Source organism: Urocitellus parryii, chromosome 6 (genome assembly GCF_045843805.1).
Source record: "Urocitellus parryii isolate mUroPar1 chromosome 6, mUroPar1.hap1, whole genome shotgun sequence".
In the NCBI taxonomy this organism is placed as follows: Eukaryota; Metazoa; Chordata; class Mammalia; order Rodentia; family Sciuridae; genus Urocitellus; species Urocitellus parryii.
Genome location: NC_135536.1, coordinates 195179491 through 195320795, shown reverse-complemented (window position 1 = coordinate 195320795; position 141305 = coordinate 195179491). Strand labels below are relative to the sequence as shown.

The 141305-nt window shown below is 46.7% G+C and overlaps 6 protein-coding genes, 1 long non-coding RNA gene and 1 pseudogene across 7 annotated transcripts; 2 read left to right on the top strand and 6 right to left on the bottom strand.

Moving 5' to 3' along the window:
- Positions 1-28603: 28603 nt before the first annotated feature.
- Positions 28604-34409, top strand: Wfdc2 (WAP four-disulfide core domain 2). The gene is made up of 4 exons (XM_026408369.2): positions 28604-28682; positions 29256-29396; positions 32631-32777; positions 34270-34409. The coding sequence occupies exons 1-3, from the start codon at positions 28604-28606 to the stop codon at positions 32774-32776; spliced, it is 366 nt and encodes a 121-aa protein (XP_026264154.2). The 3' UTR covers position 32777; positions 34270-34409.
- A 515-nt stretch (positions 34410-34924) lies between these two features.
- Positions 34925-47077, top strand: LOC113196435 (CCA tRNA nucleotidyltransferase 1, mitochondrial pseudogene; annotated as a pseudogene).
- Positions 47078-47684: 607 nt separating this feature from the next.
- Positions 47685-55874, bottom strand: LOC113196434 (WAP four-disulfide core domain protein 6A-like). The gene is made up of 4 exons (XM_026408353.2): positions 55784-55874; positions 54455-54586; positions 51737-51904; positions 47685-47704 (listed from the first exon to the last, which is right to left on the bottom strand). The coding sequence occupies exons 1-4, from the start codon at positions 55872-55874 to the stop codon at positions 47685-47687; spliced, it is 411 nt and encodes a 136-aa protein (XP_026264138.1).
- Positions 55875-58770: 2896 nt separating this feature from the next.
- On the bottom strand, positions 58771-63731 carry Eppin (epididymal peptidase inhibitor). The gene is made up of 3 exons (XM_026408339.2): positions 63641-63731; positions 62120-62251; positions 58771-58943 (listed from the first exon to the last, which is right to left on the bottom strand). The coding sequence occupies exons 1-3, from the start codon at positions 63729-63731 to the stop codon at positions 58771-58773; spliced, it is 396 nt and encodes a 131-aa protein (XP_026264124.1).
- A 5672-nt stretch (positions 63732-69403) lies between these two features.
- Wfdc8 (WAP four-disulfide core domain 8) lies at positions 69404-85489 on the bottom strand. The gene is made up of 6 exons (XM_026408352.2): positions 85392-85489; positions 77976-78067; positions 73622-73762; positions 72233-72400; positions 70420-70560; positions 69404-69543 (listed from the first exon to the last, which is right to left on the bottom strand). The coding sequence occupies exons 1-6, from the start codon at positions 85487-85489 to the stop codon at positions 69404-69406; spliced, it is 780 nt and encodes a 259-aa protein (XP_026264137.2).
- An 8487-nt stretch (positions 85490-93976) lies between these two features.
- On the bottom strand, positions 93977-95451 carry LOC113196397 (uncharacterized). The gene is made up of 3 exons (XR_013343704.1): positions 95343-95451; positions 94330-94479; positions 93977-94015 (listed from the first exon to the last, which is right to left on the bottom strand). It is a non-coding gene; the product is annotated as an uncharacterized LOC113196397 (long non-coding RNA).
- Positions 95452-116255: 20804 nt separating this feature from the next.
- On the bottom strand, positions 116256-117978 carry Wfdc9 (WAP four-disulfide core domain 9). The gene is made up of 3 exons (XM_026408298.2): positions 117891-117978; positions 116734-116863; positions 116256-116286 (listed from the first exon to the last, which is right to left on the bottom strand). Exons 1-3 carry the CDS (start codon positions 117976-117978, stop codon positions 116256-116258), a joined length of 249 nt encoding a protein of 82 aa, XP_026264083.1.
- Positions 117979-132749: 14771 nt separating this feature from the next.
- Positions 132750-134570, bottom strand: LOC113196432 (protein WFDC11-like). Its single transcript, XM_026408350.2, has 4 exons — positions 134539-134570; positions 134267-134412; positions 133252-133403; positions 132750-132770 (listed from the first exon to the last, which is right to left on the bottom strand). The coding sequence occupies exons 1-4, from the start codon at positions 134568-134570 to the stop codon at positions 132750-132752; spliced, it is 351 nt and encodes a 116-aa protein (XP_026264135.2).
- Positions 134571-141305: the final 6735 nt, after the last annotated feature.

Sequence of the window (141305 nt, the reverse complement as noted above, 5' to 3'; positions counted from 1 at the left end):
CTTCCTTCCTTCCTTCCTTCCTTCCTTCCTTCCTTCCTTCCTTCCTTTTTCTTTTTAGTTGTAGTTGGACACAATACCTTTGTTTTATTTATTCATTTTTATGTGGTGCTGAGGATCGAACCCAGGGCCTTGCACACATTAGGCAAGCGCTCTGCTGCTGAGCCCCAGCCCCAGCCCCAGCCCCTTCACCCCCATCAGCAGCTGATTTCATAGGAGAGGAAACTGTGGGGAGGGTAGCAGCTCAGGCCTAGCCCAGAGGTTGCACTTGAAGGAAATGCCAGGCGACTCACCCTGGTACTGTGTGCAAAGCATGATTGTTGAGCCTTTTGGGGAAGCAGGCGAGGCAGGAATGCTGGGCAGGTGGGAGATAAGGCAATGGGTGGGTGGGACCCCGGGTGGGTGGGACCCCAGCTCCTCCCCCTTCTGCTCTCCTCCCATCTCGTGAGTTCCCACCCCTCAGCTTGGGTATGAAAAGCTGCCAGTCCCTAGGGTCCCACAGCAGCCTCCCTCCTCCTCAGGAAGATGAACCGGCTCTGTCTCTCTGCGGCTCTCCTGGTCCTCCTGGCCATCTTGGTGGTGGGCACCAGTTCCCAAGGTAAGTCCTGGCTCACCTCTCCTAGGAGGTCCGTAGGAGAGCCTGAAGGAGCAGGGGTGTGTGTGTGTGGGGGGGGTAGAGTCAGATCTCTCTGGATTGTTCTCAGGGAATTAGGACGTTTTAAACCCATTTTGTCCCAGATGTGGAATACCTATAAAAACAAATTGAGCAACAGATATACCACTTATGGTAACTCTGAAATAATTACTATGAATAATTATTATGTTCTTAGAGGACTATTCTTTGTTTTTTTGTTTTTTTCTTCCTTTTTGTACTGGGGATTCAACAAGGGGCACTTAACCACTGAGCCACATTCCCAGCCTTTTAAAATATTTTATTTAGGGACAGAGTCTTGCTGAGTTGCTTAGGGCCTTGCTAAGTTGCTGAGGCTGGCTTTGAGTTTGCAATCCTCCTGCCTCAGCCTCTGGAGCCATTGGAATTAAGGTGTGCACCACCGTACCCAGCCAGGCCATTCTTTGGAGAAAAGTAATAGGTGAATGATTAGAGTGTTTGAAAATACTTTCAAATCCATGTGAAGATGGCATAGATTTTGCTGCAAAAGTTACTTGTAGATGTTCAAAAACTAGTACGTACATAGTGGACATGGAATACATAAGATTTATTCATGAAAGTGTTCTCTAGGTTTTCAACTTGATTTCAAGGAATTGTATTTATTTTTGTTGTTTTGTTTTTGTTTTATTTTTGGTATCTAGGATGGAACCCAGGGATGCTTTACCACTGAGCCACATCCCCAGTCCTTTTTATTTTTTATTTTGAGATAGGGTCTGCTAAATTGCTTAGGGTCTAGCTAAATTGCTGAGGCTGGCCTGAAACTTCTGATCCTCCTGCCTCAGCCTCTTGAGTTGCTGGGATTATGGGTGTGTAACAGCGCCTGGTTCTTTATATTCACTGGGATAACATACAGTAATGTAGCTAGGGGTGGGTGGTCCAAGCCTGGAATCCCAGTTGCTCTGGAGGCTAAAACAGGAGGATCACAGGTTCAAAGCCAGCCTTAGCACTTTACTGAGACCCTGTCTCAAAATAAAAAAGTAACAAGGGCCAGGGATATAGTTCAATGGTTAAGCACCCCTGGGTTCAATCTCTCATACCCCCTACCACAAATAAATAAATAATTAAATAAAAAATCCATATATATAGGGCTGGGGTTGTGGCTCAGGGGTAGAGTGCTCGCCTCGCATGTGCAAAGCCCTGGGTTCAATCCTCAGCACCACATAAAAATAAATAAATAAAATAAGGGTATTGTGTCAACTACAACTAAAAAAAATATTTAAAAAAAATCCATATATATATGTGTATATATATATATTTATATATATATATATATATAAATCCCCCCCCACTCAATACCAGGTATTGAACCCAGGGGTGCTTTACTGTCCGTAAAGTGCTGAGACTGGCCTTGAACCTCCCACCTCAGCTCCACAGTCGGTGGGATTCCAGGTGTGCACCACTGTGCTGGGTTCCATCCTATGTTGATGCATTTGCGTTCAAACGTTTGTAGAACTGAAAATGTAGGACTACTGGGTTTTAACTCGAGGGTTTTAACATCATGACTCTAAAAAGTTTACCAGGGCTGCTGGGCACGGTGGCACACGCCTGTCACCTCAGCGCCTGGGGAGCTGAGGCAGGAAGATTGCAAGCTCAAGTCCAGTCTCAAAAACAATTTAGTAAGACCCTCAGCAACATAGAGAGACCCTGATTCAAAAAGAAAGGGCTGTGGACATAGCTCAGTGGTAAAGCACCCCTAGGTTCAATCCCCAGTTTAAAAAAAAAAAAGTTTATCATAGCAAATGCTTATCAGATCCCGGAGCCCTCTCTGAGAATTGACTGTTCCTGGTCTTTACCCTCCCTGGCCTCGGCCCCTTCCCTGAAACTCCCTGTGGTACAGAAGAGTAAATATTTAGTTTTAGTTCCCAGTTCCTGGTGTACCCCTGGAACTCTTGGCACTTACTGTCCTGGGTGCCACTGTGTGACTGAAGGGAGGCCCTCCTCCCCCGCAGAGTTCCAGACCAACCTGGTGATTCGAGCCTGAAGTCTCAGCCCTCCCCTGATTTCCAGGGGGCGAGGGCAGTCACCCAGGGCTGGTGATCAGATCCGTCCTGCTGCAGTGATGATGAATAGACCCCTAAAGGGTGGATCTGGGGAGCTTCCAGGTGGGTGAACACATCCATGCTCCCCGGCAGGGCATGAAGCCCTCACCCCCCACAGATCTCTTCCTTTGTGTCTTTTATAATAAACTGTGACAGTCAACAAAGGGCCTTCCTGAGTTCTGGGAACTGTTCTAGAGAATTGTCCAGACTGAGATGGGTCGTGGGGCCCCGGGTTTGTCCAGCCGGTCGGTGGGTCGTATGAACAGCCCCTGGAGCTCAGCTGGTGTCGGGGGCCGCTGGCTCAGGACGGTTAACTTATTACCTGGGGTCACACAGCCATTGAGTGGACCTTAGAGAACATGTAGTCTGGGGGTTCCCATGTTGCTTCCAAGCCCTACGGTGAGCCCAGAAGGGAAGGGGAGGGACACATGGGGCGGGGACTCCTGAGAATGCTGAGGAAGGGGCTCTGGAGCCCACATCCAGGGACCTACCACAACAACTTTCTTGTGGTCAAAGCTCATTTAAAAGTGAAGTTTGCTGCTAAAAGGGTTGACCGCCACACTCAGCGTGGGCTCTACTCCTCACCAGCACAGGATGTCACCAGATACAGTGTTCTTCTTAGTCCAAAGTACGCTGCCACCATTTTCCACTGTCAAATAGTCTTCCAGAATATTATTTATGTATTAATTTACAAAGCTTGTAATATATTTTGTAATATTTACTTTTTGAATTATAAAAATAATATATACTCATTATAATAGTGGAAGAGAGTAAGATATAAAGAATTTTTTTTTTTTTAAACTGGGGATTGATTCCAAGAGTGCTGTACTACTGAGCCACATCCCCAGCCCTTTTGATTTTAGTTTTTGGTACCAGGAACTGAACCCAGGGGTGCTTAACCACTGAGTTACATCCCTAGCCCTTTTTAATATTTCATTTAGAGACAGGGTCTCGCTAAGTTGCTTAGGACCCTCACTGAGTTGCTGAGGCTGACTTTAAATTTGTGATCCTCCTGCCTCAGCCTCCTGGGCTTCTGGGATTACAGGCATGCACTACTGCACCAGGCTCTTTTAAAACTTTTAATTTTATTTGTGTACTGGGGATTGAACTCAGGGGCACTCAACCACTGAGCCACATCCCCAGCTCTATTTCTATTCTATTTAGAAACAGGGTCTCACTGAGTTGCTTAGAGCCTCACTTTTGCTGAGGCTGGCTTTGAACTCGCAGTCCTCCTGCCTCAGCTTCTGGAGCAGATGGGATTATAGGTGTGCATCACTGCGCCTGGCTAAAACTTTTTAAATGAAGCAAACATGAGCAAAAGTAAAGAGAATAGTATGATAAACCTTTATGAACCCATTATTCAGCTCAAATAATTGACATACAAAGAATACTGTTTATATATATTCTCCTTTTTCCCTATATTTTCTGGAGTTTCTCAGGGTTTTTTGCGGGGGCAGGTATCAGGGATTGAACCCAGGGATGCTTAACCTCTGAGCCACATCCCCAGCCCTTTTTAAAAATATATATATTTTTAATTTAGAGACAGGGTCTCACTGAGTTGTTTAGGGTCTTGCTAAGTTGCCGAGGCTGGCTTTGACCTCGCAGTCCTCCTGCCCCAGCTTCCCAGGCTGCTGGATTTACAGGGGTGTGCCACTACGCCCAGCTCAGGCATCATTTGAATTGATCAGCAAATGCTTCCCTGAGGACGTAGGGTTTATTTCACATTATCACCATCTCATTGCCATACCCAACAGGATCAATGATAATGTCCCAGGAAGCAGGTTATCGCATTTCTACCCTTCCCCCATCCCTGTGGCTGGACTTGCCAGGTTTCAGTCCCTTGCTGTGTGCCTGTTGCTGTGTGACCCTCCTTCCTAGCTGATGGAGGGCCTTCTCTGTTCCTGCAGATGCGCCGCCGGCCTTCTGCCTGGAGCCTCCCTACACGGGCCCCTGCAGGGCCTCTATAAGGATGTTCTTCTACAATGCCAACTCGGGACGCTGCGAGACCTTTGTGTTCGGTGGCTGCAGGAGGAGGAAGAACTCCTTCCTGGAGGAGGAGGAGTGCATGCGGGTCTGTGGGGGACATGGCCACAGCGCTGGTGAGGCTCGCGGTGGCCCGAAGGGGGGGACTGGGGAAGGAGGTGGATGGGGGACCCCACACGCCCCACACCTGCTCGGCGACTCTCAGCCTCCGGGGCTCCCCTGCCCTTGGAGGAGGAAGTGGCGACCTGCCTGTGAACCACAGACTGGCACGTCCTCCTCGGTCAGCTGGGCAGAGGGTCACTGCCAGAAGTGCCTCGACAGAATCCCCAGCACCTCCCCTGCTCCCCTGTCCCTGCTCAGTGGCTCTGCGCCTTCCCTACCCCGGCTTGGAGGATCGCGAGCACCTGCACGGCTCATTTCTGGGGTGGCCTCGACCTGTCAGGTGCAAGGATCTGTTCAGGATCCTTCTCGCAGAACCCCTTTCCTCTCCCCAGGGGCTCACTGTTTCAATGCTGCCGTATCCAGTAGGTTCTAAGCACCCGACAAGAACCCTGTGCCTCTGTGTTCTTGATCCCTCTGTTCCCAGCACGGTCCCAGGCACAGAGGAGACAGTCCCTAAGTATTTGTGCAGTGGATGAGTGAGTGAGCATGTCTCCTGACAGGACACTACAGGGCCAGGGGTTTGCCTGCAGGCCCCAGCCCTAATCTCATGGTCACCTCTTCCCCAGATGGCATCCAGCTCTGAGCGTCAGCCATGGCGAGCGGTGGTGGCATCTTCCAGAAAGAGATCTTCCAACCCCTGTGATGTGCGACATATTTGCTGTCTTTGTGACTTTAGATGCTCTGGCCTTATATTAAACCAACTGCAATGGATTCTGTTGTTTGGTGCTTTAATCAATGGCAATCTGCAAAAATGGTGGTGTTGCCCGTTGTTCTGCTGAGCCCTGCCAGTTGTGGGAGGCAAACCCCATACAGTGTCATCTGCTTCTTAATAGAATCCTGTGCTACACACAAAAAAAAAAACCTAGGTGATGCTTCAACATTAAAGCTTTATTTTATTGAACCCAGGTTGCTGAATCACTGAGCCACCTCCCCAGCCCTTTTTATTTTTTTTTTTATTTTGAAACTAGGTCTCATTAAGTTGCGTAGGGCCTTGCTAAATTGCTGAGGCTGACCTCAAACTCGTGATCCTCCTGCCTTAGCCTCCCAAGAATCTGGGATTACAGGCATGCACCCAGCATGGTCTCTGTTTTTGTACCACTTATTTTTTGGTACTGGAGATTAAGCCCAGGGGCACTCTTATTATGGAGCTATATCTCCAGCAACTTTTTATTTTTTATTTTGAGGCAGGGTCACTCTAAGTTGCTGAGGTTGTCCTGGAACTTGTGATCCTACCACCTCAGTCTCCCGGGTGTCTTGGATTACAGGAGTGCCACCTTGCCTGGCTTATTTTATTCATTTATTTATTTTTTAGACCGGGTCTTGCTATGTTGCCCACCTGGACTCAAGTGACCCTCCTGCCTCAGCCTCCTAAGTAGCTAGGACGACAGGCATGCACCACTGTGCCTGGTTTCTCCTGGAATCCCTCAAGGAGAAAGGAAGGAGCCTGAGGCTCAGCTGACCCCCACCCCGGAGTTCCCTGAGGTTGTTCCTGTGTGTGGACAGAGTAGGGGTCGGTCGGGGTAGTGACCCGCTGTTTAAGTCCCACCCATCCCAGTTGCCCATGGAGCTGGGTCCGCGCTTGGCACTTACAGCCATCATTTCATTGCCTCTCTCTCTGAGGAAGGGTGTGTTATTGTCCCTAGTCTACAGAGGTGGGTGTAGAGGCCCCAAGCTCTCACAGTCCGAGTACTAGTTTCCCAGCGCTGCCATCCAAAAATGCTGTCAACGGAGTGGTTTAAATAACAGCCGTTTCTCTCATGGTTCTGGAGGCCAGAAGGACAAGGTCAAGGTGTTGACAGGGCCTTCCGGGGGTGTGGGGGAAAGGTCTGTCCCAGGCCTGTCTCCTTGTGGCAACAGATCTCGAATCTTTGCAGGATGAGAAGACACTCACAAGGACACGTCGTGTTGGACGAGGGCCTGCCACAGTGACGTCATCTTAGCCTGACTACCGCCATAAAAAAGCCCATCTCCAAATAAGGCTGCCTTCTGAGGGCTGGGAGCTGGAACGCCACTCTGTCCTTTTTGGGGGCAAAAAATTAAACTCACAGCCGTTAAGTGGCAGAACCCAGGCTTTTGTCCTTTGGCAGGAGAAAGGCTGCAAAAGTTGAGAGCTCATGTGCCCCAGCGAGGCTGTCAGCAGCCTAGTGAGACCCGCCTCAAAATATGGATGTGGCTCAGTGGTCTAGTGCCCTAGGGTTCAATCCCTGGTACTGAAAAAAGAAAAAAGAAAGAAAGAAGAGAAAACAAACAAATAGCACTTTAGTGTCACCTCCTGGAAGTGTACCCCAGGAAGATCCCGTCCCCACCCCAAGAGGGCCACAGTCTAGATGGGTCCCAGACTTCCCTGGGGGGACCTAGTGCATCAGTGATAGCCTCCATCGGGTCCAGTTCCTGGAAGAACCGCCCATCCCACTGCCTGGCAAATTTGTGGGGAGGTGATTCTCTTTGGGACAGATACCCCTTCTTGGGCCTTTAAAGAAAGGCACTGCCCACCCCCTTGTGGCAGCAGAGGGAAGTGCAGCTTTCGCCCTCGCCCAAGCACATGCCCCGCCTACACTGGAGGGTCTAAGTCTTTGGGGAACTGCTTTCCAAAGACTTTCTTTTTTCTCAACATTTGGGTATTGAACCTAGGGCACTGAGCCTAGTAGGCAAGTGCGCTACTGCTGAGATATATCCCCATCATTCTCTTTTCCATAGAGAAATTGAGTTTATAAATCAAAATTCATATGAATAATTAATGTAAACTGTGCATTCACCCACAGTCAGCAGGACAGGCAAAAACCTCTGCTCTCACAGGGTGTGGTTGCTTGCAAGAAAGCTGGCCCGCACTGAGCAGATGATTACTAATGGAGATGCTGATGGGTAGAGGGAGCACGCGGTGGGACGGGGCGAGGTGCAGGAGCTGGCTTCTGCGGAGGGAGGCGGCGTTGAGGGTGGGCGAGCGGGAAGACGCCCCTACAGAGCTCCCCCTGCTGAGCCCTGAGGCGAGCAGAGCAGAGACGGAAACAGCAGCCAGGGGTGGAGCACAGGCACAGACGAGTGAGCAGGAAGGGGGACGAGATGGATCAGGAGGCAGAAGTGGGGGGCAGACCAAGGGTTTAGGGTTTATCTGAAGGAGGAGGAAGCACCTGGGCGTCCTGGAAGAATGTTTCTGGTGAGGGATGGAGGGCAGGGGGGGCCTGAGGCACCCTGGACTCCGCAGAGGTGGGAGGAGAGGTCAGGGGTAGAACCCATGGGCTCTGCTCAGTGTTGCTCCTTGGGGGGGGGGGTGAGGAAGAGGAAGGAGTTGGGAGAATGTAAAGTGAGCAAGTCTTTGCAGGAAGAACCAGAGTTTAGTTTTGTGTGTGTTGAGTCCCTGGTGACTGAGGCGCATCTGCTGAAGCAGTTGGGGGACACTGACGGAGCCATCCCTATGTTCAGTGAATATTTATTAAAGAGAGTCTTTATGTGGTGGTGATTGAAAGCACAGGCCAAGCCCGGCACAGTGAGTGGGGCCCAGGGAGTGGCCCTCGGCTGTAATCCCAGCCACTGGGGAGGCTAAGGCAGAGGGATTGCAAGTTCGAGTCTAGCCTCAGCAACTTATGTGAGACTCTAAGTAGCTAAGTGAGAGCCTGTCTCAAAATAAAAAAGGAGAAGGGCTGGGGATGTGGCTCAGTGGTAAAGTGCCCCTGGGTTCAACCCCTGGTACAAAAAAAAAAAAAAAAAAAAAAGAGGCCCAGATTGTGCCAAGAAAGTGCGCTCCAGGAGGCAGAGACCCTGTCTGTCCACTCGCGGGCTCCGCTTCTCGTCGTCACCTGCCTCACCTGTAAGGTGGAGTGGGGATGGTGGCACTTTCCTCTTTGGTTGTTTCTGAGCCCAGGAGGGGTTCACGTTCATGTCAGACTTTAGAATAGTGCCTGCCCCAGGGAGGACTCAGCTGAGCTGGGCATACCTGGTCGGTCCTGATTCCTAGGTCACAGGTCCCCACCCTCCTGGCTGACACTCCAGCAGGAGAGAGTACCTAAGTAAGGGACAGTGACACACGTTTCCGAGGTAGCGCAGGGTACGGCCAGGAGGGACTGACTGGCTTAGGCAGGAGTGAGGGAAGGAGCCAGGTTCCTGGGGGGTGCGAAGGGAGAATGAATGAAAGGGCTCAGGTTCCTTCTTGGGCCTGGGAGGGAAGGCAGGCAGGGCTCTGGGGTGCAGTCAGTGCGCGAATTCCCTGCGGTTCCAGATACAGTGAGACCCCCCAAGGGCGGGGAGCAGCAGTAACGTGATCTCATTTGTCAAAGATCACTGACTGCCCGGGAGAGAGGGTGGACACCAAGACTGGAGCAAGTCTGGAATGGCCTCCACCTGAGACTCCCCTGTGCGCACACCTGGGCTGGAACCAGGAACCCAAGGTCACCTGAGATTTTCAAATTCCATTTTACAGTCATGCTTCTCAGACAAGCTTGCAACAAGCACCAAAGATAACCCCCAGCACTTGTTGTGAGCCTGCACTGTGCTGCCCAGGACCTGTACCTGCTCAGCCTTTGTCTTATCCTCTGTAATAAGGGGATGGTAAGATCTGTCCTCCTCTTGGCTCAGTAACCAGGGGTGTTGAGATTAGATAAACCCCAGGGGAGAGAAGGCCCAGCCTCTAACCTGGTGCTGCCTCTCCAGTGCGCACTCCGTGATCCGCCTGAACAACTCCAAGCTGCAGGTCCCTTAGTCGGGTCTCCAGAAACTTGGCAGAAACAAAGTATCTTGGGAGGACTTCACATTTTAGGACTCAAAGAATTCCCATGGATATTCTTTTTCTCCTTCTCCTTCTTCTTGGTACTAGGGATTGAACCTTTATCACTGAGCTACGTCCCCAATTTAAAAAATAAAATTTTAAAATATTGAGACAGGGTCTTGCTAAGTTGAGGTGGCTAGTCTCAAACTTGAGATCCTCCTGCCTCAACCTCCGGTCCCTGGGATGACAGGTGTGCACGACTGTGCCCAGCCCCACAGGTAACCTTCTAAGGAACCTGAGTTCAGTGTCAAAAATCAGAAAATAAAAGGGAAGCGAGGTGTGAGCGACAAGAGCCAGCGGCCACAACAGTGGGATGAAGCCCACGAACCCTGAGGATCTCGGAGGTGTCGCACCAAGGCCAGAGTACGACGATCGATCGTCGGGGACAGACACTGTGGTTAGACTGGTAAACAGCAAGGAACTAAACGCACAGAATCCAAGTCGCTGGCCCTGTCTGAAGGGAAAGGAAAGGAAACTAGCCAAGAGGCAATGACGGCTTCTCGGGCCCCACTACTGTCCTCACTGCAAGCTCCCGCGGGCCCCCCAGGCCGACTCCGCAGGTGCGTGCCGTGTTGTGGTTCTTTACATTTCCGGCATATATTTTCTTATAAATGCTGTTTTGCTGTCTACTGTTTCATAAACCAATAAAAATGTAGCTCGGGCGGGTTCGCTCCGATGTTGGAGCGGGTCTGCCCTCTTCCCGCTCTGGGGCTGCTCGTGTGGGGTAAACACTTGAACCGTCTTTCCCCCACCTTCCAGATCTGGGGAGGGGATGCCTGTCCCCTATAGTTCCACGTGTTTCCAGTGAGTTCAGTGTGTCTAGGCAGCGGGAATCATCCCACCCGCCTCCATCCCCACCACTGGATTCCCGGAGCACTTCACATCCTTCATTTCCCAACGGCCAGTTTCCTGGTGTCTCTGGCCCACGGAGCCGTGGGGCCTCAAGGCCAGGCTGATCTCTTGATCACTGCTCCATCCCTAGTGCCCAGCCCTTGGGAGGACTGTACAGTCCTGGTTTGGGATGGACCCCAGACCCACTGCCCGCCCTTCCTGCACATTAAGGGGCTCCCTTCTCCTGACTTTGACCACACGCCAGGCCTCGGACCACACAGGGTGGGCCACCTTTCTGCTGCTGTAACCAAAATGCCTGACACACGCCACCTGGAGGGGGAGATTGGTCTGGGTCACGGTTTCGGAGGTTTGAGTCAATGATTCGCTGGCTCCGAGGCAGGAGCCTCATGGTGGAAGGGTGTGGTGGAGGAAAGCTCATGAGGACTGGGGAGGAGAGGCAGCCAGGGACAAGATGGAGTCCCACAGGCCTGGCCCCCATGACTGCCTCCTCCACCCAGGTCACTCCGGTTACCACCAGTTGTCCTCTCCAGTCAGTGACCCAGGGGGTGGGTCAGACCACTGAGGAGATCCAACCACTTCCCCAAAGCCCCGCCTCTGGACCCTGGGGCCATGGGACCCAGGCCTTCCACCAGGACATTCCTGATCCAAACCTTGACCCTGGGGTCTCCTCTGTCCACCAAGTCACTCATTACCTGGGATGGGCGCCAGGGTCAGCAGGGGGAGTGGTTTTGAGAACAAACAGGAGGAAGAACCCACAGGGGCAGAAAAGCTTCCCGTGTTCCTCACGGTCCCTCCAGCTCGGCCATCCCTGGCCACCCCCTGGTCACTGATTCAGCCTGGCCTCCCCAGCCCCGTCCCTGCATGATACCCACCTCCTTGTTCCTGTCGACTGTCCCTGTGCTGCCAGTCCAGGGACCCACCCGAATCTGCCACCACCCTGTCCCCACCCCTGTTTCATTCCTCCTCCATGGCCCTTTCCCCAGTCACACGAAGCCATTTCCACAAAATCCCCTGAGTCTTGGCTCGCACTCTCTCCACTCCTCCCCTGACAAGGAGACTCCCCGCCCCTCTGGAAGGCCCCCCCGTCTGTTTCCCCACTGGAGCACCCGACCCTGTGCCTCCTGTCCCTTCCCTGTGGGAAGTGTCATTGTGTTTACTGTCTCTTCCCAGGACACAGAGCTCCTGGAGGGCAGAGCCTGTCTGGGGCAGCATGTGGGTGCCCCTAGGTACTCAAACCTGCAGACTTGCTCTAAGGTCCAAGACAGGAATACGCCAGTCATCGAGGGGGTCTGACTTGAGAGTCTGGGGGTTGAGAGTCATTTGGACTCAGTTCCTGTGACTTAATCCTGTTTTGGGGGAGACACAGACCAGGTGAGAAAACAGGCACAGAAACCTCATGGCTGGTGGTCTGCTGAGCAAGGCTGCCGGGTCGGCCTCCTGGGAGCCAGAAGCCAGGCTCTGGGCCAGTGAAGCGGTGGGGGTCAGGACTGCGCCCAGGGGCACCTGTTGGCCCTCAGTGCATTAGAGAGGCTCCAGGCTGTTACCAGGAAGGGAAGCCAGGATTGGGGCTGGCCCCGAACATACAGCTGGGAGAGAGGCTGCGGGACGTGTTTTCAGCTGAGAACACAGGGCAGTGGTCTCTATGATAATTTTTTAATATTTATTTTTTTAGGTGTAGATGGATACAACACAATGCCTTTATTTTATTATTTTTAAGTGGTGCTGAGGATGGAACCCGGGTCCTGCCGGTGCTAGGCGAGTGCTCTACCGCGGAGCCACAATCCCAGCCCAAGGGGCAGTGGTCTCCGTGAGGGGCTGAATGGCCTCCCCACGTTCAGAGGTTGAAGACAGTACTCCAATGTGACGACAGGTCCTTATTGAGCCATAGGGACTTTACAGAGGAAATCAGGTTGAAATTTGGACATTGGGTGGGCCCTAATTTAGTATGACCAATGTCCTTGCAAAAAGAGAGAATTTGGAGACCGACAGGGGTCCCAGGAGAGCAGCGGATGAAGATGAAGGGGGAGTCAGCGATGCTCCTGCAAAGCAAGGAACGTCAGGGATCGCCCCGAATGTCCAGATGCTGGGGGAAGGACATGGGACAGTCCTGCCGACGCCTTGATTGGACTTCTGACTTTCCGAACTGAGAGGAATAAATTTCTGTTCTTTAAACCACACAGTATGTGGTATTATTATTATTAATATCATTTTTAATAGCAGCCGTAGGAAACCAATACAGTTACTGTCTGGCTATGAGTGATGGAGAATCTGACTGTGCTCCTCACTACTCGTATTCTGGGTACCTGGCTGGAGGTAGGATATCCCCTGAGCCATGATCCTCTCTTTCTCATGGCAGAAAAAGGAGGTCAAGCTAAACCTTTTAAGCACAAATATAGCTCACGAATATCCTAGTTCTCTGCAGCGCAGAGTGTTATGTCCTGCTGATGTATGTGACACATCTCAACCTGTGCGTTTTGGAGGCCAAAGCCCATGGCCAAGCCTGAGACCTCTCTGGAGTGAGGCCCAAGGAACAAGAATGTGCTCTGCACCGGGGGCTGTTGGCCCAGGGATTGAAAATGTGACGAGGCCTTTCTAAAGGAATCACAGCGTATGCGGTAAGTCATGGATTACTTCCTTGCCTTCTGCTTCACAAATAGAGTGTAAATTTAAAGTAACGTTTAAGTGGCTGCATTTGAAGGAACATGGGGTATCTGAGGGGTGAGGGGAGGACCCTGCGTTCAGCGCCTCAGCAGACTGGCGGGACCTGGCGAAGTGCTGTATTCCCGAGGCTTCTCCACAGGGCTCTGCTGGATACTGTGGGAGACCAGCCGGGTGGTGGGTGCTGGGTGGGGTACGGGGAAGCAGCAGGGTGGAGTCGGGCCTGAGCAGGGGACTTCCCCAGCCCTCTCCGAGGCTCTGCCTTAGAAAGAATCTGTGGGGACACAGGTTTTCCGACCAGCAGGAAGTCTGGGGTCAAGTTCAGCCAGCACAAGGGGATCCTGGGAAGTCTGTACTGGAAACCAAGGTCATACCTAGGGACCACTCCTCAACGAGGCTGTCCTGCTGCCAGGAGGAAGTCCTCCATCACCTGCAAAGAGGAAGGGCGAGCCTCGGCTGTGTGCTCCTTCTGTAGCCTCCAGAATGTGAGAAGAGAGGCCCTCTGGCTCCTGTAGCTCTGGGCCAGGCAGGGGGAGGCCAAGACTCAGCCACAGAGGGTTTGCCCACCAAGGAGGGGTGCCCCGAGTGTCCATCACAGAAGCACCTGCTGCCCCTCCTTGGCTATCTGACATGCACCTTCTTCCCAAGCTCACCTCAAAAATAAGTCTCCCAGCGGCCCGCACCCGAGCCTCACCACCGCACGGCCCTGCCCCCCCCCCCACCGCTCTGGGGATGACGTCCTGGACTCCTGGTCCGGGCGTTTGGGATGTCTCTTCCTCCTCCTTGTTCTTGGTTCTCTATAGTTTCAAGGATGTAGGATTAAAGCCAACGGCTACACCATGCCTCCAAAGTGTGGCCCAAGGACCCAGGGGTCTTCGAGGTCCTTGCCCAACTGCACATCTGGGGAGGCCGTGCGAGAGACCAACACAGTGCATCCCGTGAAGCCAGACGCTAAAGGTCTGCAAGTGTGGGACACGAGGCCACTCTCCACTCACTTTGTTTTGTTTATAAAATTGGGTCATTTTTGACTTTTAAAAAAAAGTTAACAGATTTATTGGTTTTAAATGAATAAGTACTTTTTGAAGTTATTGGTTTTGATTTCTATAGTGGTGAATGTTGATATAACTAAAAAAAATCTGTGGATTAAGTTCAAAAGTCTAAGCTGGGCATGGTGGTGCATGTGTATAATTTCAGCAATTTAGGAGGCTGAGGCAGGAGGATTGCAAGTTTCAGGCCAGCCTCAGCAACTTAGTGAGGCCCTAGGCCACTTAGTAAGACCATGTCTCAAAATAAAATACAAAAAGCACTGAGAATGTGACTCATTGGTAAAGTGCCTCTGGGTTCAATTCCCAGTTTTTTAAAAAAATTATAAAATAAAACAAAAATAAAAAGTGTCTAACAGCCTGTGGACAAAACCTTCTGGAGTAGGTGGTCCCTATCTGGCATATTCTCATGATGAAAGCCCACCAGGGGCTCTCCAGGTCTCCAGGTCATAAGGATCTTGTGCTCATGCTTGTTACCTAATGTTCACAAGACGGCGGTTGTCTCCCTAGGCATCACGTCTCCATTCTCAATTTTTAAAAAGGGGAAAACCCCTTTTTAAAATTTTTCTTTCTTTGAGTTTTTATATTTTTATTTGGACATAGAGATGCTCAGCAGAAACCTCAGCCTGTGTCTCGTGGGTAGATCTGTGTCTCCTGGCCACTCTTAGCTGCAAGGGAGCCGGCAGAGCCCGTACTTTAGCAGGGTATTTGTTGCCACACCCAAAATTAGGCTTTCTTTTTGGTGAGGGTCTTGGTCCATTTTCTGTTGCTAAAATAGACATCTGAGGTTTAATAATTGGTAAAGAAGCTTGTTTTGCTGCACAGTTCGGGAAGCTGGAAATCCCACTATCCAGGCAGGTGTCTCTGGGGAGGGCCTCACGCGGCTTCTGTTCTCGATGGGAAAATGGAAGGGGAGCAGGGGCACAGGAGAGGCAGAGCCCAGGGCAGCCTGGCTGTGTGACAGCGCTGTCTTGATAAGAGCGAGATCCCACCCTCGGGAAGGGCAAGGGTGGGATCCTTCGCAAAGACCCGACTGCCCCTTAGAGGCTCTGCCTCCTCTGTACTGAAATAAGTTCCAACACAAGAGCTTTTGGGGGCACATTCAAACTGTCAGAGTTGTGGTTTAGACGTGGTGTCCCTCAAAATCTCGAGTGTGAGACAACACAAGAAGGTCCAGAGAAGAGAGGCCTGGGATACAGCCTCAACCTGGTCAGTGAACTGATCCCCGATGGGGTGGACTGAGTGGCCCTGGAGGCCGTGGGGTGGGCTGGAGGAAGAGGTTCAGGGGGGCTGTGGGGTATACATCTGTACCTGGCCGGTGAAGACCTCCTCCGCTTCTGATCACCACCTGGGCCCTTCCCTCTGCCTCACTCCTCTGCCGCGACGTCCTGCCTCACCTTGAGCCCGAGGCAAGGAGTCTGCTGTCCACGGACTTCGATCTCCGCAACCCTGAGCCCCCAGTAACCCTCCCCTCCTCCGTGGCTGTGCTGGTCGGGTCTCTTAGTCGCGGCAGTGGAAGGAGGAGGGACAGCCACGGGTGGACGTCCAGGACGGTGTCACAGAGGAACCGTCACTCTTGACTTTAGGAGGCAGAGAAAAATTATTTGGGGGCAACATGAGCTGGCGGGGAGGGAGTGAGGAAGGTCAGGCCCTGGAGCCGGGGGTGGGGTGGGGTGGTTGGATTGGGATCCGAACTGTTCTGCTAAGGCCCCTGTGTTGAAGGCCTGCTCAGCGTGGCAGCAGGTTCAGGGTGGGAAAGTGCTGCATCGTGGGGCTCTGGCTGCCAGTGGGCTCCGCCTTTGGAACCTGCGTGGACCGCGAGGAGGTGAGACGTGCTGGAGGAGGCAGGGGTCTCCCCGGGAGGGTGGGTCTTCTCCCGGCCCCTTCCTGTCTCTGCTTCCCAGTTGCCGTGATCTGGACAACTTCCCTCCACCCTTCGTGCCCCTCTGCCACCAAGTCCTACTTCTCCTCAGGCCCAAAGCAAGGCAGCCAGCTGTGGCCGAACCCTCAGAAACTGAGAGTCAAAACGTGTTTTTCCTCTAATATTTTGATTTTCTTGGGCTCATTGGAAGGACATGAAAGGCATCTTTCTTCCCATTTCTTGAGGACTTGCTCCAAATGCGGAGGTTTTCTGGCCTCAGGGTGCCTAAGAATTCGCAGAGAAGCGGTCCTGCCCCTGGTTCTCAGATGAGAAAGCTACAGCTCAGAGAAGTTTAACAAATTGCCCAAGGTCACACAGCCAGTGAGTGGCCACAGACTTTGAGTGCAGGCAGTGAGCTAGAGAGTCTATTCTTGGTTCTGTGCCCTGCTGCCTCAGGAAAAAGTCAGAAGAGTACCGACACATGAATTGAGGCTGGGATCCTTTCTAATTAGCTTGGACCTAATTAACCCTGGCACGCTTCAAAGATCCCCGGGAAGGGAGGACTCTGCAAGGGGACCTTGACTGACTTCATTGTTGTACCCCTGGGGGCGTGACTTGATTTGGAAAAGTAAAAAAAGCGGGGTGGGGGGCATCTGTGGCATCCCAGGACTTCTACAGCAGTCCACACCTGTGGCCCCAGCAAGAATGTCCAAGTCACCTGATTGCATTTTGATATGCTTCCTTTTTTTAAATTTAAGTTTTTGAAGAACTGCAAGAATATATTTGCATAGTTTGAAAATCAAAACAATACAACCGTGTTCATTTTTGCGGGGTGGGTATCAGGGATTGAACCCGGGGCATTCCCACTGAGCCACACCCCCAGCCCTATTTGGTATTTTATTTAGAGGCAGGGTCTCACTGAGTTACTCAGGGCCTCGCTAAGTTGCTGAGGCTGGCTTCGAACTCGAGATCCTCCTGCCTCAGCCTCCCAAGCCAAGCCACTGGGATTACAAGTGTGCGCACCACCGCGTCCAGCTGACATTTACATTTTTTTTTAAAAGGGCAGAAACTGCATGAGCTTTTCTGAGCTGGCCTCAGAAGTCATGGAATATCACTTGTCCTCTGTTAGTTGAAGCACTCACAAACCTGCCGAGATTCAAGAGAAGGAGACAGAGAGCCCATCTCTCAGTTGGAGGAGGGCCAAAACGTTTGTGGTCATGTTTCAAAGCTGCCACCGCACTCGTGCTATAGGGAGAGAAAATCTCATGGCTCCCAGCAACTTCCCTTTGGGATGGATGAGGCTTCAGGGTAATTACAGGGAAACCCATCTTTCCAATCCCAGGAATGGCCAGAGTCGGGGTCGGGAGATTGGCATCCTGCTAACAGGTGAATCAGGGACCCCTCAGCTCCCTGAGACTTTGCCTTAGGGTGGCAAGTCTGAGAAATCACACCGCTCTTCCAGACTGACCAGCACCAAGGGATCCATCATCCTCTGCTGAATCAAAGGAGCCATTACTGTCAATCCTTTGCCAAGGCAACGGCAAAATTTCCCCTCCTATGATTCCAATCTCCGTGACTGCCCTCTTATAATCTGTTCTTCAGAGCAGCTGGAGTGATTTTTGAAGATGATCAAGCAGATGATTTCGTACCCAGCCTCCCAGCTCAAGTTGACCCTCGACCTCCATTGTTCCTGGAAGACATCTGTGCTGCTTGTCATTGCCTTTGGCCAGACACACAACCTTGTCCCTGCTCAGATCTTTGATTTCACTTCCTTTCTCTGGGTTCCAGCTACGCTGGTTTCCCTACTGTTCTTGGAATTCACCAGCCTTGTTCCTGCCTTGAAGCCTGTGGACCCCATAACCCTCGCCCCCAGGTGACTGTATGCAAGGACATCTCACCCCACCCTTTCCGGGATCCCTTACCCCCAACTCACAATAATGTGACCTTGCTTCATTTTCGTTATAGCACGAATCCTGTCTGCAACTTTTTTTTTTTTTTTGTACTGGAGATTGAACCCAGAGGCACTCAACCACTGAGCCACATCCCAGCCTTTTTAAAATAGTTTATTTAGAGACAGGGTCTTGCTGGGTTGCTTGGGGACTTGCTGAGTTGCTGGGGCTGACTTTGAATTCACAATCCTCCTCAGTCTCCTGAGCTGCTGAGATTACAAGTGTGCACCACTGTGTCCAGCCCCATCTCTTTAATTAAAAAAAAAAATTGAGATAGGGTCTTGCTGGGTTGCTGGGGCTGACCTCAAACTTGTGATCTTCCTGCCTCAGTCTTCTAAGTTACTGGGATTACAGGTGTGCACCACCACTCCCAGCTGATATTTTCCATTTACTAATTTTTTGCTTATTTTCTTCACTAGAGAGTTTGGTTTATGACAGTAGAGATTTTTTTATTTTATTTTATTTTATTTTTACGCAGTGCTAAGGATCGAACCCAGTGCCTCACATGTGCTAAGCAAGTGCTCTACCACCGAGCTACCCCCCAGCCTGAGAGTCGAGATCTTATTTTTGATTTATCACTGTCTTGGTCATCTATTGCTGTGTAAGGAAACCCCCCAAACCTTAGTAGCTTAAAACAACAATTCATTACTATTATTTCTAGCTGGATTTGTCTCTTTTGATTCCTTTGGTCATCTCTCCAGAGTTAACGACTTCTGTGGCGGGTGATATAATGTATAAGGCATGGCTTAAAATGTTGGCATTGCTGTGAGCCTGGTCTCTCGCTTACCAGAACTCAGAATTAAAGCTCTGACTATTGTTTGTCTCAAGCAGCCTCTGTTTCCCAGGAGAGGTCCTACCCAGGCTCTCGCTCCTCCAGATTAGGGTAAGTATGTGTTAAGCTAAGAGACGTGCTCTCAAGCGGGTTTAAGTGAATTTCAGTTTTTGGACGACATACATGGCATGTTCTGCCCCTTAAAACCAATGCCTCCACTTCAAAGAAATCATGGTCAAAAGAAACAAGGAGCTCGAGATGACACTGGTGCCCTTTGCACTAAGTCCCTGTGTGGCGTGATGACAAGCAGCAACCAGCATGGTGACAGGTGACACATCCACAGTGATTGCCAAATCGGTTAATGTTTCCCATTGCTAAACCCTCCTTAAAGAAAGTCAGATTCAGGGGTCACAATGTCCTCTGCGTCATCCAGCAGAGCAAGCCTGTCACCTGGGTTCACGTTCTCACCAACCAAGATCCTGTCCTTTTTGAAATCAGCAAGGACGGGCTGGATCTGCAACTTGTCAATAGCAGGTGTCACCCCTGGGCCTGGGGCCTTCAGTTCTGCTCTGGTAGATTTCCTGCAGTTTCCCCAGTGTTTCATTCTTTTAGTTGTAGGTGGACACAACACCTTGATTTTATTTTTATGTGGTGCTGAGGGTGGAGCCCAGAGCCTCAGGTGTGCCAGGCAAGCGCTCTGCCCCGAGCCCCCCTCCAGCCCCAGTTTTCCACGCACTCCGCACAGGCTTCTTCGGGGAGGCTGCTTTCCCGTAGAGATGGTGGTGACGCTATTAGCACCAGGGTCACTGTGTTCTGGTACCTTGTTCTGGGGGACTTTCAGCAGAGGCTGCTCCAGCCACGAGAGTGTCCTGTGTGTCCTGTGTGTGGCTGTCCGTCCTGATGGCCATCCCCCTCTGTCTCCAGGCTCACCCTTTGTGGTCCTCTGGACCATGTGAATGTCAGAGAACACATCATGCCGTGAGGTCCAGGCAGATGACCATGATGGCTGCAAGGAGCCACTGTGGTCACCGGCAGGAACCAGAGCTCAGAGCTCAGAGCCGGCTCTGTGCACCCCGAGCAGTACCGAGGGGGAAAGGAGAGGGCAGGAAAGTGACGTCTTATGACTCTCCTGGTCCCGAGGTTCCCTGGATCGTGGGGGAAGTTCCACTTAGGTTCTCCCAGGAGTCGGAAGGTGGCTGGGGCTACGTCACCTGAAGGCTTGATTGGGCTTGAACCCCAAGCCGACTCCCCTGTGAGATGAGCATTGGCTGTGGGTGGGAAGCTCAGTTGGGACGGTCACCAAGGAGCACCTGACGAGCTCGGGCATCTCCCAGGGTGGTGGCTGGATTCTGAGAGGGATGTCCCTAAAGCTGTGTATGCCCCCAAAGCTGGTGTCCCCAGAGGCAGGAAACGGGAACTACCAGGCTAGTGAAGGCACACCACCCAAATGGCACATGTGACTTCTGCAATGATCAGCTGATGGCAGCACTCAGAGTTGGTGCCTGGACTTCAGTGAGTGGAGAAGGGAGGGCTCGGTAAAGTGCAGAGGAGGTACGAGAGGAGAGACCAGGTCACCACAGTCTTTAGAAATGTGATCTGCCACGTTGTCATCTCAACACCCTCGACGGCATCGGATGTGTGGAGGGCACAGTAAATATTGGTTTAATGAGTGAATTAAATGGGAGGGGTCAAATCCTGTACAAAAGAAAATTCCCAGTCCACAGGTGGAAACTGACTTACCTTCTTGTGTCTTAGCCCTCAGGGTGAGACCATAAAAACCAGAACTTACCTGCTGCATATTGCATAGATTCTGCCCCATGATGGACTTTTCCTCCACACTCCAGGGAAATCTGACTGTAAGTTCCTATGTATTGGCTGCTGGAGGCTGTTAGGAAAGAAGACTCTGGAGTCGGCTCCATTAAGGAACATTTGATGAGTCAATGAACCCCCAGGGAAGTCTGTGCAGGACAGAGCAAGGGATGTGGCTGGAAGTAAAAATTGGACTCCCATAAAAAGTTGGGCTAACGGTTCAAGTGTGGTGGCTTACCAGTGACTCGGGAGGCTGAGGCAGGAGGATCACAAGTTTGAGGCCAGCCTCAGCAACTCAGTGAGGCCATAAGCAACTTAGTCAGACTCTGTCTCAAAATAAAGAGGTAAAAAGGGCTGGGAATATGGCTCCATGGTTAAGCACCTTCTCAGGCTAAGGAGCTTGGTCTGTCCTGTAGCAGTCGAAAGCCTGTCAAGTTCACAGTCAGGGAGTTCCCGTGGACAGAACAGGGCCCTAGGAGACAGTTTGGCCTGGGGTGGAATCAACATGATGTCTTTAAAGTCTCATAGGTACAGAACTAGTTTGGCACCCCAGCTCAGTCACCCGGTCATGCCTGAGTCCTGGGCGAAGGCTGTGGCCTCTTGGTCTTCCTGAACCTGGCAGGTAAACATAGCCACCTGGAGGACTTGTTCTCTGGTTTAAGAGAGATAATCAATATCTAGTGGCAGATCAGAGGAGGAACTTGGTAAGATGAGTGTTATTTTTAGAATGAGTTTATTCCATTTATTCATCCAACAAATATTTACTGAGTGTTTGCTACCAGGAAGTGCCAGACACAGGGGCTAGGGACACGGCAGAGAACTGAACAGCATTCCTATTGGCACAGAGTTAAGATTCTAGCAGGGAGAGAACAGCGAATCCACAGCTATGTGGTGTGGCAGCCAGCAGGAGCACTTTGGAGGAAATAAAGCAGAGTAGCCAGCAAAGTCCTCTTGAGGAAATGCTATTTCAGCAGAGACTGGAATAGAGGGAGGAGGTCAAGGCTAGTGACTCCTCTGGTGGAGAAGAATTCGGGCAGAGAGAACAGCGAGTGCAAAGGCCCTGTCGGGGACATGCTTGCGATGTCAAGGAAGAGTGTAGGGACCCACAGAGCTGGGGAGAGGACCGAGAAACAGAGGGAGATAGAAACCGATGTGTGTGTGTGTGTGTGTGTATCTGTGTGGGTGTGTGTCTGTGTATGTGTGTGCATGTCTGTGTATGTGTGTGTGTGTATCTGTGTGGGTGTGTGTGTGTATCTGTGTGTGTGTGTCTGTGTATGTGTGTGTGTATGTGTGTGTGTATATCTGTGTGGGTGTGTGTCTGTGTATGTGTGTGCATGTGTGTGTATGTGTGTGCATGTGTGTGTATCTGTGTATGTGTGTGTGTGAGTATGTGTGTGTGTGTGTATCTGTGTGGGTGTGTGTCTGTGTATGTGTGTGAGTGTGTGTGTGTGTTTGTATGTATCTGTGGGTGTGTGTCTGTGTATGTGTGTGAGTATGTGTGTGTTTGTGTGTATCTGTGTGGGTGTGTGTCTGTGTATGTGTATGTGTGTGTATGTGTGTGAGTATGTGTGTGTGTGTATCTGTGTGGGTGTGTATCTGTGTGTGTGTCTGTGTGTGAGTGTGTGTGTGTGGGTGTGTATCTGTGTGTGTGTGTGTGTGGGGGTGTGTGTGGCGCAGGGTAGGACTTGGGATTTGGTCCCACAGGCCAGGAGCTGTCCCTGGAGGAGCCAAACTGTACATAACCTGATGTACGTAACCGACAGTAGCCTGCAGCTGCCCTGTGGAAGACCAACCCCGAGGATACGATATTTACTCTTTCTTTCCAGGTACCAAGTCCTCCTCCAGGGCCCTCCTAGGATCTGGGGTGTAGCCAGGAACGAAATGAAACCAGTCCTGGGCCCTCATGGAGCTTTTATCCCACAGTGAGGCGCAGTCAGATGACAGATGTAAATAAGGTGTTCCCTCCGACGGTGATGGAGCTCCGGAGGAGACGGAACTCAGAGGGGAAACACAGAGGCTGCCGTTCAAAACTGGATCATCAAAAACAAAGGGCTTTATTGAGGATGTCTGAGCCGCTTCTGGGGGGGGCAGGAGGGTTTCAGGCAGCTGGAGACCAGCAGGGACAAAGCGTGAGGCGGATTTCAGGAGGAGTGGGGGGCCAGTCTGGCTGGACGGTGTGGGGAGGACAAGTGGCTGTGGATGGGGCTGGTCAGTCGGAGGGGCCATGGTGGCCCGTGAATGAGACGGGAGCCACGGGGGTGTGGCACGGAGGAGCACAGGGTCCGGCCTGGGTGACAGCACTGCTCTGGAGGCAGCAGAGGAGGGTTAGAAGGAAGGCGGGGGAAGGGAGAGGTGCTGGGACCAGATGGGATGGCGGAGGCAGGGAGGGTGGATTCTGGAAGGATTCGCAGAACTGAAGGCAGAGCCAGCAGGGCTGCCCACACTGCTCTGGGGAAGAGAGAGGGAGTGGCCGAGGACAGGAGGAGTCCACGTGGTATGTGACTGTGCAGCTCTTGTCCTAAAACATGAGGCAGGAGCCATAGCTGCTGTGACGGAGGAAGGTGCTGAGCTGGGGCAGACAGGACACCTGAGCGGAAATGCTCCGACAGTGGGCAAACCCGCCACTGAGGCAGAAAGAAGGAGAAGGGAAAAGACACTGAGTACCCCAGACTCAGAGAAGGGGTTGGGCATGGCAATCGACACAGACTGAGCACCTACTATGTGCCAGGTACATTGCTGTGCTCTATACCATGATCACAGACAGCTCTTTAAAGGTGCCCACATTTTACATGAGTGGAAACAGGCCCAGAGGAGGTGAGGGGTGGCTGGATGCCACAGAGGGCAACAGTGGCAGAGGGACTTCCCTGTCCTCTGGTGGAGGTGGAAGTCAGGAGTGGAGAGAATCCCTGAGGGGTAGCCAGGTGTGACACAGGGACACCCATGACCACTTACTGAGTCGCGGCACACAGGTCTTCCTGAAGCCGGAGCTCAGAGGGCTAAACTCTTCTCCAAGGTCACCCAGCCTACGATGGCAGGAGTTGGCAACTCAAGACTCTGACTGCAAAGCTGTCTTCCAAACAAGAGGGTTTAAAACTGTCCTTAAAGGCCCTGGAGAGCCACAAGAGGAGATTCAAGATACTTCAAATAACGAAGCTCTCTGCTCCTTGAGGATTTTTGCACTGAAACCATGTGAAACAACTTTTTTTTTTCTTAATAAAGGATTCGGTTTGAACATTGTTACATTTATTTCATATTCCACAAAGGCCTTACTGTGAAGTAGAGGAGGATGGAGGCTGGAGAAAAAGCCACTGAATTTAGAAATGGGGAGCCTAATGGTGGCCTGGGTACAGGGGGTCAGCACACTTTGGTTGCTAGCAACAGAAACCAACTCGCTATAGTAAGCCGAAACGGTATTGAAATTCACGATGAAAGCAACATTGAAGGAGCTTTTCGAAATGCACTCAGGAGGCCACTGGGAAGCTGTCCCTGTGCACTTTTCAAACTGGTGCTAGGAATGTGAACTTTGGTTACCCTTGCCCTTTGACTGCAGGCATCTTGAACAGGTGATTGCATTGTGCCCGGAGACTCAACGTGTGCCTATCGAGAGGTTTCTGGACCTTTGTTTTATGGACAGTTTTAACTAAGCATAAACATTCTTTTCTTTATCTTCCATGGGTTACACTAGCCTCTGTTATTCAGTACCGGATCTTTCTCAATTTCAATAGAATTCCCTACAGAGAGATTCTACCTCTTTCTACTGTTTGCCCATTTAAGCTCTGACTTCTTTGGAACATTGACTCAGAACTCTCTGAACCTGTGTCTCCTGAGTTACAATTACAAAGACCTCAAATAAACACCTCTTTACTTCTGCAGTTGCTACGTTTGCACTGATCAACAAAGAAACTTAGGACAGTGGTGCGGAGATGTACTGGGTATCCATTCTCTCTTCCTAACAGCTCCTTTAAGTTAGCTAGGGCTGAATTCAAATACTTGCAACCAATAGCACTAACTGATTGGGGTTAGCTCACAGAACTGAAGGGAAACCTGCTTTGGAAAGGATGGTAAACAAGGAAGAACTGAGGCCTTCTCCCGGCACCTCTGAAAGAGCCCAGGTCTTTCGTCCTTCCTTGTTCAAGATGAAAATTCCAGGGACAACATCTGATCAGCTATTCTGTGGGGACAGATCAGGCACTTTGATTGACAGTCCCCCCTGCCCTACTATCCTGGTAGACGAAGTTTCACTTTGCCAAACCCAGATCAGGGCACTTTATCAGAAAAAGGATAAACAGATGGTAGGTGACAAAACAAAATAGCCAATATCCCCAGAAAGAGAGGACAGAGAGAGGTTTCCATAAAATGAAATTTGATTGAGTCCAACAGTTTAAGAGGACAAGGCTCCATTGTGTAGTTAAAGACAGCTGTTAGTTCCTGGGAATTTCTCAAATCTTCACCATTAACTTGTTTACGGTCACTTTAGAGTAGGCGTGGCCACAGGTGACTAACGTTGCCTCCCTTTATAAACTTTTCCTTCTTTCCTTTACTATTTCCTTCCTCTTCTTCCTTGATAAATATTGCTTTACACTCATGAAGTCATGTCCAAAGTTTTGGATGTATCATCTATTTTAACCTTGGATGGTTCTGTGTGTGCAAATGCGTCTGTGTGTGTGATAGTGAAATAACTGGGACTGCATGAGCAAAACGTATTGCTATCTTCCTTCTGATTGACTGGCTGTGTTCCCTTCGGCCAATCACTTTGTCTACCTGAATCTCCACTTCTTTACCCGTAAGATACTCGGTAAGATTTTTACATACATGCAAGCTTACTACATGCTCATCCACAGGTTACAAGGTAAATGACCTCTCTGGACCAGCAGGTAATATCAACTGAAGTAGCTGGGGGCAGGGCATGTGAGACAATCAGGAACGGTGGGGATAATGGGGAAATGGAAAGAATGCTTCTTTCATAAAGAGAGTGGCTTCTTTTAACTCTAGGTCACAACATTCATAGTGTGGTCTCTTAACTAGCGGTATCACCTGGAAACCTCTCAAATGCACATTTCTATCCCAGGCCAATTCATCAAAACTCAGGGGAGTGCCAGGCACAGCGGTGCACATCTATAATTCCAGTGACTCTGGAGGCTGAGGCAGGATGATCGTAAGTTTGAGGCCAGCCTCAGAAATTTAGCAAGACTCGGCAACTTACCAAGACCCTGTCTTAAAATAAAAAATAAAAAGGAATGAGGACTGTAGCTCAGTGGTAAAGCACCCCTGGGTTCTAACTCCAGTATCAAAAATAAAAACAGAAACCAAAAACCCTGCAAAACCTCTGGGGGTGGGGTGGGGTGCTGCAACCAGTGTTTGAACAAGCCCTCCAAGTGACTCTCACACAGGCTGCTCTGAGACCACACTGTACCCGAGGGCTGCTATGTACAGGCTGAGGACCGGGCTGCCAGGTCTTGTACTTTTTCCAAGAGAAAAAAAGAGGTTTATTTTTATGTGAAATTCCCCACGTTTAAATCTTGGCAACTAATTTAAATTTTAAAAATGTTCTGTGTGGGCTAACGATACATGTGCTATAGCTGGATTTGCCGCCTCTGGTCTCTGCTCTTCCCTTTCATCCTTAGAATAATCTTATGAGATGTCATGGTGTGCTCATTTTGTGGAGGAAGACGTAGGTCCTAAAAGTGAAGTGCTCCTCGGAGTCACAGCCAGAAAATGGCTAACCCCTTCGTGAGACCGGGATGCATTTGGTTTTAAAGTCTCTGCTCTTTTTACTTATGCAAAAGAGAAAACAATATGACTTTTCATATTGTGGCTCTGACACCGCAAAAACTAAACATCTGCTGCCATCGACCTATGAAATGTTCTTTCCATCCTTCTACCACCCCACCCCACTTCCTGAGCCTCACACTAATCCGCATTCTTTTAAGAATGAGCCAGTCAGCAAGGGGGGGGGGCTCTGAAGAGGTGGGAGGGGCGAGGCTGGCGGTTTCTTGGCCAGGGGGTGCTGGATAGGTCCTGGACAATCAGCCAGCAGCCTGCTGGGCCATAGGCTGAACCCAGGGGCTCACCACAGTGTCCTCTGCGGTGCCCTGAGTGTCGGGAGTTTGCCCAGGGCTGTGTCTCCCCCTGGCTCTCGCCCTCATGGCTGTTGACTGTTCTGAGCTCCGAGCAAATAGTCCTGGCCCCTCCCTGCAACGGCATGTGTCCAGGGCTGAGGCTGGGCCTGGGAAGCTGGGGGAGACATTCTCAGACTCTTTCATGGACACCCATCATGGGAACGGTGGCTCATTGTACCCACATCAGCAAACTACTCACCCGTCCTCCTGATTTTCATTGTTCCTGACCCCGCTAGCCACCAGCAGCAAAGACTTCCCTGGCTTTCCAGAACCTCAGATTACTGGAGCAAGAAAAATGTTTGAAGGCACTTCTTTCTAACTCCCTTGGCAACCGTTTTGACATTTACCACCCTGGATTCTAAAGCTCAGTACATACAGTTGTCCCTAAGTATCTGCAGGGGATGGGTTCCCGGATCCCTGTGTATATCCACCCACAGATGCTCAAATCCTGCATATAAATAGGAGCAATATTTGGATATAGCCTGGGAGCATTTCACATGTACTCTGAATCCTGTATAATTGCTTAGAATACCTACTGCAATGAAAATGCTATGGAAGTGGGTGTATACTGTATTGTTTAGGGAATAGTGGAAAGAAACAAGTGTGTACACATTCAGTACAGGTGCATTTTTTTTCCCAAGTGTTTTTCAACCAATGTTGGTTGAATGCAAGATCATGGAAGCCACAGATGTGGAGGGAGAGGAGGGGAGGCTGTACTAAACAGTCTCCTTACCTGTTACTGAGCACTAGAGGCCACTTATGTAGCACCTATTGAGTGCCAGGCCTGGGGTTCCTATGTCAATCAGTGTGAACTTACCTACCAGGAGTACATATGTATTCCACGGCAGGTCCATTAATGTTGAAGACGAATGTTTATGTTATAGATGACAAAATGGTCGTTCTGAAGGGAGAAGTAAGTCACTTGAAGACCCTCGGGTGGAAAGTGATGGAGGTGTGTCAAACCTAGACACCAGAGCTCAGTGACTCCTATGGACTACTTTCTCCATCCCAAGTGCCCATGTGTGTATACACCCGGCGAATATTTATGATGGAGTGGGAAAAAAAGGCCCCCAAACAAGGCCTGCAGGGAGAGATCTGGGGTGAAATAGACTTGTCTGCACAGCTTTGCATGGGACCTTGGTGGGGGGTGCGGTCCTAAACCTCTGTACATCACTTTATTGTATTCAGTTGGCAAGAATAACCCTCTTGTCAAAGGCTGCTGGGAAGATCCAGGAGCACAGGAGCACGGTACCTGGGGGCAGTCAACCCCGATTGAGTGGTTGACTCAATAGAAATGCACCCAGCATGGCTGGGAACTGCTGACAGTCTTCCACCTCCAGGGGCCTGTTCCTTGTCAGATGGGTTCATTTATCCCCGACAGGCGCCATTTCTACAGCCTGCACTATGTGCTCCGCATCACCCCTCAGCCCTCCACCACCAATCCTTAAACAGGGATCTGCACTCTGATCCCACTGACCCCAAGTCCAATCGCTTAATCCTCAGGGTCTCTTGCCTCCCTGTGGCCTTGCTCTTTCCCCCTCCAACCCTCAGCCTTGGACATACCAGGAGGACTCCAGTGGAGCCCTGGGCTTGGACTGCGCTGGCTTCCCGCTGCCCTACCCTGCCCTCAGGCCCCAGGAGGGAGGAAAGGAGGGGGGAGCGGACAAGGGTCCGGCTGCAGCTGGTCGAGTTGCTCCTGGCCTGGAAGCTGCTTAGGTTCCTGGTTCCCACCGGGGCCAAGAGTGACACCTGATCCCGGGGGATTGTGAAATGGCATGAGGTGGCAGTGCTCCCGCTGTGCCCATTGGGCTCTTAGGCCCCCACCGCACCCCCTAGCTCGGCCCCGCCCCTGCCCCACGCCCCCCGCGCTCGCGGTTAAATCCCCCCACCCGGCTGCAGCTGCACCTGCACCCCGCCCCGGCGCAGCACCATGCCTGTCCCTCGCCTCTGCGCGCTGGCCGCCGCCCTCCTCCTTGGACTGCTGCTGCTGGGCCTCCCTCCGGCTTCAGGTGAGTGGGGCGGGGAAAGACCGGGTGCCCAAAGGGCCGAGCCACCTGCGCAAGACCGAGTCAGGCAGAGGTGTAGCCTCGCTGGGGGCTGGGGAAGTGGGGGTTCTTGGGGCGGAAGTGGGGACACCCATGAAAACTAAGATTTGGTGATCTCTGGGGCCTAAAGCTAGTGACCCTTGGAGCTCGGGTGTGGAGCCTGGGGGTGGCGAGACTACCAGGGGCTGAAATTTGGAGGGGCGGGGCGGGTGCAGAGGGCGGAGACGGTGGCTGCCCTGGAGCCGGGAGCCGTCTAGACGCAGGAGTCTCCCAGGCGCTCAGGTGTGCAGTCCCCTGAGGACTGAGATTTGAGGATTTGAAGCCACGCCTGGGGACCTCCTGTATTCCCAGGGTTGGGGAACCCCTGCCAGGTCTTGATGGGATGGTGTGGGCCTCTAGGAGCTTTTAGAGGGTCCCCAGGGCCGGAAAGTGAGAAGGCCAAGGAACTGAGATTTGGGGGTCCTTGGAGTGGGAAGCGGGCATCCTCTGGGACTGGGGCCCCCGACTGACCCTCCTCCTGCCCTGGCCCGTCCGCAGGCGCGGGGGAGAGGGCGGGCGTGTGCCCGCAGCTGCCGGCGGACGTGAACTGCACCAAGGAGTGCCTCTCGGACAGCGACTGCGCCGACTACCGCAAGTGCTGCCGGGCCGGCTGCGGCTCCGTGTGCTCCGTTCCCAACGGTAGCCCCCGGCCACCCGGCGGGGACGGGGCGGGGCCGCGGAGGAGGCGGGAGGCGGGAGCGCCGCGTCCCGGGAAGGAGGGCGCCCCTGCACCCGGGGACCCCGGAAGGTCCGGGCGGGTGAACCAGATCCGTCCCCGCCGTCCTCCCCGCGTGGGCGGCGGGAGGACAAAGCGTCGCCGGAGCCAGGCGGAGGGCGAGGGCGGTCCCCTCACCCTGGCTGGATTCGGTTCTCTGGTGCGTGACGGCTTCCGGGCACGCGCAGCGGGACACTGTTCCGGGCAGCCTGGGGACCCGCTGCGCTTCCTTCCCGGCCGGCCAGGGCCTGCGGGAATCCCGGGCGGCCTCGGAGCTGGACCCGAGGTCCCGACGCCCGGCTCTCAGCTGTCCTCCCCTGGGCCTCCCCACCCTGGGGACCAGGGCTAGCAGCCCGGGCCGGCGAGACTCGCAGGTTCCTCCCTCTAAAACTTCCCAGATTGAATGAGCCCGCATCTTGACCTGTAGACGCGAGCCGCGGAGGGAGCCGTGGTCCTGCCCAAGGTCGCAGTGCCATCCCGTGGCTGAGAGTTCAAGTTTTTACAATTTATTTTTTGTGTTTGCTATTTACTGGTGAGAGGATGGAAGAATATGCCACGACCTCTCCCTGGGCACCGTATCCTCCTTCTTTTTTTTAAATATTTATTTATTTTTTAGTTTTCGGCGGACACAACATCTTTGTTGGTATGTGGTGCTGAGGATCGAACCCAGCGCCCCGCGCATGCCAGGGGAGCGCGCTACCGCTTGAGCCACATCCCCAGCCCCTTATCCTCCTTCTTAATCTTTAAATTTATCTCTCTCTTCCACCCTAAGTACCCAGAAAGGGTGCCACGGTGCTCCGTCGGGTGCTCGCTGGGGCGCTACTCTCTGCACCAGGCTGTGAACTCTGATCAGGGCGAGATGTGGCCTTGGCATGGAATCCAGGCTTCTCATTTCCCAAAGGGAAAAACACGAAAAGCAGGGATACCATCTGGGGGAAGGGGCGTGCGTGGGAGGGCGGCGTGGGAGACCAAGGTACTGTGATTACTGGTCTTTATCCAGAATACAGCCTCTGCGATTTTTCCTCTTGGTTATTTCCCCATCAAAATGCCAGCCCAAGCTGGGAAATGGGAGACCCGGGACCCGTGAGGAGGGCAGAGGGAGGTGGAGGCGGGCTTGCCCACTAGGGGGCAGCATCTCGGTGTGGAGACCTAGTGTGGACCTGAGAGGGAGGACCAGAAGACATGAGGACTGGGAGAGGAGGTCAGAGGCAGAGCCAGGTGGAGGGGCAAGAGGTGTCCTGTTGTTGGGTGGATAAAGAGGCACAGGCCAGAGAGCTGCCTGGGCCGGGGGAGGAGCCCGGAGGCTGGAATCCCAGCCCTGGCCTTTCCAGGTGTGTGATCTTGAGCAAGGTGCTTTATCTCTGAGCTTCTGCTTTCTTGTTTGCACAGTGGGATTGATATGAGGGCTAAATGAAGTGGACATGGAAGTGTCCCATTGATGCGGGGACATTCTGTGTACTTAACAGAGCTCTTCCTTGTTTATGCCCTTTTAGTCCCAGGGCCACCTGTTATTGAGAGCGTCTGCCCTTTTCAAGGGAATGGGTTTCTTTGTGAGGGAGTCAGGACTCGGTCAACCAGGCTTGAGGTCACCTTCAGCCAATCAACAAGTTCTGGGCCTAATTTTACATTTGGCTGATCCTGGCTTCCTTCTCCCTGACCCAGAAGTAGAGTGGTGTGTGTGTGTGTGTGTGTGTGTGTGTGTGTGTGTGTATTATAGAAGGCTGGGCTCAGGTCTTAGTTTACTCCTGAGCAGCAGGGTGCTGCTGGGTGGCACCTCTCTAGGCCATGTTTTTCTCATGCATGATATAAATAGGGTTAGAAATATCCCCTATGGCTGGGTGTGATGGCCCATGCCTATACCCATGCCTCCCATTGACCTGGGAGGCTGTGGTAGGAGGATTGCCAGTTCGAGGCCAGCCATAGCAACTTAGCAAGACCCTAAGCAATTTAGCAAGACTCTGACTCTAAAGAAAAAAAAATATGTGTGTGTGTGTGTATGTGTGTGTATATATATATATGTGTGTGTGTGTGTGTGTGTGTATATATATATATATATATATATATATATATATATGAATGAATGAAGGCTGGGGTGTGGTTCAGTGGTAAAGTGCCTCTGAGTTTAATTCCTTTTACTAAATAAATAAATAAATAAAAGAAAAAGAAAGGAGAAATAAAAAAGGGAATATCCCCTACAATGGAAATGGAATGGTTCATATGAAGATTAAAGGAGATAACAGGTTTCCATAGAGAGCACACAGCACATCTCCGCAGTGTTTGCTCTAGTGTGCATGTGTGTAAGGATGTGTGGTTTTATCTGTGCATTAAGTATGGAGGGCCACGGTGCTGAGTGATTTTGATTGGCAGTGAGTCAGTGGAAGTAAGTGAAGAGAAGGTTGAGTGTGTAACTCCTCTCGTGTGCTCAGCCCATTGGGTGATCCTGCACTGTGTCACCAGCCGTGCCAGGTGCTGGTTTTAGCAGCAGGTGTGCAGGGGGCTGGCACACACACTCTGAAGCTAGATGTCCTGCGCGGTTCAAATCTTGCCTCAGTCCTGTGTGACCTTAGACAACTTAACCTTCTCTGTTAAGGAAGCAGCTGAGCCCCAGGTAGGAAAGCAGGAGCATTCCCTTCCTGGGGCTCTTTCTTTGCCTCAGTTTCCTCCTCTGCAACACGAGGAACTATTAACAGACCCGTCCTCCTCTCCTAGGGATTTTGTGAGATTCGAATGAGCTAATATGTGTCAAGTGCTTAGAATAAAGCCTGGCCGACAGCAGGAGTGAAGTCATTTTAATAACTACTCATTATTATTACAAAGTAGTTTGCTCTTTGGGGGGAGAAACAATGTATGTTTGCTTCCATTGCTTTTGCAACCACCCCCTGAGGTGCGTGACACTGACACCTGAGGCAGGAGGGATTTCTGGCCCCAGTCCACAAATGGCAGAGCAGGGACTCAACTGGGGGCTTCTGATTCTGAAGCCATCTGGGAGCAGAAGGACGGAACTGCAGGTGACTTCCCTGGCTCAGGCCCCCACAATCAGAATTCCCAGGCAGCTCCGCTGTTTATGAGTCAGGGTGAGGGCTGTGGTGGATCCTGCTCTGGCCGTCACCTCTCTGCCCCCCTTTGACCTGCCTCCTCTTACTCCTTTTTCTACCCAGAGAAGCCAGGTTCCTGCCCCAATGTGGACTTACCCCAGCTTGGCATCTGCCAGGACCAGTGCCAGGAGGACAGCCAGTGTACTGGTCCCATGAAATGCTGCCGCAATGGCTGCGGAAAGGTGTCCTGTGTCACACCCGACCCCTGAGGTAGGTGGGCAGAGAGGAAGGTCAGGCATCGGAATCCAAGGACGACGGTACCCTCGGCAGGTGAAGCGGGAGACCTGTGCACATGGAGCTCACGCGCTGGACTATTTACTTTAATTCGTCCACAGTTACTGATTGAGTCGTGTGCTCTGACCACTCTGGGGCTCTGGGGATGCTCCATGAGTGAACAAATTGACAAAAATGTCTCTCGGGTGGGGTTTACAGTCCAGTGGGTGATAAACCAAGTAAGTCAGCAAACAGATTTTGCAGCATGTTACACGGAGAAAGGGCCCAGGGGAGGGGAAGACAGGGGACAGCAAGTGAAGGCCTCACCAAGAAAGTGGGAAATGAGGGAGCACCCTGTGGGGATGTCCAGGAGCGTCAGGTACAGGGACGGTGGGTGCTAAGGCAGGAGCATCCCTGGGGTGGATCAGGGTGCAGGCAGGGCAAAGAGGTGGCTGGGATGGAATGTGCTGAAGGCAGGTGGGGCAGAAACAAACCAAACGCTTGGTTGGCCCGTTGGGTGACCCTGCCCTGTGTCACCAGCCATGCCAGGTGCTGGGACACAAAAGTGACCATTGCCCATCCCCAGAGCTTGAAGCCCAGGAGCTGAGGCGGATGGGTGGATGACATGCCTCGTGCCCAGAGTCAGCTCCTGGTGCCGTGGGAAACAGAAACATCACGCAGACGGGTGGGGGAGGTGGACAGATGGAGCAGACCAATGGGGGGGCTTCCCGGGGAGGTGACCTGAGCCACAACTAAAAGGTGAGTAAAAGGTAGGTGGCCCTGTGCAGTGCAGTGGGAGAGTCGTTGCAGGCAGAGGGAACCAGAGGAACTTGGAAGTGCCCTTTGGTTGAACACAGTTTCAGCAAAGGAACCTGAGGGTCACGGATGAAACCCATTGAGTGCGAAGAGGAGAGACCTGAAGCCTTGAGAGGGAGGACCTGCCCCAGGTCCTGCGGTTTCAAAATGTGCTCTTTAGTGGCTAAGAGGGAGCCATGGTTTCCCGGGGCCCAGAGCTCTCCTCTGGTGCCAGCCACATGGGTGGGTTTTGCAGGCAGGAAGACCCAGGTTCACATTTCAGCTCTGACATGTAACTGGCCTTCTCACCTCCCCAAGCCACAACTGTTTTGCTTCTAGAATGTGAATAAATGAGATCTATTTGACCAGCTCATCTCAGCTTAGTGTGTGCCATGACACCGAAATGGCAGTTCCTGGCGGTAGAGGGATTCCTAGCGGGGTGAAGGCCCACCGTCCCTCAGGAAGGCCACAGTGGTCAGTCAGGACAGGATATACCCAGGTGCGTCCTGGGGATGATGGGAAGCAGAAGAGATGAATCTAGAACCTTCAGGAAATTGCAAGCAGTTGAAACTTTGCTGTGTATGAGTGGGATGGTGGGTTGGGAGGAGTCGGTCCAGGATTTATATGGCTGCTACTCCTGTCCAGTGTGATGGATGTCATTTTTGATGCTATTATTACGATTCTTTTCCTCCAGCTCCAGCCACCACCAGCCTGAGGAGTGGGGAGGGGAAGCTTCTGCCTGGCCACACATCCGGCCCCTCGTGGCCACCCTCCCTTCTGGGTAGCCCCTGCACTCCTTCCTGGGCTGACCATGGCTTCTCCCTTCTCCCGCCAATAAAGTGACTGCTTTCAGCATTGGTGACATCATAGCTTCTGTTCTTATCATCCTGTCCCTGTTTCCTGACACTTGGGTTGGGGTGGGTGGGGGCAACCAGATGGTCCAGGCGTGAAGTCCAGGGAGGGCTTAGCTCTGACCCATGGATTTAGGCCTTGTCTCCACATGTCAGCGTTTTCCTGGTGAATGTGTCACCTGTGAGGTTGGTCACTGTCCTCCAAAGGTGATGAATGAGAAAAGAGGTCAGAGAAGAGATGGAGTGCCTCCAAAGTCGCTCCGATTCACAGCTGGGCATCCGATGATAGCAGCAGCATGTGCCATGTGCCAAACACTCCTGGCTTCTCAGAATTCTCAGAATAATTAATAACCAGTTACAGAGTGGGACTCCAAGAGGTTACTTACCCCAGACCACACAGAAAGAAGGTGGCGCCGCTGGAGGTCAGATCTGATTTTCAGAGTGACTCCGAGGTCTATATGTGTTGCTCATACAGAGCGCAGCACAGTGCCCGGCAGGATGTATGACGGTGAGTGTTCCTTGGACAGTGGGTAACGGCTTGGGTGGGCTTGAAGAGAGCCCTTGAATGAGCCTGGCTGGTGGAGGGGATGTCCAGGTGTACATGCCTGCCTCCATCCTGCCCTCCAGTCCTGAGGGGAGTCTGAGAGAATGATGGGGAGAGCTGCGCCGTGCATGGGAAGGGACACTTTGGGATTAGGGGTGTCCCCATCTTTGGGTCTCGTTGATTCCTCTCGAAATAAATGAAAAGAGAACCTCATGTTTTTCTCCTCTCCCTCCAACTAGTAGCCATTGTCTTTGCTTAAGGCAAACCAAGGCACCCTAGGACCAGGCTTTGTAGTTCTCTCCCGTGTGGCAGGAAGGTGTGGCATGGCCTAGTGGACAGGGACTTTCACACAAATTCACTCATTTTCTTTTAAAAGTGGTCTCAAATTCCTTCAAGCCCCCCCTTCTCTCCCTTCCTTTCCCAGTCTGTGTTTCCTTTATCCGTGTCACAAGACTCCAGAAACCCTTTCCTTATCTAATTTAAGCCCTTTAAATACCAGGTTTCCACATCCACTCCCCTCCCCCTTCCAAAGCTTCATCTTCCAGCGGGTGCAGCAGTGATTCACAGGAAGCTGAGAATGGCTCTCTAGAATTCTGTGCCCACGTGTGTGTGTGTGTGTGTGTGTGTGTGTGTGTGTGTGTGTGTTTTACAGAGAAACTCTTGAGACTTTAAACAGGATGTCCACATTTGTATTATTTCAGGCCCAGAGATGAAATGGTCTTAGGAACACGTGGGGACAATGAATCTCTCATGATGAAGGGGGTTGAAATGCCTCTAACAGCCTGGTGCAATCCTGACTCCGGGGCGGGCTGTGTTCTCCTGAGGAAGTCACGTGGTTTTGCAGGCTTCCTCACACAGAATTTTCTCCCTAAACCTGTTGTCATTTCCTTCGCAGCCCCCGTAGAGAAACGGCTCACACTGGTTTTCCTCCATTTTGTAATACCATCTGAACAAGCCCGCGCGACAGGAGCCCTTCTCCAGAGGCAGACTGCATATACTCGGATCTACAGAGAGAAAGCAGTTGAGGGCGGCCAGACCGTCCCCTTCCCCTGGTCCAAACCCCTTTGTCAGGGGTTGAGATGACCCAGAGCACAAGGGTGAGGCTGCCCGTGGCAGCTGTGCCCCGTCCCTCTCCTTTCCAGCCCACGGAAGTTGAAGATTCCATTTTTAGAAGTTGCCTGAAGGAGTGCAAATCCCACACTTTATTATTATTTTTTTTTCCAGTCGACCCACGTGGTTTTATTCTAGCTCAAACTTCACTTTATGCACCCTGTAAAACTGTGATCACCAAGGGGCCAAGTGACTTTTCCAAATCGCTTCACCAGTTGGGGCCAATCTCATACTAGAGGTTGCAGCTCAAGTGTACGTTTGTGTGTTTGTAATGTTGAGAAGTTGAACTTCACGGGCTGGGGTTGTGGCTCAGTGGAAGGGGGGACTCGGGTTGTGGCTCAGCGGTAGAGTGCTCCCCTAGCATAAAGGAGGCCCTGGGTTCAATCCTCAACACCACATAAAAAATACATAGATAAACAAAATAAAGGTATTGTGTCTAACAAAAAAATAAATATATATATATAAAAAAGAAGTTGAACTTCACATCTCCTGGTGCCTTTCAAGATCTGATTTCCTAGAGCAAGCTTTCCCAGGCTTCCATCTCTCTCACGGTCAGTTCTAGAACAGACAGCCCCTGGGGAAAAGGTAGGTTTTGAACCTGAGAGCAGGGTTTAGACTTGACTCAGTTACTTTCTAGCTGGGTGACCTTGGAAAAATGAGCTATCTCTTGGACGTTCATTTTCTTTCACTGTAAAATGGGTCTCTAATATCCACACTTGAGGCTTTTTGAGAGGTTAGAGAGAACCAATAAAATTCACTGATAAACGGTGGCTGTTCTTAGATGGTTTCTTAGCCAAAAAAGCCCTTGAGCCCAGGAATGTCATCCGGCTGTTTCTGCGGTCCTAGTGCCTAACGGGGACCTGGCTCTCAGTTCTCAGTAAATATTTGTCTTCAGAGAACAATAACTAGGAACGCATCTGGGGTGTGTCATAAGTTCCTTTGTACTCTCCTTTCATGTTCTTGTCACCATCTGAGTGGCTTTATCCTTGTATTTACGCTTCACACAGCTATTATGACTTCCAGTGTTACATGAAGAAACTAAGGGCAGGGAGATCAAGTGCCTGTCCTGACATCCTGCTGGGAAGCGGGGGACCTAGAATCAAACCCTGCATAGACCAGCTGCACAGGTGTGCGGGGACTCCAGCCACCTTTGTTGTGATGCATTTCAGACAGCAGCCCTGGAGGGAAAGGATCAGCTCTGCCTCCTCCCCCACTGCAGGCTGATGGAGGGTGAGGGACAGTGGAAACTCAGGAGGGAGCCCCTTCCTGTAGGGAAAGCTGATTCATCAAATCTCTCACCTTTAAATCTGGGCCACCATGAGCCCAGACTTTGGAGCCCCCTTTCCCCGTCTGTACTTTTCCTGTGACGCCTTATCACCTCGCAGGTTATTATGTGTGATAGGTACTATGTGGCTCTCTCCCACTAGAATAGGAACTCCACAAAGGCAGGACCTTTGGCTTCCAGCTTCAACCCCAGCACCTAGGATGGTGGTGGCTGCGCATCACACAAGCTCAGCATACATTTAAGTGTGAGATGAGGAACGGATTCGGTGCAGCTGCGCCTCTGTCCTAGCCCCGTCCACTCTGAGATCCCACGTTCCACACTCACCTTTTTCTGACTGAGTCTGAAGCTCTTGGCAGGTGAGAACCAGGAGAAGTAAGAGGGAAGCCTGGAAGCCCATGTTCTCGCCCAGCGGCGGCCCAGCCGAGCACTGCCTTTTTAGAGAGAAAGGGGACCAGAAAGGGGTGGGGATGACCCCATATTTTGCTTATTCACGGGGGTAGCTGCCTCAGGAACAGAGTGTCCCGATCACAGTTCTGCCTTTCTCCTCCTAACTTATCTGATCTGGCCACCAAAGCCAATTTGCTACCACTGCAGGGTAAAAAGCCCTTTTAACCATTCTAAATCAAGCACCAGATGCCTTTCTTTTCCAGGCACCATGGAAAAACCTCTTTTTTTAAAAAAATTTCTAATTTGTGGGGTTTTTTTTTGTTGTTGTTTTTTTGTAAATTGAAATATGCTTTCCACATTGTCTCTCGAATCTACACAGGAAATCCTCGAGACTTAGGACCCCATGCTATGGTTGGGACATGGGTTGAGTGTGTGGCTTAAGGTTTGAATGGGGTCCCCAGTGAGGTGAGGTGGAGAGGTGGGGAGCCTTAACAGACAGGGCTTAGGGTTAGGAGATGAGGTCACAGGGTGCTGCTCTGGGAAGAGGTTAGTGACATCTCGTGAGACCCCAGTCAGTGCCCTTGACAGCGGGTTACTGCGGAGAGAGCACGCCTGGCCCCTGAGTTGCCCTGGCTTCCTCTCTTACCAGGCACATGTTCCCTGTGCCCTCTCACATGCTCTCCTGCCGAGACACTATCTGTCATACTGTGACACAACCACGAAGGTGCTCACCAGAGGCCAAACGGAGAGGGCCACCTCATCTTGAAAGACTTCAGCCTCCAAAACCGTGAACTAAAATAAACCTCTTATAAAATAGGTGACCCAGCTGGGCACAGTGGTACACACCTTGCACACCTGTAATCCCAGAGACTCAGAGGCAGAAGGATCACAAGTTTCAGGTCAACCTGGGCAAGACCCTGTCTCAAAACAAAACAAAACAAAAAATAAATAAAAAGGGTTGGGAATGTAGCTCAGTAGTAGAGCACCCCTGGCTTTAATCCTCAGTACAAAAAAAAAATTAAAATAAGTTACATAGACTTGGACACCTTGCTATAACAAAGGAAAATGAACTGATATACCTAGTTTTGTAGATGAGGAGAGGTTGAACTACCCTGACCATTGATAGCAAGTTTCAGAACCAGGCCTGAGACCCAAGTTTGCCCACTCCGATGCTTTTGTGTCTCTTATTCAATCCACAGATATTCATCAAGTACCCTCAGTGCACTGGGTAGAGCGTCAGGTATAGCCTCTGTACTATCTGGGTGCTCCAAGGGAATTATGGAAGCAGCAAACATATATGGCATGAGGTCAGAAATGGCTACCCCCTTGGAAAAACAGCAGACTTAGTATATTTAAAAAGAAATGTAAAAGCTCAGGGTGAAAGGAGAGAGCCCAGCTTTGGATGGTTCAGGGTGTCATTCTGTCTGGAGACACATCCCAGCCCTGAGTCCAGGGTCCAGCACATTTCCCACCTGACTCCTCCCCTGGATCCAATTGTTTTTGAAAGGCAAAGCTGGCATGGCTTTGTGGGACTTAATGAACCTTGGGTTTGAAGTCTGAAGTTGTCCTTGAATTCAGTTACTCTTCTTTTTTTAATCATCATCATATTTCTTTTGTTACAATTATTTATTTATTTATTTTTGCAGAATTGGAGATTGAACCCAGGAAAGCTAGGCAAGTACTCTGTTACTGAGTTAAATCCCCAGTCCCTATTTATTTATATTAAAAAATATATATTTTTTCCTGTGGTGGTAGATGGACAGCATGACTTTATTTTATTTACTTATTTTTATGTGGTGCTGAGGATCAAACCCAGTGTCTCACATGTGCTAGCAAGAGCTCTACCACTGAGCTACAGCCCCAGCCCCCTCACCTATTTTTTAATTGACAAAAATTTGGTATATGTGACCTGACTAACATGCTACTTAACATATGCATTATCTCACATACCTATCACTGTGTGTGAGTGTGTGTGTGTGTGTGTGTGTGTGTGTGCACGTGGGCTAGCAGTGAGAACACTTAAAACCTATTAGCAGTTTTCAAGTGTACGATTCATTGTTACTAACTATAGTCATCACGTTGTGCATTAGATCTCCACAACTTATTTCTCTTCTCTGACTGATATTTTGTATCCTTTGGCAAATGGGTCTCCAATCTCCCTCCCCAGATCTGGCAATCACCATTCTACTCTCTGCTTTGAGTTCAGTCTTTTTAGATTATGTAATAAGTGAGATCATGCCGTATTTGTCTTTCTGTGCTCCTCGTATTTCCCTTGGCGTAATGTCCCCAGGTTCTTCTGTGTTGTCACAAACGACAGAAAGTCTTTCTTTTTAAAGACTGAGTAGTGATCATTGAGCTTCCATGTTTACTTTATCCAGTCCACCTCTGATGGGCACATTAGTTGATTCTAGTACGGTTACCCTTGGGCTAGTCATTTATCTTCTCTGAGCCTCAGTGTTTTCTTTTTTTAATCTATAAATCCAGATTAATTATGCTAATTTAGTATACTTCCTAGAATTGGTGCAAAAATTCAATGAATATTCAAATGCTCTGTACGTATGAGATGCATGCACAGGTATGTGCCATTTGCGAGTGTGTGTGGTGTGATGGTTTGGGGCAGCTAAGCGTGCTGACTGGGTCAGCTCCATATTTGAGTCCTACAGCAATGTGTTCCCACCTTTGCACATGAAACCCCCTGAAGCCATGATGCTCACTCCTTGGCCACTGCCTCTTCCAACTATAGTCCATGTGCTTCTTGGTCAAGCCTCTCATCATATGTTGATCTTTACTATTCAGGAAAAGGAAAGGCAGGGGTGCCTATGGGTGCTTCTTGGTGGGGAGCTCACCACCGAGCTCTCTCTTCTGGAGCAGCTAGCTGGGGAGCGAAGAGCTGCCTTTAACACACTATTCAGCCCAGGGACAGTTGCAATGTCTAGAGACGTTTTAGATGGTCACAAGTTGAGGATGAGGAACACCTACCTGTATTAGTGGAATGGGTAGAGGCAAGGGATCCTCCTAAACATCCTCCAATGCTCAGGACCCCCCCTCCCCCACAACAACAAAGAGTTATCTCCCAAGTGTTAATTGTGCTAAGGTTAGGACACCCCACGGAAGAGTTATGGATATAAATATTTTCTAAAAACATCAAATATTTCCATCACTGGGCTGGGGATGTAGCTCCATGGTAGAGTGCTTGCCTAACATGCATGAGGCCCTGGGTTGGATCCCCAGCACTAAAAATTTTTTTTTCATCATTAACATTGTGTTAACGTCTCAGGACAGTGGGAGGCAGTGCTCGATGAGGGGTGCCTGTACTTATTTAGTCAAATGAGCCTTGCGAGTCTTTGAAAAGCAGGTATTGTGTACCCAGGTTGCCCTGGGGGAGCTGTGATCACGACTCAGTGACTTAGCCTGTCTGCAGATGATCTGGTGGCAGTGTCTTTGTCATTCCAGAAGATGGAGGCCAAGGACAACATTTATTAAAGGCACATACAGAAGCTGGCAGGCACATCTTGCTAGTTACCTTGCATTTACCAAAGGAGTCTCACCCTATGGCAGCCACATGTACGGCATGAGTGTAAAGAATACTTAATTTTGATTGAGACCCATTGATGGTGGTGTAGGGACGGGAGAAGCAGATGAAGGTAGGATTTTAAAGAATAGTTTCCCCATTTGGGTTCTAACCTCTGTATAGCCTTCATCTTTTCTAGAAGGAGAAAGGGGACGGACATCCTATGTGCACCTACTAGATATCAGCCGTTTGCTGCTTTGCCTAAGTAAATTATCATGAAAAATCCTTGGACAGATATTACTGTCATCCCCATCTTATCAAACAGGAGAACAGGTTGTAGGAAGGGGACATGCTTTGTACAGTTATCACGACCACATACAATGCCAATAGGGTCTGTTTTACTTTTTACTTTAGACATGTTTAAAACACATGTCCAACCAGGCATGGTGGCACATACCTGTCATCCCAGCTACTCGGAAGGTTGGGAGGAGAGGATCTTGAATTCCAGGCCAACCTGGGCAACTTATTGAGATGGTGTCTCAAAATAAAGTAAAAAGAGGTAAGGATGTAGTTCAGTGGTAGAGCACCCCTGGGCTTAATCCTCAGTATCAAAGTGAAATGAAATAAAAATAAGATAAAATAAATGTTCAGAGTGGAAAAAATAGGGCTGGCCACTTTAAGAATAGATTCAATTCGTGCTTTCAGAAATTCAAGTGGAATTTTTAGCATAGGATAATTTTTAGCATTCTATGACTAATGGCTTGAATGTAAATAGGGACTCTAGAGTAGGGCAGACAATGTCTGTAGAACTCAGGAAACTGATCATAAAATATGGGGAATTCCTATCATGGGGGGTTCAGATTGATCCTTTTCCTGGCAGCTGTGCCCCTCCAGGGTTTGCATCTCAGTGGCTGAGCATATAAAGAGGCATCTGTTGTGTGCACTGATAACAGTGCTCATCCTGATTGTTATGGAACACCTTGTTCCTACTGGGCAGTGTGTGATGCATGTTACGTAAAGTCACCTTCTGCGATCTTGATAAACACCGTACAGCTCAAGTTTCATTGATTCGCGTATTTTGAAGATGAGCAAACCAAGATCTGGGGAAGGTCTGAGACATGCCCAAGTTCATTGAGTTTGCTTGTGGCTTGACTTGGATTTAACTCGAAGTTTCTCAGATCAAGCCTTGGTGAAGTCATCACACCCAGTCCTCCCAGCCCCTTCTCCTGCAAGGGTCTCTGTCCCACAGTGTGACCCAGGCCGTTCGTCACTTTTCCTATCCCAGGCAGACCGGATTCTCCTTGATCAGCTCTTGTGAACTTTTGGTCTTTATTCCTCCTAGAAACGGAGTCTGGTGGAAGGAGAGGAAAGAAACTCACAACATAGAGAGCAGTGTCTGGTGGGGCAGAGGGATCCTGGGCTTTGGCTACAGACAGGTGTGAGTGTGTATCATTGACACACTTCGGTATTCACCCACATATTTACCATTTCTGATGTTCTTTATTCTTTCTTGTGAATCCAAATTACCATCTGGTAATTTCAGTCTGGTCTGGTCTGAAATAAACAGATTTTTGTTGATATGGGGAAGTCTTTATTTTCTTTCCTTGGAACTTTTAGGTGAGTAATCGTCAATTCACAGGCAGTTGTAAGAAACAATGCAGAGATCCCTCGTACGTTTTACCCAGTTTCCCCCCATGATATTCCTTTGTGAAACAGCTGGGATACTGGCATTGAGACCATCCGCTGATTTCATCCAGATTTCTCCAGTTTTACTAGAACTCCTGTGTGTGTGTGTGGGGGGGTGCATGTAAGGATTCAGTTCCATGAGGGTGTGTCACCTGTGTGGATTGTGTATCCACCACCACATCCCTGTCACTGAACAGGTCCATCACGGCAACGATCTCCAATGTGGTCCTTTCGCACCGTGATCTCCTCCTCCCCGCCCATCTCCTGGTCCACATCATAGTGCCTGGAAACCACAAGCCTGGGCTTCCTTTCTAAAATTTTATCATGTAAACATTTTAAATGAATTGACTCCCACGTATTTCACCTTTGGGGATTGGCTTTTTTCCCCAGCAAAATTCCCTGGGAATTTGTCCAGGTTCTTCCCTCCACCAGTGCTCGTTCCTCTGTGGTGTGGGGAGTGGCCCACGGAAGCTCCGGGTTTTGTTTAGCCCCTCACCTGTTGAAGGACATCCGGGCTGTCTTCAGTTTGGGGTCATGATGAATAATGCTGTCATGAGCATTCACCTTTGGGTTTCATGTGAACACTCGTTTTCATTTCTCTGGATAAATGCCCAGGAGTGAGATTGCTGGGTGGTATGATAAAGGAATACTTAGTTTTATAAGAAATGCACTGATTTCTGGGGAAGTGCCATTTTACATTTCTAACAGTGATCCGGCTTCTCTGAATCCTTGTCCTCCTTTGTTGTTATTGTCACTCTTTTTTTTTTTTTTTTAAAAAGGCTTCGACATTTTGATGTACAGCAAATAGTGATATCTCATAGAGACTTTAGTTCGCATCTCCCATACGTCCAATCACGATGAATACCTTTTCATGTGTTTTTCATATGCATCTCCTCCTAGGAAAAATATCTCTTCAGATCTTTGACCCATTTTCTAATTGAATTATTTATGCACTATTGAGTTTTGAGAGTTCTTCATATTTTATAGACATTAACTACTGTTGTATGATAGTATATTGCCTTTATTTTTGAAGGTTATAAAGAATCTTTCACTCTTTGATAGATTTTTTCAGCATTTTGACATATTATTTCAATGCTTTCTGATTTTCATTTGTTTCTGATGAAAACTGAGCCATTAAAATGAGACATTTTTTCTGTAGTTTTTTCACATATTTATTTGTTCACCCCAAGTTTGATTCTAATGTGTCTAAGTGTGGTTTTCTTTATGTTTAATCTACATGGGGTCATTAAGATTCTTGAAACTGAAGTCTAACTGTCATGCAAGAATAAAAGCTTCATAATTTACTGTTTTACTTTGGTAAATTTCCAGTGCCTTGATTTGTTTTTGATGCTTTTATTCAGTTTCATACTTGATTTCTGTAGTGAGGAATTACCTGGCATTTTTAGGTCACCATAACTGGAAGCCCTTCCCGTGGATAAGTATCTAGAATACATTTATCCTGTAAGGAGCCTCTTCCTCAAATACAAGTGGTTCCATTACTCTCTGGAGGTGCAATATGTCTACACATGTGTAAGTATGCATTTACCCACATGCACACGGTGCATGTGTGTAACAGAGTTGTGACTTTAAGGTGAGCATTTGTACTCAGCACTTGCTCGGGCTGCTTGCCACCCACCTGAGAACTGCTGCTCTCATTTCCCCACAGTTCGAAGTTGCATGAGCAAGTTAGCTAACAATAACCAGGGCTACTGCACAGCCTATTTTCCTTGGATCGTGTGTCTTGAACCCACTGGTTTGGTGCCATTTTAAACAGTACCTTCTCAGGCTCTCAGAAATGTCCCATTTGGATGACGAGTTTATATATGCATTTGAATTGTCATTTTTTTTTTTTTTTAGCACCAGGGATTGAACCCAGGACACTTAACCACTGAGCCGCATCCCCAGCCCTTTTTTGTATTTTATTTAGAGACAGGGTCTCACTGAGTTGCTTAGTGCCTTGCTTTTGCTGAGGCTGGCTTTGAACTATCGATCCTCCTGCCTCAGCCTCTCAAGCCGCTGGGATTACAGGTGTGTACCACTGCACCTGACAAGTTGTCACCTACTTTGAAGGTAGGCCATCGCTCTTTCCTCATGAGCACTGGTGTCCAAATGTGTCGTTTCAAAATTCAGATGTAGGGTGGGAGCTGAGAGCTAAGCCATGTGATAAACTCCATTTTAATAAAAAAAAAATCTTGCCCATATATTTCACAGTAGGACTTTGCTTCACATTTAGCTCCCATTTTCTCCAAAATTTGTGAGCCCCCTCAGAGAAGAAGTCAGAAGTTGGATAGGGTTCAGAACTCCCAGATCCAACACCTACAAGATCTCACACCTAGTGTGTCATGTCGTGGGGTCCCAGGGATCACCACTCGGATTCCCCTTCAGGACTGAGGTGCTCACTCCCTGAGTTGCTGGGACCTTTGGTTCCTGAAGGCTCACAACTGAGTCTCTCTGTGAGAATTGACCTGGGTCAGTTCCCAATGTCCAATATCACCAATATCCAACAACTGATCAAACACCTGACCTCCTTGCCCTGACTGGAGACAACCACGAAGGTCCACATCTGCTCAAGATCTCCCAGTGGGTACTCATGGGAACCCTCTATTGCAATTTCTTTATTGTTTGTTTATCCATCTGTACATCTCTATCCATACGTCAATCCATCTTTTTTTCTTTCTGATGCAAGAAATGACAAGTTCCATGTCATTGGGACTTCTAGCCTGAGTCCCTTCAGGTGACAGGTGCCATTCCCCCCATAGTAAACAGGGTTTCTCCACACAAATGTAACTCTGGTTATTTTAAACATAAATTTATTTTTAAAAATTGGGCTATTTTGGCATGTGGCGGTGAGGTGCGGGCCGATGTGTGCATGGTGACTTTCTCTCCAGATGTTCAGGCCCCCACGTCCTAGGCACAGCCCGGTCCTGTGCTGCAGTTGGAGTAGGCTGTGCCTTCTGAAGCGGCATCTCTTTACAATGAAGTTACAGTCTCCAGAATTCCAGTCCCCTTTCACGGAAGGATTGAAGAGTCTAACAGCCTCCTGAAGAAAATTTCGAAATCACCACACTACGTATGGATATCGTCACGGATGGAAGACTTGCCGAGGCAGAGTTCCCAACCGACTGGCAGAAAGATGCAGAGATCTCCCTATAAATTCTCTGTTTCTAGGTTTTGATGAGACCTTATTTGATTTCTTTAATGGCTATGCAGATTTAAAAATAAGAAAGTTAGATTTGTTGGAAAGGCCAAACAGAGAGTACAAGAATCTCTTTGAATTTTAAGATATTTCAGGTTTTAGGGCAGAATTGTAGATAGCCCTAGTGACCATGATCCTGAGACCCTGGAGGCCATCACAGAAAATGCTAAAGGCTTGGGTGGGATATAGGAGGGAGGACTGGGGTGGAACTGAAGAAAATCCTTACAGGTAACCACGTGAACCTTTTGATTCATCTCATCTACGATCTTGATGTGGCACTTACGCGGTCTGGAAACGTTTGACAGGTCGGTGGAAACGTGAAAGGCTTTTCACCAAAGCCAGCGACTCTCCTGGCCTCGCTCTTCAGATACAGGGTGACATCACAAAGTTGGATGAGGTTGGAAGATTCCAAAAGAAGAGAAAATCTTGGCTTATTTCTGGTTAAAAACAGGAAGGACTTAGTGAAAGTGGCAGGTAGCTGGGACCCCCCGAGCCCGCTCAGGACTTTAGTGCAGATGTAAGTAGAAATGCACGCCGGCTTCACCGCCAGAACAAGTGCATGTGGGCTTTACTGGTTTTGTCAAAAAAAAATTCAGAGTGAGGATCGTTCAGATGTGAGGGTCAAATCTTAAGCAAGGGTTCCGACATGTGACAAGAGACTTAACGTGTGTCTGGCACTTCGTCTAGGGAGCCTGTCACCATGGCCCAAGTGTGTGGACGGCTCAAGTATCAAGGCGAGCACTGTCTCCTACGGGGACTGCAGCGGTCAGTCCCCCGTTGTGTGTCAGTGGCCACGACATCAGAAAAGGGAGCATTTCTTGGGGAAAGGAGATGGGGGCTCTGCTGCCACAGCTGTGTGAACAGTGGGAAAAAGTGGCTACCCGACGGAGCAAGAGGAACTTCTCAGTCCCATGAAGGAGACGGAAATCTGATGGGGGAGCCGCTGCTGGAAAGTGGTGGAAAACGGGTTTTATTCCGTTTCCCTCCGGTTGAAATTGAAGAGAGGACAGCAGCTTTGGGGTGGTTTACAGGATATCTTGACAAAATTATTTTGTGAAATTGTGCTTCAGGCACTAAAAGGAAGTCTATCTCCTCCGAGGTTCGCCTCACTGTGCCTTAGAATTCTTTTGGAAAAGTAAGGGTCCATTTGTCGCCAGACGGTGATAATCTCAACACCCGGTGATTGCCTCCGACAGAAAAATGCTAAAATCTGCTGAGGAGAAAGCTGGGCTGGCTGGTACAGCGATGGCCTCTGATAGGTTTCAGGTCTCATAAGAGATCCAAGATTAATGCTAACCAGTGCCTGGGAATACTCGGCAATTGGATTAAAACTCCCGTGTAAAAGTGCAAGTGGGGTGGCACCCACAGAGCGATCCGCATTTTACTGTGGAAGTGATATTTTTCTGTCATAAGATGTCCTAACCCTGTGCATGCTTGAGCCTTATATTTTATTTTATTTTATTTTTGCCATAAAAGTCTGATATTTTAATCAAATGTTTATTTTTGCTTTGGTGGCACACACACACAAAGTGGGGTGACTTACAGAATCACCTGCAAGACTGAAAAAGATTAGGAGAATGGGTGGAAATGAGGAAGGCTGGCTGTGTGGCCAGGGCCACAGTCAACAGGACACTGGGCACTGGCTACCCATCTTGTACCATGGACGCCATCACCATCACGTTTGCTACGGCTGCTGCCTGGAAACAGAAGACCGTCTGCTCTAGTTGCTGCCATCACAATGAATTCTCCATCATCTCTGCCTTTGTTCCTTATTAGCTTTCAATTTACTGTCTGATTCAGGTGTGTCTGATTGACAGCCTAAGTCCAGTGCCCACTTCCTAGCTGCAAGGGAGCCTGGGAAAGTGAACATGCTGGTGACTTATCTACTGACCTCAGCTCCAAGCTCAACCTTCTGTATTCTTTTTTTGTGATGCTGGGAGCGGAACTCAGCCCACTAGGTTTCTCCTTATCTTTTCCTAGTTGGCTTTAAGTGATAGGTGAAATAAGGGGACAATGGGCTTTCATCCATCCGGTTTCTGGCTCCTACCAATTTCTATCCAGCAGCAGAAACTGTTACACCTACAGTCTCTGGATCCTTCTGGCACTCTCCAAATCAGTTGAACTCAAATCCTCCCTCTACCCCCACCAAAGGTACTAGTACCAGCTAACTGCGCCTCCCCACCCAGTGGGCCAAGTACCATTCAGCCCTCAGAGGTCTGAACACCAGGTGCAGCACAGGAGAGGAAACAGGGTCCAGCCACACAGCTGCTGCCTCTGTGTCCTCACCAGAGGTGTCAGCCAGCTGCATCCGGGTCCCTTCTATTAACTCTTAGCTTCTCCCAGTAATCATCTCGTATTCTTCTAAATCTAGGAGTGATGGATGACTCAGCTTCTCCTTCTCCCTTTCACCCTCCCAGGACTCCTACAACCAGTTCTCAGTGTTGACTCCTCCCTGTTTGGAATGCTGGTGTGGGTTCCGTGTTCCTTACTGGACCCTGACGGAGAGCCTGGCCCTTTCAGCTCTATACTGAAATACTCCCCCCTTAGGGAATCCTTCAACTGCAGGAATGAGATGCAGATGCTGAATATTAAAAAGCCAGATGACAAACAGCCCTGGTTTCCAGATTCTGGTGGCGGGAACTGGCAACACCTGGCCATGCTTCAGACCCGGATTTTAGTTCCCGTTTTGCCACCAGTGTTCTGTGTGGTCGTGGACAAGTCTGTTCCCCATGAGAAATTGCCCTGGGGCTGGTGGAGCTCTCCAGGCCTCTCAGCTCAGGATGCCTTGGACCTCCATCTGGGCTCCCCCTGGGCATTTCTGATTTTGGAGGCAGCTCTGAGGAGAGGGGGGGAGAGGAAGCTGAGGGGCCTGGGTCTGCACTGTACTTTGGGAAACACCTACAGGGTCCACTTGACATATCTCTGGGGTCTAAAGGGAAAAGTGACACCCCCAACACTCAGCACTGAGAACCGGACCCTCTAGCTCCACTGAGGCGTCCCTTTCAGCAGGTGCTCTGAGTTCACCCCGAGCAGAGCAGGTGAGCAGATGCCATCAGCCCCCAGACGCTCTGGCCATTTCCAAGGGCCTCCTTGGTTCACAGGCTCCTGGGACAGAGCAGTTTATTCTAGTCATTCATGTGTGTCAACTCCGATCGGGGACTGGAGGGTGCTCAGGTGCTTATCAGATTTGGCAGAATTCCTCTGCTGTCACAGGTTTTGAACTTCTGAGTCCCCTTTAACATCACCAGCCCACCGCCTTCCACGCAGGTGGGAAATGTGTTCCTCCACCCCACCCAGTCTGGGCCCGCCTCTCGGGACAGCGATTTAGCAGATCTGAAGGCTCCACATCTTGAAGCCCTCCCTCTCCTAAGTGGCTCTCGTGTGATTTTTCTAATGGCATTTTCAGAAATCGTTAATCATTGACTATGGTAGCGCTTCTGCATCACACTGTGAAACTGTCCCCTTTACTGAAGCCGCAGAAAACAAGTCCTTGAGCCCTTTTAGAGACAGATGGCCGCGAGATGGACGGAGCTCAAGCCTTGGGGTTCCTCACTTGAGCAAACCTCTTCTAAGATCCCGAGGGTGGCTCTAGCTACACACTGACATTGTCAAATGATTGGTGACATCCTTCTGGCCATCACCAGCCAGGCTGCCTTACCTCCCCCACTCTTTTTTTTTAAAAAATATTTATTTATTTATTGGCGGACACAACATCCTTGTTTGTATGTGGTGCTGGAGGATCGAACCCCGGCCGCACACATACCAGGCGAGCGCGCTACCGCTTGAGCCACATCCCCAGCCCACCTCCCCCACTCTGATTTGTGTCACATTCCTCCTGGCCAGGTGGTGTTGGAATGGCTGCAGAGTACTCCCCTTGTTCCCTGTGTCAATTCCCCTTGAGGTCACGACACTATGTCCTGGGACTTTGAGGTGGCATCCTGGTATGAATGTACCTGGTCCTAGCAGGCTGTGAGTTGTGGAGGAGAAACAAATTTTGACATGTATTGAGCCAGAAAAACAAGTCTCTGGAAAATTCTCCCAAATATCAGGTACAAAAAATTACAAATAGGAAAAAAAAAAAACCAGTTTTTATGGAAGGCTGTTGAGAAGTTCTTTAGTGGTAAGAGCATCCTTGCTAATTCGGTATTCTATCATGAATATCTTCTTTAATTTTTTAAATATTTATTTTTTAATTGTAGTTGGACACAATAACTTTATTTTATTTATTTTTATGTGGTGCTGAGGATGGAACCAGGGCCTCACACGTGCTAGGCGAATGTACTACGGCTGGGCCTCAACCCCAGCCCATGAATATTTTCTTTTTTGATGGGATTACACAAACAAGAATTTTTTAAAAATTCTTGTGTTTTTAGCACCCAAGCCTGTAAAGAGAACTACAAATATTAAGGGTGGCTTAGCCAAGCACAGGGTCTATACATCCCAACTATCATCCAAATAAAAATATATCCATGTTTGATCAGTCATGTTGAATGAAAGACAGACTTATCTTTCCATGCTCTCTCTAGAAATTGGGTTTTGCTAAAGAAATTGATGTCAGGAAGGTAAAACATCAATAGATCATTAATTTCTATGGATTCTGTGCCATTTGTGGTTTTTTTAAAATTGGCAGTTGCTTGTGAGTTCCTTTTCCCTCTTTTCATTTCACTTATATTTGGCTTTTTAAGGACTCCTAGTTCATCAGTTTTAGATCATACAAAACCCAGATCTTCTCAGGCTCTCTGCTTAAGCATCTTAGGGCCATTTTACCAGGTAACAGTGTCACAGAGTTCTCAGTTTTTCAGATTTTCCTTCTCTTCTCTCCTTTTGATGTTACTGGGAAACCCCCCAAAACCTCTAGTTCTCTGAAAACTGCGTACAGGGAGAGATGAGTCTACGTGAAGACCTGCAGGTTGCAAGGGAATCATTCAGACCAGGCTACGGGCTCTCAGACACTTTAATGGGGGAAACTGGAGGCTTCGTAGGAATAAATGGGGATCCTGAAAGTTGAAGAGATTTCACACTGAGGAAGGCCCAAAGGGAGTGAGAGTGAGCAAGTCCTGGGGTTCGGTTTTGGGAGCAGCCAACACCGGAGTGGCTGCAGGTGACAGTGGAAGCCAACGTGAAGCCTGGGCCAGACCCACGTGGAGACTCTTGCAAAGCAAACCCCGAAGGTGGCTTCAGCTCCTCCTCCTCCTGTGGACAAGCAAGGACCTCAGGCTGCCGTGGCCTTCAATCATCTATTGAAGGAAGAGAAGTTGTGAAGGGTTTTGATGAGAAGTGGCCCTGCCATGACGGGGTCAGGAATGACGCCCGGTGCTTGGTGGCCTTCTGACTCAGTCTGTCTGTCTCCGCCCCCTTTCCCACCTCATCAGGCGACTCCCTTTGCCTACAGGCTTCCTTCCTAACCTCTTTTTCTCAAATCTCCTTTTTACTTACCCTCCCACAAGACGTGCCCTTATCTCCTGACTGGCCCTGGTTCTGTGAGCCCCGGGCCTGCGGCCGCCTGGGAAAGGACCAGCACCCACATCTCTCAGGTGCTCGGTGGAGCGTGGGAGTCTGAGACGCCCCCCACCCCCACCCCCAGGACTTACAACTTTTTTGGCAGGTGACCATGCAGATAGCCTCACTTTGGAAGTTGTTGTTGTTCCCTTGGCAACCACCGTAGATGAACCTGGAGCAGAGCTGGGTCTCTTCGTTATACCACCAGCGCGGGAGGTAGGCCATGCAGGGCCCCACCTCCTTGGGCATGCTGCAGATGTCTGCAGGGAGATCACCGAGCAGAGCAGTGGGGATGCTGGTCTCCTGGCAAGGTCCACCTCCCCGCCTCCTCCGGCCACTGCTCTCTCTGTCCCTACTGTGAGGCATATTTATCTCGGACTCGGCTCCCAATTCAGTGTGAACCTTGGTCACTTGCTTTAACCTCTCTGGTTCTTGGCTTCCTGTATGTCCACAGAAATCAGTTTAAAAGGATACTGTGGGTAGAGGCCGAGAGATCAGTGGAGGGAAGGGAACGAGGTGGGGAAGGAGAGGGGAGGCACTGGGGTCTGAACTAGGACAGGACATGTTCCTTGCTGGTATAGTTATATCGGATGGATTCTACTGTCATGGGTCACCAAAAAGAACCCATAAAACAGTGATAACAGAACATGAGAATACAAAACGCCACCCTGCTCATCTTACAGGGCTGTGGTAGGAGCAGATGTGACAAGGCCACACGGATCCTTCTGCTGTGCCTCCTCCACATCGGAGCAGCGAAGAGCTCCGGGGTTTTGAGAGTAGATAGCGTCCCTTTCTCTCCCTTTCTACCATTTTATTAACTCGAGCACCATTATCTTTTCCCAGGACTGTCCTGAAAGGCTACTGACTGATCTGCGCATTTCTCCCATATACTCTACACTGGTTTCCAGAGAACTGATCCACAGGGATGGGGCAAAGTTCTACCCAGAAGGACTCCAGAACCCATTTCCTGGGCTGGGATACAGCCGAGGGGCAGAGGGCCTGCCTTGCCGGCATCAGCCCTGGGTTTGATCCTCTGCACCCCACCCCCCAAAAAAGAAGTCTCTCTCAGACCCTCTTTCTGGCTTTATCTCATTGCTGCCCCTCACACTCACCCCTTCTAACTTCCTGCTCTAAGAACAGCACGGTCTTATCCACCTCTGCCTTTGCCCTGCCCAAATATCTGACCCCTCTCACCAACTAGACGTACTCCTAGTTATCCTTCAAAACCCTCCCAGGCATCAGATCTTTGTGATGCTCTTCCTCAATTCATTCTTTATTCCTTGCTTTTTATTTTATTGCTTCTAAATCTTGCACATTTATCACTTTTGTGACACACATTGATCACTTCAGTGTAATTGTTTATTCACGTTTTCTGACTCCTCTATGAAAATGTAAGGTTTTCTAGAGTGGGTATTGTGTCTTATGCCAGCTCAGTACAGCCGTTCTAGCAGATTTGGCATAGAGAGAATGTTTCAGGAGTATTCACAGTCTAAACAAATGTATCCTGAATATAAAGAAGCTTTTATTTTTTTTTTTTTGGGGGGGGTAATGGGAATTGAACTTAGGGGCACTTGGCCACATCCCCAATCCAATTTTGTATTTTATTTAGAGACGGGGTCTCACTGAGTTGCTTAGTGCCTCGATAAATTGCTGAGCTGGGTTTGAACTCACAATCCTCCTGCAGCTGGGAGCACAGGCATGTGCCACCATGCCCAGCCTATAAAGAATAAGGATTAATAAGCAATTGTTTTGTCCATTGTGCTCTGAGGTACAAATACAGTCCTTTAGCACTTCCAGTCTAGACCACATCAAAACAATCTTAGCACTTATTAAAATGTCAGTCATATTCTTAGCATTTAATCTATGTTAACACTTAATGCCATGTAGCTATCCCTCTTACTGCTCTCACTATAAAGATAACAGAAGTGAAGCCAGGTAAATGATAAGGGATTCAGATGTAGACAATCCCCCTCCTGGGGTCAAGACCAGACCCCTGTGCTCCTTGCCAGCCCAGCACCCTCTGTCTCATCTCTTATCCTCTCGCTTCCTCCGCTCTCTGACTTCTCAAGGCCTGAGCATGATGCTTCCTAACACAGGGCCTTTGCATGTGCTGTTACCTGTGCCCAGAAAATTCCCTCCAATTTTTCCTGCATACCACCCATCTTTCCATGAATCCATGAATCCCAGTCATAGAAAAATCCTTCCTGCCCTCCCTGGCCACAACAAGCAAGTGCAGCCCATCATGGGTGACAGAGGTCCTCTCAAATATTTGTTGAATGAATAAATGAATGCATAGTGTTTGACGGTCTTCTTTAGAGCCCAGTGATATGGGGCAGAGAGGAAAGAGTGTAGGAGGTCAAAGATGATCACGGAAACCTTCCTGGATTGATAGAGACAGAGAGGCCCGGGGACAAGTGCCAGGAAATACCAGCCATCCACCTGTCTCTTATGGTGATCACATAAACTGATGCGACGTTGGCATCTGACCAGACTTTGGTGGCTACTTGGCATTTCAGAAGATCACCAAACAGGAGCCCAGAGACCATGTGGTTCAATACCCATAAGTAACTTATGGAAAAGGAAACTGAGGTCCAGAAAGGGAGAACCACATTGCTCACATCACCTACAAAATAGGGGCAGGATGTGGTCCGGGTCTCCCGAGTCCGGCAATGACGGGACTTGTGTCAAGGAGAAGATGCATCAGGGCTTGTTCAGGCTCCGGCCCTCAGGGACCCAGGAAGGGGGCTGGACAGTGCCAGTGTGGGAGGCGGGGAAGGAGGGCTGCATTCATTCAGGGGATCCGTAGGTACCTTTTCTCATGTCTAAACACTTCTTTCCGCAGCTGAACATGCAACACTTCATATTATTTGGGCACTGCCTGTGCCTCGTGCATAGGTTTCTTTCTTCGATTTCACATTTTACTCTGACTTTGGGACACGACTCTGGAGAGGAGAAGATATGCTTCCTTGAGGCCTGGAAGTGGGTGTCTCTCCCCCTTCCCAGGAGCAGGGCACCTCTGCAGAGTTGGGGAAGCTTGATTCCCTTCTCCTGCCCCAGGAGGGCAGTAACTCTCAGGGGGCTCAGGATTCTCAAAACACTAGCCACATCCCCGACCCCATGACTCATCACCTAATCCCTAACCCCATTCCCAACCCTTCTCCCACCACCTGTATAAGGTTCCTGGGAGGAGAACATGCTCCTCTAGGCACTTGGCTTTGTTGTACTTGGAGGTTCCCCTAGGGGGCGCTGTAGCTCCTGCTAATTGAGATCTGCACTTGAGCATCTGGTGGCTGGGCTTCAACATTCTGTACAGCCTTTCCTATGGCAGGACCCTGTCTAAACCTTCCTTTCCTCAATTGCCTGGAGGGTCATTCCAAAGACGGATGCAACAAAGTTTGGAAAGCCATCATCCAGCTGCCTGGGACCATATAATAATGTATTGATGAGGTACTTACTATGCACCTGAACTTTTCTCTTTAATCCTCATTCCAAATACCTCGGTAAGTACTATGAATATTCACATCTAATAAGCAGGAATCTGAAGTATAGGGAGGCTATGTAAACTCATCCAGGGTCACACGACTATTAAGGAGTGCAGTCAGGATTGGAACCTGTAGCATGTGGCTCCTGAGAACTCACTGCCAAAGCTGCTTTTCCAGTGCTCAGTACATTCAGCTACGAATCCTGGAATCTTTGTGTTTCAATATTGCAAGGGGCTTTGGGAGATGATTCTTTACCACAAAGGCAAGGATCCTTTGTGGGTGTGGGTGGGGGAGTGGGGAAACTTATTTGGGGCTTCAGTGGAGAAGTTTGGAAGTCAGCACAGTGCTGCTAGGGAGTGTGGTGTCCTGGGGGAAAGTCCCTCTGGCTCTCTAGTTCCTCAAGTACACTTTATGGGGGGTCCAGGCACCTACAGGAAGAACCCCTCAGGATGCCGTGGGGGTGGGGTGGGGAGCTGCTACAGACGGGTTCCCCCTAGGAAGGGGGCTGAAATAAGGACTCCAAATACCGCCCCTCTGTCCCACCCAGGGTCCAGGCTGAAGTGGGGAGAGCATTCCTCCTCTGTGATGCTCTTCTTTGTCCTTCGTCCCCCTCAAATTCTCTCTGTACATTAGAGGGACTGTGTCCCCAATACTTACTGAAAAATAACCCCTCAACCAGCCCAGGTTCCTGGACACCCCCCAGGAGGATGAACGGTACCAGGAATAGTAGAAGTCCCAAGAGTCCCATTTTAGGAAGTGCTGGCCGATGTCACCCAAACTAGGTAGCTGCTCTCTGCACTGCCTCTGAGCGTTGGTGGCTGCCCAGCACAGCCCAACACTCCAAGAAACAAGCCTGGAGGCCAGCCAGCCATACTCCCTCCCCCAGGCCTCGCGGTCCTAGGCTCTCCCCACCAGGGGGAGGGGTCACTCCCGCTGGGCATTCCAGATGCCCCCAGCAGAAGGCGTGGACAGCTCCAGAACCTTCCTTTTCTCAGGGGCAATGTGGAGGCTCATCTTTCTGATTTTGCCCTTCTCCCGGTTCCTCTATCGGTGCTTTACTTTTCTCAGGGTTTCTCTTTTTCTTCTCTGTGTCTCTGTGTTTTTTCCTTGCTCCTGTCCTCCGCCCCCTCCTTTTCAAGGACTCTCTTTCACTGTCGGGTCACTTCTCTTCTTTCCCCCTCTCTGTTTTCTTGGGTCCATTTTTTCTTTTCTTTGCAGTCCTGGGGGAGTAAACCCAGGGGTGCTTAACCACTGAGCTACATCCCCAGCCCTTGTCATTTTTTATTTTGAGGGAGGATCTTGCTTAATTGCCCAATTTGGCCTAGAACCTGGGATCCTCCTGCCTCAGCCTCCCCACCCCCTCACACACCTGCCGTCTCCCACGTTGCTGGGATTCCCGGTGTCTGCAGCTGTGCCCGCTTACCCCTTTTCTTCAGCTGTTGCCAAGGAGCAAAGATACGGCTGTGAGTAAGTGTGGGGAGGAAAGAGGAATTCCAAGTTGAACGGAGTCCACAGAGAAAGTCTGTCCAGGTCACGCGATTTTGAAAGCAGAAAAGAAGACCAGAGCTCCCAGAGACCTTCTAAAGTCAGATGCAAATCAGAGTAAGAGATTCAAGGAAGCCCTGCAGTTGTACCTTCAGAAAACCAGTGCCGCAGCGGGGCGGCAGAAGGTCCCACTGCGAGTTCCTGAACTGTCCCATTGACCTAAGTCTTGAAGCATCAGAAGAGAGCAGGAGCAGGCACTGCAGAGGGGAAGGCCTTGCTCCATCCACACTCCCTGGGCTGACCTCCAGTCTCCCCTGCAGCTTCCAGAGACAGTCGGTCCCAGAGAACATTTTGTCTTAATCTATTTTTTAAATCGAGGTAGAATTCACATCATGTAAAATCGACCATGTCGAGGGGAAGAATCCAGTGGCTTTTTTTTTTAGCACATTCACAAAGTTGTGTGCCCACTCCCTCCATTAATCCCCATTTTCGTCACTTTAAATTAAAACCCTGGACCTGTGAGCAGTCACTCCTTAGTTGTCCCCCCTCCCTGCCTATTCCACCCCCCCCCCCGGCAGCTCTTCCTATGTCTATAGATTAACCTGTTCTGGATACTTACATCAACTGTCATTCTGGGCTTCTGTCCCAGAGCGTCATGTTTTCGAGGTTCATCCACAGTGTAGTGTGTATGGGTGTGGTGTTCCTGCTTGTGGCCACATAACACCCGGGGCGCACCCAGCCACCCATTCCAAAGTGTCAGAGTTCCTACTTCTCTCCTCAGGGTTTTCTCGGGCTCCTCAGGAGCTTCTTTGCTGCATGTGGAACTACCGGGTAGGGTGAGGGAATTGATGCCCCAGGAATCCAGTGGGAGTCCGTGGATCAGCACCTCCGCTTCCCCAGCACTAGCGACAGATGAAACTTTGGAGGTATGTTCTGTGTGGTTCACAGGACTCCTGGGAAGGCAGCTGGCAGGACTGAGTTACTGTTTCCCTCAGTGGCAGCCAACTCATGATCGACTCCTCTCCTTCCCACCTGGTGCTTGGGACATCTCCTAGATCAGATATGTGCACCCTGCCCTTGTCCCAAGGTCAGTTTCTGGGGCATTCAAGTTAAGGCAACGTCCCTGGACCCTTGCCTTATGAGTTTTATTATTATTATTATTATTATTTTTAAGGAATGGAGGAGGATAACAATATCCCTGGAGCTCTCGACTCTCAGGTTCTCATTGTCCTCACTTCTCAGATGCGGTCACTGGAAGCTCCAACGATCTCTTCTTGTCTGCAAAGTGTAATGTACCAGACAGATGAATCACTCCACCTCAGAGGCACAGGATGCAACCAAGCACTTTATTGAAAAAAAAAATTGGGAGCTGCACAGGGGCAAACAGGGATTTCTGGAAGTTAGAGATGATGGGGTGAGGCAGAGATGGCATCCACGAGGAAGGTATCATGCATAAAAACAGGTGGCCACAGAGGAAGAGGGAGGAGGCAGATCCTGGGGTTCACAGTGGGGAAGCTCTAAGGCCTTGCAGCCCTGAGCTGAGGGGAACAGTTGGGGGGCTGAGCTGAGCTGAGCCGGAAAAGTGGGGGTCAACCTGGAGCATCTCAGGTGCACAGAGCCTGGAGCTGGAGCCAAATCCTGACGGTTGTCCCCATGTATCTTTATCCATTCAGGAAACCAAGCCTGTTGAGGTAGAAAACGTAGCTGGCTTTGAACTTGAGGTTGCGTTTAACACCTTTCTACAGGAGGAGATTCACACTGGGCTTGCACTGGGAGCTGTCAGTTTCTTTCAAGGAACAAGGAATGAGATTGGATTGAGGCAAAGACCTCTCTCTGATGAGAAAACCCATGGCAAGGTACGACGGGCTGGTCAGCGTGACCGGTGCCAGGTGGGTGCTCTGTGGCCTTTCTAGTTGGTTTCTGAAATTGCACCACCTCTGTCCCTCCTTCAGGCTGGCTTTGATTCACCTCATGTCCCTCCCCACCCTCAGTTCCTGGGAAGCCCTAACTCCCCTCTGCAAGGTGCAGTCTTCTCTCCTGGTTGGAGCGGGTTCTGTTGGCACTGGTCTGCCAAGGACACAGCTCCCTTGGAACAGATCAATCAACACCCAGACCTCCCAGTGTGGCTCCGGTGACAAGGGGAAACGGGGCCCCAGGACTCACGTTTTTTGTTGGCAGGCATTTTGGCAGATGCTCTTGGTCTGGAAATTGTTGTTGTTTCCCTGGCAGCCGCCATACACGAAGCCATAGCAGGTGTTATTGTTCTTACTGTACCACCAACGGCGGAACAGAGCCATGCAGGGCCCGCTTTCTTTTGGCAGAGTGCATATGTCTGCAGAGAGACCTCGGAGTTGAGAACTCAGCAGCTCAGCTTGGAACAAAACAGCTGCCGTGTTCTCCTTCGCAACCACCCCGGATGACACCGGAACTGCTCCTTTTCCCTAACCCACTGTGGGAGCCGGCTCTGGGGACATATGACGTGCATTTGCCAAGAGATCCCAGAATAGGTGCCCGAGTCCCTGGAGACAGGATTGTTGCAGACGTAATCAGTTAAGAGGATGTCATATTGGAGTAGGGTGGACCCTACTCCCTATGATCGGCATCCTTATAAAAAGGGGTAGATCTGGACACAGGCGCATGCACAGGATGAAGACCCCTGGAACATGAAGCAGAGATCAGAATAATGTGTCTACAAACCAAGGGACACCAAAGATGGCCAGAAAAATAGAGGCAAGGAACAGAATTCTCCCCCACAATCCTGAGAAGGAATCGACCCTGCTGACACCTTGGCTTTGGCCTTCAAACCTGCAGAACTGTAAGGCAGTACTGTTGGCTAGGCCATCCACCCATGCTACCTAGTTTTAGCAACCCTAGCAAGAATACAGGTCCCCACCAAACTATGAATTCAATGAAGGCAAATCTTCACAGCTGAGCCATTAAGTCTTGTTTGTTTCTACCACCTAATAGCTCACTTCTCACCAGTACCTTGAACTTAAGCCCCAGAATTTCACCTCGGGGCTACTGAGCTATCCTCCAGTGGAGGCTATCCCTGCCTCCAGTCTTGGCCCCTCCAACCAATCCTTCATGCCAGGGAGAAGGAACTGATGGATCTGAAGTCCAAGCCAAAGTAAGACCTACCTTGACTTCATGACAAATTCTTCTTGTCACCCACAAGGCCCTTCATTCTCTGGCTCCCACTCCTGGCTCAGGCCTCTCCCCCTGCCTCAGGCCCCCTTGATCTACATGCTTCAGCCTCACTCAGCACACTAGGGTCCCTCCTGACTCCATTCTGGATCCCAGGTGCCTGAACCCGGTCGGCATCTCTTCACCTTGTTTCTGAATCTTGTGTGTACATCTATCATCTGTTTGTATCTTCAGGCTCATTCCTGAGACGTAAGTTTCTGGGCTGAACAGGGATTGAGTCTGATTGCATTTTGGAATTCCAATGACTAGCAGGTGGCCTGGCACAGTTTAGAACTTTATGGAATGTTGGGGGTGGAACCAAATGCCTCCTGCCCTTAACTGAGTCAGGAAGTCCTTGGGCAATTTAGCCCTGTGTGCTAACACTTTAAGGGACAACGACAAGGCACAGTCCCTACGGCGTAGGGGTTCCCAGTCAAGAAAGACAAGTGAGTTAAGTCAGCAGGTGTTGGGTGGCTGCCATGTGCCTCCTCGTTCCTGTGGCCTTCTTCCTGTGCGTGTGCCTATGTTCAGGATGTCAATCATTGCTCTAAGCACTTCGGGAGCATCAATTTATTTGATCCTCAAAGTAATCTTTGATATCTGAAGAAATTGAGGCAGAAAAAAGGGAAATTTGTTGATTTGCTCCAGATAAAAAATCTGGTCCAACCTGGGGCTCAGAGAGTAACTCCGAAGCTCTCACCTGCAGGAGTCTGGGCAGCGCGTCATGCGTGCGTCTGGCCCATGTGCCTCCCAGTGTCTTTCCAGCACATCTCTACACCCAGCTTCTCCTAGTTCAAGTCACCCTGTTCTCTCTCCGAGTCCCTTTAGCACGCCCCACTCCTCCGCTTTCCCTATCGCACTCTGCAGGCACCCCACGAACCTGGGATGTCACCGTCCTTACTCAGGGCGTTTCCATGGCTCTTAGGATCAGGGTGAGACTATAATCTGGCCCCCAGACCTGAATTGCTGCGTCTTTTCACACCTAGGATCTTTTCTCTGTGAGCCTTGATCTTGTTCATTTCCTGCTTTTCTGAGTCTTTGTGTGTGCCATTCCCTGTGCCTGGAAAACCCTCCCACCCTCTTTTTGTCTAAATCATTACCCTTCATTTGGATCTCAACTCCAGGTCTGCTGTCCAGAGAAGCCCCTCTATCCTCCCTGACCACCATGAGCAGGTCAGATCCTATTATGGGTGCTGTGCTTTGAACATGGTTTAAGTGTGTGCCCCCGGGGTCCATTTGTTGGTGTCTTGGTCCCCAAGATAGTGGTATCAGGAGGTGGTGACACCCTTAAGAGGTGAGACCTAGTGGTACGTCCTTGGGTCAATTGAGGATGTGACCTTGAAGGGACTGTGGGAGCTCAGTCTCTATTTGGGCCTCTGTTGGTAATGTGATCTCTCTCTCTCTCTCTCTCTCTCTCTCTCTCTCTCTCTCTTAGGTGCCCCCCACCTGCCATGTGGTTCTTGTTAGAGCCTGTGCCATGATGTTTGGACTCAGCCTCCAAGACAGTGAGCTAAACAGACCTCTTTTATTTATAAAGTCAGCCTGTCTGAGGCATTTCATTAGAGGGATACTAAAATAGAATACCTCTTAGAGGCACTCAGTAAATATTAGCTAAATGAATGACTAAAGAACCCTTCATAGTCTTTTCTGGAGCCCGGGGAGATGGAAAGGAAACCCCCTCTGGTCTGGAGAAGTCAGGGGAGGTTTCCTGGTACAAAGTTGGATTTAAAGAGGTAGTCGTTCAGAAGCGAAAACAGGGAAGAAAATTGCTTAATTCAGCCAGGGATGGTGACACACTCCTGTAATCCCAGCAACTGAGGAGGCTGAGGTGGGAGGATTGCAAGTTTGAGGTCAACCTATGCAATTTAGCAAGACCCTGTCTCAGAAAAGGAATGGGGGAGCTGGGAACGTATTTCAGTGGTGGAGTGCCCCTAGCTTCAATGCTCAATACTGGAGGTGGGGGAAGGGGGAGAAAGAAAATTCTTGTCACTTGCAACAACAAACAGCGTCAGTATATATTAGGACAACAAGGACCATCTGAGGACTCAGAAAATCATAAGGGTGAAAAGTGGCCAAGAAGCCGGCTGACCGAGTCTCACTGCTGTACCCATCACCTATCTGGGGAAACTGAGGCCCAGACATTACCTGACAGGATCAGGACATTATTCATGTCATACAACATGTTAGGAGCAGTAATAAATCTAAATCCCAGTCCTCCCACATCCAGCAGTCCTGCCCGGAGAACAGCCCTCATGAACCAGGGACAACCCAGCCCAGGGGGCAGGGGGCAGGGCGTGGGTGGAGTGTTCCCAGCTCTGAAGGTACCTTGTTGGAGGTCAATGCACTTCTTCCCGCAGTTGAAGACGCAGCACTTCTGGTTGTGCGGGCACTGCCTGTCCTTGGTACACAGGTCCCTCTCTCTGAATTCACACTGCTCTCTGATTCTGGGGCATTTTTCTGGGGGAGGAGCAGATTTACAAGTGTGAGCCTTGGAGGGCCACTGCCCACCCTCTTCCAACCCCGTTCTGGGCAGACAGGAAGGTTTGCTGTCATTCTGTCACTAGGAGCCTCTTCCTCAGGGTCCCCTGGGTATCTCCCAGCCCCACTGACACGTCCCTCATCTCTACCTTCCCAGCCTGCTCCTTCGTCCCACTTCCTGCCCCAGTCCCTCTAAGGCACAATTTCTCAGCCACTGGTGGCATTTGGGCTGGGGGATTCTTTGTTGGGAGTGGGGTCGTCCTGCTCAGGTGACATTCAGCAGTATCCCTGGCTTCAATTTATTAGATGCGAGTGGCACCCCTCCCTGTGGTGACGACCCAGTGTCCTCAGACATTGCAAATGCCCGGGGGTGGGGGGGTGGGGGGGGAATTGCCACCGACGGGCACAGGTTTAAGCTGGTCTGGTCTTTTGTGCCTTGCTGTGAGCCTGGGTGCGAGTTCCTCTGGGGGGCGACATTATACAGTGATTGGTAGCCCCCTGGAGTCAGTTTGGGCTTTGAATTCTAACACTGTTCTGTCACTTTCCCTCCCTGAAGCTACTCTCTTCCTTTGTGATGTGGTTTTGGCCTGAGGGAGTCGTGAGGAAGAAGGGAGAAGACTGTAAAGCTCCGATCTGAGTAATGATCTGAGTAACGGAGGCACAGTTATGGTAAGTATTTGCCGTAAGCCACCCACTCATTTAAATATTTAAAACGCATCACCTCATTTAGCCTCCATAGCAGCTCTATGAGGTCAGTTCCATGATTAGTCCCATTTTACAGATCAGGAAACTGAAGCACATGGAATCTATATAAAGGTTATATGGCTGTCAGGATTTAACCCCTCTGTATGTCTCCAGAATGCTTTTTTTTTTTTTAAGTCTCTACTTAGAAATCTCTATTTTCTGATTGTTCAGAAAATGCTAACAATTATTATTTTTACTTATATATTCCTGGAGTATTAGTGTCTTACATTGAAAGGGGCTCCCAGATATTCTTCTTACTCCAAAGTCAAAACCCTCTGGGGATGCAAAGACACTTCATAGGACTACATTGGAAAAAAAGGGGAGAAGATGGAGGCACTATCCTGAGAAAAGGATCTAATTTTCTTGTGGGATGGGAGAAGGACCCTTAGTCTGCCCAGATTTCTATAGCCCCTCACATAATTGCCAGATCCATTAAGGCCCCCCTGCTGCCCCAAACTGCCAGGTCTGGGATCTGCCCTAACAGAACAGATCTCTCTCCCTCCGCTCCCAGCCCAGGGCCACGGCCAAGATGGAGGAAGCAACCCAGATGTGAGGGACTGTTCCTGGTCCCCCCTCCCAGCAAACTCCCCTCTGCCCAGGGCAAGACAGAGGCCCAATACTTACTGGGAAAGAACCGGTCACTTAGGCCAGGTCCCTGGACATTCACGAAGAGGATGAAGAGCACCAGGACTCTCAGAAGTCCACCAGGCTCCATTCTGAGGAGAGATGGTTCCAGAACATGGAAATGCTGGCTGTTTCGCCAGCCTGTCCCTTCAGGGCCTCTACCCTGGAGACGAGAGCTGGAGAAGAGCCAGCCACCCCCTTTCTTGTCAGGAACACCAAGTTCCCAAGGCCATCAAGTGGGACTGACTGGCGTGGAGAGCCAGAGCTGGGGGAAGGGTCTCTTGTGATCCCTAAGCCCTGGCTGCGCTGGGCTGGGCCCTCTCTCCAGCGGGGCGAGTGGGCAGAGCTTGGCTCACACTTCCCAGGCGACTTGGGAGTGAATGCCACTTCCCAGGTCTTATCTGGAAAACTCTGGGAGTGCGCATGGCCTCCTTCTGTTCCACACACACACTGGCCACCGGCCCCTTCCGCTCCGCTGACAATGTCATCTCTTGCTATCTGTCCCTTTGTGCCTCTCTGTTCCTGGCTTTTTCTCTTCTTTTCTGCAGGCCCCCCAGGGCCTGGGTGTCCGGTTCTCCCTCCCGCGGTGTCTTCCCGCCATCCTCCCCCTCCTCTTTTTTTTTTTTTTTTTTTTAATTTTTAATATTTATTTTTTAGTTCTCGGCGGACACAACATCTTTGTTTGTATGTGGTGCTGAGGATCGAACCCGGGCCGCACGCATGCCAGGCGAGCACGCTACCGCTTGAGCCACATCCCCAGCCCCCTCCCCCTCCTCTTGTCTTTGGGTCTTTCATGTTTGACGACAGCGGGTGCTGGCAGGGCTCAGGCTGATGACAGTCCGCAGATGGTGCTGGTCACAGCGCGTTGCTTGGAGAGCAGGGGCTTGTTGGGAGTCTCTGTCACATCGGATGCAAACTCTTCGTTGGAGGAGAAGCTACAAAAGGAACAGAACTTCCTGAGAGACTCTGGTTCAGAGTTGCTGGCTGCTCACTGAGCGACTGGTCGAGGCTGCTGGAGACCTGGAGCCACACACCCACAGCCATTTAGCCAGGCTGCTGGCCGGGAGAGGCTCTCTTCAGAGACTGAGTTACCTGTAGGTTCCCATTTTCCTTCCCGACTAGGAGTTGCCTTATTGTGCCAACCATCGTTCTCAAAACTCTCTTCTGTGACAGAGAAAAGTCAGAAAAAGCCAGCCCCATCATCAGTGAGTAACTATTATGGTCACAAAATCCAGGAGATCACAGCAGAGCTCCCGTGGGAATCCATCCCACCAACTCTGCAGGCTCGCTCAAGGAGGCTAGGGAATGCAATTTCTTTTTTTAAATTTTTTAATATTTATTTTTTTAGTTCTCGGCGGACACAACATCTTTGTATGTGGTGCTGAGGATCGAATCCAGGCCGCACGCATGCCAGGCGAGCGCGCTACCGCTTGAGCCACATCCCCAGCCCCAAGGGAATGCAATTTCTGGTGAGCCATCAGATGTCCTAGGCAGGGCTGCCCTCCTTCTGCTTCCATCAAGCTCAGCCCAGGGGAGAGGGACACAGGGAAGACCTAGGTGGCAGGGCTCCGAGGGACCACCTGGTGCCACTGCTTTGTTTTACAGTTTGGAACCGTAAGGGCCGGAGAAGTGAGGATGCCGCTGAATGTCATCCAGCAGGTGTCAGAGATGAGGATAGAGGGGGCTGAGAGTGAGCGTCCTTGCCAGAGGCCATTAGGGAGGTTCTGATGAAGCTGAGGGTATGACATTTGACTGTGGACTTGGAGGTAAAGAATGCTGAGTCCCAGGGAATGAAGGAAATCGTTAGTAGAGACAGAAGCTGAAGAATCAGCGTCAACAGATCTCCCAGTGGCTCCCAGGGACCCCAGTTAAGGCTTCTTTCTTCTCTTCATTTTCTTGAAAATAAATTAAAACTCTTTCGGTTTGTTCCGCCACATTCTGTCTCATCTAATTCCCCGGCCAACCCATGGGTCTCACTTTTTAAGCAGGGAACATGCAATGGGTGTCTTTGAGTTTTTGGAATGAATCATGCTTTGGGCCCCTGCTAACGTCTACTTTCTTGGAGAAAGCTGGGTAGGGACCCACCTGGGTCCTTGCTCTTCCTTCATCCACCCTCATTGAGGGTCATGGCCCTAACTCTGCCCCAGTCTGACTTCTGCATGATTTCTGACTTCAGGCCCAGATCCTGGACTCAGAATGTGAGCTCCAGGGAGAGCCAAAGCCCACTGGCCTCCACCTGGCTTCTCCTGCTTTTCAGTGGACCAAGACCTGTCTCCTGGGCTGATTTCCTGTCAGGGTCTTTCAGCGTTGTTCCACGTGCCTCTAGTTGAATTGCCAAGTTGCATGTTTAAGAAGCTCTGAGGTCCATTAAATGGGCCTGTGTCTAGAACCTGGTGCGTAGAACACGAAGAGGCCCAGAATAAATCCTCAGTGCATTCTGCAGGATGGGCGAGGTAGGCGGGGGACTGGCAGTGTGCAGAAAGGTAGGCAGACGTGTGTCCACCGATGGAGACAGCCTATGGTGAATAGAGGAGGAGACGTTGAGATTGGTGGGTGTGTGGACAGTGAGTGGGTTGGTGGGTGGATCAGTGTAGGAAGGATGGATGTGTGTGTTGATGTGTGTCCCTCAGGGGACAACACATCACGAGGTTGGTTAGAGGAGTAGGAAGAGGTGAGGAAAGCATGGCTATCTGGGTGTGTGAATGCAAGGATTGTGGGTGGATGGAAGAATGGGTGAAGTGGGTTGGACTGGATATAAGGTTAGTGATCGGGTAGGTCTGTTGATGGAAGTTGTTTGATTGGATGGTGGGATAGACAGACAGAGGGAAGATCAGGTAGTGGGATAAGTATGTTGATGTACATGAAGGAGTGTGTGTGTGTGTGTGTGTGTGTGTGTGTGCTCACACGAGAAAGAAGAAGAGAGCGGTAAATAATAAGCAGATGGATTAAAGGTTGGACATAAAATAGACAACTAGGTTGGTAAAAGTCAGATGAGAAGGAAGGGTAAGAGGATGGATATGGGGTGAAGAGATGGTGGGCAAAGGAATACGTTGAAAGGAATGTCAACAGGGGGATGGTAAGTGGGAGGGGTACCTGGATGCACTGTGAGAGGATGGGCAGGTGAATAAAAGGACTGATGGTTGGCAGGTAAGTGGGTGGGTGGAAATGTGATTATGGGCAGAAACATTAACCAAATCTGATGATATGAAAATAATTATGTAGGAAAATATGAGACTGAAATTCACAGATGAGGAGGTAGAGAACCTGCACAAATTGTAAGATGAAGTATTTAAAAATTGCTAAAATAGAGCACTGTGGCAGAAACATGGTCTTGATGCTGGGAGTGGAGTACTGGCTTCAGTCTTCAAAGAACGGAGAACTTATGTATTATCAAAAAATTTCAGATTTCAGAAAAAGTATGTAAGTTTTCTAACCAAGTTTCTATTCTTATTTTGTTTTTCAGCAACTATGATCTTTAATAAACATCATAGGTCAAGTTGTAAAACTTTTTGTTGGTGCATTATAATTATGTGTAATGGTGGTGTTCATTGTGACGTTCATACATGCACATAACAGAATTTCATTTTCTAGTACCTCCCCTTTCCCCACCTCCCCATCCCCTTCCTCTAACTCGACTGATTTCCCTTCTATTTTTAAAAACTGGTGCCTAATAACTCTGCAGAACAGTGGGGTCATCGTGATGTATCTGTACGTGCACATACGTAGTTTGGTCCTCCTGATGCCCTATTTCCTCCCCGTTCTCCTTGCTCCCTTCCCTTCCTTTATTCTACTGTTTTTGTGAGATCCTTTTTTATTTTTAATTCTTTTCTTCTCTCTAGCTTCTGCATGTTAGAGAAAATGTTCAACCCTTGACTTTTTGAGTCTGGCTTTTTTCACTTATCAAGATGTCCCCCAGTTCCATCCATTTGCCAGCAAATGACACCATCTTATTCTTTGTGGCTCTATGAAACTCCATTGTGTATCCATACCACATTTTCTAATCTATTCATCTGTTGACGTTCCATAACTTGGCTCTTGTGAATTTTGCTGCTGTAAACTTTGGTGTGCAGGAATGGCTATATAGGATTCTGATGTTAGTTCTTTTGGATAAATACTAAGGAGTGGGATTGCTGAGTCATGTGGTGTTTCTACTTCTAGTCTTTTTTTTTTTTTTTTTTGAGAGAGAGAGAGAGAATTTTAATATTTACTTTTTAGTTTTCGGCGGACACAACATCTTTGTTGGTATGTGGTGCTGAGGATCGAACCCGGGTCGCACGCATGCCAGGCGAGCGCGCTGCCGCTTGAGCCACATCCCCAGCCCCTCTATTTCTAGTCTTTTGAGGAATCTCCACACTGATATCCACAGTGATTGTACTAATTTGCAGTCCTACCAAAAATGTCTAAGTATACCTTGCATCCTCACCGGTATTTGTATTTGTTACCATTCTAATTAGGATGAGAAGAAACCTCCGTGTAGTTTGGATTTGCATTTTTTTCTGCTCACTTGATATATTATTTGGCAATCTGTGTTTCTTCTTTTAAGAAATGTCTGTGTAGTACATTTGCCCATGCATTGATTGGGCTATTTGTTTTTTGGTGTTGAGTTTTTTATGTTCTTTATGTATTCTAGCTGTTAATCTTCTGCCCAAAGCCTAGCTGTCAAAGATTTCCTCCCATTCTGTAGGATTTTTATTCTTATTCTGAATTGTTTCCTGTGCTGTGCAGAAGCTTTTTCATTCGATGCCATCCCACTTATTGATTCTTGGTTTTATTTATTGAGCTTTAGGAGTCTTATTAAGAGAAGTTGATTCCTACACCTATATGTTGGTGTCTGGATTCTACATTTTCTTCTAGTTGCGAAGTTTCTAGCCTAATTCCTAGATCTTCGATCCACTTCGAGTTGAATTTTGCCCATGCAAGTTTTTTGAAAGTACCGTGACCAGAACAGCAACAAACAAACGAACATTTACTTTAATTTGACTCTAGAAGTGAAAATTTTAAACAAACTCTTTGCCAAAAAAGCCACAGTAAATGAATGCAAATATACTAGCAATATGATTAAAGTCATTCTAAGAATGCAAGATGGTTCAACATATGACAATTTAATAAGTTGTTATGCCAACAAATTAGAAGAGAACAGTCATTATATGAGCAGATGCTTGAAAGGTATTTGATAAAATTCAGCAGTCGTTTCTAGTAGCAGCTGAAAATGGAGAAGAAAAAACCTTAAAAAAGGAAATAAGTGCCATAAAAAACTATTTATCTTTCACATACACACACACACATACACACACACACACACACCACCACCACCACCACCACCACCACCACCACCAGTAGCCACTGACTTTAAAATAAGGAACTAGACACTATTGCTTTTATTTTTATTTTTTTGGTGGTGGGATTGATGGCAGGACCTTGGACATGCTAACTACATGCTCTGCCATGGAGCTGTATCTCAGGCCCTCACTGCCTTCATTTTCAAGATTATTTTAGAAGTTCTACTCAATAGAAGACAAGATAACAAAGCCATGAAGTTGGAGAAAAGAAGAGCCAAGTTTATCATTATTTTACGATGATATGATTGTATATAAATTTATTATATATAAAAACCCTACATGATAGGATACATAGAATAACCGTATAAATACTGTTACCCTTAATAACAGTCTGGTAAGGTAGTTAGCCCAAGACCCACAAAAGAGCTCTTCATTACGCTTATTCATAATTACTCTTCCCATGAGAATATTTTCCACTTACTGTTCATTTCAGGGGTGCCAAGCACATCAGTCCACAGCGTGAACAGCACTTCTCCCCCTCTGGACAATCGCTATCCTGAAGGCACATTGGTTTACTAATCTTTTTACACATCTGAGGCATACGTGGGCAAAAACCTGGTTTGACTTTGTGGAGTAAAAACAAGACACTTGACCTTGAAACACTCCATCATAATCAGACACACATTTGGGGAATCTTAGGAAACCCATAAAGGATTTTGTTCTAATCAAGCCTCTTCCCTTCCCACCACTGAGTGGGGGAGGCACTGTCTATGGCTAGTAACTTGAAGAGCATCATCCCAGACTTGTCCAACCTGATAAGATTCCTGTATTCCCTATGGAATTAATGGGTTTGGGTGGACCCAGAACATCCTTGTCTTATAAATTATAGGAATTGAGGATCATATAGGGGGAAGTGAGTTGGCCAAGTCGCACAGACAGCCTCTGAAAAAGTTGAAGTCAGTTGAAAAAGCTTTGCCTCTTGCAACCTCACCACGGATATCTCCAGGCACTACCAATCCCTGGGTTTACGTGGGGAAATTGGTACCTCCAGCCTTAGGAGTGGGAGAGTTGGCTTCTACCCCCAAAGCATTTGCTAACAGTCTTTCCCTGGATCCTCTTATAGAATGTGAATTATCAGGAATAGACTTAGTGGTTAAGAATCTGTATGTATGTGAATCCACGGACATTGTCACTTTGCAAGTCATGGAAGAATGAGATCCTAACAAATAAATTTCCTTGGGGAAGAATGGAGAGTGATTACCAAGTGTGGTAATGACTTCAAAGAATAGCACAATAGTGTCCAGAGGCCAGGAGGTCAACATGAGAGCACTGGTTGGGCACTGAAAGGTGAAATCTCCTCAGATACCTCCAAGGTCAATCCAAGGGGCAGCTGAGGCTCAGGAGACTCCCATTTCATGGGATATCATGGCATCCTTGATCCATGCCCAGGGGACTTTGGGAGGTATATCTTCCCAAAGTCCTACCCTCTCTGGTCCTTACCTTGCCAGAGGTTGGCACAAACAAAACCACACCTGGAGTCACAGCATTTTTCTGTCATCAGGCAGTCCATGTCATTCTTACATGGCTTTGGACACTCCATTCGAGAGGTGTAAGGGAAGAGTGGGCACTGTCCTTTCTTGACTAAAACAAGAGCAGACGTGAGTACCTGCAGACCCCCCCATCCCACCACCCTTCAAACAGATTTTCTTTCTCTTCAAAACTAGAATCCCTGCAACTTGGTTCACTTTACCCTGTCCGCTCTCTCCCTGCCTTCTGGAATGTGGTAGAAAGAATGCTGAGCTCAGCATCTGAAGCCCCAACATGAAGTCTCAGTCCGGTCACTAAATAAGTGACAGCATCCTTCGGTATAAAATAGGGCTGATGATGTCCGGTTCACTCAGATCAAGTTAAGCCCTTGGAAGGGGTCTGGTTTTATTTTGAGTGAAATGTCATGATGGCTCAGGTTTTGAAAGGACTGTCGCGGCCGCTGTGCTGACAGTGATTATAAAAAGAAGGGGACTATCGAGTGGGGAGACCCCGGGGCAGGCTGTTGCAGCACCCGACTGAGAAGGTGACCCCTTGTTAGCGGGGCAGCAGCTCTCGGATCTGGGCTGGAGATAGGACCTAGATGGTATTTAAATCAATTCTTGAGGATTTGATGTGGGTCTCCTGTTCTCATCTGGTGGCCAAGTCTATGAGGGTAGATTTTTTTTTCCCCTTCTGTCTCTGGTCAGACTGACAATAGTGCGTTCAACTCTTAGAGGTACAAGTTACCTCTGAGCACGGACCTAAGTTCCCCATAGACCAGCCCAAACCCATTTCCATGGCCTCTTCTTGCTGCTCTGGGGAGAAAAGACCCAGCCCTTGTCCATAGACCCTGATTCCCCAGATCCTCCCACTCAGGGAATGTTCGATTCTAATTCCATCCAGACAGATCCCAAGATGGCATTGGCCATTCAGGCACGTGGGGTGTGGGGGATTGAAATCACTCTGCTCCTGACTGACGATGGGTTCTTAGCTAGCTACCTCTCTGTGATGGTGTGAGGTTGAAATTCTGGGGCTGCCTTGTAAATCACCCAGTGCCACATCCTGATGAATGGTCACCATCTCTCTCAATTGGTACCATTTAGTGGGCCCAGGCCACTGGACAAGGTGCCATGTCAAGGTTTGGTGTCTTTGAACACATGTCATCCTGCCAAAAATTTGGTGAGGTGTTGGCTACTGTAACAATATTATAGAAGAGAAAACGGAAGCTCCCACAGGCCCAAACACCTGCACTAAGTGGGAAAAGCAGGGTTTTAGTCCAGGTCATGAACTCAGTAGGACTCTGTCCCCCGACATTGCTAATGATGATCACTCCACTAGAGAAGGAACCCACAGCTCTCCCCTTCACCCCACCCTATTCTCTACCTTCAGTGTCTACACTGACTCCTTGGGACTCCGGGCTGGCCTGTCTACGCCTCCTTCTTGGGTGAGTCCTCCAGGTGAGGCTCAATAGGTTGACGTGATGAAAAAATATCTTTCTCCAAGAAAGTAGGCCTGGATCCCATGAGCCAAAATTTGTGAGCACTTTATGGGTACTATGTCGTTTTGAGGTACAACTCCATTCGATAAATACTATTACCACCCCCATTTTGTACACAAGAAAATCGATTCATCAAGGCAGGCAATTGGCCCAAGACCTCCCAGCCAGTAAGTGACGGAGCTATGGCTTGCACCCAGGTAGTTCCACCTCCAACTCTGAGCTCTAACCATGCTGGTATTCTGTTTCTGGGTGAACCAAGCCCTCCCCTGGCAGGGATGTGGGTCTCACCAATTAACATGCAGGCCTTCTTGCAGTCATCCAGCCTGAGGAAGCTGTTGGCGTTCCCTTGGCAGCCATGATAGATAAAGGTTCTACACTGCTGTTTTTTAAAGTCATAATACCAACGCTGCAGTCTCATCTTGCAGTCTCCTTCTTTAAAGGGTAGCATGCAGGGTTCTGAGGTCAGGGTGTAAAAAGGGAAGAGCATAAAAGGTAGAGGTAAAAAGAAGGGATAGGATCCTCCCGACTGTCCTAGTTGATGGTGTTATCATCCAAGTCAGAAAAAGCCACACTCAAAACAAGTAGCTCCATGACTACTATTGTCCACTGAATTCTCTTAACATCACTTCTTTCTCGCAAAGGTGATTTTGAAGGGCATCTGAAGATACTTTGGAGTTGATCTTCTCCACTGCTTTGAGCTTTGAGAGGCCAGGACCTGTTCAGGAACTGTATCCAAAGTGCCTAACAAAGCACCTGGTACATAGGAAGGAAAAAAATAGTCCCCGATGTCTGAAAACCCATCAGCTAAGCTGTTGTGTTCCTCTGTTGACATAAAACATCTCATGGGACATCTGCATCAAATGAAGTCGCTCTAAGACCATGATAACGTGAGACAGAAAGCAAGATATCTGTGAAATTCATAAAATACCAAACACTTCCCTGTTCCACCCAACGTGAGTGACTTCAGCTCCCTCTGTGGATGAGATTCCTCGAGGAGCCAAGCCGTAGCTTTGCCCCCACTTCCTGACAGTACAGATTCTAAAGCCCTCCTCCAAATCATCCAAAGACCAAATCCTGTAATACATTCTAGCAGTTGCTTACTGAGATGTCACATGGTTGTCCACAGTGGACATTCTCCCTCCCTGTAATCAGTAATGAACCCAACTTGTTCAGCTCCAGGTATGTTCCTGGTAGTCTTGGCCAAAGGGCACCGACCATAAATACCAGTTGGATAAATGAATGAACGAACAAATGAATCTCTGTCAAATGTACACACTCTTATAAGATGTGCATAGGAATACTCATGAGTTCCCAGGAAACCTCCTTGAAAAGACTGAGTCTGAAAGGAACCCAGCACCTAAGTTAACTGAGATTTGATTTTGTCACAGGGCCAACCACAGTTTCTCAGCACACAGTGAGCACACCAGAGTATTAATTGTTCATGAAAGATTGAATGTGGGACTCAGGAAGGCAAGCATCAGTATTGTCTAGTTGATGGCCACCATGCCTGGACTCATGACTTACACTTAAGGGTGAGAGTTAAATTGGATAGTGAGAAAAATGCAAACTTGGGACTCTTTGTCCTGCTATCAAAAGGAATTGTTCAGCCATTTCTGAATGGAGTAAGAAGTGGGGACCCTCAAAAGTCACCTCCGCCCCCAGCCTGAATGCCACTACCTTCATATGGATCCATGCACTTCTTCCCACAGGCGAAAGTGCAGCACTTCATGTAATCTGGGCAGTTGAAATCCGATTTGCATAAATCCGGCCTCATGACGTCACAGAAGAGCCGCTCTCTGGGGCACTCTCCAGGTTTCACTGCAAGAAAGAATTGTCCGAATTCACATCCCGGGAGTTTCAGCTCTTCTCCTACCAGGGCAACGGTAAATGATGAAAATGTCCCAGTCCTATCCTATACCTTCAATTCTCATTCTGCTTACATTTGGGATCCATGGCTGTCTCTCTCACCACTTTTGGCCCATTTAGAAGGAGGTGAATCCGGAATTGGTGCCCAGGTAGAACTGAAGGAAATACGTCTTAGATCCCAAAGGCAGGTGGTTCATAAGGACAAAGGCCCTTGCTCTAAATTGAGGAGCTCCCAATCTTCTTGAACCCTAATATTTTAAGGCTTAACTCCTCTGTCTCCAACATCTGAGGCAATCGAAAAAATTAGTAAAGAATCATGGAAACATCATGGAAATAGGGGTCAGGAGTCCTGACTTTGGTCCCTTGACTTCTGTGAACTCAAGACCAATCTGAGTTCAACGGCGTGAATTCTGACTTGCCTCTAAGACAGGAAGAAATGGTGGAGTGGGAGGAGCATCATTGGCAGACCGATTGCAACACTAACTAGCTAAATAATCTCGGGACAGTCTCTTCCTTCGTCTGAGTCATCCATGTCCTATCTCTAAAATGAGAATGGCCATCCTTACTGTACAGGTCAGTTAGAATTAAATGGGATGATGTTCGTAATACACGGATCTCAGAGCTTGCCAAGAGTTCTGCAGATACGTGGCTGCTTACTCCGTTTTTAGGGGTAAGTATGGATGCTGATTTAAGTGCTGGCAATAGACAGGTTTCCAACGTTGCACCCCCAAGATTCCAGTCCTCTGAATCAAACACGAGTGCAGGCACTGCCGTGAAAGGATCCTGCGTGTGTAGGTGAAGTTCAAAGTTAGTTGACCTTAAGAGACAGAGGTGATCCAAGTGGGTCAGACCCAGTCAGTTGGGTCCTTTAAAAGAAGAAGGTTGGGAGTGAAGAGGTCACAGAGATTGAGACGGTGAGGAGGAGCCGTCCTACTGTCGCTGGCTGTGAACATAATGGAGGTCAAGTGCCGATAAATGAAGGTGGCCTTTAGAAGTCGACAACCAGCAGCAAATCGGAGCTTCCATCCTAAAACGGCAAGAGAAGGGCTCTGCTAACAACCAGTGCACTTAGGGAGAGGACCCCGAGTCCCGCTGAGAACCGCAGCCCTGTCTGACACTCTGGTCTCAGCCTGACGAGAATCAGAGCAGAAAACCCAGGCGCACCAGGCCAGACTGATGACCTCCAGTGGGCTCTGCAGCAACTGGCACTGACACAGGCTAGAGATGGAGCACGTCTCCAGTGGAACCTCATCAGAGACATATGATCTTTTTAGATAGGACTGGGTCTTGTAATTATAGAAGTTTAGAATTCAAAGGACCATATTTATCTTTAATACCACCCTCCTAATTTCATAGGCTTAAAAAAAATGAGGTCAAAAAGGATGCTACAGTGACTCAGTGACAGGCCCAGGATTCTCAACCCAGAACTCGCCTCAGAAGCCCCACATCTTCCCCAAGAATGGGCCACTGAGACTTTTAGCCTTCTTCAGCTAGTCTTACCCATCACATCTCTCTAAATGCACCCTCCAAGGATGGCTCAAAGCTAAGAAGAGTACATGGTTCCTGATCTGGAGTGGACATCAAAACTCTCTGTGTATCTTTAAGTAAATAAGGACTCTGGACTGAAATCAGAATCTCTAGAAAGTAAGGCCTACTGACCCTAATTTTTCCCCCTTTTAAAAAAAGAATTATTTCATCTAATTTATCATATATGACAGCAGAATGCATTCAATTCATATTACACACATAGAGCATGATTTTTCATGTCTCTAGCTGTACACAAAGTAGAGTCACACCATTCGTATCTTCACACTTGTGCTTGGGTAATGATGTCCATCTCATTCCACTGTCTTTCCTACCCCTCTGTGCCCTCCCTTCCCCTTCATCCCCTTTGCCCTATCTAAAGTTCCTCTATTCCTCCCATGACACCCCCATCCCCATTATGGATCAGCATCCTCATATCAAAGAAAATATTTGGCATTTGTTTTTTTGGGATTGGCTTACTTCACTTAGCACAATATTCTCTAACTCCATCCATTTACCTGCAAATGTCATGATTTTATTCTCTTTTAATGCTGAGTAATATTCCATTGTATATATGTACCACAGTTTCTTTATCCATTCATTCGTTGACTGAAGGGCATCTAGGTTGATTCCACAATTTAGCTATTTCTTAAAAGTTTTTAAAATTTGTTTTAATTAGTTATACGTGACAGTAGGATGCATTTATGCCGTTTGATATATCATACAAAGATGGGATATAATTTCTCATTTTTCTGAGTGTCCATGTTGCAGAATCACATTGATCATGCAGTCACATATGTACATACAGCAACAATGTCTGCTTTATTCTACTGTCTTTCCTATCCCCACATTCCCTCTCTTCCCCTTCCAATCACTTCCCTCTACCTAATCTAAGGTAACACTATTCTTCCCCAGTGCCCCCCGCCTTATTGTGAATTAGCACCCATATATTGGAGAAAACATTTATCGGCCTTTGGTTTTATGGGATTGGCTTATTTCACTTAGCATGTTTTCTCCAACTCCAAGCATTTACTGGCAAATGCCATAATTTCACTCTTCTTTAAAGCTGAGTAATATTCCATTGAGTATACATACCACATTTTCTTTATCCATTCATCTATTGAGGGACACCTAGGTTGGTTCACAGTTTAGCTATTGTGAATTGAACTGCTATATATACATTGATGTGGCTGCGTCCCTGTAGTATGCTGTTTTTAAGTCCTTTGGCTATAAACCGAGGAGTGGAACAGCCGCTGACCCCAATTTTTAGAAAGCCCCCTGGGTAATCCTAAGGCAGGTTGGTAGGCACCATGGGAAAAGCTACCACTTGGGGACCATTGCTCAAGATTTGGGCACAGAAAGAGTTTGGCAAATTAAATATGGAGACCTCAAAAGGGTAAAGAGAAGTAGGAAGGGAAACCTTGGGATTAGGAGGTAAAGCTAGTCATCTCACTAGAGTTGATTCTCCGGCTTCCAGGAGAAGAATAGAACCCTCTCCCTCCCTGGCCAGCTCTTCTTAGTCACTTACTGCCCCAACACACGACTAAATCAGTCAGGGTCACTCCAGGAGAACTGGGCTGGCACGAAATAATCACACAAAGATAGAGAAATACCTTTTTCTTTGGGTTCTGGGACGCGGGCCCCTCTGACCCAGCTCCCACAAAGGAGGCAAGGCAGGCCTTGAACCTGGGTTTCATTGGGGAGGCTGTTTGAAAGAACATTCATCCTAAAAAAGGGCCAAATGTGTAGGTTTACCAAGGAACAAGGGGCAGCCCCCTCCAATCGGGTAATGCCCAATCCCAGAGCTACACCTTGCTATCTGAGCGAGGCAAGTCCCCTTGCCCTGCAGGGTGCAATGCCAGTCCAGTCCCTCTTTATTCAGGACTTAACTGTGTGTGCATAGCTCCTGCTCAGGGTGGTCCCCAAAACTCACCCTGGGTGCATACCCCCTGGTACACCCCCCTGGAGTTCTGCATTTGCCAGAGATGTTCCCCAGAGTCCTGCTCTCATGACATTCCTGGGTGATCACATCTATTCCCACAATCCTGGCTGATTCCCAGATCCATCCTGTTCCTTTTATTCAACCGCCTGGGAAAAATTATTCAGGCAGACTCACGGGTAACTCTGTTCTAACATGTTCAAGAACTACTGTCTCCCCATGCCTAAGCAGCACCTCCCTGCCCCTGTTCCCCATCTTGGTATTTGACATCAACAGTTGTTGTTAGAATCTAGACATTCTTTCCTCCCCCATCACCCCAGCATCCTGTCCATCATGGCTTTTGGCCAATTTTGTCTCCAATCTCCTTAAAATCGACCTTTTCTCCTTCTTTACCGCACTCCCTTGACTCAGCCCCTGCCTCCACTCTCTCTTCCCCAAGACTGCAGCCGTGTCCTCACTGATCCTCTCCTCTCAGGCTCAGGCACAGTGACTCATAAATTTAAAAAAAAAACCCTGGAAGACATATTTTGGGAAAAGTTAGGGAAATAACTTGGGGAGAACAGGCAGGGGAGGATTTGGAGAGCTTAGAGTGGTGGCTCAGAATCCACAGTAGGGTGACCTCAGCTGACACTAGCTTTGCACCCGACCTCAGCCTCCAAGCATGCCTCTCGCAGGAAAAGGCGGCAGCTGTTCTGAACCCACCTTTGATCTTGTTGGACTGCCATGCAGAAGTCTGCTCCAAAGAGAGAGGGAGAAGCAGCAGGAGAGCTACATTCCTCCAAGGGAAGGAGGAGCTGTGGAGAGAAGGGCAGATGTGTGAGAGAAGAGGGATCCGAGTGAGGCATGATCCAGAGGAGGCACAAAGTGTGCAGAGGAGCCTTCCAGGGGATCCCCCAGAATCCCTTAGTTCTCACATAAGAAAAAGGAGCCCGTTGGGACGGGGGCAGGCCTAGATATTCATTCCAGAACTCTCCCCGGGTGTCTCATACTCTGCCACCGTTCTGCGCCTTGTCCTACCCAGACACCTGTCCACTCTGTTTCTCCTGGGTGAAAGGCCACACCTGAGTGATTAAAGGATGTGTTTGGAACAGTTGTGTCGTTGATGTGCACACAGTCATTCCTTGGGCAACCCCTGACACTGGTGAGCACCTCTTCTTTGCTCCACTGATGACAGAAATAGATAGCAAGAGATTTTCTGCAAGGCCTGAGCAGACCCTGCTGGGTCTTGGATCTCAGAAGTAAAAATGATCCCAGATGGCCGCAAGTTAACAAAAAGATTCCTCTTATTCCTTCTGGGGCATTCCAAGGCTCAGCTCCTCTGATACTCCTAGACAACCTGGTAAGTGGATAATCTTCCCCTGCTCACTCAACCCCCATTTTCCATATGTCTTTTCAAGATCTAAGTGTGTTTTTTATTTTAAGATGTGAAGAACTAACAGCATCTTACTTTAGTAACTCTTGGAGAGAACACATTTCAAAATGAGAGAGAGAGAGAGAGAGAGAGAGAGAGAGAGAGAGAGAGAGACTGACTCATCTTTATGCCATTTATTCATGTGTGCCTCATTTATACATGGAATCAGATCTTGAGGAAGCTATGCAGAGATCTTCCAGCATCCTGAAGCCACATTATGTGGTGTCTAAAGTGAAGACATGTCACCGTATCCACATTTGCTCCCTCCTCCCCAGAATTCTAATGCTGTATCTTCCCCCAATTCTACAACAGTTCCTGGACTCTTTATTAGTGGTGATTACAACCCCAATCCAGTGATCTTGACTTGGGTCCTGGCTTGGTCACTTTAACTACAGCATATCTTGGATCCTTAGTTTCCTCATATGGAAAATGGAAATAAAACAACTAACCTGGAAACTTTGCTTTTACTGTGGGGATTAAGATGAGAAAGGATGAAGATTTAACTCAGCAATATAGGATGGTAGAAAAGTGGATGCCTGCACTTGGACCTGAGTTCACGTCCCAGATCCAGCCACTCCCACCCGTGGGGTCTGGCCTGTCACCAAGCCTCAGCTTTTCATAAAGGAAAGAATAATAGCAAAAGCTTCCTCTGAGACATGAGGATTAATTGAACTATTGTAGCAAATCACGGTGACTGGCGTATGGTCAGTGCTTGATAAATGTTCAACAGGAAACAGACCACAGGGAAACAGTGATTGCCCCAATACCACCCACGGCTCTTTCAGCTTTGAAGTTCCCGAGTCAGAAACCGTGCCATCTCTTCAGTCCCCTGAGAGATCAGACAAGAGGCCCTGTGTGTCTTAAGTTCGCATGATCAAGTCGTACTTTTGGTTTGAAATTTAACCCAGATATACCTATTCACTGAGTCTTGAGAATTGGCTGGTCCGATGAGCCCACAGCCTATTAGTAGAAGCAGGGCTCCTGGGGTGGATATGGAGGGGGGACACAGACGAACAGGACTTCCAAACAATTGAGGGTATTCGGTTATAATTTTTAGTGTGTGTGTGTGTGTGTGTGTGTGTGTGTGTGTATCAATGCTTATTACACAAATAGAGCACAATTTTTCATATCTCTGGTTGTATACAAAGTAGAGTCACACCATTTGTGTCTTCTTCATACATGTACTTAGGGTAATGATGTCCATCTCATTCCACCATCTTTTTTACCCCCATGCCCCCTCCCTTCCCCTCCCACCCCTCTGCCCTATCTAGAGTTCATCTAATCCTCCCATGCTCCCCGTCCCTACCCTACTATGAATCAGCCTCCTTGTATCAGAGAAAACATTGGGCCTTTGGTTTTTTGGGATTGGCTACCTTCACTTAGCATTATATTCTCCAACTCCATCCATTTACCTGCAAATGCCAAGATTTTATTCCCTTTGAATCCTAAGAAATATTCTATTGTGTATGTATACCACATTTTCTTTATCCATTCATCCATTGAAGGGCATCTAAGTTGGCTCCACAGTTTAGCTATTGTGAATTGTGCTGCAATAAACATTGATGTGGCTGTGTCTCTGTTGTACTGGGTCTTTTGTGGCAACTTAAGCAGTTTAGGATTGTTTTGTCTATTTCTGAAAAAAAGTGAATAATAATTTGCTAACAATTTGGATAACCTAGAAGAAATAGGTAAATTTCTAGAAACACATCAAGACTGAATCATGAAGAAATAGAAAATCTGAATAGTCCTACAATGAGTAAGGAGATTAAATCAGTAAGACCAAGTCAAAGGAAATCCCAGAACCCATTAAAGAAAATTCCAGAACCCAGGGGCTCAAATGCTGAATTCTACTAAACACAGCAAAGGAGAACTGCAGACCAGTCCTTCTCAAACTCTTCCAAGGAAGTTGACATGGCAGGAGTATTTTCAAACTCATTTTATGAAGCCAGCATCACCTTGATACCAAAGCAAGGAGAAGACACTTCAAGAAAATAAAAAGCATTGTCCAATGCTCCTGATGAACATAGATACAAAAATCCTCAACAAAATATTAGGAAAGCAAATTCAGTGACACATTGAAAGAATTATCCACTGTTATTGTGAAAAAAAAGATTAAAAATAAAAATTTCTGGTAAGGATATAGAAAAAGGAGAGCTTTTATATACTGTTGGTGGGAATGTAAATTAGGGCAGCCATTATGGAAATACTATGGAGATTCTTCAGAAAACAAATAGAACCACCAGGTGACCCAGCAATGCCACTGTGGGGTGTACGTCCACAGGAAATGAAGTCATTACATCAAAAAGAGACCTGCACACCCATGTTATGGCCACACTATTCTCAATAGCCAAGTTTTAGAATCAACCAAGATATTCTTTGATAGGTGAATGGATAAAAATACTGTCATGTATAATAATTAAGACAAAAATGTTATATATGCACAACCCAATATTATTCAGCCATACAAAGATGAATCATGTGACTTGTGACAACATGGGTAGAACTGGAGGACGGTATGTTAAGTGAAAGGACCTAATTGCAGAAAGACAAATACCACATGTTCTCATTCATTTGTAGAAGCTAAAAAAGTTGATCAAGTGAGTGAGGTGGTACATGCCTATAATCTCAGCCACTCAGGAGGCTGAGGCAAGAGGATCACAAGTTTGAGGCCAGGCTTCACAACTTGGTGAAATCTCATCTCAAAATAAAAAAATAAGAAGTGCTGAGGATGTAGCTCAGTGGTAGAGCATCCTTGGATTCAATCCCCAGCACAATCAATCAATCAATCAATCAGTAAAATAAAGTTGAGCTCATTAAAGTTGAATGTAGACTAGATGTCACTAGAGGTAAGGAAGAGTATGGGGAGAGAAGATGGAGGGAGAGTGAATAATGGGATCAAAATACAGTTAGTAGCTTTAATGTTCTAGAGCACAGTAGGGCAACTAATATCTACAATTAATTAAATATTTCAAGATGGGCTGGGGATGTGGCTCAAGCAGTAGCTCACTTGCCTGGCATGAGTGCGGCCTGGGTTCGATCCTTAGCACCACATACAAACAAAGATGTTGTGTCCGCCAATAACTAAAAGAAATAAATATTTTAAAAAATTCTCTCTCTCTCTCTCTCTCTCTCTCTTTCTCCTCTCTCTTAAAAAAATATTTCAAGATAACTAGAAAGGGGCTGGGAATGTGGCTCAAGTGGTAGCGCGCTGGCCTGGCATGCGTGCTGCCCGGGTTCCATCCTCAGCACCACATACAGACAAAGATGTTGTATCGGCCGAAAACTAAAAAATAAATATTAAAAAATTCTCTCTCTTTCTCTCTCTCTCTCTCCCTTTAAAAAAAAAAGATAACTAGAAAGGAAGACCTTGAAGTTTTTCAACACATAGAAATGATATTAGAGGAGATAATTACTCAACCTGATTTGATCATTATACATTGGATACACATATCAAATTATAATATTATAACTATAAATAAGTACAAATATCATGTCAGTTATAAAATAAAAATTAATTTTAAAATGTATCATTCACTACAAAAACCAATAAATTTAATACACCACATTAATAGAATGCAGGGGAAAACCATGTGATAATCTCAGTGGATGTAGAAAAAGCATTTGATAAAATTCAGCATCTGTTTATGATCTCAATAGGTTAGTTAGAGAAGGAATTTACCTTAACCCAGTAGTCTACATAGCACAACGTCACAGCTAGGATCACACTCATCAGTGAACAGCTGGAAGCTTTTTTGTTAAGATTAGGAACAAGACAAGGATGCCTACTCTCACCTTTTTAAAAACATGCTATATGAAGTGCTAGCCATGGAAATTAGTAGAAATAAATAAATAAATAAATAAATATTATCCAAATAACAAAGGAAGAACCGAAACAATGTGTGTGCTGATAACGTGATTCTTCCATAGAAAACCCTAAAGACTCTACCAAAAAAAGTTATTAGAACTCATAGATGGGGCTGGGGTTGTGGCTCCGTGGTAGAAGGACTCGCCTAGCATGTGCGAGGCTCCGGGTTTGATCCTCAGCATCATATAAAAATAAATAAATAAAGATATTGTGTCCAGTTACACCTAAAAAACAAATATTTCTTAAAAAAGAACTCGTAGATGAATTCAGTAAAATTACAGGATACAAAATCAACATGCAAAGATCAGTAGTGTTTCTATACATTAACAATAAGCTATCTGAAAAAGAAATTAATAATCTCATTTACAGTGCCACAAAAACATATTGATGAGTAACTTTAAATAAAACAGTGAAAGATCTGTGTTCTGAAAACTGTAAAACATTGACGTAGGACACTGAAGAACAGGAGTGAATGGAAAGATAGCCCACGTTCATGGGTTGAAGGATTAGACATTGTTAAAAACCCATACCATTCAGAACCTACCTTTTGGCCCAGACTTTCCAGATGGCAGAAGTTTCTCCTTGTAGTAAACTGAGAAGCATTTTGCACTTGAAAGGAGCTAGGAGAGCAGTGTGAATTTCCAGGTTACGACTTTTAGAAATTATGGGTAATACTCTGCTAAATTCTGCTACCACTCACTGCTACCCCACTTGGAGAACACCCAATCCCAGGTCCTGTTTTCATGGTTGAGAGCTTGTTCACAACCTCTTCATCCCAGTGGCATAGTGTGATCTGCTGCATGGCCAGTCAACCAGGAATGTGCTTTGAGCCTGAACAGAAGACCTGGAGAAGGACAGCTACTCCAAAGGTCTGGCTGATAGATCTTTCCCTAAACCCAGCCAGAGCATGTGCGTAAGCTTCTCTAAAGAAATTTACCTTCTAAATAACTCCTGCACAGATAATACATGCTAAATTTGGAGCACTCCCTGTACATATCTATAATGTGTTGCTAAAATATTTTAAATCTTCCTAATTTTTTTGTCCTTTTGACTTATCCATAATTGAGAATGTTGAGGGCTCTCAACATGACCATGGATTTCTTGAATTATGCCTATAATTGCTTCAGTGCTTACCATATGTCCTGATTCTATTGATTTAGGTAAATACAAATGCATTCCCAGTGAATTAAATCTTTCATTATTATCTAGAGATCCCCATCTCTCTCTCTCTCAAATTGATCTTTATCTTACAGTTTTTTATTACCTGATATTAATCTAACTATATTTTTCTTTTTATTTGCATTTGCTTAGGCTTTCTTCCCATCTTTTTGCATTCAGCCATCTCAAGTGCTTATCTTTTGTCTTTTAAATAGCGTCAATCTACATTTTTAAAAAATGCTGGCTGGCAATTTTTGCCTATTAATTGACTTTTATTATTGGTATTTATGACACATGTGGATTCATTTCTACAATCTTGAGTTTTCTATGGTCTGTTCTTCTTACTCTTGAATTCTGTACTTGCAAGTTCACCTACTTGCTAAAATTTGTCACTCAGAGTCACCCAACACGCACATTCCCACCTGAAGGTGAATCCTTGGTTCAATTCAAACTCTAAACTGGGGGCCCTTCTACAGTCTAGTTAGTGCTGCACTTTTCACATTTTTGGGTTTTTTTATTGGTGATTTCACTGTTCAAAATGGCCCCCAAGGGTGGTGCAGAAGTGCTAACTTGTGTTTCTAAGAGCAAGATGACTGTGATGTGCCTTACCAAGAAAACACATTTGTTAGATGACGTCATTCAGGCACAAGTGATAGTACTGCTGGTCATGATTCAATGTTTATAAAACAACATTTAAAAAACACAGTTCTTTAAATAGAAGCATGTGCCAAGCATGGTGGTACACACCTGTGATCCCCGGGACCAGGGAGGCTGAGGCAGGAGAATCACAGGTTCTGGGCCAAACCTCAGTAATTTTGCAAGACCCTGTCTTAAAATAAATCATAGAAAGGGCTGGGGGTGGGTAGCTCAGTGGAAGAACACCCAATCCTAGGCCCTGTTTTCATGGTTGAGCCTCAACCCCTGGTACCATAAAAACCAACCAACCAACAGAAGCACCCATAGAACAAGGTTGTGCATCAACCAGCTTATGAAAAGGTGACTGGAGGCTTAAAGGAGGCTAACCCTGGGATTTTCTCCCAGGAGCAATGGCTCAGTATTTGCTAGTTTGGTGACTTTAGAGAACATAACTACCAGAAATAAGGAGCATCAATTGCACTTTTATTAGCTTTGCTTTTGTTTGGGGTCCAAGTAGCTTTGAGCTCTCCAGGACTTGCCACAATATTTTTCTTGTTCAAGAAATCTCGGTTCCTGTCTCGACTTCTCTATTCCAGGAGGGGGATGAAGGAGCAGCTCCTGCCTGGCTCCCTCACATGGCAGAGGGGAAGCCACAGTGGAGCTGGCAGAGACCCACCTGGCTTACATCCTGGTTACGTCCTTTTCATGCCCAGGTTACATCCATTTCATTGGCCAGAGCACAGATTACAGCCAAGTTCAAAGTCAAAGAGGCAGGGACGCCTATTCCTTTCACAAGAGATAACTGCAAATCACAAGGCAACGGGCAGAAACCCAATCTCCTTAAAGAAAGGATGGAATCCGCAACTATGATCAATGATATATCCCATCATTATGGCTCCCTTTTGAATTAAAAAATGATGTGTATGTTTATGTGTATGTATATACATCATATATATATATTTTTTTTTTCTGAGAAAATATAAAGCTACCCTGTTTCAGACGACTGAACATTGGGACACTTGCCCTGCAGATGCCCAACGTACCTTACCTGGGCTCCGACAGCCACGTTGGGTTGCTCCTACACATTGGTACCTCTTCAGCCTGCTCCGTCTTGGGCAGACTGATTCTTGGGGAACCTCTCCTCATTGGCTGTGACTTCTCATGGCAGGCCACTCTAACCTCTGGATGTCCTCCTCAATCTCCTTTATGTCTGTTGGCCCCAGGAATGGACGCCCCTTGTCACCTGCTCAAGTTGTTGTTTTTTTAACAGTGTACAGGGTCTTGACCTCCCACATGGACATCCTCCTCCACAACCAAGCCTCTGTCCACGGGAACGACTTCCTGACGGGGCTCCAGGCTTGGGTTCCTCCCTGGGCTGTTTCCCTGCATGAGCACCCCCCCAGCCCACGGAGGTGGATGCCTTTCTTACCAAATTGTGCTGCTCCCCACCCTCCACTGGGCAGTCTCCTACCTAACTAGGTTCCAGCAGCCTTCTACAGAGATGCCCTTCTCCTGTCGTGGCTCTGACGCCCACCCTGGGTCACGATGGCTTCTTTCCCCTTGGGGCAGATGCCTACCTTGATCTGTCCCACCTGATGGCTTCCGGACTGACTAGTTCCATTTGTGCAAATGGAAGAAAACAGGAAAAGATGCTTTTTCTTTTTGCAAAATTATTATGAAAAAGATATAAAAATAAAATATGCATTAAACATTAGTGTTTGATCTAACAAACTACTGTGAAGTGACCACTGAGGTCAAGTAAAACAAGATCTGCAACATTAGAAGTCCCTTGCTTGTTCCTTCCCAGTCACAACCCTTCCCTTTATCCCGAGGAAGCTGATGATAACAAAGTCTTGCTCTTCTTTTCTATATTTTTAGAATTGAACTCTGTATTTTTAAAATGTGCTTTTTTTTAATGTCATATGCTTGTGTTTTATATAATAGGAGCCATTTAGAGAGTGTTCTTCTGGGCATACCTTTTTGTGTTCAACGTTATGAGTTCCATCCACACTGATCCATGTAGCTGTATGTCATTGATTTTTGTTGTTGGATCATCTGTTGTATGACTCTATGCAGTCTATCTATTTGACCTTCTGGATTGTTTCCAATTTGCAACTATTAAGAATAAGATGCTGTAGGGCTGGGGTTGGGGCTCAGGGGTAGCGCGCTCGCCTAGCGCATGCGAGGCCCTGGGTTTGATTCTCAGCAACACATAAAAATAAATAAATAAATAAATGAATGAATGAATAAATAAATAAATAAATAAAGCAAAGGTATTGTCCAACTACAATTAAAAAAATAAAAATATTTTAAAAAGATGCTATGAATATTCTGCTTGTGTTCACAGGTGCACAGGGACAGGGATTCCCGTAGGTTATGTTCCTGGGATTGAAGTAGCTGGGTCACAGGGTGTGTGTCTCTTCGACTTCTTGAGCTGATGGCAAACTATTTCCTAAAGAGTTTGAACCAATTCAGTACACTTTCCTGCACCTTTGACTTTTTTCTGGAATGATTTTTTCTTCTCCCTAAAGGCCTTTCTTTAGAAGTCCCTTTGGTGAGGATTTGTGGGTGGTTAGCACTCCCATTTTTTGCTGTCTGAAATAACTTTTGTTTGTTCCTATTCTTAAAGAGAGAGAGAGAGAGAGAGGGAGAGAGAGAAGGCTTCACTCTGTATTCTGAGCCAAGTTAGCAGTTGTTTTCTAAGAGCCCAATATTCTGCAGTCTTCAGGGTTCCGCTGCTGTTTTCTTGAGCAATCCTTTGTTAGTCAAATAGTGTCTTTGTTTTTGCTTCCACTGCAGTTACAGGTTTTGTTTCTAGGTATTCTATCTGGCACTTTCTCAAACATTCTGGTCATTTTTATGTCCTCTTTCGCTCTAGCTATGCCGATAATGTTCTTTTTAAGTTTCTTTCTCTTCATTCTAGTGATACTGATCATCTTGATTTATAAAATATTTTATAATTGACAAAAATTTATATATATGAATATATTTAGTGATTGCACCATGTATACATGTATCAAAGTATTACATTGCGCACAGTATATACATAATATTTTGGTACATGCATACATTGTGAAATCACAAAATCAAGGTAATTGCCATATCCATCGCCCCACATACTTATTTTTTTGTGTTGGGAACACTTAAAATCTACTCTCAGCACATTCGAAGTATTTCTATTTACTGATATTTGCATTTACTCTCTGAGAACTGCTTGTGCAGATCTTTTCGATTGAAATGTTTGTCATTTTCTCTTCAATTTGTATATTAGGAAAAATGACTTTTGGTTTGTCATATGTATTGCAAATATTTCCCTCAGTCTTCCCTTTTTCTTGAATTTAACGTTTTTTATTTGTTATTTTTAGTTATACATGGTGGTGGAGTGTGTTTTGACATATTATACACACATGGAGTACAACTTCCATTCTTCTGGTTGTACGTGATGTGGAGTTGCGTTGGTCTTGTGTTCACATATGAACACAGGATAGCAATGTCCGATCCATTCTACTGTCTTTCCTATTCCTATTTCCCCTTCTTCCCTCCATTCCCTTTGTCCAATCCAAAGTCCTTCTGTTCTTTCCCACCTCACCCCCTTATTGAGTGTTAGCATCTGCGTGTTAGAGAGGACATTTGGCCTTTGGTTTTTTGGCATTGGTTCTGTGAGAAGTGGGATAACTGGGTCGGAGGGTGGTTCCATTCCAAGTGTTCTGAGGAATCTCTATACTGCATCCCAGAGGGGTTGCACAGATTTGCAGTCCCACCAGCAATGTATGAGCGAGCATTTCCCCCACATCCTCATTTTTACTGTTACTTTTATTCTTGATAATTTCCATTCTGTCTGGAGTGAGATGAAATCTCAGTGTAGTTTCAATTTGCATTTCTCTAACTGCTAGAGATGTGGAACATTTTTTTCATATATTTGTTGACCAGTCATAGTTCTTCTGTTCAGTGCCTTTGCCCGTTTTTTGATTGGGACATTTTTTTCATGTTTTTAAAATTCTTTATGTAGACTGGAGATTAACTCAGCCTTCCTTTATTTATTATGTATTGTTATGGTTTAGATATGAGGTATCTCCCAAAACTCATATGTGAGACAATACAAGAAAGTTCAGAGGTGAAGTGATTGGGTTCCAAGAGCCTTAACCTAATCAGTGTATTATCAACTTGAAGGATCAACTAGGTGGAGACTGTAGGTAGGTAGGGAGATGCTGGAAAGGGTAGATCACTGGGGTGTGCTGTGGGGGTCTATGTTTTGTCCCTGCAGAGCGTGTCTATGAGGGAGCTGCTGGGAAAGATTGGACTCTGAGTCAGTTGACTGGGTACAGATCTGTTCTCACCAATGAGAGCAGGCATCATCAAGTCTATTGAAGGCCTGAACAGGTGGAGAAAGCTCTTACTTCTTGAGCTGGGACATCTGTCTTCTCCATTCTTTAAATATTGGAGTTTCTGGTTCTTAGGCCGTTAGTCTCCAGGACCTACCCCAGGGGCCCCTGGGTTCTCAGGACTTTGACCTTGGACTGAGAGTTGTACCCTCGGTTCTTGTGTTTCTCAGGCTGCAGACTGGATTACACCACCAGCTTTCCTGGTTCTCTGGGGCACAGATGGAATCATGGACTTCTTGGCCCCCTGATACACGAGCCAATTCCCATAATCAATGTCCTCTTCTATTTTTCTGTATATACTCTTGGTTCTGTTTCTCTGCAGAATTCCAACACAGGGATCTAATAAACACGTGTAGAATATGGCGCTTTGGGCAACAACAGCAGACAAAGCATTGTTTTTAAATAACCATGGAACCAAAATAGATGGCATCCTGGATGGTAAAGTTGATCTCAAATTTAAAATAAGTAAAGTTATGTCATACAGAATGTATCTCTGATCACAATGGAATCAAACTAGAAATCAATAGCAGAAATACAACAGGAAAATCTTCCAACATTTGGAAATCACACAACACACTTTTCAATAATTCATGGATCATGGACCAAATAGGAATTCTCAAGAGAAACAAAAATATTGAATGAAAATAAAAATATGGCTCAGGAGGTTGAGGAATGGGGATTACAAGTTCAAAGCCAGCCTCAGTAACTGAGCAAGGCCCTAAGCAACTTAGAGAGAACTTGTCTCAAAAAATAAAAAGGGCTGGGTATGTGGCTCAGTGGTTAAGTGCTCCTTGATTCAATCTGGTTTTATATATATGTGTGTGTGTGTGTATATATATATATATATATATATATATATATATATATATATATAAATTTGTGTAATAGTTTTGAAATATGCAGTATATTATAATTATCTAATTATAATCACCCTATCAATTTCTTTCTTTCTCTCTCTCTCTCTCTCTCTCTCTCTCTCTCTCTCTCTCTTTCCTTCTTTCTTTTGGTGGCAATAGATTGATCCCAAGGTTACTCTACCACTGAGCTACACCCCAAACCCTTTTTTTTTTTTTTACGATTTTTCTATTTTGAGACAGGGTCTCACTAAGTTGCCTGGGCTGGCCTTGAACTTGTGATTCTCCTTCCTCAGCCTCCCAAGTTGCTGGGACAACAGGTGTATACTACCATGCCCAGTTTCTCATGTTTGTTTGTTTTTAATATGAAGCATTTTATTCTTCTTTTATATATTTTGCGGTTTTACTTTTATTTCATTTGCCGAGACCCCCAGTATGACTCAGAATAGAAATGATGGTAGCAAACATTGGTATTTGTTTCCTAATCTCAGCAGCAAAACTTTCAACGTTTCACCAAGTATGATGTTGTAATAGAGTAGTGTTGCTGTGTTTTAAGGTAGTTTTTATCAGGTAGCATTCTCTCCCATTCCTAATTGACTAAGAATTCTTCCTGTGAATAGATCTTGACTTAATCAAATGCTTTGTCTGTATCTAGTGGACTGATTATATGAGTTTTCTTTTTATTCTATTTACATGATTAATGATAAAAATATTGTGAAACCAAAACTCGTTGTGACTGGGGATCTCTGAAATGAAAGGTTTTATTTAGTTGTGACAGATGTTAACCAGAATAGGTTCAGGTCCAGGCGTTATATGTTTCCAGAACTATTAGTAGCAGGTCAAGTACTAATAGTTCCAAAGATGTCTGCTGGACCTAGAGCTAAGAGCACTTTTATAATGAAAATTAGGGTAAAAAAAAAGCATAAGCTGTCTACATTGAGCCTACATTGGCCATAGAAAAGAAGGGTGGGATAACTCAAAGTTGGGAGAGTTTAGGGTTTAGAGAACAATCCATTAGGAGGAGTATTTGTGGCTTCTGGATTGATTGAGGTCATAGCAGGATGTGATACCCAGGGGTTCATCCACCTGAATTTTGAGCCAAATTTTCAATATTTACTCAGGAATGTGGAACAGCCTTTTGTTGGTTTCAACCCACAGATGTTAGCTGATGACCTTATCTCACCTCCCTTCCATCTGCTGGAATAAAACAATTTCCCCAATATGTGTTACCTTTTTTAATGTCATGAATACATTTCCTAATATTTTGCTTTGGACATTTGCATCTATAGAACAGATCTCTGGTTTCCGTTTTTATAATGTCCTTTTAATTTTGGGAGATCAAGTTTATGTTGGTCTCATAAAATAAGCTGAGAAGTAAGTACTCCCTTTTTTATTATTCTCTTGAAGATTTTGATTTAATGCTATTTCTTCCTTGAATGTTTGGTAGAATTCATTGATGATGCATGTGAGCCTGAAGTTTTCTTTGAAAACTCTAGATTCAATTTACTTAATATACGTATAATTATTGACATTCTCTATTTCTTCTGAGAAATTTGATGTTCAATTTTCTAGGAATTTTCGCATTTCATCTAAATTTTTATTGCTATGAAATTATAATATTCTTTACCTTTATCGTAGGATCTGTAGTTATGTTCACTTTTCCTTGGCTTATATTGGCTATTTTTGCCTCTTTCTATGCTTGCTTAATCATCAGGGTATATCAACTTTATTAGTCTATTCCAAAATTGGGCACTTTGTGAACGTTTTATATTTTATGTTTATTTCTATTTATTATTTCTGTTCTAAACTAAATAATTTTATTCCCACTACTTTCTTATTTGTTATTCTTTTTCTTTGTCTTTCTTTTTTATTGTATTTATTTATTCCGTACCAGTCACTTAACCACTGAGCCTCAGCCCCAGTGTTATTTTGAGGTTTTATTTTGAGACAGGGTCTCTCTAAGTTGCTTAGGGCCTTGCTAAATCGCTGGAGGCTGGCTTTGAATGTGTGATCCTCCTGCCTCAGCCTCCCGAGCTGCTGGGATTACAGGTGTGCTCCACTGCTCTCGCTTGTTATTTTTTAACCTAACTTCTCTCTCTCTCTCTCTCTCTCTCTCTCTCTCTCTCTCTCTCTCTCTTTCTCTCTTTTGGTATTGGCGATTGAACCCAGGGTGCTTAACCACTGAGTCACATCCCCAGCCCAGTTTTATGTTTTATTTGAGACAAGATCTCTCTAATTTACTTAGGGCTTTACTAAATTGCTGAGGCTGGCTTTGAACTTGTGATCCTCCTGCTTTACCTGCCTTAGCTGCTTGAATCCAGGCACGTGCCATTGCACTCAGCTTGTACCTAATTTTTGAGATAAAAAGATAATTGATTTCAGCATTTGTTATTTAAAAATTTCTCTTATGATTTCATCTTTGTCCTGTGGTTCCTTGGAAGTGCTTTGCTTAATTTTTACTCATTTGGAATATTGTTGTAGCTCTTTTATTTATTTCTGGATTAATTACACGGTAGTCAGTCTGATTTAAATCTATTGACGTTTGTTGAGGCCTTTAAAAAATATGTTCCATGTGCTCTTAAAAAGAATGTGCACAGTGCTTCTGAATACCTCACATGGCGGTCAGTCAGTTCTGTGGTTGAATTGTCTTTCTCTTGACTGATTTCTCTGTCTTCTAATTCTCTGTGTTGCTGGGAGAAGTCGGTGGGAGTTGTCTGCTGGTCAAGCCTGCTGCAACGGCCAAGCAGTTTACTCTGGACCAGTTCTTCCAGTAAAGCCACAATGAATTCCCTCAGAGGACTCCAGCCCACACCTTTAATGCCAATCTCCAACCTCCTCCCACTTTTGAAGCTTTCAGAATGGATTAGCTCCAGGCTTTGAAGCAAGACAACCAAGTGGAAAGGCTGGTTCCTCAGCGCACCTGGGGGCAAGTGTGCCTCCTGTGGACCCGGTGGCCACAGTTTTCCTCACTGTGTCCTTCCACTTGCTCACCGGCTGAAGGCGGTGGCTCCCTGCTAGTCCAAGAGAACACCAGGGAGCCCTTTCCTGCCCTATTCCCCCGTGTGCTCTACCTGGAACACACCTCTAGCTCCCGAGAGAGGCATTTCAGAAAACTTGGGGTGCGGTGGAGGTGGGGTCTATACACATCCATCCGTCACCTTATCTTACTGAGTGAACTTCCACTAGTCCCTTCACTACTGAAAGTTCAGCAGTCCCCGTTCCCAGAGCCACGCCAATAATGAGGACAAGGTTTCAAGAAAAAAGAAAAAAGCAGCTTTATTGCTTTGCTAGCAGAGGAGAAGCAGGGGACTCCGGTCCCAGGGGCTGTGACTTTTAAAGAGGTGACTCAGGAGGCTACATTCCAGATGTACCCTGTCAGGGGTCATCATTCACTTGTAGCCTCGAGAGCGAGCCAGCCAGTCCCCAGGTCTTCTGGCTTCAGTCCTGAAGTCGGATCCCTTCGTTCCTGGGGTGTGTGAGCAAGGACAGGGACTTGGCCTAGGATGGGAAGAAGTTTGATCTTGCTCCCCTCATGGTGAGGGCAGGAGGAGAAGACAAAGGGAAAAGAGTGTCCGTTCTAAAATAGGTCACAGTGGCAGAGTGGCCAGGGTTATGTTCCCAGCACGAGGCGGACTCTGTTAGGTCTCCTTGTCACCTACTCCCTGGTCTCCACTGTTTGGATCACATGACTTAACCCTTCCTGGGTGGGGACCCCTCCACTCCTGTAAGTGGCTCTTGCCACAAAGTGGCACGTGTTAGGCCTCAGGAGGTTGTTTATTGTAATAGCCCTTATATTTGAAAAAAAAAAAAAAACAACCCTGAAAACTCCAAATGGCTGAATAAATAATGGTGACCCATTGCACATTCACGTAAGATTTTATCTCCATGGATGAGTTAAAGGGGAAGTAGCTTGTGGAGATGTGCTGGAATCCCAGGCCTGAGACAATGGGAGGTGGAGAACCCCAGGAACTGAAGAGCCTTCCCACACAGGCAGGACTCCCAGGGGTGTTAGCCAATGCCCAGAGGTCAGTCGGTCCAGGAGTCCCAGCTAAGAAGACCAAGCCTCTAAAGCGGGGAAGATAGGGAGAGCCAGACCAGGAGGCAGGGCTGGGGGCCTGGGTAAAAGGTGGAGTGAGAGCAGGTCTGGGGGACAGAAAAAGAAACAGAAGTTCCAGGTGACACAGCAACTTATGAGGAAAGGACGGAAGACTGCTGAAGTATCAGCCCCAGGGAAAGTGTTGGCAGCCAGGAGAGACGTGGCCCTCGGGCCCATTTCCCCACCCACAACTGGGGCAGGGAGATGGTCCCACAGGAGGCCGCTTGGTCCTCTTCCAAGACTCCCCGGTTCCCTCCAGTTCTCACTGTGGTTTAAGGCTCCGCACTTCACGTTCAGCCCTAAACCATGCTGCTGATCTTCTATCCCAGATTCTCGTTCTCTGGAAGACAGAAGGGGAAGAAGCACTTCTTAGGCATAACTGGTCCTCCTGAACCGGGGGCAGGAATGCTTTCTGTGGTTGGAGAGATGCCACAAAGGCTTCTCTCACGGTGTGTTGAGTCCAGTGAGCAGCGGAGGCCACACTGTGCCTCCTGGGGTCTGGCCAGAAGGAACGGGCCTGAGAGTGGAGTTCGGACTCCGGGGCTAGGGTGGGAAAGCAAAGGTCACCAGGCGGGACACCGGGACTGGGGAGACAGCGTGTCTGCCCACGGTAGGGGGCCTGGTGAGGAGGGGAAGGTGCTTTGGGGATCTCACCCATGTCTTCAACCTTCATGCAGACTTTTCCACACACGGCCACGCAGCAAAGATGGTCCATAGGACACTCCAGGTGTATCTTGCAGGGGGTCCCACACTGTGTGGTAGTAGGGGTCTTGGGACAGGATTTTAATCTTGGCCTTGATAAAACTGAGAAGAGAAAAAGCAGTTCCATCCCTAAAGAAGAGTGTCCCTCACGATCATCAGCTCCTCCATGCTCAGGGACCCCCTGTGTCGACTCCCCCTCTTCTCCCACCCAAGGACATAAGCGGTCTTTTGGATTCTTGGGATAAAGATCCAATCCCCAACACTCTCCTCAATTCCCCTGGCCACTATGAAGTCACCCCATGGAATTCAAACCCACAGAAACCAAGCCCAATTCTCCAAAGAGCCCCGAGAGGTCGACTAGTCCCCCCATCCTCCTTCTGTGGGGGTGTGGGAAAAGCGGGGTCCCAGAGCTTCCACCTCCGCTGCCGGCTGAAAGGGCCCTTTAAGCTGAGCTCCTTCCTTCAGCACGCTGCACTATCTACCCCCACCCTCCCCCAATTCTGCCGTTTCATTTTGTTTTAACCCCAGGGCTTCCGTCAGGCATGCAGTCTATTTCTCCTGGGTATTTCAGTGCTCTGAAATACTCAACTCCTTAAAAAAGGGCCATGTGTTAAGAAATAATTAGTAGCCACTTCCCAATTTGGTGTTCAGCCTGGAACACTCAACCAAGGACTTACACTCCTGGCACCCCCTCTTGCAAGCTCTGAATCCTCTGGACCTCCTCAAAAACTCAGTGTGGCCTCCACAGTCCCCCAACACACACAGAGACACCACATTACTTGCAGTGTCAGGAGACCCTCAAGGTTGAGATCGGATCATTTTACTTCCCCTGGGTATCCTGGCTTAAAAAAAAGAACCCGTGTTTCTCTATATGGTCACCCCTGGCTCCTCTCTGCAACCGGACTGGGGAAAGTCCTTTAATTTTCCATCCCCTCTTCACTTTGAAACCCAGCCAAAATACCTACGGTAATCCAGAAATTCGATTTCAAAGTGAACTCTGTCTTTCAATTTCCCCGACACTGGGAGCACCACCCCGCCGAGGAGCAACAGCAGCTGGAGATGCAGCCACTTCATGATGCTGGCTCTGGACCTCTGAGCTGCAGCTGGCAGGAGACCCAGGATGTCAGCCGGCCCTGCTGGGGGCAGAAAGAGGTTCCAGCAGGAGCGGAGAGCACGTGACCGGCCTCCCGCTGCCCTCTGGTTCTGCCCCTCTCCACGCCCTGCCAGAGGGTGCTTCCTGTGAAATTCTCTCACATCTCAACTCCTCCCATTGCAGAAGTGAATTCCTCATGACTTTATAAGTTTTTTTTTTAGAAATTTGAAAAACAGAAAAGTACAAAGAAATGTGATAATAAAAGTAATAATATCCAGAGATAACACCTATTAATAATTTAGTATGTTTTCAGTCTTTCTAATACATCAATATGTATGTCTTCTACATTTATATTTAATCTTTACCTCTACCCACATACAATCTAGAGCTCCATCTACATAATTTTTTTTGTTAAATTGGTGATCGGATAATACATGTCATTTTAGCATGTTCCCGTTTCATCAAATATTTTCTATAATATCTTTTTAGGGAAGTTCCATATATTTTCCTTGTGTATTCCACAACCAAGTGCACAGATCATTAGTGAATTTTCATAAAGTGAACATATAATGATATAGGCACCACCCAGCTCAAGAAAGAAAGAACACATAATATTCCTCTCTCTATCCCCCCCAAAATAATCACTATTGTGAATTTTAATACCATAAACTAGATTTGTCTATTTTAAACCTTACAGAAGTGGAATAATACAGTGCATATTATTTTCTGTGACTTTTTTTGCTTAATTCAATGTTGGAGATTCTGTCTTGTGGATGTGTTCAATTTAATTAATGTATAATATTTCATCGATTGGATTTAACATAACAGTTCATCCATTCCACTTTTGATAGCTATTTGGGTTGTTTCCAAGTAACAGTGTTATGAATGCTTCCACAACGATTTTTAGATGTCATTAAGCATTCACATACCATTGGCCCTCCACGTCTGTGGGTTTCACACCTGCAGACACAACCAAACCCGGATCCAAAATATGCCTATACTGAACATGTTCAGACTTTTTTTTTTTTCTGGTCATTATCCCCTAAACAATACAGCAAACAACTGTTTACATTATATTAGTTAAGTAATCTAGAGATGACTTAAAGTACATGGGAAGATGTATGCAAATATGACACTGAAATATCAGGAACTGGAGCACCCATGGAACTGGAGCACCAACTGGTACCTGGGGGAGGTGTGTCCTGGATCGCATCCCCCGGGGATGCCAAGGGTCAACTGTACATTTTTCTGATAGGTATAACTAGAAATAGAATTTTGAGTCATGAGCTCTGAATATTTTCAGCTTCAGTAGCTCTGCTGTGTACTCCCATCAGCAGAGAATGAGAGTTCTAGAGACTTCACATAGTCTTCAACTTTTACTATTTTTTTAAAGTACTTTTCATTTTAGCCCTCTGTTTTTTTTTTTTTTGTGTGTGTGTGTGTGTTATGGAAATCTCGTTCAGCAAGAGACTACACACCTCTCGGAGGGTTGGAGAACTCAGTGTATTTCCTCTGGCGGCCCCAGATGAGCGAGTGTTCTGAAGTTCTGGGCCCCGAGCAGAGAGTACACGGGGCTTCTATAGGAGATCTGACATCATATCTTAACTATTACAACATGGATGGGTTGGAATTCTTGGCCTACCTGACCTAAGACCATGCACAGGAATTTACCATAAGTAGTTCCCAGGTATAGAACAAAGACAGTAAAACACCTGTGAGTGTTATCACGAGGTGGCCTTCACCACAGGCAGCAGTAACTCAAGGTGACTTTATCTCCCTGAGAGCCACATTTCTAGGAACTAAGCCAAGGCGGGCATAGCTTAGACAGCAGTTAGTTGGCCTAGCAACTAAGTGGTGTAGTCACATTCCTACAGAGTTCAGAAGTTTCAAAGTGTAAGAAAGGACTCTTTGCAGGCACCTGTTGAATCTCTTGATGTTTACATTTCAAAAGGGGGACTCCTGGAGACAGCTATTTACAGTCCAATGGATACAGACAGGCTGGGGCGGGGTGGGGAAGAACCCTTTCCCTAGGAACTGGTTCTTTATCATAATGGTCTTATAATTGCATTTTACAATCAGGTCTGGTATCTCCGCCACAGCAGTTTGTGCATTTTCTCATGATTAATGAATTTGGGCATCTTTTTATTACCATCCATTAAACTTTCAGATACTCTTATAATTGCCTCTTCAAGTCTTTTTTGCCTACTTTTCAATTTTCTGTCTTTATTTGTATGGTAAACATTCTTCATGTGCTCTGAGAAGGTGTGTGCTTTATCAATACCTTCTCCCAATCTAGAATTTGCTTTTTTAATATCTTAAGTGTGCCTTCTTTTGATAAACAGAGATTCTCATTTATATGTAGTTCAATTTATAATTTTTTTCACATTTAAAAAGTATTTCCCTCCCCAAAGTTATGAAGATAGGCTTCGTGTTATTTTCTAGCATCTTATGTTATTACCTTTGATGTTTATAACCTAAATCATAGATTTAAGTTTATTTTAGGGGCTGGGGATGTATTTCAGCGGTAGAAGTCTCGCTTAGCGTGCATGACCCTAGATTCAGTCTACAGCACTGAAAAAAAAATTTAAAGGTGAATACTTTTAAGATGGGTGTTTATATTTCACTCGTTTTCTTTTTAATTTTCTTCCTTCTTTCTTTGAGTATAATTTGTTTTCTCTTTCCTTATTTTTCTTTCTTTTCTTTTTTGTACTGGAGATTGAACCCAGGGTCGCTTTACCATTAAGTTACATCTCCAGCCTTTTTATTTTGAGATATGGTCTTTCTAAGTTGCTTAGGGCCTCATTAAATTCCCCATGCTGGCCTTGAACTTGTGATTCTCCTGCCTTAGTCTCCCCAGTATGTGGGGTTATGCGTACCACCATGCCCGGCCCAGACTTCTTTCTTTTCTAATATTTAAAATTACAATACTTTTTGCAGTTAAAACTTTAAATTGGGGCTGGGGATGTGGCTCAAGCGGTAGTGCGCTCGCCTGGCATGCATGCGGCCTGGTTTCAATCCTCAGCACCACATACAAATAAAGATGTTGTGTCCGCCGAAGACTGAAAAATAAATATTAAAGAATTCTCTCTCTCTCTCTCTCTAAAAAAAAAAAAACTTTAAATTTCTCTATCAAACATATGGTACTTTTTGATAAATATTTTATATGCATTCGAAAAGAATATGAATTTTATTGTGTGCAGTGTTTTATAGTATATCAACTAGGACAAGGGTTTTTGATTCCATGTTGTTCAGGTCTTCCATTAAAAAATGCTTTTTTGTGGGTTTGTGTTTGTTCCTATCATTAGTTAAAGTGGTATGTTCAGATATCACATTCTGATTTTCCATTTGTTAATTTCTACTTTTTTCTGCCAATTTTTTTTAACTTTTTTTTTTTATTGGTCGTTCATAACATTACATAGTTCTTAATACATCATATTACACGGTTGATTCACGTGGATTATGAACTCCCGCTTTTACCCTGTATACAAATTGCTGTATCACATCAGTTTCCCTTCCATTGATTGACATATTGCCTTTCTAGTGTCTGATGTATTCTGCTGTCTGTCCTATTCTCTACTATCCCCCCTCCCCTCCAGTCCCCTCCCCTCCCCTTTTCTCTCTCTACCCCTTCTACTGTAAATCATTTCTTCCATTTGTATTATCTTGTCTTGCCCCTCCTTTCCTCTTATATGACATTTTGTATAACCCTGAGGATCGCCTTCCATTTCCATGCAATTTCCCTTCTCACTCCCTTTCCCTCCCACCTCTCATCTCTGTTTAATGTAAATCTTCTTCTCAAGCTCTTCGTCCCTACCCTGTCCTTGTTTACTCCCCTTATATCAAAGGAGTCATTTGGTATTTGTTTTTTAAAGATTGACTAGCTTCACTTAGCATAATCTGCTCTAATGCCATCCATTTCCCTCCAAATTCTATGATTTTGTCATTTTTTAATGCAGAGTAATACTCCATAGTATATAAATGCCACATTTTTTTTATCCATTCATCTATTGAAGGGCATCTAGGCTGGTTCCACAGTCTTGCTATCGTGAATTGAGCTGCTATGAACATCGATGTAGCAGTGTCCCTGTAGCATGCTCTTGTTAGGGCTTTAGGGAATAGACCGAGAAGGGGAATAGCTGGGTCAAATGGTGGTTCCATTCCCAGCTTTCCAAGAAATCTCCATACTGCTTTCCAAATTGGCTGCACCAATTTGCAGTCCCACCAGCAATGAACAAGAGTGCCCTTTTCCCCGCATCCTCTCCAGCACTTATTGTTGTTTGACTTCCTAATGGCTGCCAGTCTTACTGGAGTGTTTTCTGCCAATTTTTGCCTAATGTATTTGATGCTACATTACTTGATATATCATGTAAAATCACTGAGTACGTATGGTAGATTGACAATTTCACTGTTATGAAATGTCCCATTTGTCTCTAAACAATGCTTTTTACTTTAGAGGCTGATTCATTTCATATCAACAGACCAATATGAAGCTTTGGTTAGCATTTGCATAGTGTATCGACCTACATTCTTCAACTTCCAGATTTTATATTTAAGGCAAATCTTTCAAACTTTAAAACAGATGGCTTAAGCTGCATATTAGTGGATTTTATTTGTTTATCTGCTCTGACAGTCTTTTATTTGGAATATTAAGGCTGTTTATATTTAATGCCATTAATGGCATATTTGAGTTTCTATCTACCAATTACGATGCAATTTCTGTTGTTCCATCTGTTCTATTTTTTTCTCTTTCTTTACAATTGCGCTTTGGATTAATCAATAATTTTCCCTATAATTTTATTAAACTTCCCGTTGCTTATTAATGATACAGACTTTTACATTACAAAGTGCATCTTTGGTTTACTACTGTATAAAATAAATTAGACTCTTATCACTACCAAGGCAACACCAAATCTTCAAGCACTTTAACTCCATGTACCAAGTCATATGTTTCGTGATACTTTTGTATCATACTATAATTCTGCATAAATTTAAACCTCATAGACAATATTATTGTTCTATATAAGCAATAGTAATTTGGATCAGGGTTTCTCAACTTTGACACTGTTGACATTTTGAGCCAAGTAACTGTTTATTGTGGAGGACTTTCCTATGCATTATAGATTGCTTAACAGCATTCCTGGTCTCTACCAACTAGATGCCAGTAGCACCAGCCTCCAGGCTGTGACAAATACAAGTGACCGAAGACACTGCAAAATGTTCCATAGTGGGCAAAATTACCCTGAGTTGGGGGCCATTAATTAGCTTTGCCTATATATTTTCCCTTTCTATTTTTCTTCATTTCTTCTTGCATTATCTTATTTATGTCCAAGATAATCTTCCATTTGCTTGAATAAAAAAATCTCTGATATTTCTTTTTCATGTGAGAATATTGGTGATAAAATTCCTCAAGTCTTTATCTGAAAGGGCCTTAATTTCACTATCATTTTTGAAAGACATTTTTCCCTTGGGTGTGGAATTCTAGGTGAGCATCTATTTTCTCTCAGAACATTAAAGATATGATTCCATTGTTTGCTACCTTCCATTATTTCCATCGAGAAGCCAAAAATCAGTCTTACTGTTGCTCTTTAAAGATAGCAGATCTCCCGCCCCCGCCAGATTTTAAGATATTCTCTTTGTTTTAAAGCAAAATAAAAACAGTCATTTGTAACTTAGATATGGTTTTACTGTGATGTGCCAAGGGCTTCTTGAATCTGCGACTTGATATCTTTCATCAGTTTGTAAATTCTCCGTCATTTTCCTTTCCTTTGCTCTGTTTTCTTTCTTCTCCAAGAAAGAGAAGCTGGCAGGAGACCCAGCTTCTCCTAACATAGGTGGAACAGCCTCCAATTTTCACTCTATGTCATCTTCAGTTTTTTTCTCTGTTTCTCATTCCTTTTTCCCTCCCTGCTTCAGTCTGGATATTTTCTGATCGTTTACCTTCCAATTCAGCCAACCTTTCTTCAGCTGAGTCTAATCTTCTCTAAACACCCATCTTCTGGTTATTTTATTTCAGTTATTATATTTTTCAATTCTAGAAGTTTTTTGTTATTTACTTATGTATTTATTTAATTGGTGAAAGGATCTCACTATGCTCCCCAGACTAACCTTGAAATCACCATTTGCCTCAGCTACTCAAGTAGTTAGGGTTACAGGCATGTACCACCATGTTCAACTAATTTTTCTTTTTTATAGAATTTAATTCAGTAGTAAAGTTAACCATTTTCTTGAACATATTAATTTGAGTCATTTAAACTTAAGAACTATGTCTATATACTTATGAGTTTCCTTCTATTGTCTATTTTTTCTTTGTATGCCTTGCTAATTTTGTTGAAATGCTTAGATATTGTGTATAAAAATAAAAAATGCTCTGGAGATAATTTATTATAACCAGTTGCAAGTATTAAACTGGAATAAGGTTAATTTAATCCAAGCAGAGATTGAATTAATTTGAAATTAGGAGTCAGTCTTTTAAAATCCTGGTTTATTTTGAATTTACCTTACTCCTAGGTTACAGCCATGCCATGGTTGTAGTTGAAAATCCAGGTTATTTCCAGGAATTCCCTTCAAACTCTCTCTCCCTCACACCATTAGAATGTTTCTAGCTCGACTTAGTTTTTAGTCTTTCAGTACATGCTGTCTGGCTTCTGTCACTTAGGAATCAGTAGATACCTTCAGCAGAAAACTGGTGCAGAACATTAGGCTCATGCTTCTCTTTCCTCTGAGAGTCTGACCTCACTAAGTGCAGGCTTTTTTAGGATCCTTTTTCTATCTAATCCTGTGAACTCACCAGAAGTTCTGCTTAGCTACTACTTTATGTTGAAAATTTGCTAGACTTTTCAGCCCCTCACTCTTTTTTATTATTATTTTTTATTTCACATGCTCATCAGTATAATCCTGTTTTATGGCATTTGGGCATCTCTTGGAGCATTTAAACAAAAGCAAGTCAGCCTGGTCTGAGCTTACTCTTCATTCTACCACTTGCTAAGTTTTTAACTTTGGGCAAGTTATTTAACTCAGGGAACCTCATTTCTAAAATATACATGAGCTTTAACTCTTCTCTTATTTCTCTTCCTGAAAAAATGATACCTAAGCCCATTAAGTGGGCAGAGCAAGGTAGGCATATACCACAGAGCACCTGTGGGTACTGAGGGGAGCAGGGGGCAGGAAGTGGCACTGCTGCACTGTTGGAACCTGAGCCGTGTTGTGTCTGCCTGGGAGAACAAGATGTCAGAGTCCACAGTAAGGAGGCCATGCGCACAGAGGTGTGCCCTGGCATAAAAAGTCGGGGCCCGAGCTGGGTGTTATGGTCTAGATGTGAGGTGTTCCCCAAAAGCTCCTGTGTAAGACATACAAGAAAACGTGGAGGTGAAATGATCGGGTCATGAGAGCTGTAACCTCACGGGCGCATGAATCCACTGACATGGATTGACTGGGTAGTCACTGTTGGCCAGGCAGGGCGGGCTGGAAGAGGCGGGGTGCTGGGGGCATGCTTTTGGAGTTTAGATTTTGTCTAAGTAGGAAAGACGACAGAGGAAGGCAGCCCTGTGTTTCCCGACTGCCAGGTGCTGAACTGCTCTCCTCTGTATGCCCTCCTGCCAGGATTCTGCCAAGGCTCTGCTCACCCTGGGCCCAGAGCTATGGAATCAACCATCTCGGTACTGAGAACTTGTGAAACGGTGAGCCCCCAATAAACTTTTCTTCCTCTACATTGTTCTTGTCAGTTTTTTTGGTCGCAGCAACAAAAAAGCTGACTGCAACACCAGCTGAGAAGGTGTCCACCTGAGGGCCCATCCACCTGTGGGACTGACCTGGAGTAGGAGGTTTGAACCCCTGCAGGGGGAAGCGGGAAGTCCCACCTAGGAGGAGCCTGGCATGTGCGGGAGCCAGAGCCCAAACCTGAAGAAGACATCCTGGAGATCAGGACTCACTTGAGGGAGCAGGGCTTGCACGCAGTGTGGGCGTCCTAATATGAGACATCGGGGTATGGTCCCTGGGAGAAGGATTTACCAAATAATTAAATATTAAGGGTAATAGAAGTTAATTTGTCTGAGATTTGCTACAAATATGCAAAGGGAGAAATCAGAATAGAGATAATAGTGTGAAGCCATGGCTTCCAACATACAGACAGATATGTCGTAGATATACTTGCTAAATGTCCACGTTCAATATGTGGACGCACAACATCCACTCTCGGGGAGAAGGCAGTGTGAGTTTGCTGGTTTTGACCACCAGAAGGGACAAGGAAACGTCACTCCTAGAGCCATGACAAGTTCAGTTCAAGACTGTGGCTTCTAAATAACATTCCCACTGAAAAGTCAGGACTCCTAGGGGAAATGACTGATTATAGGGCTGGGCAGGAAAAGCACGACATGAGCTAGCAGTCTCCTGTGGTGCTTATGATACAAGCCCGAACCTCATCAGGAGAAAAATATCAGAGAAACGCAAATTAAAGAGACATGACAACCAACTGCAATACATGATCCTGGACTGGTCCTCCCCCTACACAAGACGTTACTGTGCAACGAGCAAAACTTGAGTGGAAGATTTTAATATGTTTTAAAGTATCTATTAATATATATTTTAAATTATAAGATTTCTCATAGTTGAATTGGGATAATATATAAAAGAATTATTTGTTGGGAAATACACACTAAAAACTTGGGATTATCGGACATTGTTTTGGCAACTACCACTCAAATGGTTCAAGAAAACTTTTCTGAAAGTTTGCTACTATTCCAAACTTAAAAAAATAATAACAAAAAGGTAAAGGGTCATGACCAAGCTACTTTATGGACGTATTTTGAAGAGTAAAGGAGTTCATGCCTCTAAAATGCTGGGTATAACATCTACCACAGAATAAGTGTTGATTTGCTAATTCTAACTATGGAAAGTTGTTTTTTCCTCCAGAGGTTCATATGTATTTAATTTTATTTCCTACATGTTTTGTTACTATTTTAATGTTTAACTTTTTAAACTATGAAATTTGATTTGGGTTGGTTCTGGTGTGTAGGCTAGGGGTTTTCAACGTTGGCACTGTGACTTTTTCCGCCTGATAATTGTTTGTCGCGGGGGCTTGGATTGTGAATTATAGAATGCTCAGCAGCGCTCCCGGCTTCTGGTCACTAGACCACGGTAGCACCCCTCCAGTGCAAAGACAAAAAGGTCTTCCAGAATTGCCAAAGTGGAGAAGCACTGAGGTCGTGAAGAGAGGCCTCACAGACAGACAAGCGGAGGAGGGGCAGGGCCGGTGGACACTCGGCTCTGTTCTAAGTTTTCTGATTTATCACATTCAATACCTTCCCTTCTTTCATTCTCGCCCAACTTGAGATCTTCCAGCAGAAATGTCAAGGGTATTAGGAGAAGTGAAACACCAGGAAATGCTGAGCTTTCTGTTGTGTAATCATATAAAAGTAATTAAATCTCCTACATCAAAAATTGATTCTCATATAATATTATCATTTTCTGATCAAAGTCTCAAAATGAAGGCAGAAGTTTCCATAATATATTGTCTAAAAATCCTTAAAATGGTAAAATTTTAAAAAATACAAAAAATTTAAAAATATTTAAACATACAAAAATTCTCAAGAAGGATCAAATGTGTTCTTTAGCTTATTGGAAACAAGTGATAAATGAAAAATAGGAATTTTAGATGAACATTTCGGTAGATGCCTGCCTGATTTTAGGGGTCCTAAGGGGAGACAGGAACAAATAGACAGATGTTAGGAAATATAAGGCAGGAGGATTAGGACAAAGACAAAAATTCCTCCTAAACTGAGAAGTCCCAGAGTCTAAAGTCACTTATTTTTGTACGTCTCTCCTCTCCTCCCCTCCTCTCCTTCCTTTCCCACCACTCTCTGTTGGCGTTACCTTATGGATTAGTCAAGGTAGGTTAAATGCCATGGTGAGCAAAGTTCCCAAGGCCTCACCCCTCTGCCAAAGTTCGCTTCTCACTTATGTAAGCACCTATCAATGGAGTCATTCGAAGGATCAAGCTCTACCTGTGACTTGACCACCCTCCTCAAGGCCTTCTCCAGTCAGCTAACTAGGGAAAGACAGCCAGCATGGGAAGCTTTGCAAGCCCTCTATTTAAGTGGCTCACATCGCCTGGTCACACGACTATAGCAAACTGCAAGGGGAGCTGGGAAATGTAGTTCATCTGTGGCCCAGGAAGAAGCATAGCGCTTTGGGGATGATGACTTCTAGAAATCTCTGCCGTATCCTCAGTGTAGTTCTAGGAAGAGAGTGTGCTCAGGCTGAAGTGACAGGGACAATTCACCAGCCAGCAACGCTTAGCCTCATGAATGAGGTTCTAATTGTGGAGCGTTCAGAAGGAGCATTGTCCTTGGTTAGTGGGAACTCTTCAAAGTCCTTCAAATAGTCCCCATTTTCTCTCCACTGAGACAGTCTTGCCTTTGCTTGGCATAGAGCTCAGCAGCAAGACTGAAGCCAGTGACCAGCTTCTTTCCTCCTCTGCTGATGCATAGCATCATTGGGTGTCCCTTATCTCAGATGGGGTCCATCTGCTCCCATCTTAGATTGAGCACAAAGCCTGAAGTTTGGACGTCCCTGATGCTCTGATTTGCCATGTCCAACATATTCATCTCTCTTTACCCTCATCCCTGGAAATCACTGATATTTTCACTTTCCCCATAGTTTTACCTTTTCTAGAGTTTTCATCTCACTCCACTCACAATGGCATCTATCAAGAATACAAGTAACAATAAATGTTGGTGAGGATGTGGGGAAAAGGGTATGCTCATACACTGTTGGTGAGACTGCAAATTGGCACAACCACTCTGGAAAGCAGTATGGAGATTCCTCAAATTGGAACCACCATTTGACCCAGTTATCCCACTCCTCAGAATACATCAAAGGATTTAAAATGAGCAGACTCCAGTGCTGCAGCCACATCAACGTTTACAGCAGCACAATTCACAATAGCTGAGCTATGGAGTCAACCTAGGTGCCCCACCTCTGACAGATGAATGGACAAGGAAATTGTGACATATATTGTGACATATAAAATAGCCATAAAGAAGAATAGCTTTATGACATTTGCCAGTAAATGGATGGATCTTGAGACTACCATGCTAAGTGGAATAAGCCAATCCCCCCAAACCAAAGGTCAAATGTTCTCTGATATGTAGAAGCTGAACCACAACAAAGATGGGGAGGGGGAGAAGAGAAGTAGATTAGCCAAAGGAGAATGAAGGGAAGGGCGGGGGATAGGTATAGAAAAGACAATAGGATAATTTTCCTATGTACCTATATGAAAATGCCTAAGTAAATCCCACCATGTGTACACTCACAAGAATGGAGTCCAAATTAGAATAAGGTATATTCCTTGCTTGTATAATTTTATCAAAATGGATTCTACTGTCGTGTATCATTAAAGAGAACCAACAAATTGTTTTCGGTGAAAAAACAAAAAAAAATTCTTGCTTTACCTTCTCATGCATTCTTTGAAGCTCTTGCTTTGTATGCAGAGCCGGTTTGCTGATCTATATCATTTTCCTTCTCTCTAAAGAATTCCTTTGACATTTATTAAAGGCTGCACTATTGGCAACAAATTTCCTCATTTCTTTGCTTGAGAGTGTCTTTATTTCTTCACTTTGGAGGGACAATCTGTCAGGGTGCAAGGTCTTAGAGAATTTTTTTCTCTCAACACTTCCTTCTCTTCTTGCTTTCATGGTTCCTGAGTGGTCAGGTGTATTTCTCATCTTTTATAATAAGAATTTTTTCCTATGGTTTCCTTCAGGATTTTTTTCTTCATTTTTGATTTTTTTTATAATTTGAAAATTAAAAGTTTGGGGTTCTGGGGGCGGCGGGGGGCTTCTCAAACCTTGTCCATGGATGTGTCTTCTCTGGAGTTGAGTTCAGAGACACCTAGAGGGATTTGCAATTCTCTTTTTAGAGGAGCTCCTGATCTCGGGCTCCCTCTGGCGGCTGACTGCTGCATCACAAGTTCTCTGCCTGTGCGCGACAGGGCAGCCCCAGAAACTAGGGTATGTGAGGTCCTGGCAGGGCTCCGACATAGTGACACAAACCAGTCCGCGAGCACCCCTCGGGAGAAGTCTGAATGTTGGCAGTGCTTTTCAGTCTTCTCTTCTCTCTTCAGGGAGAAGTTGGGAGGGGGGTTGGCAGTTTCCCAGTTTGTGCCACACTGAGCCCTGGAAGAAATGATGGCAAGAGAGTGCCACAAACATGCCCTCCAGCCCTGGCTTCACGCTTGCCTGGGACACGGGAGCCTTTCAACGGGTCCCTGCACCTCTCAGAAATGGAATTGGGCCACGTATTGGTTTTGAACTGGTATCAGGTGGGAGAGAGAAAATCCAGGGCTCCTTATCAAGACTTCTTGCTGAAGTCACTATCTAAAGAGCAATTTAAGTTCAACTAAATTTAAAGTAAATACTAATAAAGAAGGGTTTTTAGAGTCTGGTTGTTTTATTTTCAGTGTGATGAATATGTTAGACTATTTATTCTTTTAGTGGATTGATGAAATAAACATTCAGGTGTTTAGGATTGAGTGTGATATAGATTTCTTTAAAGTTGTTAAATCCATCATGTCTCTTACATAATGGACAAATGGAGTTTAAAAAATAAAACACCTTTACCTAGCTTAGCTTGTTTTCTGGTGCTGTTGACCTGTAAGAGAAAATTCTTTTGCATATACAGGTGAATGTTTTTCAATTTATGTATGTAAGAAATTGTAGGCATTAAAGGTATTTTATAGACTAAAAAAGGAAGGGCTTCTGCCCTTTGCTATTTGCTTTCTAATTGTCTTACATCTATTTTATTTCTCGATTCCATTACTGTCTTTTTTGTGTATATCTAATTTTTTCTAATATACAATTTTGATTCCCTTTTAGTTTACTTTTCTGTGTTTTAAAAGTTATTTTCTTAGGTATTAGCCAAGCCAAGCTGATGACCCTACATAATCATTCCACATTTTTTTTTTTTTTTTTTTTTTTTGGCACCAGGGATTGAACCCAGGGGCACTTGACCACTGAGCTACATCCTCAGCCTTTTTTATATTTATTATTAGAGACAAGATCTCACTGAGTTGCTGCAGGCCTGTTTAAGTTGCTGAGGCTGGGTTTGAATTCTCAATCCTCCTGCCTCAGCCTCCCAAGTCACTGGGGTTACAGGTGTGCGCCACTGTGCCTGGCAGTATTCCACATTTGGAGACTGGCGCCAGCTCCTAGACTGTCTAATTTTATACACAGGAAGAGGATCTACACCTGCATCATGGAACAGTTGTTGCTGATGGTACAGGAGAACCCAAGAGGTTTATTCCGTGAGAAAGCCTGAACCCCACAGTGCTGTGGGGCAACGGGGAGCCAGGAGGTGTTTAAAAGAACCTCTGATAACCCATCAGAACATGCTGTCACCCTGTTGGGCATGACTGCGGGGCAGAGGTGTGCCGTTCTCCGTGTGCTCTGCTCTCCCCAGGCTCCGCTGGTTCCCCTGCGGCCCTCCCTGGGGCATGTGGAGGGCTCTGGGCAGGTGCTCTCGCTGTCAGGCTTCCCAGGAGTGCAGGTCTTCACCACTCCCCTGCCCTTGGTGGCCGCCTGGCTGCCCCAGAGCTGTGGGGCCTGCCAACCTTCCCGATGACTCCGCCACGTCCCTCATGGACCGGGAGCAGCTCAGTGGCTTCTTGTGCCTTCTGGGTCTTCAGGTGGCAAGAATTGATCTTCCAGGCACATCTTGGGCTTTCTTCTCTTTAGTTTCCATTTCTTATTGGTCCCCGTGTCATGGCTGAGCTCACACTGACTGGACTGTTCGGGTCCCTTTCTGTTCCCTTCATCTTTAGGGGCAGAGGAGTCGGTGGCGACTCTGCGGCTGCATCAGTCTCGCCTGCCAAGTGGAGTCAGGAGAGAGAACCAAGTCCTCCTCTAGTTATTTCTCTAGTTATTACTCCTTAGCAGTCACTGCCCTCCCTCTCCCCCACCCCGCCCCTGACCTACTTTCTGTCTGTACGGACTGGCTTCTTCTAGACTTCGGAAGACAGGGGGCTTTTGCGTTGGCATCTTTTCCTTAGCACGTTTCAAGCTTCCTTCTGGGTACACCCATCAGCACCGCACTCCTTTTGATGACTTACTGTTCGATTTTGTGGGTAGACCATATTTTAAATCCATTCGTTGGGTTCGTTTCCACTTGGGGGCTACTATGAATGAAAGTTTTTATATGGAAGATGTCTTTTAATTCTTCTTGGTCTGTGCCCACGAGTGGCATTGCTCAGCCACGTGGTGACTCTATGCTTAATTTTTCTGAGGTTTTTCCCCATGTGTTTACCTTAGTGGCTGCCCGTTGTCTGATCCTGCCCGCAAGGCACACGGTTCCAATTTCGCCACATCCACCAACATTTGTTACTGTTCACAGTGTTTTTTTTTAAATCATACCATTCCAAGGGTGGTATTGATAGGTATTTAATTTGCCTTTTCTCAATAACCAATGATATTGAGCCCCTTTTCGTGTGTTTATTGTCCATTCATAGATCTTCATTGACAAAATGTCTATGCAGATACTTTGCCTATGGTGGGGGCTTTTAAAATTTCCAATTTGGGGGTTTTTGTTTCTTGAAGAATTAATGGTGAAATCCAAGGCCTCACACATGCTCTGCAGGCCCTCCACCATCAAGCCACGCCTCCAGCTCCTTGGTCTGGTTTGAAACCGGATTGCTTCTTTTGTGGTTGAATTGCCAGAGTTCTTTATGTATTCTGGATACTAAGCCCTTATCAGATCTGTGTTTGAAAATATGGTTGCCTTTTCATCTTCTTGATAAGATCCTTTAACACATAAAGATTTTTGATTTTGAGGAATTAAAGTTTTGTTCTCCAGCTCCTTGAACTTTGAGTAGCCATGTCTAAAAACCCCTACCTAATCCAAGGCCATAAAATTTATACACTGATTTTTTTCTAAGAGTTTTATAGTTTTAGTTCTCATAGTTTTAGGTTACTGTTTTGCATTAAGAATTTCCTTAATGCATTTTGAGTTAACTTTTGTATATGGTATGAGGCATTTTTGTATATGGTATAAGTCCAAATTCACTCTTTTACTTGTGGCTACCCAGTTGTTGAAGACTATTCTTAATCCATTAATTATCTTGCATAATAATTAAAATTAATTGTTAGAATTTATATTTCTTTACTTTTAATGAGACTATCTTGATATCTAGTTTATATTTTATAGCTTCCTTTTTAATTTTTAAATAAGTGTGGCTTCATTTATTTTAAGACTGAAGACAGTCACCATAGGGAATACTAGATAATACAAAATCATGCGACAGTTAATATCCTATACAAAATAACACAAAGGAAAATTAAAAAGACATAAAATTTAAAAATTAAAGAACATAATAAAATGAGACAACAGCTTAAGAGATTTAGTTCATATTCTTGATATCCTTTTTATTTCCATGGATATCAGTATTGCTGTCTTGTATGATAGCTTTAGAGTTAAATCCCTTCCCCAAATATTTAAAATTATACATATTTATCATATAAATGTCTTACAGTATTTTAAAAAACTAGTTAAGAGCATCAAGAAGTAAATTAAAATTTAAAATCATCAGAGACTTAAAAATTCACCACATATGGACTGGGGACATGGCTTAGTGGTAGAGTGTTTGCTTAGCACGTGTGAGGCCCTGGGTTCGATCCTCAGTACCACATATAAATAAATAATATAATGATCTATTGACAATTTAAAAAACCCCTAATTCTAATTCTAATTGGAACAATTTTTTCTGGATCTGAATTTCCCCAACATTTTCTGTTCTTTGCAATAATCAGCTCCTACATGATATAAACATATTTCATATTTCAAGCATACTTGACATATAATTTTTGCATGTGTAAAATTGGTTTTATTTCACTCAATTTCTTTCAAGTAACGTTCATACATTCTGGCCCATTTCCAAACTTTAATAAGGATTAACATAGGCATCTCTGATTTTATATTCTTAATGACTAATTTATTACCAGAAAAAAAAGAAATTCAAAGTTGCTTTCTTTGAGTTTACCTAATAGCTAATAAGTTTTCCACATCCCAATCAGGACAACCAAAAATTTGGCTTAATATTCTGGACCTCAGTAGGAATAGTAATTTATTTAACTTAAGTGGCCCCTGATCCTACGATCTCTAGAAACTCAACGAGTCACTTCATCTCTTGGGCAGTATGGGGCGAGGGAAGAGGCTGATGATCAAACACACAGAATACTGTTCAGCTAACTAAAGGCTTCTTGTGGTCCCGTGTTGAGACCTTTCCACCCTGGCTTGCAGGGAAGACCTCCGGCCTCCCGGTGAAGAGGCCTGGAGAAGAACTGGACTCACCCTCAATCTGCCTTCTGCTCTAGGGCTCCTCGCTCTGAGCAATTGTCACTGGAGGCAGCTTTATTCCCTCCTTGTTCTTGGTTCTTCCTTTTATGTTCAGTAACAGGAAAGCACAGCTCTGTTCATTAACCCCTTTCTAATGGTGCCCCAGCTCCCTCATTGCTTCTTCAAGAAGTCTGATTGCTTCCAGGGTCGGAGAGAAGCAGGACAGTGGACATGCACAAGGGCTTGTCCAGGGGCTCTGACTGGCTACTACCGTCGACCCAATGAAATCGTGACTCCTAAGAGCAGAGAGCTTTTCTCTGCTCCAGTGGGTCAGAGAGATGAGCCAGAAGGAGAGATGTGAAGTGTGGCAAAGGCTCAACTTGCTGTCCCTGCCTCTAAACAGGAAGGGAGACCAAGCAACGTGGGTAGCTCCTAGAGGCTGAGAAGAGCCCTCGGCCAGCAGCCAGCAAGGAGATGGGGCTCTTGGTCCTCCACTTTGAGGAACTGGATTCAGCCGACAATCTAAATGGCCAAGAAGTGAACCCTCTACGGGGAGGAGAGGCATCAAGGAACAAAGCCCTGCTGAGCCCTCATTTCAGATGAGACTCGAGCCAGACCTCTGACCCACAGAACTGTAAGGTAATGATTTGTTGCTGAAGCTACTAAATTTGTGGTGATCTATTACAACAGCAATAGAAAAAAAAAAACCCACATTCATGTTTCAATACCTTGTTTAACCAGAGGCCCTGCTTCTGCCTTGGGCTTCCCAAGCCACCTGGATGTTCCTGTCCCTTTCCTGTCCACTCCTCCAGAGTTCTTCCCACCACCTGTTAGATGTCTATGATTTATGCAATGCGAAAGACTGTTCTTAGGTTATTTGGCTTTATTCCTAACCTAAAGATTTCACTAAACTCCACACTTCTGACAGTCAAAGCCAAATCTTGGTAGTTGCAAACACAAGACAAGCACAGAAGAACAATTCTCCTCTCTCAAATATCAGGAATAACTTTCAAAGAGATTTTGGACCTCAGATACATGAGCGCAAATGGTTCTGTCCGTATTTGTTCATTTTGTGGTCTCTGTTCCCAAGAGAAACCACCTTCAGCTTCACGTCCTTGTTCCAATGGTGGCAGGGCTTGGTGGAAAAGAAGGAATCACAGAAGCATAAAATAACAACTTGATTAATATTTTCAATGTCCTATACCACGATATCATCTTTTTAAATCATTAAGGCCTTTATTATAAGACTCCCTTCAAAGTTTTAAGGAGCAACCTATTTATTTGACTTCTAGTTTTGCTACGGTTTGAATTTTCTTACTTTAACTAATTTTTTAAAGAATGACTAATTGTGTGTGGGGGAGTGGATAACAGGGATTGAACTCAGGGGCACTGGGCCACTGAGCCACCTCCCAACCCTATTTTGTATTTTATTTAGAGACAGGGTCTCACTGAGTTGCCTAGTGCCTTGCCGTTGCTGAGGCTGGCTTTGAACTCCCGATCCTCCTGCCTCAGACTCCTGAGCCACTGAGACTAATTTTTTAACGTGACAAAAACACATAAAATAAATTCACCTGCAACATGTGGTAGAATAAAGTGTATTCTACCATATATTCCCAACTGCATGCACCGTCACAACAGAATGGGTCTCCAGAAGCATGACGTCTTGCGTAACTGAAACTCGATACCACTGACCAACTCTCCATTTCTCTTTCCTGCAGTCCTTGGTATCCACAGTCTACTCCATGATGTTTCTATGATTGATCACTTTAAAAGCCTCGTAAGGGGGCTGGGGTTGGGGCTCAGGGGCAGAGCACGCATCTAGCGCGTGTGAGGCACTGGGTTTGATCCTCAGCACCACATAAAAATAAATAAACAAAATAAAGATATTGTGTCCATCTCCAACTGAAAAACAAACATGTTTAAAAGCCTCCTAAGTAGGATCATGCAGCATTTGTTTATCGTGACTGGCTTATTGCACTTAGTGTGATGTCCTCAAGGCTCATCCGTGTGGTGGCATTTGATGGGATGTGGTGACCTCCACAGTCTCACTTTCTTCATGTCCAGGAGGAAAAAAAAAATCACACCAGAGCCTTGACCACTCTGTGACCCAATCAGAGACTGTCCCCAGCACTGACATACGTGACTCTATCATTGCCCCAGACATTGAAAGCTGCTGGCCCTGGCCCTGCACCCAGTTCCTTAAGCCTTCTGAAGACGCCATGCCCTGGCCTCCTCGCTGCAGGCGCTGTAGGCAGAACACCCCTTTCCTTGAAATCCTTGAAGACAGGCTGCAGCCTTCAACAAACAAGTTCCCCGGTGAGTGCACCTGGAATTTAGCATTTCTTTCTCTGCAATCCCTCCTGGGCTCTTCAGGACGACTCGGCAGAAAGCCTAGTGGGCTCAGTCCTTACCGTCCAGAGCCTTTGTGTCTGTGTCTGCGGGGCTGACAAAGGGGCAGTGCTGTCCGTGTGTCCACATTTAACTGATCCCTTGATGTCCTTCCGCTTCTCGGCCAGTGCTCTTTTCATTATGATTATTAGCACATATTAGTTGTACGAATTATTTGGACTCACTGTGATATTTCCATATTTGCAAATATCATGTGTCAATCATATCTATTCTCCCTGCTTTTACCCTCTACTCCTTGTTCCCTACTTCCTGACCCCCTTACCAATCCCTTGTGGTTTATCTTCTAATTTCATGTCATCTTTTTTTTTTTAAACTTTCCATGCATAAGAGAAAACATATGATGCTTATCTTTTGGTGTTTGCTTATTTCACTTCATGTGATGTCTGTCCTCTTGTTCTACACATTTTCCTGCAAGTGACAGGATTTCATTCTTGATGGCTGAGTAATACTCCGTTAACTGTATATATACCATATTTTCTTTATCCATTTGTCCATTCACAATATGCCAATTGCTCTTTTGCTGATATTGGCCAAGCCACATCTTCTCTCCTTTCCACCCCTCAGGACCCAGGCTTGGCATGTGAAGGTAGGAAAAGGATATGACATTGAAATAGGGCACCCAAGAAGACAACACTTTCCTTTCCTACTGCTTCTTTTGGGGTATCTCTGTGTTTTTCTGTACATTTTTTTTTTTATTAGGAAGGAATAACCATCTTCATTCTAAAGAACTGCAAGTCCTCCTATTCCCCAAGGTTAAGGCAAAGCCTAATTTCTGAAGGGTGTTTACCTGAATCCCTCATTCCTGAATTTTCCATCAACCCTTTTAGTTCCTCTGAGCAATAAAGTGCTAACTAGTGTTCTCTTGGGCCTTAGCCCTTGACTGGACTTTTTCTTTGATGTGTCATATCCTCAACCTTTGGTTGGGCTATGAAGTTGATCAATACAACATTCAGACTCATCCACCTGAGACTATCTTGTCCTCTGTCCTGGGGGCCGGGGGAGGCGAGGGGAGGCATGAGACTGGATACATAGTAGGTATGCCAGAAATTCCTCATCAAGAGGAAGTCACATCTCTAACATGATTTTCTAGACATAATCCAGGAAAATTGTATGAGCAGCCCTGCATTCCCTGAAATCACCAGGTAAGACTGCCAGGCAGAGAGGACTGACCTGATAGGCGTAAGAGGAGACCAGGATGGCAGAATCTATTCTAGAAGCTCCTGGTACCCACCTGGAAGGCAGGGTGCTTTCTATAATGAAAGAAGAGTCCTATTTCTTACAAGGAAAAGTGCTTACTCTGTTGGACAGAGTGAGATGGAGGCCAGGGCCTTGGGTCTTTGCTGAGGACTCTAGCTCTGCATGAGTTCTCAGATCACACACTACCATGCGTTCAGCAATTTCATTTTCTTTTCTTGAAAACACTGCTAGGCTACGTTTCCCAGCCTCCTTTGCAATAGGTGGTACCATGTGATTACAGGAGGGCCAATGGAGGATGAATCACAACCATGAACTCTGCTTCTAGACCAGTCTGTGGACATCTTCTGTTTGGGCCTCTGTGCTAACTCTTTTCTCTCATCTTCTGGCTAGATGTAGAGGAACCAGCAGAGGAGGCCCTGACCAGCTACAGGTGGAAGAATTTAGGTCCTTTATGGTGCGGATGACTGCCTACTGACCACTTTGGGTGACATCTATTGTGAGTAAAACTGGACTCACTTTTGCTACAGCCATTACCCAGGCTGGCTAACACCTAGGTCTGACGAGGAAGGCAGAACTGGGTACCTATGTTCCTAAGGTAAAGGGAACAAGTCTTGGGGGCTGTTAGGGATTGTAACAAGGGAAATTAAATTGTAGGGAAGGAATGCAAGCTCTCAGGCTTATGTATGATGTATTAGTTTATTTGGGAAAAACCTTGAACCTTTGCAGGATGTAGAGATCGAGGAGATTCCAGCAAGATCCTCAGCTGGAGCAAGCAAGTGTCCCACCAGGGAGCCAGGCAGCACTCTCCCAGACCACACAGCCATCCTGCAGCCCACGCCTGGGGTGGGTCACGCAGAGCCTAGGGGTTTAGCATGGTTTTCATGGGCTCTCTGGAAGAGAAAAGCCAGGTGATTAGAAGTCAGAAGCCCTTGGGGAAATCTGTTTCCAAACTTACTAGCACCCTCTGTTCCAGGTGAGAACGGAAACTCTTTCTGTTACATCAGGAGTCACCAAATTCCAACCAATTTTTTTTCCAAGAGGTTTGCTGACTTTCCAAACAGCTGGAGATCAGGTCTCCTTGGGTCTGGTTGAGAGAAAGAGACCAGTAATTGGGTCCTTGGACAAAGGAAGGATATACAGAATGATCTTTTGAAATACGAAATGAAAACTGGAGGAAAAAGTTGCTGTCTTGGTTATTTTGCAGAGTGGTGGCCTGGATTTAGAGACAGGAATTTGGGTGCCTGTAGTCTTCTAATGGGGTGACCAGCTTCTGTCTGGTGAGTGCAGAGCAGACATCAAGCACACCCAGGTCCTAACCTCCCAACCAACCAACTTACTCATTGTCCAGGCAGATGTTCCCACAGTAAGTCCAGCAGCATGTATGATTTGGAAGTAAGCAGCTCAGGGACTTCGTGCACCTTTTCTCACAGTACTTTGATGGCGGCTGCACCCAGCACTGTTCCGTCTCTTTTTCTTCAACTGAAATGGAGATGGTGGAGGTCGGCAGGGTCCCTCCACTTACAACCTGAAGACACCCTTTTCAAGCTGAAGATACCCTTCTGGAACTGGGGCTTCACATCACAGACGAACGAGTTCTCTGACCTCCAAGAAAGTTCCTTCCTCAGATTCTAACCAGCATCTCTTCCCCAGAGATGCCTACTGACCACTTTTGGTGACGTGTATCGTGAGTGAAACTGAATCTCACTTACATGACCTGTGTCCCTCCGTCCACGTTACCACAGGCTGCAGGATTCTGGGTACTGAAGACAAGACCTGGGACGCCCTCACTGTGGATGACTCCACACCACTACATTCATCCTCATATAACCTTAGTTTTTAAGGCTAACAATATCCTCTAGCCCCAATTTCCATATCTAATTAGCAGAATGGGAAACCTGAGCTAAGGAGCATAGGAGCCTCATTGTCTCCCTTCCTGTTTGTCCCCTGTGGATACCACCAGTGAACTCGCCCGCTTCCTAGATTCCACTCTCACTCATCACCACATTTCTGCTCGTTAGCCTCACTTTTTAATCATACGACCCCACGATCCATGAAAGACTCCTTATTAGTCTTTTTCATTTTGTGTGTGTGTTCTAAGGTGTTCTTCCCTTCAAATTAGATGCACGTGTTAAACATCATCCTTTTGGCCCTCATCAGAGGCTCCTCCCCTTGGGGCACAGAGAAATGTGGCCTCCAAGGGAAGCTCTGTGTGGACATTCCCTTTATTCCAGCTGGATACCCTCACGTTGGGAAATATTATTCCCTGCTGGTTCAGGACTGTAGGCAAAAGCTGTGCTCCCTTTCCATACACTCAATTTGCTTCCAGGGATGGGGAGGGAGCTTGGAGGGACGCCATCTTGCTTGGATGTCTCTGTTTAAAGAGGGCTCTGGTTCTTCAAAGGCTGATCCTGGAAGTGTGGGTCCTGAGCCAGCTATGACAGACACCCCCAGAACGGGACAGAGCACCACCCCCTTCCCACACCACCACTGCTACCCTCTTTGTTCCTGAAGCTTCCCAGCACAGGCAGAAGCACCACAGCCCCACAGGCGAACAGGATCAGCAGGAGAATCCCCAGCCTCATGGTCGGCTCTGCGTGTGTTGGGTTGACTTCTGGCGGAAGACGGTCCTTCCAAATGCTGCTGGAGGTAGAAAGGGGGCCGAGGAGAAGAGGGTAGGAGAGAGAGGGAAAGTGCTTATTACTGTACTAAGTTATTCTTTCTCCTACTCTTCTTCCTCTGGTACCGACCACAGGTCAACTCCCAAGCTAGGCATTGGCTTCCCCGAGCTGCTTCCCAACTCACATGCCATCCTGTTTCCTTTGCAAAATCATTTCTTTTTTAAAAAATGCATTGTTTTATGATTTAAAATGACCAATCTTCAGATTATATAATTTGTAAAATAAATCCGTAGTTCACCACCTAGCGACGACCAGTACATGAGTATAGTTTGATGTCACAGTCATTTTTTTATGAAATTGGACACATTATGTGTCCTGGTATTTAATCTGAAAACCTATGTAATGGGGGGTACAGTGGACACTTCAGTGAAGGCATTAAGTCAAGAGGTCCTGGATCAGACCAGAGGTGTGGAAGAGCCTCCACCACAGCCTCCACTAGGAGTCAGTCCGGCTGACACCTGGGTCTTGGACTTCTAGCTTCCAGAATTGTTAGAAAATAGATCTATTTTGTTTAAGCTGCCTCATTATGGTAGTTTCCTAAGGCAGCCCTGGCAAACTAACATAATGCATGACAAGTGCCCATTAAATATTAACCAGTGTTCTTAGCCCTGTGCACTTTCAATCTAACTGTACTAGGAAAATCCTGTTTTTACTTTTAAGTTCATTTTCCAGATTTTTTTTTTTAAAGGTCGTAGATTGATTCCAAGTCAGAACTTGAGAAAAGTTGTTGGCAACAACAGGTTAGGGGCTCATGAAACACCACAGAGATGACGCCGAGTTGAAGGGATTGGAAAGAGTATCTTCTTTTTTTTTAATTTTTTTATTTTTAATGGTGCTGGGGATGAACCCAGGGCCTTGTTCATGCGAGGCAAGCACCCTACCAACCTGAGCTATGTCCCCAGCCTGTAAAGGGGACCTTGAAGTGAATGTGAAGGCCATTCTGAGGGTTTACTGCGTGTCCCCAGAAGTGGATGGGCACCCAGTATATTTGTGTTAGGGTCAAGAATGGAGACTCTGAAAGTGTGGGCATCTGGCTAACATGGCTGTGGTAGCAGAGAGGAGGTGTCCAAGTTATAACTGGCCAGATGACATCTTATGTCTCCAAGGAACCTGCGAAGTCTCCTACAGAAGAGCCAGGAGGTGAGCCCAAAGCCAGCTTATGATGGTACCTGACGTGCCACCACTCTCCCCTCTCCTCTCCATCCTGGGAGACTCTCCCCTCTCCTCTCCGACCTGGGAGACTCTCCCCTCTCCTCTCCATCCTGGGAGACTCTCCCCTCTCCTCTCCATCCTGGGAGACTCTCCCCTCTCCTCTCCGACCTGGGAGACTCTCCCCTCTCCTCTCCATCCTGGGAGACTCTCCCCACTCCTCTCCATCCTGGGAGACTCTCCCCTCTCCTCTCCGACCTGGGAGACTCTCCCCTCTCCTCTCCATCCTGGGAGACTCTCCCCACTCCTCTCCATCCTGGGAGACTCTCCCCTCTCCTCTCCATCCTGGGAGACTCTCCCCTCTCCTCTCCATCCTGGGAGACTCTCCCCTCTCCTCTCCGACCTGGGAGACTCTCCCCTCTCCTCTCCGACCTGGGAGACTCTCCCCTCTCCTCTCCATCCTGGGAGACTCTCCCCACTCCTCTCCATCCTGGGAGACTCTCCCCTCTCCTCTCCGACCTGGGAGACTCTCCCCTCTCCTCTCCATCCTGGGAGACTCTCCCCTCTCCTCTCCGACCTGGGAGACAGTCAGCTTGGGCAGGAGGAGCAGAAACTCAAAGCAGTAAAGTAATAACATATGGAGGGATGTTGACCATGTCCTGCGACTTCTGAGGGAGGGCCACAGCTCTCAAGAGCTTATGGGGTTGTTAATTGATGGGCCTGGGCCAGCACAATTGAATTAATAAATTGAGAAGATAGCCTGTGGTTGAAGAGTCACATAAAATTTGTCTTTTCTAAGTTTTCCTGAAGAAACAAAGGAAATAACTAACCATTTTGAAAAAAACAAAACCAAAGACTTGATGGCACCCTACAAGTCATGCCAACAGTCCAATTATGATCACTCCTCATGTCCTGAAGGCCTGAATAGCTCCTTCCTTCTTTTTTATATTTATTTTTTAGTTTTAGATGGACACAATATCTTTATTTTATTTTACGTGGTGCCGAGGATGGAACCCAGTGCCTCATGCATGCCAGGTGAGCGCTCTACCCTTGAGCCACATCCCCAGCCCCCCTCTCCTTTCTTCTTGACAGAAGAATATCCAGATAAGCCTCCTTACACCTGAAGTTGGCACATATGATATGGTTTTTATAGCATGAGTTAATGGAGAAACGTTCCTGGGCTCTGCTGCCACAAAATTGCTGCCACAATTTTCTCACCGAGAGTTGAGTTGCATTTCTACCCACAGGACATGGGCTGCTCCCTCCCTGCACCTGTCCTACCCTAGGCAACACCGAGGTCATTGGTTTGCTGCTTAGTATTTTACAGAAGAAAGAATGCAGGCACCAGAGTAAGAGAGGCTTGAGCTGGAATCCTAACCCCCACCTCTCAGCTCCAGAACCTGGGCCAGCAGCCACCTAACCCCAGGACGGAGGAGCGTCAGGGAGGGAGACTCCCTACCCACTCACCGCTGCCCCCTTCACCCTCTGTCTGCTGCTCTATCTTCCTGACACCAAGTAGGGAGGAATATCAGAGACCCAGCAAAGGGTAAAATTCTGATATTGTGATAACAGGTGGCGATTGTCCATCTCTCTGAAAGTCTCCATGCTTGTTCAGAAGTTTTCAACCCAAACGGAGGAGACTCGTCGATACTGTCCAATAGGCCAGCCCTTGGCCACATCATCATGTGGGCCATCATTCAAATTTATTAAATCAAATTAAAAGTCCAATTGTTGGCCATCTTAGGTACTCAGTAGCCACAGGTAGCCAGGGGCCATTACTTCAGGGTAACTCAGACAGAGCATTTCTATGATCAAAAAAAGTCCTACTGAACAGTGCTGCTCTAGGTACCCACCACGACTACTCTGCTGAAAAGCAAATCACTTGAAAGGAACTGTGAAAACTCCTTCTCCTCTCGGCATTTGTGAAATTTGGAAGTTGGAAAAATACATGTTTTAGGTACATGAATCACTAGATACACTGACTTTTAGGAAAACTGGTTTTAGAAGATTGGAGGAGAGGCAGGAGATTAGGGAGAGAAAGAAAAGGAGAAATTGTGAACAGTCAGGTGTTTGGAGGTTTCCACTCCTCAACACTTGCATCTGCTATTGGAGCTTCTCCGTTCAAACCAAGTCCCTGCTGGCTTGCCTCAGTGGGCAGGACGATAGAACGTTGCCAAGTTGAGAAGTTGAGACTTCATTTACCACTCGGTGACATTTATGACAAAAAATACAGCTTAATTGGTGAGGGCCAATTAAGAGAACTTCAGGCTATCAGAGAACCATCTTTGAAGCATGGTAGATTTCCAGAAATCCTACAAATCACTCGCATTCTTTGCTCAGGGAAGTTAACTAGCCAGGGCAGTTTGCCCAGCCTTTGAACCCAAGGCCCTGAGTATTCTGATCCCGCGAAGACACCAGCAAGCACCGCGTGAGGTGGGCATGCAGTGCTCAGACTCTGTGACCCACTTCCAGGTGGGGATGCACGATATGGGCCACCTGGCTGAGGGTGGGCATGGATGGCAGTGGGCCTCCGGGTTCCTGGAGGAACCTTTTGCATAAAAAAGGAGGAAGACTGGAAACTAGAGACAGAGACCCAATAAACCCAAAGCCATTGTTCTATGAGGCTGTTTCTTTGTACTCAAAAATATCATCCTAGACTCAAGTTTTCCAGAGCTTGAAGATCTGTTCATTTAGAAGGTCACATTCTTGGTCTAACATCGTGGCCCCCAAGAGGTGTTCAGGATCCTGGAGATCCCAACCCCTTTCTTTGGACTCTTTAAGAACCCTGAATTATCTCAGAGGAGAGACGCCATCATGGCCGGGACACTTCTCAGATCCTGTCCAGGCTGAGCGCTTCTCACATACAGAGTTCTGGGTGAATTCTTTGGTCATCTGAGATGAAGTGCAAGATAATTAAAAGATCTACAGGCAACAGAATGACACAAGAGCTACTGCTGACCCCCAAATATGGGATCCTGGGTTTCCCAGATTCTGTTACGAGAAAGTTCTGGATTTAGAGTCAGGAATGCTGGTTTTGTCTATGTCCCTTTGACTTTTCGGGACCTCAGACAGGTCACATTACCTCTCTCTCTGTTTCCTTATTTGAACAAAACAAGAAGGTGACCTAGGGATTGTAGAAGTGCTGCTCCTAGGAACAGCACTGCCCCCACCCGGACAGGAACACACCAAGACACCACAAACAACAGCGCAAGCCTCAAGACCTGAGCCCCACCTACCTCTGGAGGGGACTACGGACTGGCTGACAGCTCTGTGTCTTGCCTCTTGTTACTGGGACCGAGTAACTGAAAGCTGAAACAGAGGCCAAAGAGCAGGAAAACAAAGTTTAAAGGTCTAGAAATCAATAGTGATTTAGGTATCAGATATTTGGTTCTCCCCAAAATTACTGTTGGCTGTATTACAGACATTTTTTTTAAATACTCACCCATCCAGAATTATTTTCTTTGATAGAGTCAGTGTCTCCTGTAAGCTGGAAAGAACACTGTGCACAGGTGATAGCTCTGGCTACCCACGGGATTCCTAAGTGACGCGGCTCCAAAGTCTATTGATGCGTCTGAGTTCGCCCACAGATAGGGGCCGAGGACAGAGTCTGTCTTCAGCATCCATCCTGCTCAGTGCTGATTCTCCTTTGCCCATGAATCCACAGCCCCCTCTCCCACCACATGCCTTCCAGATCTTCTGTAGATAAAAGGAGATTGAAGGGAAGGATCCTGGAAGAGCCTGATGACCAGCTAACAAATGAAGGAAATGAACCATCAAACCCAGCGGTTGGCACAGGCTTGTCGGTAGAGGGTGGAGAGCTGCAGTCACCAAACACCAGGGCGGGCATGACGCCAGACACGTCCGTGCTGTTTGGGGATCTTTAGAACAGAGTCCAGTGGACCAGAGTCAGGGGCCCGCGAGGAGCAGACTCCTTCTCTAAACCTGTCTGCAGGAGTGTTTTACACAGAGGCAGGAGCAGCCCGGTGTCACACTTCTTCCCACAGGAAGGACCTCCAGGACGAGCCAGTACCAAGACAAGCACGGAGCGCAGAGACCTGGGAACAAAGGCCTGGGGTAAACCAGGGGCCACGTGCCAGAGGCTTCGTCCCCAGCGTGGCAACGTGAAGAAGTGTAGGAACTTTAAGAGACGGGCCAAGAGGGAGGTGGGTGGGTCCTTGGGGACACTGTCTTTGGGAAGGGTTAGTGCCTGTTCTGTGGATGAGTCAGTTCTCACGAGTAGGTTGTTACAAAAGGAAGCCGCCCCACACTGGGGCTCGTTCTGCACACAGCTTTTCCCTTTTCACTCCTCTGCCAAGGAAGCCCTCATCAGAGCAGCCCAGGAGGCCCTCATCAGAGGTTCAACAGACAAAACTGCCCAATCTTGGAATTTCAGCCTCCAAAACAAAATGTTTGTTTCCTTTTTCCAGTTTCAGGGCCTCGAACAGGCTAGGAAAGCAGTTTACACTGATTTACATCCCCATCCCCTAATACCTTTTCTTTATAGAGTTCTCTAGCCTCTGGTATTTTGTTATAGCAACAGAACAAATATAGTGCTTAATCTAAAATAATTGAATTATGCATTTCCAAGACATTGGTTCATATGGCAGGAAAATTAGGTTCTGTGCAGAGTGATCACTGTCTTTTGCTGTATCTGGTCCAGATCCTGATGGTCTTAAAAAGCCTATTTCCTCCACAGAGTTCAAGGTCAATGACTACTTCCTATAAACTTGCCCTGAGCCCTTGGCTGATAGGTCCCACCTTGTATTAGTCAGCTCTCTGTCACTGTAACAAACACTTGAGGTAGTCAGCTTATAAAGAGAAAAGGTTTGTCTTTGCCTGAAAGTTTTGGAGTTTTCAGCCCATGATTGGTTGACTCTGTTGCTGCTTTGGGTAAGGCAACACATAAGGCAGGAGCTTGTGGTAGAGCAAAATGACTGACCTGAGAGAGAGAGAGAGAGAGAGAGAGAGAGGAGAGAGAGAGAGAGAGAGAGAGAGAGAGAGAGAGAGAGAGAGAGAGAGAGAGAGAGGAGAGAGAGAGAGAGAGAGGTGTCCCACTACCTTCTTCAAAGGCATGCATGCTGTCCATGACCTAAAGACAAGTCCCCACCTCTTGAAGGTTCCACCAACTCCCAATAGCACCATGGCCTGGGGACCAAGCCTTTAACCCCCAGTCCTTGGGATGTTACAGATCCTAACGTCAGCATGTGGCTTCTCTTCCCGTCTGAGCTCTAAGATATTCATGGGTACACACACTGGCCCTTTCCTCCCACGCCCTCCTCTACCCTATCTCTCACATAGGTACATACACACCTGCGTGTATGAGGCATATTTTAACCTCCATGACGTGTCCATACGTTTCTGCTAACTGCAGGGTGGGGTGTTGGGGTCTGCTCCCGTAGTCCCCCTTCCTGAGTCCTCCCTAGTCCTAATGACTGACAGCTATTTGCATTTTGAAAGGGGTCTGGCAAATGACAGGAACAGAAGCATCACCTAGAAATACTCTTTGCACAGGGAGGCCTGTAGGAGTGACCCCAAAGGGTTCGGACCTGGTGTCTTTGAGTAAAACTGCCACACCCCGAAAACAAGTTCTTGGGATGGAGAGAGTGGACGGGAAGCAGAGGAGGAGGCAGCTGGAGGGAGGCCGGGGGATCAGGAGCTGGGCAGAGGCAGGGCTGCTGCGGGCTGAAGGAATTTAAATTGAAAAATGAGGTTGTCGTGACTCGCAGCCACACAGGGATGAGGAAAGGCCCCAGGGGAGCCAAGCCCGCGTCCTACACCTGCCTACACCTGCCCACCTGTGCTGGTCTCTAAGAGAGGAAAGCCATGCGTGTCCAGAGTTTGAAGTGGCTGTTCTGAGCTCTGAGTTCCAGTTCTGCTTCCTCCACCAATCCACACGGAGTTGGTGAGCAGCTGGCGGGGTGGGAGTAGTCAAATCTCTTATCTGATAAAAGGGTTTTCTTCCAGGATCTCCCTTCAGGGCGCTGTGAATCACACCCAGGGGGGTGAAGAGATGCCTGAAGGTTCTGGACCCTGGTGCTGTGATGTGGCTGGGAAGAAAAATAGACTCCATGGAGCACCTGCTGTATGCCATGAGGATGCTGGCACATGTCGCCTATTGCATCCTCACAGCTGAAGTTCAAGACACCGTGGTCCCCTGCCGTCAGATGGGTATGACAGAGGTCACGATTGGTCTGTAGAGGTGGTGGGACTTCCCCAGTGTCCGGAGGCTGGGGAATATTGAAGACAGGATTCGCACACAGGTACCAGAGCATGAAATGTTTCCAAAGTTCCTGACAGAAAATACCCACAAGACTCTAATGAGTCTTCTCCATTTATTCTCTGGTATTCTCCGTGAATTGCGGAAGTTAGCATGTTCATACTCTCCACAGAAAAACAGCTTATTTGAAAGTCAAATTGCACTCTCTCTTTTTCTCTCTCTCTACTCCTGTGTAGGTGGGAGGTATCTTGGGGAGGGAACAAACGTCTACACATGAAATTTACTTATTCATGCTTCATATACACTTTATACACATAGTTTAAGGGTAATTTTGATTTTGTAAATCTTTGTGGTGCACGTGCATTTTAGCTCACTCATCACAAGATCAGATTAGGGATTTTGCCTTGTGCGTCATGCTAGCCCTCCAACGGTTTCAGAATGGGGGAGTCAGAGTTTAGATTAGGGATGCTCGGCCTGTATATATGTTTGTGAAGTACTAGCTTACTTTTTCATCCAGGAATTCTACCTCTTTACTCTAACCTAAAACTATTAAGAATTTCTGAATAAAAATGCTCAATAAGATATATTGTAAAATTTCATGAATTAGTGCACCATGAATAATGGGCAGTATTTTATTTTAGTGCAAGCTGGACAATTAAGAAAATCATGTTTTAGGAAATAGTCAACTATTATATAAAAGTGGCAAAAGATAGGTAACAAAGATGGCTGGTGACAAATATGAAGGAAAAAAGAGGATTCTTCATGCTCAATGCGTGGAGAAACCAAAAAATAATACAGTGACATATGGGTTGATTTTAAGTAGTACAATAAAAATCTTTTCAATGATATTTTTCATTGCTTCTTTCTGTAAAAAAAATTTGAAATGAGAAATCAGAAATAAATCGTGTAATTTATAAAATAAGTCCCACTAGCAAGAGGGTTGCTGTGGGAGAGGGGTGTCATCCTGCAGGAGCCCAGCTGCACACAATAGGACAGGGCGAGGGCAGACAAGAGGAGGACAGGACGCCCTGCGCTCTCCTGGCTTGGCCAGCAGAGACAGCCAGGAGCTGAGTCAGTCTGTCCTGGGGATCCTCCTCCTCACAGCTCCCTGGGGAAGGCTGTGCCATCCTGGCTGGACTCAGACTCATGGCTCTGGTCAGAGTCATGGCACCCCCGGCTCTGAGGCTCCCCCTGCTCCTCTGTGTGCTGCTGCTGCCGCTGGAGGCCCAGGGAGGGTACCGTGGACTTAAGTGGGCCCCAGGTAGGTGACGGCTGTGTGGGTACATGGGAGGGGCAAGAGGGACCCATCTTGGAGGACCTGGGCACCGTACCTCTCTGCACACCCAGCATGAACCACAGCACTGTGGAGGCTCTGGGCTGTTCCCACGCCTGGCGTCCAGCCTGTGACCCAACCTGGGAACAGTGACGGTGGAGGAAGGCCTGCACCTCTCCTTCCCCTCCATTCCAAAGACCAGGAACAAATGGCACACGCTGAGGGGAAAGGGGCCAACAGGACAGGATTCTTCGATCTGTGCACATCTGTGGAGACACGCAGAGGGACTCATGGGTGGAGGTGGTGGAGAAACGGTGAGGTGTGGAGAGCAAAGACACTGGTGGGAAGATAGCAAGGACAGAGCCAAGGTGAAGGGATTTAGGACACTGCTGACTCCCAGGGTCTGGGGAGGGCACAGGGGAGTCCCCAGGAAAGTGCAGGAGCGCGGTGGCGGGGCGCTGGGTCCCCGGTTCCTGGAGAATTGAAGCTGGAGGAGGAGGCTCTCTGGGCAGCGGCCCCCCAGCGGCTCCTGTTTCTCCTCAGCGTCCCCGTGGACTCCGGAGGCCGCGGCCTGTAAGCAGTGGCCCAGTGCTGAGGGCTGCAGCCTGCGCTGCTCCTACTTCCAGAAGTGTCAAGGGAACAGCACGTGCTGCTTGACCTTCTGTGGGAGCGTTTGCCTGAGCACCCTGTGAGCTGGGGGCTTGCTTCCTGCCCCCACCCTCCTCGCAGAGGCTGAGTCCACCGAAGCCTGAGGACCTCTATTCACAGCACAAGGCCATCGACCCCAGAGCCACCTCCCAGGCCGGAACCCCTGGTCCCTGTCAAATAAACTGGATCGGCACCTGGCCTCTCCTGCTCCCTCGGTGGTGTGCACCCAGAACCCAGGCGGCCGGCAGCACCCGCCCTCCCTGGCCCAGGCTGCACTCTCCTCCTGTCTGCTCTCTGCTCTGTCCCTTGGCCACACACCCTGCTGGGCCCAGGAGGCTCCGCTCCTGTGGCTCTGCTCACTGAACCCCTTCTCCCGGTGGGCAGACTGCTCGTGGGCAGCTCCCCAGGGCCAAGGAGAACACGGCTCGCCCGGAGCCAGGGGACCCGGTGAAGCATCAGAAGGTGCAGGGGGAGCCTGGGCTGGGTGGGGCCCAAGCGGCTTTCCTGGCCCATCCCTGCCCACTTCCCCTCTCCTTCTCCAGTTCGGGTCAGGGTTTCTTTCCAATGAGGACGTGAGTCCAGGACACTCAGGGGGATGCCCAGAGCCACAGAGACTGAGGGGCTATGCGGTGCCTGGAGGAGGACGCTGTCTGGACGGCCTTTCTGCTCACTTCCACGCATCCTCTGAGACAGGAGGCCGCACAGGAGGGCCTGCAGCCACCTCCCCTCACAGTATCCGCCCCCACCAACACGGCCATCCTGTGACGGAGCCTGACCTCGGGCTGGGATCTGAGGCCCCAGGGCCTCTGCTTCCTGAATGTTCCTTACTGACCCCAGACCCTTTCCTTTCTGCTCTTGTTCTCTTTTGATCCAGAGGAACCCAAGGTGGTGGGAGAGGTGGTCCATGCTGAGGTTCAGGCTTAGCTGGCACAGGGTGTCCAGGGCTCTGGCCTGGATCCTACTGTCAGTGGAAATCCATCCCTGGGGGACAGTCTCTGCTCCTGGGTGAAATCACAGTTCCTGTGAACGATCCTGGGGCTGGATCCAGGGCTGGGTGACAACAGCCACCTGGGGCCTGGCCTCAGATGTGAAGAGACCTCAGGCAGGAAGGTGGCCCTGCCCAGGGCAGGCGGGCCGCCCGAGGCTCCAGCCCAGTGCTGGCTGCTGGGCTGCTCCAAGTGGAGGGGCAGAGGGGGAAGACTCCCCCGACCAGAGCCCCTGACCTGCCTCATAAGCTCCCGGGGCCCCAGGTATTTCAGGCTCGTCTCCACCTCTGACAAGGGCTGCTCTTGGACAAGGGACCTTAGCACAGATGCATGACCAACCCCCAAGACAGACGTCACTGAAGTCGCTGGCAGTAAGACCTGCTTTGTCTCCCTCCCGCAGCCTCACTTTCCAAGCATCTTTCCAGCCAAGGGGAAGGGAAGTGCTAGGCTGGCCATTCCCTCTCACTGGCTCAGGACCAGGGACATGGACTGACTGGTGTGGGAGGGACCCTGGGGACACCCCTCCGTGCCCCAGAGACCCAGAGGCTGTACCCAGGTGCTGGCTGTGGGAGGAGTCACCCCTTCCTGGTCATGGCTGTGCTCGGCCTCGGGTGGAAGCATCTGTGTGTCCCCAGGTGAAGTAGAGCCTGGGAGCGAGGACGTAGGACTCCCGGAGACCGGAATCTCGTGGGGCAGAGGAGGAAGCCAGTGGGAGTCTGCCAGGCTCTGGTCTCTAGATGTCGAGTCCCGGCTGCAGAGGAGCCAGAGGGGTCTGTTGGAGACCAGGATTGCCACGGCTTTGCGTTTTGTTCTGCTCCTTTCTCTATGTGATTAAATGAGAAGATTCTAGAAGGATCTTCTTCTCCTCACACCTGCACCTGAAATTCACAGGTGGGTGTTACCAACACTGTCACCAGCAAGGTGTGTCTTACTCCTACCTCTGGTAGCGGTCTGCCTCCTCCCAACCCCAGGCTGCCTGATTCATGCACAACAGTAAGTCATTTGAAATGCAAGGGATGGGTTTAGTTTGAACCCAGTACCAACGATTGAGAAAAGTGCATCAGACAAAAACAAAATGCATTGGAGAAAGGATAGCCTCTTCAACAAATGGTGCTGGGAAAAGGGGAAATCCATATGGAACACAATGAGATTAAACCTCTAGGGCTGGGGATGTGGCTCAAGCGGTAACGTGCTCTCCTGGCATGCACGGGCGCTGGTCAATCCTCAGCACCACATAAAAATAAAATAAAGATGTTGTGTCCACCAAATCTGAAAAATAAATATTAAAAAATTCTCTCTCTCTCAAAAATAAATAAATAAATAAATAAACAAACAAATAAATAAATAAGATGGATTCAAACTAAAAAGCTTCTTCTTAGCAAAAGAAACAATCATTGAGGTGAAGAGAGAGCCTACAGTATAGGAGCAAATTTTTACCACACACATCAGATACAGCACTGATCTCCAGGATATATAAAGAACCGAAAAGATGATACCAATCAATTGTGGACTAAGGAACTGAACAGACACTGGTGAGAAGAAGATATATAAACAATCAACAAATATATAAAAAACTGTTCAACATCTTTAGTAATTAGAGAAATGCAAATCAAAACTACTCTAAGATTTCATTTCGACACAGTCAGAATGGCAGTTACCAAGAATACAAGCAATAATAAGTGTTGGTGAGGATGTGGGAAAAAAGATACACTCATATATTGCTGGTGGGACTGCAAATTGGTGCAATCACTTTGGAAAGCAGTATGGAGATTCCACAGAAAACTTGAAATAGAGCCACTTGACCCAGCTATCCCACTCCTTGGTCTATACCCAAAGAACTTAAAATCAGCATACTATAGTGACGCAGCCACATCAATGTTTATAGCAGCTGAATTCACAATAGCTAAACTGGAATCAACCTAGATGCCCATCAATAGATGAATGGATAAAAAAAACCTGTGGTATATATACAATGGACTATTACTTAGCATTAAACGAGAATAAAATTATGGCATTTGCAGGTAAATGGATGGAGTTGGAGAATATTATGCTAAGTGAAGTTAGCCAATCCCCAAAAACTAAAGGCCAAATATTTTCTCTGATTAGTGGATGCTGATCTATGATGGGGATGGGGCATGGGAAGAATGGAGGAACTTTGGATTGGGCAAAGGGGAGGGTGGTGAGGGGTTATCGGGTAGGAAAGATGGTGGAATGAGATGGACATCATTACCCTAGGTACATATATGATGGAATGAATGACGTTCTTGGTCACACGTTTCTGTACAACCAAAGAATTGAAATGTTGTGCTCCATTTGTGTACAATGAATTGAAATGCATTCTGCTGTCATGTACAGCTAAGGAGAACAAATAAAAATAATGGTAAAAAGAAAAGTGTATCAGACAAAATACCATCAGAATATATACTACACGTGGCATTCAAGAACAATCTTCTCTCCAGATGAAGTTGTTCCTAACTCTGAAACTGTAAAGTTACATTTTTAAAATCTGGGGTGGTGGCTCAGTGGCAGAACGCTTGCCTAGCATATGTGAGGTACTGGGTTTGATCCTCAGCACCACATAAAACTAAATAAATAAAATAAAAGCATTGGATCTATCTACGACCCAAAAAAAATATTTTTAAAAGAATACCCATCAGTTAACATATCCACTGTTTTGGGAAGAATTCTCTTCTTGAAAATCTTCAGAGAGGGGTGGTAAAATGGGGAAGCCAGACTCTAAGTCATAGTGCATTAAACTTCTGATTTCTGAAATCATTCTGAATTGGTTTTGCTGGGTAAGGTTGCCCCTTAACATGTCGATTCAAGGATTCTGTCATTGACTCACTGCATGGTAGTCTGGTGACATCGATGCCACCTGCATTGCTACCATCCAAGACCACCACCCCCACCTGCTCTCTGCAGCCACACTGCTCTGCCTTTGGGACCTGCTGTGAGAGTAGGCTATTCCTCAGCTCTGTGGTGCTCTTGGTCACACGTTTCTGGAGTTTCGGAAGAGTGGAGAGTCCCGCAGGCACAGCGCTACCTCTATGAAGACACATGAACCGCAGAAATTCATTTCTACTCCACTAAGAAGCCCCCTGTCGTGTTGACCTGGACACAGAAACATGGAATTGAAATCCACAGGGCACCTTGTAAGAGTTCTGACCTGGGCAGAGCAGGCCTCAGTACCTTCCTTTCTGTGGCCTGAGTGTTCCTGGATTAAAGAATTGCTGCTTCCTGTTGGCAGTTCCTCTCATTCCCCATTCCTCCCAACTTCAGACGCTAAGCTCTGGGGATATCTAGAGGAGTCTGTTGAAGTAGACTTCAGTTACTTTGCATCATTTCTGTATTCAGAAGGTTTTAAAAAATCCTTCATTGAGTGTTTTTTTTTTTTTTTTAACAAAATTAACAAGGCTCAGATGAACTGCCCTGCTCCTGTGGAAGTCACGTACTGGAACACGAGGTTCCTTACGACACCAGTCCACGCAGGGCAACCTTACACAAATTCATAGGGGACCTGAAGAAGGCCGGTGTTACCACCCAGGAAGAGGATGTGAAGCAGCCAGGACGTTATTGTGGAGAAAGAAGACGTCCGTGTTCTCCATTGGCTTCTTGGTGGTGGTGCACCACTGTCTGACCACATTGTGGGCGACTGGTTAAATCTTGTAGAACTAGGATTGGTCTGGAGGCTCGGTGGAGTGCACTGGCCTAGGCCACGGGCTATCTGGGCACACCAGGTGAGCCTAGGGGCTGCCTCTGCTTGGGGGGCCTGAGGGCAAGGTCCACAGGTGTTGGCCTAGTGACTGGGGCTTCCAGGAACAGCACAGAGCCTGATGCCTCCCAGGCTGGTTTAGCACCGAGGCAAGTCTGACGTGGACTTGTTTATAATTTATTTTTACCAACAGTTAGAAACCTGACTCTTATCATTTATTTACTTGCTTGTTTGATCTTGTTTACATGTAAAGTTGTTTCAGAACTGTGAACACAAACCTCCCTGAAGAATTTACCAGAGACCTCTCCAAAACACTCAATGAAAGGCCTGCTTACCAATTCCCATGTTGACATGGCAAGTGAGAAATAAACTTCTATTCTAAGGAGCCCAGGAGATTCGTTTATCAGTTCTAAGATCATTAAATGGGGTGTCAAAAAATCGTAAGCTTATGTACATTATGGGATGGAAACAATTTTGGGGATTATAATAAAGGTAGTCAGAGATAGTAGGATGAAGGGGGAAGGAAAAAAATTCCCACTCTTGGTAAATGCGTATATTTATCAAAGGTTTCCTCCGGCTCACTCTCAGTAAGAATAGCTCAGCAGTCCCACGGTCCCACAACACTGCCCTGGGTTCTCTTAAACATCTCCCAGGGGACATAGGTGGTGGGCCAGTGGGAAGTCCAGATTCTCACAGGTTTTCAAGGTATTCCTGTAAGAGAAAGAGAAAAAATTTAGACAGAGGCCAAGAAACTCTGAGAAACAAGCATTAATCCCCAGGCTTGACCGTGCCCACACCTGCCAGCCGACAGGCAGGAATATCTTAATGGAACAACGGAAAGTGTCCACCCTTGACCCGGTGAAGGGTAGGGAGCTTTGGGCCTGGCTAAGCCAAAGGGGCCCACAGGAAGTGTGACTGCGGAGGCAGGGGTCAGAAAGCTGGACTAGCAAAGCGGAAGAGCCCTGGACAGACCCTGATGACTATCTAAGGAGACAGGCTGCGGCTCTCAGCTCCTCCCTCACACTTTGTATTTGCCGGTGAAGTGCTTTCCAGGTTTCGGGGACTTTTGTCTCCTACTATTCCTGTGTCTTGGGTTTGGGAAACTCCAGTCCTTTGTTTAGGAATCATGGGCTCCGAAGACAGGGCGGTCCAGGGTGAAGGCACAGACCCAACCAGGCATCTCGCAACTCACTCTTTCCCAGCAGATGTTACCACAGTAGGTCCAGCAGCACATGTGGTTCTTCTGTGCACATTTGAAGGTCCTCGAGCACTTCTGGGCACAGTCTACTCTGTTTGGCTCTCCTGAGCACTCCTCCACCAGCAGCTCATCTCCCGAGAGTGGAACTTAAAGAGGTGGGTAAGGCTGCGTCATTGCCAGACCTGGAGAAGGAACCCTCCATACACTGCTCCTTCGAGAATCTTTGCCCCCAGCCCCCAGCCAGCTATCTATCTGCCTAAAAAGAAAATTCCCTTTCTGAGCCTCCTCAGCTCCCACTCAGAGCTGCCTCTTCGTGGACCACGTTGTCCCCTCCCCCAGGTCCCACCAGTGGGGCAGGTCCTGGGCCCTCTTTGAGCCTCCTGGAGACCAGACTCCACAAACCCCAGCATTCATGCCTCCTCCCGTGAAATCTGTGCTAACTTAACAGGAGATTCCAGGGTCTGGCAGCAGAGCAGAGACCTGACTTTCTCCCTCCTTCTCTTCCTTGCTGACTCTGCCTTTCAGAACTCGGTCTCTCTCCAAATTCTTATCTCTCTTGGTCAATTTTCTTAGTCTCTCCAGTGATTTCATTTTATTCTCATGCCTCTTTGACATCTTGTCACATTCTGAAAGGTGTGTATACATTGCATGTCCATTTGGTCCTCATCAGAGTGAACATATTAGGGCAAGAGCTTATGGAACTCCGGAAAGTAGAACAGCTTTGTATCATCACCCAACCTCAGGGACATGGGGAATCATCATCTCTATAGCTGACAGAATTTGTATAACGTTGAAAGATGCTCATTGCTCTTTTCAAGGTGGGAAGAGGGGACACCAAAGGACCTCAGCTTGGGAATGTCTTGGATCTCTGTGCGTATCAAAGTGATTCTCCAGCGGGTGATTCTGGGAATGGGTCCTGAGTCAGGTCCACCAGATGTGATGCCCCTTCACTTGCTCAGGAATGAGCACTGCCCTCTCCTTGGGTCCCCAGCGCAGTCTCACCACCTACCATCATGTTTTGACTTCATTTCTCCCAGCACGCACAGCAGCACCACACAGAGGAGTGTCAAGGACAGGGGCATCCGGGACTCCATGATGCTGACCACGGGAGCAGAATATGCTGCGAGGGAGATTTCTTTTCCTTCCCAGTTGATGCTAGAGATCAAGAGGTAAAGAGAGGGAGGTAAAGGGTGGGTGAAGACAAAGTGCTCATAGACTTTCTTCTCACTTTACCTTCTGGGTGTCCTTCCTCGCCCTCTACCACCCACCACAGACCCACACCTTAGTGGAGAGCTGCCTTTGCCCCACGCCATCTTTTCATCTCACAGCTCATGCATTCCTTTTTCCTGAGTAAGATATTTTTTAAATGTGTTGCCTTCCCTTGATTAAAAGGTAATTCAGACTCGTCTTACAAAATACTTAAAATATAAACGCAACAAAAAAGAAAGTGAGATATTTCTGGTGACTTACTGTTTGGGCATATGGCATTTCACTCTACATACGTGCCTATATGAATCGTTTCATAAAATGGAAATCACATGTGATTTTTTTTTCATTTCAACGTAAAGACTCCCTTTGACACTTCTCGTAAGGCAGTGTAGTCTGGTGAATTCCCTCTTGTTTTTATTGAACCTTTCTTCAATGTATCTTTTTACTTTTATGGACACAGAGTCGCACGTAGTCATGAGGTACAAGATACGTTTTGATTCATGAACCCACTGGATAATCATCAACTCCAGTAATCAGCATGTCCATCACCTCAGACCTCCATTTCTTTACAGTGAGTGCTGAATGCACTATTCAGATCCCTCTCTTTATTTTGAGATATGTAATGGGTTATTGTTCATTGTATGCACCCTGCTGGGCCCAAGAACACCAGCCCCCCCTTCCTTCTCCTCAAACAACCATTTTGTACCCACTGACCAACCTCTCCCCATCTCGACTCCTTTCCCTTCTCCTCGGCGTCTGCTAAACACTGTTCTACTCTCAACCTCGATGGTATCAACTCTTGGGATTTCACTTATGAGTAAGATTGTAAGGTGTTTGTCCCTCACTTATTTCACATAACATAATGTGCTCCAAGTCCAAATGACAGGATTTCATGCTGGGAAACATTATCTTCATAGCTTACATATATATGTAAATATATATAAAATGTCCATTCAACTGCCAGGACTTTTATTTTGAATATTGTGAATAATACTGCAACAAACCTGGAAATGCAGGTGTCCTTCCAACATGCTGATTTCATTTTCTTTGGGGATGTACCCAGGGGTGGGATTGCAGATTGTATCATAGTTTTGTTTCTGGTTTTTTCAGGAACCTCCATACTGTTCTCTATCATTGCTCTACTAATTTACATTTGCACCAACAGTGTGTACATTTCCTCTTTGTCTACATATTCACTAGCTCGTTATTTTTACTTTGTCTTTGTGATAATAGCCGTTCTCCCTGGGATATGATGGTATCTCACCATGGTTTTTATTTCAGTTTCCTTAGTAATTAGTGATGTTGAACAGTTTTTCATACATCTCTTGGCCATTTTTATATCTTGTTTTAAGATACATCTATTCATATTTTAACCTCTTTTAAAACTGGGTTATTTTTGTTTGTTTGTTTTGCTGTTGAGATTTTCTTGGTTGCTTAGGTATATAGTTTGTAAATATTTTCTCCCGTTCTGTAGGTTATCTCTTCGTTGTGTTGATTGCTCCTTTGCTGTGCAGAAACTTTTTGGTTTGATATGATCTTTGTCAATTTCTGTTATTTTTGTCTGTGTATCTGGGCTCCCAACCAAAAAATAACTGCCTGGGGCCAATGACCCAATAATTTCCCTTATATTTTCTTTTTTTTTTAAAGACGGGGGAGGGGGAGAGAGAGAGAATTAATTTTTTTAATATTTTTTTTTTTAGTTTTCGGCGGACACAACATCTTTGTTTGTATGTGGTGCTGAGGATCGAACCTGGGCCGCACGCATGCCAGGCGAGTGCGCTACCGCTTGAGCCACATCCCCAGCCCTCCCCTTATATTTTCTTCTCATAGTTTAATATCTTATTTTTAACCCTTTAATGTCTTTGGAGTTTATATTTGTGACTGGTAAGAGATAGGGATTTCGGGGGCTGGAGCCATGGCTCAGCAGTAGCGCACTTGCCTGGCATGTGTGAGGCACTGGGTTTGATTCTCAGAACCACATATAAATAAAAAAAATTTTAAAAGTCTATCAACAACTAAGAGATAGGGATCTCAGTTCATTGTTTTTCATGTGGACATCCATTTTTCAGAGCACTACTCATTGAAGAGACTGTTCTTTCTCCATTGTGGGTCCTTGAATCTTTTATCAAAAAACAGTTGGCTATAAATGCATGGGCTCTCTCCATGGATATGTCTGTTTTTATGACAACACCCTGCTGTTTTGATTATTATAATTTTGTGGTATATTTTGAGGTCTGATGGTAAGATCTCTCCATTGTGTTCAAGATCACCTAGGTGATTCAGAGTCTTCTGTGGTTCTACACAAATTTCAGGATTATTTTTTCTAAGTCTGTGAAGAATAACATTGATATTCTGATGGGATTGCCTTGAACCTGTAGATCACTTTGGATAGTCTGGATAATAATAATATTATTGTTAAAATATTTATTAACAACAGTGAATATTAATTCTTGAGGATAACTTTTCATTTATTTATATTCTCCTTGATTTCTTTCATCAATGTTTTGCAGTTTCTGTTGTGGAGATTTTTCACATCTTTGGCTAAATTTATTGCTGAATATTTTAATTTTTTTGTAGTTATTGTAAAAGAAATTGTTCTCTTGATTTCTCTTTCAGATAGTTTACTATTAGCATATAGAAATGCCACTGAATTCTATGTGTTGGTTTTGTATCCTACAACTTCACTGAATTTATTAATTCCAATGACTTTTTTATGTGGAGTCTTTAAGGTTTTCTGTGTATAAGATCATGTCATCTGCCCACAGAAAACTTGACCTCCTTTGTTCCAATGTGGATGCCCTGTATTTCTTTCTCTTGCCTAATTGATCTGGCTAGGATTTCCAGTAGCAGGTGGTAAAACTGGGCACACTTGTCTTGTTCTAGAACATAGAGGAAACGCTTATAATATTTCCCCATTCAATTATTATCTGTGAATTTTTCATATATAGTCTTTATTTTGTTGAGGAACGTTCCTTCTACACCTAATATGTTGTTTTTCACAATTGTATTAAATGCTTTTTCTGCAATTATTAGGATGAACATATGGTTTTTGTGCACAAAATTGTTAATGTGGTGTATGACATTTATTGATTTGCATATGCCAAACCATCCTTGTATTGCAGGAGGAATCCCCCTTATTCATAATGAATGATCTTTTTAATGTGCCACTGAATTCAGTGTGCTAGTATTTGGTTGAGCATTTTTGTTTCTATTTCATCAGGGATTTTGACCTATGGTTTTCTTGTTTTGTTATGTCTGTATCTGGTTTTGGTATCAATGCAATGCTGACCTCAGAAGGAGTTTGGAAGAATTTCCTCCTCTTCAATCTTTTTGAGTAGTTTGAGAAAAACTGATATTAGTTCTTTAAACGTTTGGTAGAATTCTGCAGTGAAGAGATCAGTCCTGGGCTCGTCTTTGACGGAAGACTTTTCATTTCTGATTCAGTCTCGTGGTTTATTGTTTGTCAGTTCATGTTTTCTATTTCTTCATGATTCAAGTTTGGTGATTCATTTGCATCTCTACTTCTTGTTTTCAATTTTCTGTCTTAATCTGTTTTCTGTTACTAATACAGAATACCTGACACTGGGTGGTTTAGAAAGAAAATAAATTTTTGTGGTTCATGGGCATGGAATCTGGGAAATCCAGAGCCCAGAGCCAGCGTCTGCTTGGCTTCTGTTGAGAACCTCATGGCAGATGGCAAATGGGTGCATGAGGAAGAGAGAAGAAAAGAGAAACTCTTGTCATAGCTTCCCCATGTCAGTGGAAAAAGCATTAATCATTCCTGAGGGCTCTGCCCCCATGACCCAAACCCCTTCCGAGAGGCCTCACTATCTAACGCTGCCACATGGAGCAATTAAGATGCAACATGAATTTTGAGGACAACCCCTATTTAAACTATGGCAAAGAAAGATGACAGATATTCCCTGAAATTCTCTCCCCTTCGCCACTGTACTGAAGATTGTTGGTGCTGTCTAGACGTGGGCACTGGGGTCCGAGGGGCCTGGGCTTGATTCTCAACCCTAATACATTTAAATCCACAGAAGTTCTGCGATTGACATAGCAGTTTCTCCATCTACAATGTGAGTTCTATTAATGCCCACATTACAAATGTTGAATACACAAAGCACTTGGCATAGGGCCTGGCTCACAGTACTTGCAAAATAAATGTTGGTTATTATTATTAAACTTGGACTTCTTTTTCTCCCCGCAGAAGGGTAAAGGTTATTAAGTCTCATTGACTTTGTTGTGGACTTCAAAATTTTTATCAATTATTTATTTAATCTACTTGAAATAAATTCTTACAATTGAGTAAGGTTCTACCTTCATTTATCCAGCCTACATTCATTCAACCTACAAGGGTTTATGTAAAGTGACTGCTGTAATCTAGGAACTATTAGAAGGACCCAGGGTACAGCTGTGAACCCGCCTCTCACTGAGCTCACTTCTAGCAGAGGGAACTGGGAGTAAAGGGGATCCAGAAAAGAAATACACAGTGTATCATATGGATATCGGTGTGAAGAAGAACAGAATGAACTAGGAAAGGGTGTGGGATCTGCAAAGTAAACACAGTGTATGCAGAATAAATGCTGGCTCTTGTTTTAAGCAGCTCATTGGTGAAGCTGGGGCTTGAAAGAAGGAGGTTAAGCATGGTTTGGTTTGGTTTTTTAATTTTGTTATAGTTGTAGATGGGGACAGATGTCTTTATTTATTTTTACGGGGTGCTGAGGATAGAACCCAGTGCCTCCCACATGCTAGGCAAGCCCTCTGCCACTGAGCTGCGGCCTGAGCCCTAAGGGGTGTTGTTTTTTTTTAAAGCCCCAGCCCTTATTTACTACTCTCTTATTCCCAGCTGTTTTTTTTCCTCTCCTGAAGGAAGATAGAAGACGCAGATGCAAGGAGAAGTCAATACAAAAGAGAAATCTGGCTATTACTTAGTCATGGAAGGCATCATGGAACCTTTTCCTGCAAGTGAACCATTTCCAAAAAAGTCTTTATTTTTGCTTCAACATTTTCAACCAAGCAGAAGAAAACCTACAGGCATTCCATGCATTCATTGAAATCCCTTCAAATCTCAGAATTGGGAATTTGCAATGGGCAAAATTTTATATATAGAATGTATTTATTTATTTAAGGTGCACAACTTTTGAGATGAGCTAAATTCATTTTCCTCTTGGCATATATGAAAGATTATAAAAAATAACAATGAATTTTGAGCCACTTGAAACTTTAAATGAATTGCCTTTAATTTAAAAAAAATAAAATAAATTAAAAAATTTTTTAAAATTATTTTTTGGAAATAACTTCAAAGTTGCAAGAGTAAGAATAGTGCAAAGATCATCTATTGACCATTTACCCAGATTCACCTATTTTTAAGGATTTACCTCTGTTGCTTCCTCTCTGTTTCTGTCTCTATGTCTCCCTCTCTGTCTCTCATATCTTTTTTTTTTCTGAATGATTTGAGAGTAAATTTTATTTTCCATAGCTCTCATTTCTAATCGATTCTGTAACAAAAGGGTAATTACTTCTTAACAAAAAGGTAATTCTCTTGATGATCATGGCATAAGTAGCAACTTCATTTAAATGCCGATAAAATATAATTTAATCTACTATGAGTATTCCGTTTTATCAATTTACCCGATAATATATTTGTCTACATTTATTGAAGAATACAGCCAAACTTTTCTTTTAATTGAACATTCCTGACTTGGGGTTGGTCTGAGATTTATTCATAATTAGATTCAAGGTAGATCTTCTCCATGGGAGCACTATGTAAATAAATGATGTGGTGCTCTTCTCAGAATGTGGCAATGTGGAGGCACCCAGTGCCCATCCATGCCAACCTTCTCTGTTTCTCTACTTGAACAACAAGAGCAACAATTAATTCCATAAACAGTGCCGGTGTGAGGGGACATGACATGCACTGGGAGCCCAATGAAGCAAACCCAAAATGAGAGCTTTCACAGGCTCTCGCACTTACAGCCCAGAACTTGCATCTCCACTTACCTCTGAAGATGTCTGACCGGAGGTGCTGTGTAATTATGTGGCCAGCAGCTCTTCGTCCTCACCTGCAGGGCTGTGGGACCCAAGCACTCAGGGTAAGGGAGGAGCAGAATGAATTCCAATAGCTCAGATTCTAATCATCCTTCTGGCTGTGACAGATCTGCGAGTTCTGTTCCAAATCATAAATTGGGGACATACAGAACATTGACCCTGGTTTTCTACTCAAGGAGTGTTTTTTTAAATTCATTTTGCTGCAGGCAAAGTAGACAGAGAGAGAATGATGTGAACCTGCCGACTCTCCTCCCCTGAGACGCGCTCACAGCAGTCTGGGTGAGTGTGGAAGCAGAGAAAGGATCTAGGAATATCTTTTACTTTTTCTTTTTTTTTTTTTTTAAAGAGAGAGAGGGGGGAAGAGAGAGAGAAGAGAGAAGAGAGAAAGAGAGAAAAGAGAGAGAGAAAGTTTTTTAATATTCATTTTTCAGTTTTCGGTGGACACAACATCTTTATTTTTTATTTTTATGGGTGCTGAGGATCGAATCCAGTGCCCCGCGCATGCCAGGCGAATGTGTTACCACTTGAGCCACATCCCCAGCCCCTCTTTTTCTTTTTTGTTTAATTTTAAAATTCTAATTTGTTATATATGACAGGGGGTTGCATTACAATTCATATTACATATATAGAGCACAATTTTTCATATCTCTGGTTGTATACAAAGTATATTCACATCATTCAAGTCTTCATACATCTACTTTGGATAATGATGTCCATCTCATTCCACCATCATTTCTAATCCCCTGTCCCCTCCCTTCCCCTCCCACCTCTTTGCTCTATCTAGAGTT

Coding starts and splice junctions, on each gene's coding strand:
- Wfdc9 (XM_026408298.2), bottom strand. CDS start 117,978: ATGAGGCTGGGGATTCTCCTGCTGATCCTGTTCGCCTGTGGGGCTGTG. Junction 116,864..117,890: donor AAGCTTCAGGAACAAAGAGG/GTAGCAGTGGTG, acceptor TTGAAGAAAAAG/AGACGGAACAGTGCTGGGTG. Junction 116,287..116,733: donor AACATCTGCCTGGACAATGA/GTAAGTTGGTTG, acceptor TTTCTCTTCCAG/AGAGCCCATGAAAACCATGC.
- LOC113196432 (XM_026408350.2), bottom strand. CDS start 134,570: ATGGCGTGGGGCAAAGGCAGCTCTCCACTAAG. Junction 133,404..134,266: donor AATGAAGTCAAAACATGATG/GTAGGTGGTGAG, acceptor CACCTCTTTAAG/TTCCACTCTCGGGAGATGAG. Junction 132,771..133,251: donor GTAACATCTGCTGGGAAAGA/GTGAGTTGCGAG, acceptor TTTCTCTTACAG/GAATACCTTGAAAACCTGTG.
- Eppin (XM_026408339.2), bottom strand. CDS start 63,731: ATGGAGCCTGGTGGACTTCTGAGAGTCCTGGTGCTCTTCATCCTCTTC. Junction 62,252..63,640: donor AAGTGACCGGTTCTTTCCCA/GTAAGTATTGGG, acceptor CTCCTCCCCCAG/AAAAATGCCCCAGAATCAGA. Junction 58,944..62,119: donor GTGCATTGACCTCCAACAAG/GTACCTTCAGAG, acceptor GTCTCTCTGCAG/ACATATGCACTCTGCCAAAA.
- Wfdc8 (XM_026408352.2), bottom strand. CDS start 85,489: ATGAGGAGAGGTTCCCCAAGAATCAGTCTGCCCAAGACGGAGCAGGCT. Junction 73,763..77,975: donor GCAGTCCAACAAGATCAAAG/GTGGGTTCAGAA, acceptor TCTTTCTTGCAG/TGAAACCTGGAGAGTGCCCC. Junction 69,544..70,419: donor TTGTGCCAACCTCTGGCAAG/GTAAGGACCAGA, acceptor TACTCCACAAAG/TCAAACCAGGTTTTTGCCCA.
- Wfdc2 (XM_026408369.2), top strand. CDS start 28,604: ATGCCTGTCCCTCGCCTCTGCGCGCTGGCCGCCGCCCTCCTCCTTGGA. Junction 28,683..29,255: donor GGGCCTCCCTCCGGCTTCAG/GTGAGTGGGGCG, acceptor GCCCGTCCGCAG/GCGCGGGGGAGAGGGCGGGC. Junction 29,397..32,630: donor CGTGTGCTCCGTTCCCAACG/GTAGCCCCCGGC, acceptor TTTTCTACCCAG/AGAAGCCAGGTTCCTGCCCC.
- LOC113196434 (XM_026408353.2), bottom strand. CDS start 55,874: ATGGGACTCTTGGGACTTCTACTATTCCTGGTACCGTTCATCCTCCTG. Junction 54,587..55,783: donor GGTTGAGGGGTTATTTTTCA/GTAAGTATTGGG, acceptor TCTCCTCTCCAG/AGTCGTGTCCCAAAGTCAGA. Junction 47,705..51,736: donor GGTCACCTGCCAAAAAAGTT/GTAAGTCCTGGG, acceptor AATCTTTTTCAG/TCTTGCAGGTGATTCTGTAA.